We start from the raw sequence: 106918 nt of genomic DNA, 5'->3' as shown, positions 1-106918 counted from the left end.
TAATGCATGGCAACGAGACCTTTATGCATAGGAATGAGATAATTAAGTTGTATCAAAAGAATGATAAAGGCTACGATTTACTTAACTCACTGCCACACCTTAATAAGTAAGTCATGGCCACAACTTAATTATCTTTAGTTGGGCCATGCCTTAGGATCTCATTTCCACACCTTAACCCTTTCAGACTTGAGTAATATTTTACATTTCATATTGACCTTTTTATTTCAAAAACTATCCCTAAGCAATAACAAAAACATGATTAAAGGTGCTCTATTTTCTCAAATTAAAGGTAAATCCTGGCCAAGTGAATAGCATCGCTGTTCCATGAAAAAAAGTATTTTTTAGGAGAGTAATAAAACCTACATAACTTTCAATGGCTGTTAATGTAAAAAGAGTTTATTTCAGGTAATTTCTATTGGTCTATTCATAAAGAAATTTTGGCACAGTGTAAAGGTACAGTTGGCCGGTTCAAATCATGTAGTAAACTAAAAATCCACAAAAATTGAGATACATGTTTTTCATTGGACAGCGATGATAGTTACTATTTCTGCTTTGAGTTTTAAGACTTTTAACTTCATTCACCCCCATTAATTTTGGACTTATTTAGTTAGTTAGTTATTTTCTGATATAACAGAGGAGATACAGGAAGTGGATAGTGTCTCCATACACGAGCCCTTGCTAGGAGCTGTTTTATTTTTGACAGTGTTTATTTTATCTAGCGGAATTTTTTTTTGCCCTTGTAATACATGCGTTCCTTTCCAGGAATCTCACAGACCAATCACATGCGTTGTACGGATCACCTAACCTATCTGAGCCAATCAGATCTGTGCAGATTCGGGGAGGGGGGAGGATGCCCACAGGGAAGGTCAGGACCGAGTTTAATTGTTTACGACCGAAAAGCAGCAACAGGCAGGACCAGTCAAAAGTTTGGACACACTTTCTCTTTTTAATGTTTTTATTATTTTTTTCCTACATTGTTAATGGATACTGAAGTGATCCAGACTACGAAGGAACACTTAAAAGTGTTAAACAAACCAAAAATACTATGTGAAGCATTTATGTGCTCTTACTATAAATACATATTTTAAAAAAGTGTTGGAAAAAACTCTATTTTGTGAAAAAATGCAGAATGAGGACGTTGCACTGGTACTTTTTTTAACAGACAATCCCTTAGTCTATAGTGTTGCACTTTTAAGAGTTTTTACATTTTATTTAAATTAAAACCTCAAGAATCAATGATCTATATTTAATTTTAGCATTATGGTCATAATTTCGACCAATTGTTTTAGACCTTATTGTGGTGCGTTATTGTGTGTGTCCAAAAAATGGAAAAATAATAAAAATATATTCACAACTGCTATATAACTGATTATTCAGCGCAGTTACAGTTTCTCACCGCTAGAGGCCTAGAGGGACATCAAAACCCTGTCCCTCATTCCCCCGGTGAACCTGTTTACAATACTGTTACTATCGTGCTTTACTCTTTTAGCGTGCTGCTTGCTTGTGTGTTTACATGGAAATAATACACAAATACACCTTATAAAACAGTTTATTCCCCTTATAAAATCCCCATACAGTTTTATACAGCTTTGTTTAGCTGAAGGCTTTGCTGTGAGGTGTTGCTAAGAAAATACACCTGTTGCGAAACCGCGTTCTTTAGTAATAAGCGAGGTCTCCTCCCTGCGCTCCCGCACCACAGCCTGTTTACACAGCGAGACCGCCCACCTACTGTCTTCCCGATACAGCGGATAAACTACCGCTAACCGCTAGAGGGAGCCCGCGAGGGAGACCCCGATGAATGGGGATGAATGGAGCTGATCAGCTAAAAACCCAAAACAAGTGTTTAACTACTTATCTATTATATTCTTTAATTTTTATACAATATAATAAAGTATTTAGCTAAAAAAATACCTATACACTTTCATTGTTCTACAGCAAACGATTTAATAACAACAGATTCGCTAGCATTATTGCTAATCTACTATTTTTAATTTAATTTTCTCCCCAAATTGGAAGGCCAATTTCCCAACCCACGTATTAGGACTATATCCTCTATCTATCTCCAATACTTTGCAGTAAGATAAAAAACAGCACTTTTAAGAGATTTGTCTTTTTAATTTAATATAACAAGTTAAAATATCTAAAATCACAATAAAAATAAACCCAAATCCCTCCAAAGGATAGAGACCATCATTATCATTGTTTGAGGATTATTTAGGGATGGCTTAAAAAAAAAAAAGATCACAGATCCCTTACTGTACTGTATATCATCATACACCAATCAAGCATAACTGTATGACACTCTGCTGAGTATATGGGAGCACTTTAGTTATTTATCAATACAGGAGATTTTTACCAGAAAAAAATCTACTAGAAATAAATAAACTACTAGAAAATGTATAATCTACTTGAAATGCCCAAAACACTGGAAAAATCAGCAGCTCAGGCTTTAAAGTGTGGCAGCACCCTAAAGCAAAAGAGAGTTTCCAATACAAAATTCCAATATAAAAAATATAAAAAAAATCCAATACAAAATTCCAATATAAAAAAAATATAGTTAATTGGATTTAATTGGATTTTATATTGGAGTATTAGATACTTCTTTTGTGTGCATTACAAGCAGAAAAACAGAATTTTTATATTTTCATAAAAAGCGTCTGAAACAGTTAATTAATTGTAATTGCTTAATTTCTCCATAGGAAACCATTCATTTTTGGTCTCCCTCGTGGGCGCCCTCTAGTGGCCAGACCAAAAAAGGGAGAAAAAAAAGAGCTCTATCTGTAAAAGTGGGTGTTCTTCTGTTTACAGGCTCTCTCTGCACACACACACACACACTCCCTCACTCCCTCACTATCTCACAAACACACACACACTCCCCTCACACACACACACACACACTCCCTTACACACACACATCATCATCATCATCATCCTCGGAAGCTCTGGTTGGAGCTGCTTCCGCCCACACGAAAAATGGCAGCTCCCTTGCTGGAGACAGTCTCGGATTATTTAGGCTCGCCTGAGCCGGCGGTTCGCCTGATTCTCTCTATATTAATAGGTAAGCGTGGCTCGGTGTGAACGCGCCGTTTTTGAACCGGTTTATTGGGTTTAGACACTGCTGGAGGGTTTTAAAGGGGGTGAATTAGGGGGACACACGCTTTGGCTGGACTGGCTTATTCAGTGGGAGCTTGGCAGCTTGTGGGAGTGTGTGTTTTTAACTAGCTGAGATAAGCTAGTGTAAATAAATGAACTCTTTTACATCACATATTTAAGTCTATAGTCTGCCTTAGAAAGGTAAAAATGAGCTAAAAACTATATTAAAACAGTGGTAGAAAGGCAGACAGCTGTGTGAAGTAGTTACATGTTGTTATGTTTCTGATTGGACCAGATTAGACCAGTGTTTAAACTTGTTTAAAGTCATTTATTCGAATTTCTCTGTTCCACCTTAAATGGTGCAGCTGAGGCGCCAGAATGGAACTGCTGCACCATTTAAGGTGGATCGGGGAAGTCCAAATAAATGACTTTAAACAAGGAGAGACACAGACTTGAGTGGAAAATAAAGTTAAACTGTTTTTTAAGCTCCACACTTAAGAATAATGACTTAATTACTGCAAGCTGTTTAATTCAAAATGTACTATTTATACTAAAATACTAAATGAACTAAAAAGTTCAAGTACTGTGTAGTTAGCTGTGTAGTTATGTAGCTTATATAGGTTATATATAAAATTGTTTATAATATTTCTGAATTATGTTCCAGTGATGAAAAAATAAATGAGATAAAATAAAACACTACTGTCCTAATATAAAAGCTATATAAAATAAATCCCATTAACTTTTTTTTTAATTCCTAAACAAAATAAAAGTGTTTCAGATTATAAAGAATTAGTAAAAGTAAGCTTGTCTTATTTGTTCTGTAGTGCTGACATGCCCTTAAGTCTGTCTGAGTTGCTGATTATTTTTGTCCAGTGCAGTAGGCGGGGCTAAGTTACTGTTTATTCTCTCTTATTTTTAAACTGATAAACATCCTGATTTTGCTTAATTTCTCCATTGCTTTATAAATGCATTCATTTCAGGGTTAGTCCTTAATTTTAATTTATCTTAGAAGTCTTTTTTTGCATTATGTTGTTTTATAAACTTAAAAAAAAGGGTAAATGCTTAGAAGGCTTGTGACCGCAGTTAAAAAAAAAAATTCTGCTGATTTTATGATCTATTCTAATGGACGACAGGTCTCAATTAGACTACATGATGTCTGTTGTAACTTAGGCAGGGTCTGAAAGGGTTAAGTTAAAGGTCACATTCATTACTCTGTAGGTAGAAGTATAGATACTAAGGTTTTGGTGTTGTTTTTGAAAGTCAGAAGGACAGAAGCTTGGGCTGTGGACATTATAAGAGTCTGTGCACCGATCCTCTTCATACTAGGCTGTATATACATACGCATACACATTTATGTATATATATAGACATATATAAACGTCTGCTATGTTCTTGCTGGAGCTTGACATGACGTGACATGTGCAGGTGTGATGGATATCATGTGTATAAACCAATAGGGTGTTGGAATGGTAAATGTTTATACTTCTGTACATCCAACCACAATCAGATTCTCTCTATCTGGATGGAGAGATTTATCTGGATAGGAGTTTTATAGAACTATGAGAAGCCAGATTGAAAACGAGCTAAAATAAAATAAGAGGCTATTTTGTGAAAATGTAACGAATAGAAGTAAAAAGTCCTCTAAAAAAATTCTCAAGTAAAGTATAGATAACCAACATTTCTACTTCAGTAGGGAAAAAAGTGCTTATACTTCATTAATTGACACAAGGCATTTTTACCATGTTTGACCTCCAACTACTCCACAATACACAACTGTAATATAACTTAATACTTATGTAATTAATAGTATATAAAGTATTCTTCAAGAATTTAATGCTGTCATTTTGGTATTATGGTGACTTGTTCTATGTTTGACTTCCCATTATTCCAAAATGCTACAGTAATATTACTTGAAACATTTAACTTGAATACGTGAGAATAATATATTTAAGTATTTAGTGGTGTAACATACTTAGTGAAAACTATTACAAGTGTAGTAAAAGTGGAAGTAGGAGAAAAAATAGTACTCCCATAAAGAACAGAGACAGCATTTTAGTACTGTGCTGTAAGTACAGCAGTGACATAGACTTCTTTGTTCTTACACATCTATTATCTGGTCTTGAGTAACTTAATCCGATTTAAAGTGAGTGTGAACACAGCTGAAATGCATTGTCAGACATCTGACACAAGTAGGGTGGGTACAGATAAGGATAAAATGAGGAATAAAGGGCAGAAAAAGGCCTCTGAACTTTGAACTGACACATGGCCATGCCTGTTCATTCATGTGTGGAGGTGTAAATGTATGTAGGTAACAAACAGTAGCTAAGTGAACTATACTATACAAAAGCCGAACTCAAATAAATACATATTGGCACCTTCCTCACAACTTACTTTCTCAAGCATTTCAGGAAACACAATAATCATATATGAGAGGTGATATGACTGGCTATGTAAAAATGAGCAGCGGTTTAAGGAAATATGTTTTTTATGGTCGAGCAGTAAAAAATAAAGATAGAAAAGACAGAAAACTGTTAATATTTCAGTAGCCACAAATTGTAGAGCATTTCTAGTTAGCATACTAGACTTAATAAAACTCAACTATGCAATATTTTTTACAAAAGCAATCTTTATATTAAAGTAAAATCTCATAATTTACCCATTGGGGATTTCCAACATTCCCCTAAATGGTGGAAATTAGTTCAGTGAAGGTAGCCTAGTCTTGGAAAGCTATTAAAAGACACGTTTTATTTAGATTTAGTTATAATAAAGGATTAAATCTTAAGTCACACTCTTGACGTAGGCCATTATCCTAAACGGGCAGAATCAAATGATCTAATCAACTGAGGGTGTAGGAGATTTTACCACAGGAGACCTTGCAGCATCATGGGGAGATGATTTGGGCAAAAAAAGCAAACATTGGCATTGCAAGGTTTATTTGCATTGGGGATTAGTTAATGCAATCAGGGGTCACTTGGTTACTTACAAGACAAAATTAGCTATTTTATTTAAATAACATACTTCTGACTAGGGATGGTTGACTGGCAAATTAAAAAAAGGATCAATATTTATTCATGCGAGATATATAGTGTATAAGTGATCCAGAGACTAGTTTGTAAAACTGCATTTTGTACAAGATTTTATAATTGATCTAGCCTGTGTATATAACAGGCAGTGGGTGGCAATATCAAGTGGCCAAGCACAGAAAGTTAACACATTAAAACACACACATATATATATATATATATATATATATATATATATATATATATATATATATATATATATATATATGTGTATATATATATATATATATATATATATATATATATATATATATATATATATATACACATATATATATATATATATATACACATATATATACAGTGAGTCCAAGAAGTATTTGATCCCTTGCTGATTTTCTTTGTTTGCCCACTAATAAAGACACTATCCTTCTGCACTTTTAATGGTAGATATATTCTAACATGGAGAGACAGAATATCAAGACAAAAATCCAGAATATAATTTTAAAGAATATATTTTAATTAATTTGTATTTCAATGAGGAAAATAAGTATTTGATCCCTCTTGCCAAACACACTCAATACTTAGTGGCAAAGCCTTTGTTTGCAAGCACAGCGGTGAGACGTTTGTTGTAGTTAACCACAAGTTTAGCACACACACCAGGGGGAATTTTGGCCCACTCTTCTTTGCAGATCCTCTCTAAATCATGAAGGTTGGTGGGCTGTCGCTTGGCAACTCTGACCTTCAGCTCCCTCCATAGATTTTCGATCGGATTGAGGTCTGGCGACTGGCTGGGCCACTCCATGACCTTAATGTGATTTTTCTTGAGCCAATCCTTTGTTGCCTTTGCTGTATGTTTAGGGTCGTTATCATGTTGGAAGACCCAACCACGGCCCATTTTCAGATCCCTGGCAGAGGGGAGGAGGTTGTCCCTCAGGATTTTGCGGTACATGGCTCCATCCATCTTCCCAGTGATGCGGTGAAGTAGCCCTGTACCCTTGGCAGAGAAACACCCCCAAAACATTATGCTTCCACCTCCATGCTTGACGGTGGGCACAGTGTTCTTGGGGTCATAGGCAGCATTTTTCTTCCTCCACACATGGCGGGTGGAGTTGAGGCCAAAAAGTTCAATTTTGGTCTCGTCTGACCACAAAACCTTCTCCCAATAACTTGGTTCATCTTTCAAATGATCATTGGCATACTTGAGGCGCGCCTCCACATGTGCTCTCTTCAGCAGGGGTACCTTTCGGGCACTGCAGGATGTGAATCCATTGTTGCGCAAAGTGTTGCCAATTGTTTCCTTGCAAACTGTGGTCCCAGCTGCCTTCAGGTCATTTGCTAACTCCTGCCGAGTGGTTGCAGGATGATTTCTGACCGTTCTCAGCATCATTGCCACCCCACGAGGCGAAATCTTCTTTGGAGCACCGGGCCGAGGTCTGTTGATTGTCATGTTATACTCTTTAAACTTTCTGATAATTGCACCAATAGTTGTTACTTTCACATCCAACACCTTACTAATCTTTTTGTAGCCCATTCCAGCTTTGTGAAGGTCAACAATTCTGACTCTGAGGTCCTGTGACAGCTCTTTGGTTTTACCCATGTTGGAGACTTGAAATCTGTGTGATCTGTCTGATTCTGTGGACAGGTGTTTTTCACACAAGTGATTAGTGAGAACAGGTGGCTTCAGGTCAGGTAACAAGTTGATTGGGAGTGTCTAACTGGTCTGTAAAAGCCAGAACTGCTAATGAATACTAAGGGATCAAATACTTATTTCACTCCATGAAATACAAATCAATTAATATATATTCCTTAGATTTATTTTCTGGATTTTCTTTTTAATATTCTGTCTCTCCATGAAAGAATACATCTACCATTAAAAGTATAGAATGATCATGTCTTTATTAGTGGGCCAACGAAGAAAATCAGCAAGGGATCAAATACTTATTGGACTCACTGTATATATATATATATATATATATATATATATATATATATATATATATATATATATATATATATATGTATATGTATATATGTATATGTATATATGTGTATATTACAAATGAATGAGATCAGTGTTGTGTTAATGGATTAATGAGTGTGTGTGTATAAGGATTTAGCCTGCTGACACTTCTTGAATGGCTCTTGTATTACAAGGTCATCTGGCTGACTCACAACTCTGTACAAAGGGTCATTATCGGTCAGCTGACGTGACACAGTCAGTGTTAACCCCTCTGTTTCTCTCTCTCTCTCTCTTTCTCTCTCTCTGTTTTTCTGATTATTTCTTTATCTCTCTCTCTCTCTCTCTCTCTCTCTCTCTCTCTATCTCTGTCATCCACAGGTTACCCCTTTGCGCTGGTGTACCGGCGGTTCCTGTTTCATCAGTCTGCGTTTGTCATTCATCTGTTCCACACACTCTCAGGGCTGTCCCTGGCCGTGTTTAATTTTGGTGAGCCGGAAAAGGAACGAGGATAGAGGGTTGAGGGTTGAGGCTGGTGGTGGTGGGGGGGTTGAAAGGCTTAGAATAGAGCAAGCTGGTAGTTGCAACATGCAAGCATGTGCTGGATTAGATTAGCATGCTGCGATTATGATGTACAGTACATGTACGTTCAGACGTTTGTAGAGCTATGCTGGGTTAATGTTTTTTTTTTTTTTTTTTCCTGAAATCTGGAGGGTTAATCAGGGCCTAGTTGATTGATAACAGTCAATATTAGCCATTATTGTAGGTGGATATCCACAATTGGTTTTGAAGAATGTGTTGGAACAATAATGTAACATTGTTCCAATTGTTCTAGAGCCCAATTCCCAAGATGTACAATACAGCAATACAGACAAAACTTGAGATTAAACTTTAATTTTATACGGCAAATATGCAGCTGGCCAGATAACAGCTTGGGTCACCATTTTGCATTTTAACTTGTATAAAGTTTATATTGAATTACTTACAAAGCTTTTTTGGCTACGTTCACACAGCAGGTAAATGTGGCCCAAAATCCAATCTTTTTTCATATAAGACCGGTGTAATGCAACAAATCTAAGATTTTCAATTCAGAGTTGGACTACCACAATATGTGGTCCGGATACATATCCAAATTGCAGTAGTATAACTCTGTCTGAACAGCCAGATTGGAATTAATGTGACATTTACATCAATAAGAAGAAAAAGACTGAGAGGAGGGGGGTAAATGGACATACGTATACAGTAAAATGCACAACAGCGGTAAATAAGCGTTTAATTGGAGGGATAATGTGCAAACAGCACTGAAAAAATTGGATTCTGTGTAGTTAAACAAGGCCGCAAGGTGTTATTGCAGAGTCACATTAAATAAACATCGTAAAAAAAATATTTATAGAAAGGACTGGCTGTTTCTTTTGTCTTTTGAGCTCAAGCTCATTCATAACTCTTGTGATTCTTATGAGGGTGAAACCAAAACTTTACGTGAAATGCTGCTGTGTTGTGCAAATACGTCAGTTACACAGTGCAGACTAGTCAATCATGGGTCACATTAAAAAAAAGGTGAGAACAGTTTAAAATAAACATCAGATTTGGTTTTGAAAATCTTTTACTTGCTGTGTGAACGTAACCTCAGATTTCCTTTTTCCAAGTTAAACGGTGTAAAAGTTCCTTTCTGTAGCCAAAATAAGTGGGTTCATTATAGCCTGGATGATGAAATCAGTCAGTATTGGCCCAAGTTATTGGTCGATTCAAAGAGGTTTTATCATTACTGCAAAAATATTACTGATAATACAGCAATGTTTATTTACTTGTTTTGGTCCGAGCATTTCTTGGATTCAAGCGTGTTTCGAGCCGCACAAGGTGTACTTTTCCCGTCGTTACGATAGCAAAGGCCCTAAATTAAGCTATATGGTGCACGGATGACATCTCACCTCTATAGATCATTAAAATAGGTCCTTTTTTTAAACCATTTTCTCAAACCACTTGTGTAAAAACATCCATCTCTCCAAGGTGCGTTCCACAACTGAAATTTAGTGTATATATAAAACTTTATATTGCCACATAGTTGTTTCATACAGCAAATAGATTTCAGTCTAAATAACCGATGGCACATCTGACAACCTAGTGTAAATGATCTTGTCAGATAATGTCCAGATATTAATCCCTTGAATTGCTCAGGTATAAACTGGGTCAGAGGCTAGCACACTAGCTCGTCCCTATAGTGTATATAAGCCTCATTCATGTACTCTAGTAACCTTACAGGAAGTTAATCAAAGCTTTATGACACTGTTATATGTTATTATAATAGACTAAAGTACAATTTGGCCACTGCTATTTGTACTATGCTACTATCTCTAGCCTATATTTGTAGATTACAATGAGTCACACAGTGTCAGTGTATAAGAGATATTGTGATTTTAAAAAGTACTTGGTAACACTTTGCAATTAGGGTGCATGAATTAACAGCACTAACAGTAACAAACATTATTAAAGTAATGCTTTAAATATTCCACACTTGTAATTATTACCGCTATAAGTACTGTTGAAAATGTTGTAATGATTAATAATGATTAATAATAATTAATAATGTCTTAGCTAGTATTGTTTAGGAATGAGAATCACAGGGCATCTCACGATACGATATTATGACGATACATTGCCTACGATAACAATGATATCACAATACTGTGATACTGTAATTTCAATAAACTGTTGATATTTGATGCCACATATTGATATGATATTGTAAAAATCATACAATATATTGTGATTTTGATATATTGTCCCACCTCTAGTGTCAGTTAAAAATAACTTGAGATTAGATGAAATTCTGTCATAAGTTCTGTTTATTAATATACCCTTAATGTGATTAATAAACATCCCTGATTTTTTAATATACATTATTTATGGCATAATTAGAGATTACTGATCACCTCCAGTTATAGCTTGTAGAAGAATGTCTTGATGATTGGGATTATTAAAAACACAAATGGGCTTATTAAATCATATAAAGTAGTTTATATGCTGATATTTTTACTATAAGGTGCCTGTAGTTACTGTATGAATGTGTGTGTGTAAATAACATGTTGCTGTTCTTTTTAAACGCTGCACTGGGATATTACAGCAGGTTTGTATCTGTACTTTTTGTCTGTGTGTTTTGTGACGTACGGGCCTGTGCAAAAGTTTTAATCACCTGTAAAAGTTCCAAATTTAATTTTTAATGCTTCGTTTCTGAGCAGTAAGTTAATTTGCTCAGTAAAACACTAATATTAGAATAGATTCAAATAACATCCATACATAAGGGCACAATTTTACAACACTGTGTTTCTTTAAAATATTTTCAAATCTTTCCTAATGATTATTATACAGTATGAATCTACCTGGCAGTAGTTACGTAGTACGTGACTGGCTGCAGTGTAGGATACAGTGTAGGTTTGACCCAGAAGTATACATGGGCCTTTAGTTATGAGATTTAATCTATGTTTCAGAATAAATTAAAATTAATCTTCCTTTTGAACTTAGCAGTGATGACACTAAAATGGTAATAATACCTCACCAGGCTCTGTAAAATAGTGAAATAATTTGTCTTTATAAAAAAAAAATTCACATCATGGTTGAGATACACTGCCTGGCCAAAAAAAAAGTCTCCACCTGGATTTAAGTAAGTAAATGATGTGGGGTTGGTTGATGCTGCAGTTGGTCTGCAGGTCTAGGTTCAGCAGCAGCAGTATGTGCTGAAAGAATGAGGTCAGCTGACTACCTGAATATACTGAATATAGACCAGGTTATTCCATCAATGGATTTTTAATTCCCTGATGACACGGACATATTCCAAGATAACAATGTCAGGATTTGTGGGGCTGGAATTGTGAAAGAGTTCAGGGTTCAGGGAGCATGAGATCATCATTTTCACACATGGATTGAGAGAGAGTTCACCACAGAGTCCAGATCTTAACCTCATTGAGAATCTTTGGGATAAAGTGCTGGATGGAGAAGAGCTGCTTTGTGCAGTGGTCAGACTTTACCATCATCAATGCTGCTGCAAGATCTTAAAAAAAAGAAATAATGCGACACTTGGTTAAAGAAGCTTATAGAAACAATGCCACAGTAAAGGTGTGCTGCAATTAAAGCTAAAGGCGGTCCAACCAAATATTAAATGTGTGACCTTTTTATTTCTTTTTTTTTTGGCCAGAGAGTGTAAATGGTTTTGAGTAATAATTTTTTTAAGTAAAACTTTTGCACTGTTCCTTGTTTGTCTGTGTGTGTCTGTCTGGGAATAAAGAACTAGCGTGTGCCTTTGTTCCTCATTCTTCATTGTGAAGTTAAGTGAAGAGCTCAGCTGTATGCTGGACTACATTAACACACTATCTGTATTTCTCTCACTCACTCTCAGGGTCTCAGGTGTATCACTCCGCATTATGCATAGTTGTGCAATTCCTCTTCCTGAGGCTCATGGGAAGAACAGTGACTGGCGTACTGAGCAGCTTTATCTTTCAGATGGTGAGAAAGATGCTTACACCACACACGTACACACACACACACACACACACACACACAGTATGAAAGTGCTGATGTGTGTCAGTAATGAGACACTACAGCAGTGAGCATAGATTCTGGTGTTCCCTCAGCTTTAATACACCAACAACTTTTTATCTTATACTGTATTGACTTTAAATTGTGCACAGCACAGGCCAAAAGTTTGGACACACCTTCTCTTTTTCAATGCGTTTTCTTTATTTTCATGACTATTTACATTGTAGATTCTCACTGAAGCATCAAAACTATGAATTAACACATGTGGAGTTTTATGTACTTAACAAAAAAAAAGGTGAAATAACTGAAAATATGATTTATATTCTAGTTTCTTCAAAATAGCCCCCCTTTGCTCTGATTACTGCTTTGCACACTCTTGGCATCATTCTCTCAATGAGCTTCATTAAGAGGTGGTCACCTGATTGGTGATGGTTTTCCAACAGTCTTGAAGAAAGGAAGGAGTTCCCAGAGGTGTTTATTAGCACTTGTTGCTCCTTTGCCTTCTTCACTCTGTGCTCCAGCTCACCCCAAACCTTAAATCTGGATTGGGTTCAGGTGACTGTGGAGGTTCAGCTCATTTTTTGTTAAGTACATAAAACTCCACATGTGTTCATTCATAGTTCTGATGCCTTCAGTGAGAATCTACAATGTAAATAGTCATAAAAAATAAAGGAAATGCATTAAATGAGAAGGTGTGTCCAAACTTTTGGCCTGTACTGTATGTTTGAAGTTCACAGTACCAGTCACTTAACTTAAGTTAAAACTAAGCTAAGTAAACAAAACTGTATTTTTAAAAAAATTCAAACAAGGATGATTGATGTTAATCTAGACATATTTTTCTCCTGAAAAAAAACTCACTTCTTTGGGTGAGTAAAGTACTTTCGTTTATTTAGAGAAAGCTTTGATTTCTGAATTTCTTCAGCACTAAGGCAGGAGCATTAGCATTTGCATTAGCGGCTAACCGCTAGCTGTGCAGCCCCACAGAGTTACACTGAGGAACCCTGAGCGTTCTGGTAAGCCAGGGCGATATTAGCTAGCGGTTTGTCCCATATAGCTTGTTTTAACACGGTAAACACGCAGGCTACAGTCTGATAGATTTCCCTCTGAAGGATGAAAGAGCTAGCGCTTAGCTCTGTAAACGGCTAAGGCTGCTCCAGCAGTGCTAGCCAGGGTTAGCAGCAGGCTACAGGCTGATATAACTTACATTTGAACAGCTAAAGAGCTAGCGCTTAGCGCGGTTAGCGACTAATGCTAATGCTGCTCTAGCCCAGAGCTGGAGAACTAAACTGAAACTCGTGTATAACGCTGTACTGTTGTGGAGGGGCTTTACTGCTCCTTAATACCTGAATGGTAAAATTCATAAGGGGCAACGGATTATAATGCAAGCTGTTGATTTTTGGGAAAAATAAAGGATTTTAAGTGCGGTAGTTAAAGCTTCTCTCTCTTTACCCCGCTCTGCCTCCATCCTGGTTATGTCATGTGACCACAGTCTGTATTCACAGTGTCATTACAGCTTTTCTGATGTGTTTATAATGAAAACCTATATCATCATAACAATAAAAATATGATTTATCTTACAGATATGATGTAAACTGTTAATTTAAAATCAGTACACACGTCAGTCTGTGTAGCATCAATATTTATTTTATAATATATAAAAATCACCCGTTACTGTAGCCCTTATTGAAGACCCAGTAAGTCTAGTCAGTGGAATATGTGGAAGAAATGTCAAAAGTGAAAGAGCAGTAGTTTCAGTGGAATTTGCCTCAATAAGCAGTTTCATATCAGTAACTTCCACTGTGGTCACTGTGGCATCTGCTGCAGCATTTAAGGTGGAACAGAACAAATTGAACTACAGTTTAACAGTTTAGAAAAAGAAGTAAAACTGTGCCTTTCTTTGAAATTTGGATGTACAACAACATTTATTGTAATTTTTGTGCCAAACTGTGCCAAACCCATACACTAACTGTTCGAAATGTTTATAACACCTGACTATTTTTTCAATTTAAGCTCTTTAAAGCCTTTATCTGTAGTAAAGCAGTGCTGAACAGATTGTGTTACTACACTCTCTACTGCAGCATTTACACACTTACACATTTACATAGCACATTCACACTCTTATCATAATAACTAGAAAAATACACAGAAACACAGATAACTGTGTAACTACTAAAAATGTAAGCTTTTCCTTTAGAGAAATTACAGAAAAACAAAATGGGGTCAGTACAGAAAACTGGTACAGGAAGAGGTCTGTACCACATGGCAACAACACTGTTAGCTCAGCTTAACATTGCAGTCTCAGTTTCAGCAGTGAAGAGAAGAATTTGAGGTCTGACACGTGAAGAACTGCAGTAATAAAGTCATTGCTAAGATGATAAAATAAAAAAGCAGCTGGTCTGAATCATATATAATTAATTTTTGAGTGATTGACACCACTAATATAATGTAATTTAATGTTGTCAATGTAATGCTTATATTTTAAAAAAGGCTCTTAAAACAGAAATGCATAAAGCAATGTGCATGGAAAAAATATATGTCGTTAAAATATGTGGAGTCTCTCATGGTGACGGTATATTGTATAATATTATTGAATAATAAAAATAATGTTTTTTTTTTTTTTTTGTATTTTCCGGTACTAAACTCAAAGTATCGTATCGGTACTGGTATTAAAAAAAATCAGCCCTAGCCTTGAACGGTGTTTGCTTTGTAAATTACAAGCATACGCGTCAGAGCAATGCTTCACGTTAAGTTTCACTTTAAGCCCAGTCAGAATCTCAAGAGCCTTAAATGAGTTCAGGCTGCTGTCGGGCTTATCACAGAGAATTTGCTCCAGCTGGACACAGTATTCAGTCATAGACAGGTTTTAGTTTTTTTTCTTTGCCACTGGAGCGTGATTTTTAGCTGCTTTCGGCCAATTCATTAAAAACACTGTTTGGCTATGACAGGAGCCTGCTAATATTATTAAAACACAAACATCAGTCCAAATATTTTAGAGCCCTGTTATCTCGTTTTTCCCACCACTAAAGCCCTTCACTCATTGCTTCTGTCCATTTTCCCCTCTACACTTGTTTTTTTTTCCGTTATAGTTACTGTCTTTTTTTTATTTTTTTTTTATTCTCTTTGCTGCAAAAAGTTGCATGAATTCCATTCTGGCCGTTCAGTCTCATTGCCGCAAATCAGACATGTATCAGATTTTAATGCTGCATGTTGACCTGGATATGAATAGGAGTTATTGTAAGTTATTGTAAGTTATTGTAAGTTATTGTAAGTTATTGTAAGTTATTGTAAGTTATTGTAAGTTATTGTAAGTTATTGTAAGTTATTGTTCAACCCAGCGTCCGTTTACAGAAAAAGTCCTGACTAAGGGAGGGAAATTTGCCTCTAAAACGATATCACGATATTTCAGGGTATTTTATTTTTTAAAAAATGTAATTTAAGAATGTACTACTACAACAAAATGCATATTAAAGAATTTCAAACATTCGTTAGAAACAAAAAAACATCTATAAACTTTTGTTGTATTCATATATATTTTTTTTGTAAACAGTAACTTGCCATGTATTTAATTATGTATAAAAAAATTAAGTAATGTAAAAAGATAACTAAAGTGCAGCATATATAGAGCATGCAAATAAAGTGCCAAATATTTCAGAGCTCATGTTTTTTAAAGTGGCAAAAATCATAATTGTCAAGATTTCGGCCACATTTACCTTCTGTGTGAATGTAGTCTATGAGCTCAGAGACATTTTAGTGATTAGTTTTTGTAATAAAGATAAGCTTGCTGCACTCGTTTTACAGTTAATTTAGCTCAGAGTAGAGCATGGAAACATGCTACAATATGAAGTGCAACAATTCTTAAGGGGCACAACTATTAAGCACTGATTTAGCACTGATTTAGCATCTAGCTTAGAAAACAAACAGCGTATTCGCTTAGTGGCCTAATGGTCTCTTTAAATGTGTTTGTACAAGAAGCTTAATCTTCTCTGCAAAACTACAGATGTATGTCTAATGAGCACTAGGGAGATAATGAGAGTTTAGCTTGGGTCTTGTTTGTTTTGTAGCAGGCAGAGTTAGCGTATTAGCATGGTAAGCTGCACTATTTCCTTTTTGTGTGAAGGTAAAAGAAGTTAAAAATGTACTTGTGGGAGATTTTACAGAATGTAAGAAAAGGTCTTGCTTAACTTGATTAATAATTACAGTTCTGTTAGTCAAATACCGGAGCATTTCAGCAGTGGTGGATAAAGCCCCAAAACCATGTAGTTGAGATAAAGTAGAGATATTGAAGTAAAATTTTACCCCTGTAAAAAAAAGTAGAAGACTTCTCTGTAGACCTCCACTTGAGTAGAAGTACATAATATGTTTCCTCAGAATGTACTCAAATATTAAACGTAAAAGTACCCTGGTTTTATTAGGACTCATCATCATTTTTTTTTACAAGACTCTTTGATGCATAATCAGCTTGTTTTAGGTTAAAAAATCTCTAGTGTCATAAAAGTTTAGTGTCACTAAACTTTTCATTAGTTTTGTCAGATTAAAATAATTTTTAATTAATTAATCACAGAAAATTAAACTCTAAAGAATAATTTTAACCTCCACAGAAATCGTATTTTTCGCACTGTAAGGCACAGGGGTGTCACCATGTTTTCCTTCTAATTCAAACTGTATCGCTAAGTTAATTTAAGTAAACAAAACTGTAGAATTTTTTTTCGTTTTTTTAAATTACAGTCAAACATAATGATGTAATGTTCAACCCAGCATTCGTTTGCAAAAAAGGTCTCCAGACTAAGGGAAGGAAAATTTGCCTCTAAAATATCATCACAATATTTCAGGGAATTTTTACAATAATGATATTCTTGGTTACATGGCAAAACATTATTTTTTAATTTTTTTTTTACTTATTTATTTATTTTAAGAATGCTACTGCAACAAAATGCTTATTAAAGAGTAACATTCTTTATACACTCTTTCTAATTATATATAAAATAACAATATTAATGTATCAAAATAATAAACAGTGATAAAGTAATGTAAACAACAAGAATCTAACAGATAACTAAAGTGCAGCATATATAGAGCATGCATATAAAATGCTAAACAAACGATTAAAAGTAAATACAGTAAATATCAAAACAAATACATAATATACTGTTTTTAATAATATCACAATATCAAAATACAGAGTTTTTTTACTATGTCTAAAATGTTTGCGATATTATTGCGTGCGATAGTATTGCGGGTCAGAGTGCAAGTAGTGCTGGGCTGTATGACCAAAAATGTATTTTTCAAAATTCTGACGGTTTCACTGTATATAACAGTATTTTTTATTTATTTATTTTATTCATTTATTTTTTGCATGACTGGGATTTTATATAGGTTTGTTGACTTACTATACTGTATATGTAATATAAAACACTAAGGCTTTAAATTAAGGTTTTGATTACTGTTGGCTTTATTTTGTCCCACAAAACTAAACAAAATTTGAAGAAATTAGACTTCGTTAGCAGAAAAACAGCTGAAAATTTAAACAACAGACCTAAAAATCTCCTAGATGAGGAGATCTGCGCAAGGGCAGTAGCCAGACCAAGCCAAAAAAAAATCCTGCTTTTGTGTTTTATTGAGCTAAACAGATCAGTTCAACAGGTCAGATTTTAGAAGTGATGTAAAATATGTAGTTAAAATGATAAATTGATCCTCAGTTTTACAGTGTTTTGGTCTCTCCCCATTAAAACAGACAGAGAAGGCTGTTCTTCCGTGACCTTAGATAACTGCAGGCTGCTACTAAAAAAGATGGACTTTGACTGTATGCTTGCACTGGGTGGCTACTGAATGTCCAACAGGTCAAACTTGAGTTGACTGATTAGGAAAGAATTTATCTATATCTTAGATATAATTTAATTTTTAGACTCTCAGTTTATCAGTTATGGGAAGTTGAATTTGCATGTGTTGTTTGTGTGTTTTATGCCAAAAAAAGCTCTATTTTTTCACACTTTGCTCTCTCTCTCTGTGTTGCACAGACGTATCTATTAACTGGTTACTACTACACAGCGACGGACGAGTACGACATCAAGTGGACCATGCCTCACTGCGTCCTCACACTCAAACTCATCGGTACGCCTCCCATTTAACACCCTGTTCACAGGTTTATACACAAATACCAGTAACCCAACACTGGGAACTGCTCAGGTGTGATCACTGACTGAGCTCACACCATCACACTCTCAGGCCCCGCCCCTTGATTTGCATCAACACGTAGTCGTAAATAATTTGTGTCAGTTGACACCTCCACACACACGTGCTTCCCGTGTCGTTATTAATGATGGTGTCTGACTGTTTTTGTGATTACAGGTTTAGCGTTTGATTACTACGATGGAGGAAAAGAAACAGTGAGTCGATTGAATCTCCATTGTTCTTTTATATGTTAACCTCTTTCGGTTCTTTTGGTCATTTTATTTTTTGTTTAATTTAATTTTATTTGTACCACTTTATTGTTATTATTATTATTTTTATTATTATTGTTATTATTATTAAGTACAGTACCAGTCAAAAGTTTGGACATATCTTCTCATTTATTTATTTTTTATTTTTTTATTTCTTTACTTAATTTAGTTTTTCACATTGTAGATTAATATTAGACATAAAAACGAATAAGGGACACATATGGAACAGTATTCTGCACAATCCCCTGACCTAAACCTACGGAGCCCCTAAAGGGACATGTTAAGCACCACATACCAAGTGGTGAGCACGAGATAGTAAGTGGTGAGCATGAGATAGTAAGTGGTGAGCACCACATACTAAGTGGTGAGCATGAGATAGTAAGTGGTGAGCACCATATACTAAGTGGTGAGCACCATATACTAAGTGGTGAGCATGAGATAGTAAGTGGTGAGCACCACTTAAAACTCTTTGTCTTTTTTTATATGTATGTAATCATTTGCATATTTGATCCTCATGGGAACAGTATTGAGAGGTGGAGGTGACATAAGCATGCAAATATAGACAACAAAGACTTTTTTTGTTGCCTAAACAGCTTATTTTGGGTAAAAGAAAAAAGTGTCTACTGTCACTCTAGGTTTATAAATCATTTAATTTGGGTTTTAAATAAACATTTTGACTAATTAATCACAGAAAAAAATAATGTGTTAAAAATATTAATACTGGCTAATCGCCTTCCTTGGTACCTTTTGACCAGGCACAGTGACCGTTCCATTGGCCCTCTTAATGGCATGTTTTGGCACCATTTCTATTGGTCCATTCATCATTTAAATGTTAAACAGTATTCCAGGCAGCTAGACATTTTTTTTTTTATTTGGCTGATTTTTTGTTTTATTAATTCTTTAACTTGATCATTAGCATCATTATTCATTCTGATTCTGACACTCTGCACTAATGTTGTTATGTAGTAATAGACTGGGCTCTAAGCTGCGGTTGGCCAATCCATACTCAGGGGTTTATGAAGGTTAATCAGTTTACTGACTGTTGGGTCTTTTAGAAAGGGCTGTGTTTAAGTTTTAAAGGGTCTGTGGGACACTAAAACCTGTGTTTTAGCTTGTTAGAGAGCTAAGGGGCTACATCTAATGGGAAAGCGTGTACCTGTAAGGTGAATGCAGAACTGAAATAGATTTTGAACGAGGAAATTCCCTTCCTGGGAACTGTAACAGTGGACTGTATTTGAGTAGGTTTGGAAAACCATGTAGTATCCAGGTCACCTTTTTATCCAAGCATGTTTAGTTTGGCGTTAGTAGGAGTGGGACAAAAGAATGTTATATTGTGATATATCATTTTATTTTTGTAAGACTTGCCTCCCAATTTGACTTTCTAAAGTTATTGCTTCATTCCTCCACATGGTGGCGCTATAATCAGAAAAATTCTGTAAAACTGACTCCAATAAACCCATAATTCCTGGTATTTGCTTATTTAGAAGTATTTTATCCTCTTCAGTAATAAAACTTATCGTAAAGAAATTATAATGCGATATATTGAATTGAGTATCCCAGTATTGTGATATCATTGCTATCATTGGCAGCATCTCGAGATTGTATCGTATTGTGAGATGCCCTGTCATTCCCATCCATGTTCGTTATTATACTATGTGCTCTTCATTCAGCGATTGCGAGTTATTAGTGGTCAGTATTAGGTTCATTTCTAGATCACTTGACAGTAATCAACATTATGGGTGATACACCAGAGTTCAAAAGAGGACAAATTGTTGGTGCACGTCTTGCTGCCGCATCAGTGACCAAGACAGCAAGTCTTTGTGATGTATCAAGAGCCACGGTATCCAGGGTAATGTCAGCATACCACCAAGAGGGATGAACCACATCCAACAGGATTAACTGTGGACGCTGTAAGAGGAAGCTGTCTGAAAGGGATGTTCGGGTGCTAACCCGGATTGTATCCAAAAAACATAAAACCACGGCTGATCAAATCACGGCAGAATTCAATGTGCACCTCAACTCTCCTGTTTCCACCAGAACTGTCCGTCACCACAACAAATTATTGTGTTCTAAAACCAGGTGTTTCAGTTTACAATACTTTAATAATGTAATTATTGTGATGGGCCTTGATGCAGTTTTTTTTTTGTTGGTTTTTGACACCTATGATCACTCAGGAAATTATCTGTGGTGTGAATGATCTCAAGATCTCATTAAGTGATAACAGCCCTCTCCCCAGTACATATTTTTGTTTCAGTTCATTAACCATTAAGCTGCTGTCCTAATGAGCAGACCTGTGAGTTCACTGTGTTTCTGCTTTTCTTTGCTTTTTGTCTGTAAGTCTCAGTTAAGTGCAGAGCAGAAGCAGGCTGCTATAACGTCCACGCCGTCTCTTCTGGAGGTCTGTGGCTTCTCCTATTTCTACGGTGGTTTCCTGGTAGGGCCGCAGTTCACGCTACGCAACTACCTGAAACTGGTTTCCAGAGAAATGAGTGACTGTCCTGGCCAGGTGCCCAACAGGTGAGGTATTACAGACCACAGAGTCACTGAACGCAAAGTTAAAATAAAAGTTTGACCTAGAATCACATTTGCTCATTTTTTCCCTCCATTTTTTCCGTCCATCAGCCCAGACGTGTTTGTTGTCTATTGTTTGCTTCTTTAGATTATAGATTATTCTTTAGCTCTGTCACAAAAATAGAGACCATATAAAAATGATGTGTTTCTTTGATTTTACCAAATAAAAAATCTCTAGAATATAATCAAGAAAAACATGGATGATCACAAGCCCCAAAACAAAGCAGTGCTGCTTGATTTTTTTGCCAGGAGTATAAGCCATAAAGCACTGTGTAAGACTGGTGGAGGAGAACATGATGCCAAGATTCATGAAAACTGTGATTAAAAACCAGGATTATGCCACCAAATATTGACTTCTGAACTCTTAAAACTTTATGAATATGAACTTGTTTTCTTTGCATTATTTGAGGTTTGAAAGCTCTGCATCTTTTTTGTTATTTCAGACATGTCTAATTTTTTGCAAATAAATGCTCTAAATGACAATATTTTTATTTGGAATTTGAGAGAAATGTTGTCTGTAGTTTATAGAATAAAACAACAATGTTCATTGTACTCAAGCCTATACCTATGAATAGCAAAGTAAGAGAAACTGATTCAGTTTCACTAAAGTGGTCTCTTATTTTGGTGTATAGCCAAAAGTATTCACTCACTAAATCCAAATAATTGAACTCTGGTGTTTCAATCACTTTTATGGCCAGAGGCGTATAAAAAAAACAAATAGGCATGCAGACTGCTTTTACAAACATTAGTGAAAGAATGGGTCACTCTCAGGAGCTCAGTAAATTCCAGCGTGGTACCAAAATAGAATGCAGCGCCTGTGCAACAAGTCCAGTCGTAAAATGTACTCACTACTAAATAGTCCACAGCCAACTGTCAGTGCTATTATAACACAGTGGAAGTGACTGGGAACGACAGCGATTCGGCCATGAAGTGTTGGACCATGTTGCTGACTTTTTGCAGAATCAATAACTACAGCCCTCCAAACACTTGGTCAAAATAAAGATAAAGAGACAGTGCCTTCAGACCTCAAATAATGCAAAGGAAACAAGTTCATATTCATTTAGAAACAACAATATTAATGTTTTAACGCAGGAAGAGTTTAAAATTAAATTTATCATGTGTCTTGGCATGCTCTCCACCAGTCTTTCACACTTGTTTTGGGTGACTTTATGCCTTATACTTCTGGTAAAAAAATTAAAGCAGCACAGCTTTGTTTGATGGCTTGTGACCATTCAGTTTCTCTTTTATTACATTTCGTAGGTTTTCAAAAGGAACATCGTTTACGAGGATAATGTAACTTTATGTAGCGTTTCTGCTGTTTGTCATTTCTTAGACCTCATCTCTAAACCTTTAGCTTTGACTCCCAATAATGCCATGATTTTAACACTGTATAATGAATGTATCTGTTTTACCTTTGGTGTACCTGTATGATCAAACTCCAATTTTACATAGATTGTTTTAATTCTCCTGTTCTAAACTAACTAAAAGAATATCAAACTTGTCTTGGCTGATCGAGATTAACTGGGGCAGAGATGAATTAATGAGTTAATGTAATTTTTTGGCAAAAGTATGATGTTAACACATCCTATAATTCCTCATTGTACTGTAGTGGAATCCCAGCCTTGAAGCGATTCTGTTTGGGTTTGTTCTTCCTGTCCATCTTTGCAACGTGTGGGTCGTACTACCCTGACAGCTACTACCTAACAGATGAGTATGAGGTCAGTGAATTGCTGTTGAATAACACGGTCATGGTATTATTAGTTTATATTGATGCTGTCTGCATTTGTATGCTTTTACTATAAACTACTTAAGCAACACTTGAGTACAAAAAAATGATTTGAATACTTTAGTACTTCCTTCATTTAAGTGTGGAGCTTAAAGAATACGTCAACATCTACTCAAGCATCTCTTTTGATACAGCACTTTTACCTAAGTCTGGTTCTCTAGTACTTTATAGAGGACTAATAGAAATAGTCTAAAATGATTTGGAACAGAATCTCTTTATTATTGGAGGGCACTGTGTATATATACATATATATATATATATATATATATATATATATATATATATATATATATATATATATATATACAGTGCCCTCCATAATTATTGGCACCCCTGGTTAAGATGTGTTCTTTAGCTTCTCATAAATTGAGTTTTGTTCAAAATAATATAGGACCACGATGGAAAAAAAGAGTAAAATACAACCTTTAACTCAAGTGAATTTATTCAGTAGGAAAAAAATCCCACATTAAGAAATAATGATTTAACATCAAATCATGTGTGCCACAATTATTAGCACCCCTGATGTTAATACTTTGTACAACCCCCTTTTGCCAACAAAACAGCACCTAATCTTCTCCTGTAATGTTTCACAAGATGGGAGAATACAGAAAGAGGGATCTTTTACCATTCCTCTTTGCACATTCTCTCTAAATCATCCAACGACCTGGGTCCTCTCCTCTGCACTCTCCTCTTCAGCTCACCCCACAGGTTTTCAATGGGGTTGAGGTCTGGGGACTGAGATGGCCATGGGAGGAGCTTGATTCTGTGTGCGGTGAACCATTTCTGTGTAGATTTGGCCACATGTTTAGGGTCATTATCTTGCTGAAAGACCCAGTGACGACCCATCTTCAGCTTTCGGGCAGAAGCCACCAGATTTTGTTTTAAAATGTCCTGGTATTTTAGAGCATTCATGATGCCATGCACCCTAACAAGGTTCCCAGGGCCTTTAGAAGAGAAACAGGCCCACAGCATCACTGATCCCCCGCCGTATTTCACAGTGGGCATGAGGTGCTTTTCTGCATACTCAGCTCTTGTGTTACGCCAGACCCACTTAGAGCATTTGTTGCCAAAAAGCTCTATCTTTGTTTCATCTGACCAAAGCACACGGTCCCAGTTGAAGTCATAGTACCGCTTAGCAAACTCCAAACGTTTGCGTTTATGATTGTGAGTGAGAAATGGTTTCTTCCGTGCATGCCTCCCAAACAGCTTGTTGGCATGTAGATAGCGCCTGATGGTTGTTTTGGAGACTTTGTGACCCCAAGAAGCTACCATTTGTTGCAATTCTGTAACAGTGAGCTTTGGAGAACCTTTTATTTCTCTTATCATCCTCCTCACTGTGCGTGGTGGCAAAATAAACTTGCGTCCTCGTCCAGGCTTGTTTACCACTGTTCCAGTTGTTTTAAACTTCTTAATAATTCCTCTGACAGTAGATATGGACAGGTGTAGGCGAGTAGCGATTTTCTTGTAGCCATTGCCTGACTTGTGAAGGTCAACACACATCTGCCTCACTTGAATGGTATGTTCCTTTGTCTTTCCCATGTTGAAGATAAATGGCCTCTGTGTCACGTCATATTTATACCCCAGGGAAACAGGAAGTTGTGAATTATTAATTAAATGTTCCTACATACTCTGATCAACTTCGTAAACTACTGTAGAAGTGACAGAAATACTTTTATTAAATTTATTTCCTAAGAATTGTTAGGGGTGCCAATAATTGTGGAACAGGTGATTTTATGAAGAATAATTATTTCTTAGTCAGGGATTTTATTTCCCCCTTAAAATTCACTTGAGTTAAAGGTTGGACTTTACTTTTTTTTCCCATCGTGGTCCTATATTATTTTGAACAAAACTCAATTTATGAGAAGCTAAAGAACACATCTTAACCAGGGGTGCCAATAATTATGGAGGGCACTGTATACATTGATCTCCATTAGAAGGTAAGTTCCTGTAAATATGTAATATTCTGTAATTATAATACACTGTCATGCCAAATGTCCAGGACAGGTACTTGGTCTCCTGCCTTAAATATGGATGTGATTTGTGCTGCACTGTCCACTGTGGGTGGTAATAGTAGACTGCTATGATATATTTCGGGTTCACATGTTACACTGTGGATCAGGGAGTGTTAAATACCCACAGGACCTGAGCACAATGGCTCTCAAGATAACACCTTTAAAATTATACAGGTGTGGGTAACACTTCATGAACAATTTACATTTGCTGTCCCATGACTTTTGGCATGTCTGTTTTTATTGTGGTCAAAGTGCCACTTCAATTATTAATTATGCTGTGCTCTCATGTTTTTATTTTATTTTTTATTTTTTATTTATTTTTTATTTTTTTATCTCCCAATTTTTTTTAGGCTCAGCCGTTTTGGTACAGGTGTGTGTTTATCCTTCTGTGGGCTAAAGTCAATCTGTACAAATACGTTAGCTGCTGGCTAATAACGGTGAGTATACACATTACACACACACACACACACACACACACACACACACACTTTTTATCAACACAGTTTATTTAAGCATTGAATTGTGTTATGTACAGTTGTGGTCAAAAGTTTACATACACTTGTAAAAAAACAATGTTATGGCTGTCTTGAGTTTTCAATAAGTTCTACAACTCTTATTTTTCTGTGATAGAGTGATCGGAACACATACATGTTTGTCACAAAAAACTGTCATAAAATTTGGTTCTTTCATAAATTTATTATGGGTCTGCTGAAAATGTCACCAAATCTGCTGGGTCAAAAATATACATACAGCAACATTAGTATTTGGTTACATGTCCCTTGGCCATTTTCACGGCAACTAGGCGCTTTTGGTAGCCATCCACAAGCTCCTGGCAAGCTTCAGGTCGAATGTTTGACCACTCTTCTTGACAGAATTGGTGCAGTTCAGCTAAATGTGATGGTTTTCTTGCATGAACCCGTTTCTTTAGCACTGTCCACATGTTCTCAATGGGGTTTAAGTCAGGACTTTGGGAAGGCCATTCTAAAACCTTAATTCTAGCCTGGTTTAGCCATTCCTTTACCACTTTTGATGTGTGTTTTGGGTCATTGTCTTGTTGGAACACCCAACTGCGCCCAAGACCCAACCTTCGGGCTGATGGTTTTAAGTTTTCCTGCAGAATTTGGAGGTAATCCTCCTTCTTCATTATCCCATTTACTTTCTGCAAAGAACCAGTTTCACTGGCAGCAAAACATCCCCAGAGCATAATACTACCACCACCATGCTTGACAGTAGGCATGGTGTTCCTGGGATTAAAGGCCTCACCTTTTCTCCTCCAAACATATTGCTGGGTGTTGTGGCCAAACAGCTCAATTTTTGTTTCGTCTGACCAGAGAACTTTCCTCCAGAAGGTTTTATCTTTGTCCATGTGATCAGCAGCAAACTTCAGCCGAGTCTTAAGGTGCCTTTTCTGGAGCAAGGGCTTCTTTCTTGCACGGCAGCCTCTCAGTCCATGGCGATGTAAAACACGCTTGACTGTGGAGACTGACACCTGTGTTCCATCAGCTTCCAAATTCTTGCAGACCTGCTTCTTGGTGATTCTTGGTTGACTCTTGACCATCCTGACCAATCTCCTCTCGGCAGCATGTGATAGCTTGCGTTTTCTTCCTGATCGTGGCAGTGACACAACTGTTCCATGCACTTTATACTTGCGTATAATTGTCTGCACAGTTTCTCTTGGGACCTGTAGCTGCTTTGAAATGGCTCCAAGTGACTTCCCTGACTTGTTCAAGTCAATAATTCGCTTTTTCAGATCCACACTGAGTTCCTTTGACTTTCCCATTGTAGCTTTTGTAGCTGAGTCTAATCACTGGGTCAAATGAGCCCTATTTAAATGGGCTCATGAGAAGTCAACAGCTGTAGTCAATCAGAATCACTTACAAGAAGTGAAGAGGCCATGACATGAAGCTAATTTGATTGACACAACTCGCTACATCACCAAAATTGACAAATTTTGTTGCTGTATGTATATTTTTGACCCAGCAGATTTGGTGACATTTTCAGCAGACCCATAATAAATTTATGAAAGAACCAAATTTTATGACTGTTTTTTGTGACAAACATGTATGTGTTCCGATCACTCTATCACAGAAAAATAAGAGTTGTAGAACTTATTGAAAACTCAAGACAGCCATAACATTATGTTTTTTTACAAGTGTATGTAAACTTTTGACCACAACTGTAAGTGTATAGCTAATATTTACAAATGACTGTATAGGATTTCTGCTTTGTTAATAATGGCTTTTGAATGCCATTTGAATTGCCATCATAATATCAGACCTGTTTCCAAGACTGGGATTGGCTTTCTGATTATCTAAATCCTCACGTTCTGATACACAGAGTTGTGCGCTTTAGCAATTTATGCAAATTTATGTCTGAATTATCATCACCTATTAAAGAAACAGGCCAAGTTTAAGTGAGCCCTGTCATTTCTTGTCAGCATATTCCGCTGAATCTGTGCCATTTCTGTCCACAGGAAACTACATGTATAAAAGTGCACACAAAATAACTTTAAAACACATTTTTATTATTAGGCATAGTGTCTTGCACATTGACCTAATTGCAAAGGTATAGTATGTAATTACAACATTAATAAAAACTGCTTAGAACACTGAAAAAAAATAGCATTTGTTACCTGTCCTCACCCTCTAACTATAAACTTTACCATTAAATATAATTATTAAAATAAAATCCTTCAGGGATGTATTTTTTTTACATTGTTGTGTGACTCCAAATCCCATCTATGCTTTAACATTTTTTTTTCATAATAAATCCATAATATTTAAGTTAAAATACAAATTTTAGTTGTGTCCCTGGGTTTGACTCAGTCCTGTTACTGTAACACATTACCCTAAATATCTGAAACATCTGGAACATTCTACAAGTCACATCTACAACAGGAAGTGACATCAGCTGGTTCTTCTGAAGATCATGGGAAGACCAAAATAATTAAGTTCCCTCATGTGTTTTTCTGTATGTTTGATCATATTGTAACGATGACCGAGGAGCTCAATCTCAAAACTCAGTCCTGTTACCTAAATTAATTCTTAGATTTGATTAGTTTATTTTAAATACAAATTTAGGGAAAATCACTAGAATGTGCTCAGTGTCTTCATGCTATTGACATAGCTGCCATTTAGCTATTTTTCATGTTTTTGCTAATTCTATGCTAAAAACACATTCCTGTTACTTTTAGTCCTGTTACTCATAACATAAAGAGTAACAGGAGTAAGTTCCAGTAACAGGAGACAGTAGAGTCTCCTGGTTTATTGATATATTAATGTGAATTTTAGTTACTGTAAACCACTTTTTAAAAATTCTGTTTAGTTCATTATTTATCTATTTGTTTAATAAATTGCATGATGATAAATTTGGTCAATTTTAGGTTTGAGTCTTTTAAATGGCTTTGCATCTTATATCTTATGTGCATGCATTTTCTTGTCATAAACATTATTTGAACATGCAGTCAACCATTTCTTTCAAATAAACACTATTGGGAGGAAATCAAAGGAATTAGTGGACTTGCTTTTAAACATGCTTTTTAAATGTCACATGAGTTTAAGTAACAGGACTGAGAAAAATATAACCATTTTTGGCTTAGAAACTTAAAAAAAATAAGCAAAGCTGCCTGAGATTGAGCAAAACATGTTTTGAATAACTAATTATATGTGTTTTTAGATTCAGAGTTAAAAAAAGAACCCATTCATTAGATTGACACCATTATGTTACCACGGTGATCTGTGTGGGATTTAGCCTCTGAACCGGCCCACCACTATTCCCCCAGTCCCATTTCCACACTCTGGCTTGCCAGGTATAGAACCCAATATTGCAGGGAATACGACTCTGTCCAGTGTTTGGACATTTTACTGCTGTATTTGTTTACCACACTCGTTCTCATTTAATCACTTATCACTATCACTTTTTAGCGATTGTGTTGACTGTGTTAACGGCTATATTTTGTTGGTTCTATTTTGCGGTGCAGGAGGGGGTGTGTATTCTCTCCGGGCTGGGCTATAACGGCCGCAGCGAGACGGGAGAGCTGCAGTGGGACGCCTGCGCCAACATGAGGGTGTGGATGTTTGAAACCACGCCGCTCTTCACGGGCACCATCAACTCCTTTAACATCAACACTAACGCTTGGGTGGCCAGGTACGAGTCTGCTGTCTGTAGTAGTGGTGGGCGTTATGGCTCACAATATTTCAGGGTGTTTTTGCAATAACAATATGCTTAATACTAAAATATTGATTTTAAAAATATGCTACTGCAAAAAAAATTCAGGTCAGGATTAAAAAAAAATTACTTTTTTGATTATTTAAAATTCTATTTATGTCAGAATTACATTTCAGAAGTTTATTATTGGGGCGCCGAGTGGTCCTGTGGTCTAAAGCACTGCCACTATGAGAGGCAGCTTTGCCATCAAGCTGCCGGCACTCAGAGGGAGCAAAATTGGCCCTGCTCCCTCCGGGTGGGTAGATGGCGCTCTCTCCCCACATCACTCCTAGGGTGATGTTTGCAGCACAGGGCGTCTGTGAGCTGATGTCCCGGAACCGAGTCACCGCACTCTCCTCCGAGTGCGCTGTGATGCTGCTTGGCAATGCTGCATTAGCAGCAGCTTGAAAAGAAGCGGTGGCTGACTTCACATGTATCGGAGGAAGCATGTGTTAGTCTTCACCCTCCTGGTGTGTTGGGGCATCACTAGAGTGGGAGTCTTAGTGAGTGGGTTGGGTAATTTTTCTGTAAAGCATCTGTGCACTCAATATTTTTAATTAGTGTTATTGTCACTTTGAATAAACTCCCAGATATTTTGTTGCAGTAGTATATTCTTGAAATTAATCTAATATGTAATTTTTTTTTAAATATCGCCAATAATTTAGTTATCGCCACAATACTCTTGACTATTGTCATTTTATTTTATCATTTTGTCTGCCTCTTGTTAGAAGATGATGTAATCGTCTTTCTAAAGTATCTCTCTGTGTGTGTGTGTGTGTGTGTGTGTGTGTCTCTCTCTCTCTCTCTCTCTCTGTGTTTCTCTCTCTCTCTCTCTCTCTCTCTCTCTCTGTGTTTCTCTCTCTCTGTCTCTCTCTGTTTCTCTCTCTCTCTCTCTGCAGGCACATCTTTAAGAGGCTGAAGTTTCTGGGGAATAAGATGGCGTCGCAGACGGCCACGCTGTTCTTCCTGGCGATCTGGCACGGTCTGCACTCGGGCTACATCCTCTGCTTTTCTATGGAGTTCATCATCGTTAACGTAGAGAAGCAGGTGAAGTATAAAACTCAGCGCTTCTGCAGAAACTTACAGCTGCCACTCACATCAGATAAAGAGCTCCATCAGATCTGCTGCAGCTTTTCTCAGATACGGCCTGTTTTCTCTTATTGCTGTAGATGAAATCATGCTCATCAGCATGAAAAACACTCTGCATGAGTAAACACAGGGAATTATACACTCTGTAGCTTTGATATACAAAAGTTTGAGCACCCCTAGTAAAATTACACATGTTTATGAAGTGATGCATTCTGTACAGGAAACAATTTTTAAATATGTGCATTTTCTACATCTTTAGACATCAGTTCCTGTATATAAATAGATGCAGATTTAATGTGCAGTACTGTGTTCAGAATGCAGCTTGCACTTGCGGTGCGCTCTGATGTGCATGGTCACATGTTTACTGAATTTTAAGCAGAACAAAAGTAGGTATGAGACGGTGACAACAGTAATAAAAATGCGAAAATAAATAAGTAAATAAACGAAGGACCTCAGTCCACAAAAAATAACTAATTAAATAACTCTTATATAAATAACTCTTAATAATAAATAATTAATTAAGAGGAAAACACTATTTAGCACATGTATATATACGTATATATTCGTATGTAAATTATGTATTTATGTACATTTACCTACATTAAAAGTTTTTAAAACGATTTTACCCTTAACAAAAAAACAAAAATCACTGTAAACATTTGTTTGTTTTCTGTAGATGCTATGTATCAGTAATTAAATGGTTTAAGATGCTTTAAATGGTCTAAAGTTTTAAGTTTACAGTAGGGATGGGCGATATGGCCCTAAAATAATATCACAATATTTTTGTTATTTTCACGTTAACTATCCTCTTGGATACAAAAAAGTAGGACCCTGATGTGATAATAAGGGGTGGGTGATATGGCATATATATCTCAGGGTCTAATATACTAGTTCACGATATTCAAAAATGTTGGCAATATTATTGCGTAAGATACAATATGGCACATCCCTTGTCTAGGTTATGTTACAGTTACAGTTTGTGCTGAAACAAATGACAACATAAAATGACAATATTACCACACCCCAGTGCACATTTGTTGAACAATTTGTTTGAAGATTGCATTAATAATCTCTGTTTAACCTAAATAAATGATTTCTTTTTATGCCTCAGGCCCAGACAATTGTAAAAGACAGTCCTTTGCTGACTTCGATCGCAAACGGTCCCCTATATCCCCTGGTTTACCTGGTCCAGCAGTTCATCCACTGGCTCTTTATGGGCTATCCACTAGTGCCCTTCTGCCTGTTCACTTACGACAAGTGGCTAAAGGTGGGTGGTTGTGTTGACAGCACCAGGGATTTTCACTACCCTGTTAGATTTAAATGGACTTAATGTTTAGTTTCTTTGATACAATTACCGTATTTTCACATTAAAAGGTGCACTTAAAATCCTTTAATTTTCCCAGAAATTGTCAATGGGCCTTATAATCCAGTGCACATTATGTATGAATTTTACCAGTCAGGTTGCGAGAAGCAGTAAAGCCACTCCACTGAAGTGCAGCGTTATACAGGAGTTCCAGTTTAGTTCTCCAGTACAGGGACTGGAGCAGTATTAGCATTTGCAACAGCCGCTAACCGTGCTAAGCGCTAGCTCTTTCTTTTTGTGTGTTTACCGTTAAAGCAAGCAACATGGGACAAACTGCTAGCTAATATCACCCTGGCTTACCGGAACACTCAGGGTTCCTCAGTGTAACGATGTCGGTTTGGCATTTTCTAGCGCTAATCGTAGATTACATTTAGTGCTCGTTTTACAGTTCTGTTTACTTAGCTTAGCTTTGCATAACCACAGTAACCACAGTATTCAATACTAGTCTAAATCTATACAGATGCCGAATTGTTTAATTTCATGGTGACCAAGACATTCCGCCATTTTTTTTTAATCCATGTTTGCATAGAAATATCATATTGTTCCAGATATTCCATGCACTGTGTTGCCCCAAAAATCCCATATTAGCTAACATTTGTTTTTATTTTTCCTATGCAAAAACGTTTCCTGATATTTATAAAAAAAGAAAAATTACCCAAAAATTGCAGATTCTATATAGATATATAAACAGTGTGAATTGACCTGCATAATCTGTGTTGTATGTTTGCCCAGAAACCCCCTAATAACCAAGATTTCCTGTACTGGTCCAGATACCCCAGTGTTTCATATTAGTGTAATTCTATACTGGCCCAAAAATGTTCAAGTCCATGCTGACCAAGACTTTTCACTTCCTCTGTAGGGCCAGAAACCACTTGTTAGCCAATAACAATACACATTGGTGTAGATATTCCATGCTTAGTGTTTGCCCAAAAATCAAGTTTCATTTTGTTCCTATTCCATGTTGGGTTGTAGCTTTTAGATTCCATATTGGCCATTCAACCTCTTATTAGCCAATAAATTCCATACTGACTCAAAAATATCAGATTCTGTACTCACCTAGACATTTCACATTGACCCATATATTCCCTGACCTATATTAGCTAAGAAATTCCTTTTTTGGCCCATAAATCCCAAACTGTGTCAAATATTTGTAGGACTGAGAGTAAAATTCACTGCTGGGTATAGCTCTGTGCTTCTCGTCATTCTGAACATCAGTTTTTTATGCCTTTTTTAAAATGCATTTTCTCTTTTTTCCAGGTTTATTTATCTGTGTATTTCTGTGGTCACGTCTTTTTCTTCGCTCTCATCCTCCTCCTACCATACCTCCGGAAAGCGCTGGTGCCGAGGAAAGCAAAACTTGACAAAAAGGAGGACTAGAACAGTGAGTAAGTACCTGTGTGCCGAGCTTGGTTTCTTTTTTTTCTGCATTGCTTCTCTTTCTTGTCTTTGCATCAATATTCCAAGAGTGTGCAGAGTTTAGTTTCTTGTTTTACAGCAGTGCTGATCAGAGTTTTGGTCTGTGTATGTTGCGTGTTTTTTCAATGGTTCAGTTTACTCTGATGCTGATTTTGTGCTGTAGGTGGAATTAATTAGTTATTAAGGTATTTTAATTCTTAGTATCTAAGAAATCCCTTTTGCCCCTTTACATTTTAGAACACATATTGACACACACATTCCCATTAAAGAAATTCTACATTGGTCCTATTCCAGGTTGAGTGAAACATTTCAAATTCTAGGGGCTCTGATTGGTCCAGAGGATTAAGGTGCACTGCCACTATGATTTTTGTACCTCTTGTTTGAATCCTGAATTCTGAATGTCAATCAGCACAGGCATCTGTTAGCTGATGTATCAGAGCTGTGCCGCTGTACTTTCCTCCGAGTGCGCTTTGATACCCAGGGGTGCTGCATCAGTTTCAGGTTGAAAAGAGGCAGAATCTGACTTGTATCAGTGAAAGAATGCTCTAGACTTCTCTAGAAAATCCAGGCCGACTCTACCCAAGCCCTTGCACGCTCTGTCTGAGCTCGATCCGGCCCACCCCATAAACTGTGATTTATGAGCCAGAGCCTTATTTAAACCACACATTGTTTTAGGAAGTACAATTTAAAACTGAGCTTTTTAACTACAATGAACGAAATATAATCAGAATAATATTAATGACCAGTGAAGCACACAAGAAGCATACACCTGCAATTAAAAAACATAAAAATAAACACAGCATTCTGTGCATTCCCTGTGAAAAAGCGTGATTTATATTCACTTGCGATGCCTGTCCAAGGTGCCTGTACTTCCCAATTTCTGCCCCCAAAGGTTTATATTGTCTTGCATGGCTGCCACATCCACACCCCACATATATAGAAAAATGATGAGGGTCTCAGCATTGTGAATGACCAATGTGCGGAGCTTTTAATTGTGGAGGCTATAAATTAATGCGGATGAGTGGAGGAGCTGGTGTGTGTGCATTGTGCAGCTTTTTTATGATCACAGTGTGACTCGTTACTTTGCTATATTGTAACTATCACACCATAACTTTATATAAAATAAAAGATAGCATAAGAAAACATAGGCTTGGGCGCTAAGGTCCAGCGGTCTAATAAGCTGCCCTCTGAGCGGGAGGTCACAGGTTCGAACCCCTGCTCAGCTGCCGGCGCTCAGAGGGAGCACAATTGGCCTTGCTCCCTCCGGGTGGGTAGGTGGCACTCTCCCCCATCACACTTAAAGGTGGTGCCGGGTGATGGGGACGCACAAAGGGGTAGGACAATTGGATAGCCAAATTGGGAGAAAATGGGGAAACAATCAGAAATAAAATTATATATATAAAAAAAAAGAAAACATAGGCCTATGTCACAAACCAGTTTTTTTTAAATAAAATCCCGAGAGAATTTGAGGAAAGAGGTGGAAAATCTTGGCTTGTCCTGGCCCGAGTTATTGTTAGGAGTGGGTGGGGTAATTGGCCTTCCAATTTGGAAAGAAAAAGGGATAACATTTGAAAAAAATAAATATTCTTAAAACAATTTAAATCAAATTAATTTTTGGCATAGGAATTCCACATTGGTCCAGATACAATATTTCACATTCCTAACTAACCCTAAAAATTCCAAATTGGTCTAGATGTTCCATGTTCTGTGTTTGCCCAGAAACCCCTTAATAATCAAGATTTCCTGCACTGGCCCAGAAACCATGCTGATCACACTTCAGTCTGTGTGGGCTGCTCGATTCAATGCTGTCTTTCTTTCTGCTGCTTTTTCTGTGCTGTTTGTGGGATTAATTGGAGTTATTTTCATTCTTCAGCAGCCGTACAGTTGTCGTTGTCGTCACTCTGCGTCATGCGTTCGGCTGGACTGGAGTCAAGGCACTGCGCTGTTCCTCCACGCTCTGAAACAGCCACCACCTGTCTCTCTCTCTCTGTTTCTCTCTCTGTATCTCTCTCTGTCTCTCTCTCTCTCTCTCTCTCTCTCTCTCTCTCTCTCTCTCTCTTTGTGTCTGTTGCAGGTCTCTCTCTCTCTCACTCCAGCTCTCCTGACGCTGACTAATGGGAACTGTGACTTTTACAGACCTGAACTGATTTGGAATATATTTTAATGCCTTTAATAATATATATTATAAATATATACACATACGAATCTGTACAAATGTCTGTTTTGGGTTGTTTTTGTTTTTATCATTGTTTTTTTCTGTGACTAGGTGTTGTTTTGGGGGCGGATATAATGGCGTAATAATACTACAGTATCATAATGAGTTGATTTAATTTAATTTTTGTTTTATTTTTTTTTTCTCAACAATTGAGGCATTTGATTTTTATTATCAGTGTCACCTGAGAGGTATGTGAAGGCTGAGAGTCGTTGTGGATGATAAATTGCACTCTAGCGCTGATTCCAGACGTTTGGACGTTCCTCTGTAAACTGAACAATCAGAGAGCTGCTGCCCGGGAACGGTTCTGAAACGACGCAGCGCACACGCTTTGAGGAGGCCGTGTACAACATGCCGTCTGATGCCGTTGGCTCAAGACTCAAGAGACTGCTGCTTTGAAATTGAGCTTTCTGTGCTCCGCCCACAAACTCATTCCTTCATAGCAACTGTTGCTAGGCTGGACAAGCTTTACGGGACCGATGTTTGAGTTTTGGAGATAATTGAGATTTTAACCAACTGTCAGTTCAGATAACTGATAATACCAGCTGAGACCAATTCATATGTATATTTTTTGGTTTTCATTTTGTGGTCCAGTAGTTAATTTAAATGGTGCTTTTCGGTCTGATTTTATCAGTTGTCATTGGTCACATTTACTCATCAGCTTGAATAAACAGGCAAAGCTCAATTATGAATACAAATAATTATTATAATAATAATTATAATTAGGGCTGGCAACCTGCGTTTACATATGCAGTTAATCTGGAAACTTTAACATACTACATTTTGTAATGCAAGCTTGGAGACGCATTAGCAGTTTTATTTAGTGATAAAACGCAGTAGCGCTTACTGTTGAGTTCGGAAGGTAGATTACCTTTTATTAATGCTAAAGTTTATGCTCTCTCTCTCTCTCTCTCTCTCTCTCTATCACACTGTCACATTCTTGTGCTCATGCACACACTTTCACACAACTCACGGCATGTTTTCTTATTTCAAGCTGTTGAGTGTGGAATATGGAGCTACACTAGCGTTTATTTTCTCCATTAGAACTGAGTAACTCATCAAAACATAACAGTATTACAGTTTAAAATGCATCAAAACTAGCCTGAGATATTATAATACTGCCCCCTTCCCAAAAATACAGATAAATTCCAACAATGTAATGTACTATAATCATGATTTTATCCATGATTTAGTCACAAAATATTATTGTGTTAATACAATTACTTTTTAAGGAATTTGCATCAATAATACAAATCAACGTGTTCCTAATACTGATTATTTTATTCACATTTAAATACCAATTTTTTCAAAAGCTTAGTCTTTAGAACGAGTGTGATTAATTGTGATTAATTGACTCCAGTAATCATAATACATGCTTGTGAGGAGCGTCCTTTTCTTCAAGATACTATAATACTTTGTTATTACACTTTATGCAGTATAATAATATTAGTATTAAACAATATTTAAATGAATCAACAGACAGTTTAATATGGGTGCATACTAAATTAAGAGGCTCATATTGAACAATAAAAACAGCAGATAGTATTTATTACACTTCAACTGTCTTCATGAAGAGTTTTTGTTTTTTTTAGTGGTTGAGGCAAACACATTCGGACTGGGCTTGGTGTGAAAGAGTGATTCATTGTAGAGAAATAGTTGTGGTGAAGACAAAGGGGTCCGCATGCCACCACACAAATATAGACATAAAATAGACATTAAATATTTACTGTCCAATAGCGCCAGTGAAACTACCACCACAGTGTGTCTTATGGCTTATATATATTGTTAATGATGGTAAAATAATGGCAAATTTGTAAAGTAGATTTAGTCAGGTCTATTTTTACCAAACATCCAGCTGCATATGTCTCTTCACCATGAATAGGGGATATAGAATAAATGTTTTTGTAACTATGCTAAAACAGTGTCCATAACCGTTTTTGGTGTAATAACTTTCTGTGAGGGGTCCAGATATTCTCAATAATTGCTTATTTTCAGCCAACTAATATAGAGTACCATCACACAGTATTAGCCAAGCTATACTGCATATATACTTTATATGTTCTGAATGCACTGTTAGTAGTTTTATTTGTTGTTATTTGCGACCACATCTCTCATATTACACAGCTAGCTAGCTAGCTAGCTAAGTTAGCTTAGCCACCATTGTTGCCTAGAGCGATAGCTAACCTTGTAGGAGTATGGTGTCCTGAGGAATTTAGCTAACAACAAATATTTTGCTTTAAAAAGTGTGACAAACTCTTAATCAGCTAAGCTAAAACCTTAGCAATACTCTTAACAATAGCTTAGCCTACAGTGCTAGCTACTTGAGTATGACATTTTTGAGGAATGTTACCTCATTAATTTCTGTTTACACTGACATTAAAGAGTTATAACAGCTAGGAAGGCAGTATAATAAATTTAGTTAGTCAATAGTGTGTGAGAAATTCTTAAAAAAAAAAAACACTATTTAGGAGCATTTTTTTTTACCCTTGTTAGCTAGTTAACTAGCTAGCTGAGGTAACATCATAGCCTACATTGTGAGTATAGCATTCTAAGGAATTTACAACTTTTTTTAACCTGTTTTTATGAAAAAAACACAAAAAGCACAAAAACATGCAACATTAGCTTGACTGGAGCACAGGGGCTCAATCAGTGGAGAGGAGTTTCCATATTCCACCTTCAACAGAATTAAAGAACAGTTTAAATAGGCTTGTTTTTCTTCAGTAAACCTCAATAATCTATCCTTTTAACACTTGCTATGAAGGAATGCGTTTGTGGATAAATCATGGATAGGATAATTAGTTAGTTTTAAGGTGTCTTTTTATTTCATTTAATGTTTTGGAGAATTTTTTTTTCCAACCTGCAGCCAGTGCTCAGATTTACACAAGACACTGTAATGTAAAACACACATACATTCACATATACATACATACATACAAACAAACACATATACCGTGCAGTGAAACAAGACTCAGATATGCCTTTCATTGTAAATGAATGTTCTTTCTTATGTTTTTTAGAAAGGGTTATGATTTTCTTCTTTGTCATTTTTGTAGCTTTTTTCAATTGGAGACCACAACAAGGAATGTCTATTCTCAAACCTTTTCTCGCACACGCTTTTAAACTGGAACACAAGCAAAAAAGGAAATACTAAGAAGGAAATCTCAGAAAATGAACACACTACTTGCCAAAATGGTTCATTTTTTTTCGTCGGTATGAGACGAGGTCACTCCGGCCTGCAGCACAGGACTCACCGGTTCCCTCGTTCCGCCCTCAGCACTGCCACGGTGTGAAGAAGCAGGGACTCGCTGTAGCACTGGGGAAGATCTGAGTGATATTTATACTGCTTCAAGTTTTCACTGGTGTGAAATAATTGTTGAAAGACTAATTCTGCCTTACTGTTACCAAATGTACAGAAAAAATGATTTTAAATGACACTTCTTTTGTAAAGTTCATTAAAAAAATGCTGGATATGATCAAATTCGGGCTGGACTGGGTTTTTTATTACATTTTCCTCACTACAACACAAAGACAAAACACATTCCCCATCCCTCCAACACTTGTGACACCTAACACATCATCATCACACACGCATACTGTACATACATGCAAAGCCCAATAACCAAATACAAATAAACTAATCAATAAGCAACACCAACAAATACAGCTCTAAAAAAATATGACACTGCTTAAAAAATATGAGTTTCTTTGATTTTACCAAATTGAAAACCTCTGAAATAAAATAAAGAGGAAGATGGATGCTCACAAGCCATCAAACCACCAAGCTGAACTGCTTGAATTTTTGCACCAGAAGTGGAACAAATTTATCCAAAAGCAGTGTGTAAGACTGGTGGAGGACAACTTGCCAAGATGCATGAAAACTGTGATTAAGGACCAGGGCTATTCCATCAAAATATTGATTTCTGATGATAAAACTTTATTGTTGTGAACTAATATGAACTGCATCTTTCTTTGCTATTTCAGCCACTTTTCTTTGTTGTCCCAATTTTTGTTAAGGTGGAGAATTTCGAGTTACACTTAAAAAAAACAAGAGGTAGGGGTACAAAAAAGAAATGGAATTGGGCCAGTGACTGAGAGATGAAAGGATGATAAGAGGAGTCTATTGAGAGATGGAGTCATGTGGAGGAGGATTGTAGAAGGAGAAGGAGGTAAATAAGAAGTCTATGAAGAAATAAAGAGGTGGAGGAAGAGAAAGAGCTCAAGGGAAGCTGGAAGAACCTGAGGTGGAGTTCTTGGGAAGGAAGAGAAGTGTAATGAAAGACGGGGACATGGAGGAGTGTAAGATATGATAAAGGGACAGTAGAAGGAGTTTTTATAGAGATGGAGTGACAGTGGGAAGAGTTTTTAGGGAGATGGAAGGAAAGGAGGATTCTGGAGAGTCGATAAAGAAAGGAAAGATTAAGGATAAGTCTATAAAGAAATGGAGGGACAAAAGGAAGGGTTTAAGGAGAGATGGGGGGATTATAAAGAGAAGCTAAAGGATAGATAGAGGAACAGTTAAAGATGCTATGGGCAGAAGGAGAGAGAAAGGTAGAGTGAAGTAAAGGGCGAGGAGGAGTCTATATGAAAGATGTAGGAATGAAGGAGAAGTGAAAGTGAAGCTGGAGGAAGAGCACAAAGGGAAATGGAAATAAATAAGGAGGAGTTTGTGAGGAAAAGAAATTGAGGAAGAAGAAGAGTGTAAGAAGAGATAGAGGGATGTTAGGAGCAGTCTATGGAGAGATGGAGTTGTAGAAGGAGACAGGAGGAGGAGCACATGGAGATATGTGATGAGATGGTTCAGGAGAGATGGAGAAAGAGAAGGAGCTGTGTAATGAAAGATGGAGAGACAGAGGGAGGATCATATGAAGATATGGAAAGAAGAGATGGAGTGGTAAGAAGGAGACAGGAGAAGGAGCATGTGGAGAGTTGTGATGGGATGTTTCAGGAGAGATGGAGGAAGAGAAGGAGGGATGTAATAAAAGATGGAGAGACAGGAGGAGGAGCCTCTGAATAAATGGAGGTACAGTAGGAGGGTATTATGGAGAGATGGAAGAGTGAAAGGAAAGATGGAGAAGGGACATAAGAAGGAGTTTATGCAAAACATAAATTGAAGAAGAGATGGAGGGATGGAGTGGTCAGAAGGAGACAGGAGGAGGAGGAGCATGTGGAGGGTTGTGATGGGATGCTTCAGGAGAGATGGAGGAAGAAAAGGAGGGATGTAATAAAAGATGGAAAGACAGGAGGAGAAGCCTCTGAAGAAATGGAGGTACACGTAGGAGGGTATTATGGAGAGATGGAGGAGTGAAAGGAAAGATGGAGAAGGGACATAAGAAGGAGTTTATGCAAAACATAAATTGAAGAAGGGATGGAGGGATGGAGTGGTCAGAAGGAGACAGGAGGAGGAGGAGCATGTGGAGAGATGTGATGTTAGATCAGGAGAGATGGAGAGAAGGTAGGAGGAGTTTATGGGGAGATGGAGGGAGGATGAGGAGAAATGAAAGTAAAGATGGAGGGACAGTGAAGATGTCATGGGGAGGAGAAGGAGAGATAAAGGTGGACTGAAGTAAAGTGTGTGTGTGTGTGTGTGTGTGTGTGTGTGAGAGAGAGAGAGAAAGAGAGAGAGACGCAGTGTGGGCGGTTTAAGAATCACATGGAGAGGGAGGGGCAGTAAAACAGGGACAGCGCCTCCACCTCTCTCTCTCTCTCTCTCTCTCTCTCTCTCACTCTCACTCTTTCTCTCCTGGTCCAGCAGCATCCCTCCTGCAGCTCGAATATTCCACAGAACTGACCCAAGGCCCGGTGCTGCAGCTCCTCTCTCTCTCTCCTTCCTCCTCCTCCTCCTCCTCTTCTCCTGTCTGTGTGTGTGTGTGTGAGAGAGAGATAGATAGTGCGCGCGCGTGTGTGAGTGTGTGTGTGTGTGTATTCCGGATGCAGTGAAGATGCTGCAGGCTGTCATCCCCACACATCTCAAGGTAACGTTGGATTTCTTTTCCTTTTCTGACGTTTAGCATCGAGACTAATAGAGATGCAGACGTCTAGCTACACGTACACGGTGGAGGTTCAGGCTACAGAACTGTCCAAAATCGACCAATATCGCGAAATATTGCAATCATGTTCTGGATGTTCCGTTCCACCTTAAATAGTGCAGCAGTTCCATTCTGGCGCTTCCATCCATTTAAGGTGGAACGGACGTTTCCATCCATGTAGCCTCAAATCGTGCCGTAGTGACCGCATTACAGAAAATCGCACCTCTAATCGGGCGCGAGTCATCGTTTTTCCATTGAAAAACGCGCCCGTTTTGAGGCGCGGGCATCATTTTGATATCGTAAAATCCCCCAAAACACGCCCGTTTTGGAGCGCGCGTCGACGCAGGGCGCAGGAGGGCGCAGAAAAATGGCCACATGGGGTGCAGAAAAAACGCCAAGGCATCATATTTACGCCAGGCACCGTGCAGGAGATGATGCTGCGTGTCTACCTGGCCAGAGTAGACCAAAGACAGTCTCCTCAAAGCTGCAGATACTACAGGGTCGTCCTTGCACTGTCCATCCTGGTCTTGGTGGAAAAATAAGGCCAGCAGTTTGGAAGCGAAGGGCCTTGCAAAGGGAGCAAGATTTTTGCTATAGATGTGAGGAGAGCAGGCAGCTGTGATAGCTTCTGGTAGAGGGTGTTGAGATAGATTGGAATAGGTCTAAGTTAGACTGGTTTTAAACTGGTTGACCCATCCCAACCTACAAGCATGACCGGCTTGACCCCTAGTCCAACTGGTCAACCAACTTGACTGTTTTAGAACAGCAAGAGTCTAGGTAGTGACCATCAACAACCATCCCAACCCTGCAGGTGCGTAACAGTGAAAGACCTTATCCTGATGTAATTTTTTTTGTCATCTGACGTCATGGACAACATTTAACCTAAAATTAACATCTATTGATGTTGGTGGCCAGCTGGGAACCCAAACAGTTTTTACTGCAGAAAAATTGCTGAGGCGTCATATTTACGCCAGGCTCCATGCAGGAGGTGCTGCATATCTATCTGGACAGAGGAGACCAAAGACAGTCTCCTTAAAGCTGCAGATACTGCAGGGTCGTCCTTGCACTGTCCATCCTGGTCTTGGTGGAAAAATAAGGCCAGCAGTTTGGAAGCGAAGGGCCTTGCAAAGGGAGCAAGATTTGATGGAGATGTGAGGAGAGCAGGCAGCTGTGATAGCTTCTGGTAGAGGGTGTTGAGATAGATTGGAATAGGTCTAAGTTAGACTGGTTTTAAACTGGTTGACCCATCTTAACCTACAAGCATGACCGGCTTGACCCCTAGTCCAACTGGTCAACCAACTTGACTGTTTTAGAACAGCAAGAGTCTAGGTAGTGACCAACAACAACCATCCCAACCATGCAGGTGCGTAACAGTGTAAGACCTTATCCTGATGTAATTTTTTTGTCATCTGACATCATGACCAACATTTAACCTGAAATTAACATCTATTGATGTTGGTGGCCAGCTGGGAACCCAAACAGTTTTTACTGCAGAAAAATTGCCAAGGCGTCATATTTACGCCAGGCTCCATGCAGGAGGTGCTGCATATCTATCTGGACAGAGGAGACCAAAGACAGTCTCCTCAAAGCTACAGATACTGCAGGGCTGTCCTTGCACTGTCCACCCTGGTTCTTGGTGGAAAAATAAGGCCAGCGCTTTGGAGTCGAAGGGCCTTGCAAAGGGAGCAAGATTTGATGGAGCTTTAAGCAGAGCAGGCAGCTGTGATAGCTTCTCGTAGAGGGGGTTGGGCTAAATTGGAATAGGTCTAAGATAGAATGGTTTTATTTTGGTTAACCAACATCTGGTCAAAGGAGACCAAATACATTCTCCTCAAAGCTTCAGAGACTGCTGTGACGTTCTGGCAATGTGCACCATGGTCTTGGTGAACAAATATGACCAGCAGTTTGGAAGCGAAGGGCCTTTCAAAGAAAACAAGATATCTTACATAGCTTCTTGTAGAGGGGGTTGGGGTAGATTGGAATAGGTCTAAGATAGATTGGTTTTAAATTGATTGACCAGCATAAGGTTGGTTTTAGTTGCCTTTTTGGTGGTTTTAGATGATGTAAGATTTGCTCTAGCTCTAGGCAGCCTACAAGCATGACCTGCTTGACCCTTAGCCCCTAGTCAACCAACTTACTGTCTTAAAATATCAAGAGTTTAGATATTGACCATCAATAACCATTTAAAGCAAAACAGTATTTAGTGCTGGAAAATGGCCACATGGGGTGCAGAAAAACGCCAAGGCATCATATTTACATCAGGCTCCATGTAGGAGATATTGTCTGTCTGCCTGGCTAGAGGAGACCAAAAGCAGTCTTCTTAAAGCTGCAAAGATTGCTGGGTCATCCTTGCACTGTCCACGCTGGTCTTGGTGGAAGAATATGGCCAGCAGTTTGGAAGCTAGATATGAAGGAGAACAGCTTCTTGTAGAGGGGGGTTGGGGTAGGGTGGAATAGGTCTAAGCAGGAGATGCTGTGGCAGAGGAGACCAAGGCTGTCTGCAGATGGTCATCTTTGCACTGTTCTGTTCTTGGTGGAAGAACATGGTCAGCAGTTTGGAAGTCAAGGGCCTTGCAGAGGAAGCAAGATTTGATGGAGGAGATCAGGCACATATGACCTTGACGGCGTTGGTATAGGGTCTGATGTTGCCAGCATTTTTTAGCATGTTTTAGATGGCTTTTAATGTTTTTAGTTGGTGTACAAGTTTGCTGTAGCTTTGGACAACCTACAAGCAAACTAGGAGTCAACCGGTCAACCAGCAGCAATTGTGTTTCGCAGTGTAGGTTCTTGATATGGTCCATACAAGTCAAAGCAGGGTGCAGGAAAGCATACAAAATGGTGATATGGGGTAAAAAAATGGGCTTGCAGAGAGAGCAAGATTTGATAGAGAAGAGCAAGCAGCTGTGATAGCTTCTTGTAGGTGGACTGGGTGAGTTTAGATGGTGTTCGAATGGCTCCAGCTCTGGATGATCTACAAGCTTGAGCTTCTTGACCCCTGATCCAGCTGGTCAATCAGCTTGATTATCTTTGAGAAACAAGACGCTAGCTAGTGGCCATCAACAGCTGTTCAAGCCAAGTCCAGCTGGGTCTTGACTGGTTTGACCTTTTGTCCATTTGGTGAACTATGTTATATTTGAATGGATAGATCAGGCCTGGACTTTAGGTAGATTTGAGGTAGGGTTTAGGGTTGGTTTATTTGAAGTAGATTGCAGATAGTCCAATTGTCCATGGTTTAAGGAAGAATTAAGTGGTTTGGGTTAGTTTATGTGGGTTTAGGACCAAAAAGAATTTGGGATGGTTGGGATTTTTGGTGGTGTAAGGTTTGTGGTGGATAAGGTGGATTTGGTTTGGGTGGTCTAGATTGGATTTTAGGTGAATTCATGTGTTTTGGGTAGGTTTACTGTGGAGTGGGTTGGATTTGGAAAGATCTTGGGTTGGAGTTGGATCTTAGTAGTTGGATTTGGGTTTTCTTAGGTAGGTTTGAGGTGGACTGGTTTGGATTTAAGGTGGTTTGGGATGGTTTGAGCTAGTTTGGGTCAGATATTGGGTGGTTTGGGAGGGTTTGGGCTGAATTTGGGTGAGATGGGATGGGCTGAGTTATTTGATAAGACTTGGGTGGGTTGTAATCAACCGCTGCCTCAGTAACTGAATGCTAATTAAGTGCACGTTTAATGAAGACGAGCTTCCCTGGTGTGTGATGTCGGCGCAGATCTGGTATTTGCACTCCTCTGTCCATGCTCTGTCTATCCTCTTGTCTTATCTTTCACTGCTTCATGTCAGTTTTAATGCATGGTGTTCTTCCCACTTCCCCCCTTCCCTCCTTTCTCCCTCTCTGCCTTCTCCCTTCCTTCTCCCTCAGATGGCCAGAATGAGTTTGCTCTCCATTCTCCTCTTTTGCTTGACTTCCGTTGCTAATGGCAACAAAGGTCAGTCGTCTCCCGTCCTTCTGCGTGCTGGTGTGCGAGCGGTGTGATGGTGACCACTGTACGAGAGGATGAGAGCACGGTCTGCGGCAGAGCAAAAATAAATAAATACCCACAGCATCCGTCTAATTTAGCCTGTGACCCTTAATCCCTGATGGGATTGTATACGGTAGCATGTTAGCATGTTGTCATGGCTGTCTATGGGTTTTTATGTGTGGTTAGCATGTGATGCAGTGCTGGAGATATCGGTACGCTGAGGACTGTGATCACGATAATGAGTAGGCCAGAATTTCTGCAGTGTGGGCACTGATATGTCATGGACAGAACGGCTGAGAACGAGAAATGTGGACGAAGAGAGAGAGAGAGAGAGAGAGAGAGAGAGAGAGAGAGAGAGAACAAGACGTACTGAGAAAGACAGCAAGACGCTGAATGAAAGAAACATATGGAGGCTAAGATAAAATAGTGCTACTGTAGCACTTCCACCTCAGTAGTTGAGTAAAATATCTAGCTAGTTTACTCAGTAAATCCAATTTGTAATGGATGAGCTAAAGATTGTTTGGTGCGTCTTTAGTTTTACACTGGAGCTGTGAGGCTAATGTAGCTAACAAGTAACAGAAGCCAAAAATGTTACGTACCACACCATATTGCAGTTCTGTAAGCAAAAATATATCCCAGCTAACATAGAACTTTCTAAGATTTTTTAAGCAACATTTAAAAAAAAGGTTCCAGGAAGTTTAGCCTGTAACATTACAGAAATAAGGCTTTAGGAAAACGTTCTGAAAACATGTGACACAACGTTATTAGAATGCTTCTCAAACATTAACAAATTATGACATTATGGAAATGCAAAACTAAAAATGATGTTGCAGCATCATTACCAGAACATTGGAGAATTAGAACAAAAATGTTCTAAGAACATCCAGAAAAAAATCTAAAAATTCAGCTACTAACCAAAAATTGTTAGCTGGGATATTATGATTGCTGAAATAAAATTTTAGGAACACTCTTATAGAATTAATAACGATGTAATATTTAGAAAATCAGACTAAAAGAAATGTTTACTTAATAAACACAACATTAAATAAACCACTGTCTGACACCAATCTTGTAAACTAATAATTTAAAATCTATAAAAAATATATGCAATATTGCAATTCTAACACCTCTAAAAGGAATGTATCTGAAGCTACGAAACTTCTGTTTCTAAAAATTATAAGAAGTTAAAACAGTGACACTGATTTTAGCATGCTAGCATTGCTACAAACAATAGAGTCTTGATTTTTATCTGTTTTATCTTTATACAGTTTTGAAAACCACAAAAACAAGTGTATTAGAGATTATTTAACAGCTGTTTTATATGCCTGATTATTAAACAAGAATCTGATCATATGCTACATATCATGATACACGGGTTGCGATTCAATAGACTGAGAAATACCTTACCAATTATTTTATTATTATATTATCATTATTTTATTTTAAATTAAAAAAAATAATTGACAGTGTAGTCGACTACCAAAATAATTAATACTTGCATTCCTTATAATGATTATGTGGATAAATGTTACAAAATCCTCTGATTAATCTATCAAAGTTAAGTTTATGATTCATGTTCAAGGGTCATTATTTTAAATTGCCATGGAAACGTATGTTATGTTAAAGGAGAAATCTGGTGTAAAATGCACTGGAGTTTTAGTAAAACATGAGTACAAGTACAAGTGTTTGTTGAACAGCCAACCCCGGTTAGCCCCCAGCATTTCAAAATACAGTGCTTATAATGCTAGCAATATATAGCATAGCGTTGCCCATGAGAGAAAATAAATCTTTTTACACCATTAACACAAATCAAAGTAGCTCCACACTTTATTGGTAGAATTTTAAGGGCCCTGAGAACCTAGTAGTAGTAGTAGTAGTATTTTTTTATACACATAGTACCTTAAAGTCCTTCTCTAGACCTAAAATATTTTCAACAACAGCTAGAATTCATGCCTTTCCATAGAATTAATTTTGCAATCTGTTTCCCTTATCCTAACTATTTGTTTGTGCTCGTCAGGCGAATTATCGTAACTTAATTTCAAGATGGTATCGCTCGGAGAACTACCTGAAGGTACTGTGTGTATAAACAGTCTTTTCTAATAAACTACCTGTGAACTTCCAAAGCTCTCAGTGCCTCGTTTTAAATGTCAGAGCCCTCAGAGCTCTACCAATGAAATATGGAGCTACATTTAAGCTTGGTAATGGTGTAAAAATAGTGGTTTCTTAGCATGGGCAACTCTATGCCCCTATCACTAGCATTGTAAGCCTGTTGGGAGAATTGGCTAAAAGTGCTGTGTTTCAGAACGCTGGGGGTGAATGGAGGTGGACTATATGAAAAAACTTTGTATCATGTTATCATATTTCACTACAACCCAGTTCAATTTCACACCGGACTTCTCCTTTAAGTTTTTATTTGCGTTTTTATTTGAACAACAGACTTGAGCAGAAAAAACCTTGGATGAATCATGAAATAATTGACTTATTAGTGGACTACTAATAAAATAATATTAGGATATACAGTATATGCTATTAAGGTTATGTATAAGCACTGGTAAAAAAAGCATATGTATTAACTACTACTTAGGCCTAATTGTACTGTAAATTTAATGTTAGCTTATGCTAGCCAAGTATTAGCCAAGTGTTAGTCTGTAGGTTTGTGAGATTTTTTTTTATTTTATTTACTACTCCATAATTTTACTATAAAGAAAATCATTGGCATTTCTTGAATTTTGGCCTAATCACCAATTTATAAAAGGACAAAGTAGCAGAAATGGTGGAATTTGGTGGGAAAAATGCCTCTTGTCCACAGGACTGGGGGTGGTGGGTGATGGTTGGGCAGTAAGAGTGCAAGGGAGTGTGTAGCGAGTAAGGAGAGAGGGATGGAATCTCTCAGTTTGTAATCCGGAGAGTAATCCACAGCCTGATGCTCAGATTAATGCTACATTATGGAAAGAGGGAGTGATGGAGAGGAGGGGAGGGATGAGGGAAAGAGACATGGACGTCAAAAAGAGAAAGAGCCCGGCTGAAATATGGGGATGAAGTGGTGGATGATAAATCATTGTGCTCTTCCCTGAGAAATCACACATGGAACGCACTCTGTATCTGCCTACCCTACCTCTGTCCAGCAAACTATAGTGCTGCCACTATGATCAGGAGATTGCTGGTTCGAATCCCAGTCATGCAGCTTGCCATCAGCTGCCAGAGCCCCAAAAGAGAGAGCACAGTTGGCTTTGCTCTCTCCGGGTGGGTAGATGGTGCTCTTTCCCTTCATCACTACTAGGGTGATGTTGATCAGCACAAGGCATCTGTGAGCTGATGTATCGGAACCGAGCTGCTGTGATGCTACTCAGCAATGCGACATCAACAGCAGTTTGAAAAGAGGTGGTAGGTGACTTCACATGTGTCGGAGGCATGTGCTAGTCTTCACCCTCCTTGTGCTGGGAAATCCCTACTATTGATAGGGGGAGTACAGCCAAACAAAAACACCTTAATTTCTGTGTTGTTTTATTGTTTTATCAATTATGATGTAATGCAACAAAAAAATTATGTTTATTCAACCTTCTATTCTATCAAATCACACTGAAATATCCAAAATGTGGTTAAAAATTATATCACCTTTATTAAAATATCTTTTATCGTGATAAATATTGATATTAAACTATTGATCAACCCTAATATGTGCTAAACCCAAATTAATGATGAGTCATTTTCACTTATTCACTCCAAATGTAAAAAGCACATACTTAACTATGAGAATAACCAAATAAATAAATAAATAAATAGAGAATTAAATAAAATCTTGACAGAAAGTTCTAAAAACCAGAAGTCTTGATATTCAGAAAATTGGCAGTAGATTCTGTAATTTTGCTCCAAACTAATAAGTTGTCATCTGAGCAAGAAGATTCTACTTGGAATAAAACATATTCTGGTTTTGTTTAACACTTTTTTTTTGTTTTGTTTTGTAATTCCATATTTTTTCATCATAGTTTGGATGACTTTAGTATAAATCCACCAGGCAAACATTTGTTTACATAATTAAAAAAAAAAAAATACTTCATTTAAGAAATGATTGGGTGGTTACTAAGGTCGTTTCTGAGGTACATTAGCATTGCTAAAAATAGTAGCTAGCTACATCTTGAATTCTAAATTTTGTCCATAGTTTAGTTCTTATGCTTAGATAACAGTGTGTTGTACAGGGACAAAAAGCAAATAAAAAAACACTATTAGATATGTTTTAACATTGAAAGCATAGTGTTAAGAGTGTGTAATGATTAAGGCCTGCATACGCATAGTTAGCACAATGCTAATGACACCTAGCATCTACTAGGTTTTATCTTCATGGCTCCAGTATGATTTTAAGTAAGTCAGCTTTGGATGAAGTGTCTTTTCTGGTTAAATGAGTAAACCCTTATGGGTGAATTTTTTGCCAGGCTATCACTTTAATTGTATTTATTTTATAGGGCGTGTGTGTCTGCCATCTGTCAGGCCTGCTGAGCACTTCCATGGCTCATGGCTGGCTCTGGCTGTTGGTGTAATGGAGGCTGGGTGTAGATGGGGACGTGTGTGTTTGTGTTTAGATGCTTTTCTGAAGTGATTCGCGCTCAGCCGTCTCTGTGTGTTTGAGTGATAGGTGCAATATACCTCACCGAGAGATAAGAGCCAAACCTATCCTTACCTAATTGCTCTGCCAAGCAGCCAGGCGTGCCTTTGTCTGTGTGAACATGTGTGTGTGTTTGTGTGTGTGTGTGTGTGTCTGTATGTGATTTTGTACATTTTCAGGGAAAAAAAATAGAGACTGGTTCAAAAATGGCTCTGACTCTGAAAAGAGCTTATAGGTTTGTTATTAAGATAAGGATTAGTCTTATTACATCTTGTTACAGACACTATTATTACTGTACGTTATATACATATATACAGTACCAGTCAAAAGTTTGGACTAGGGGTGTGCCATATCGTATCATACACGATAATATTGTCAAAATTTTTAAATATCGTAAACGATATTATGCCCTAAAATATCATGCCATATCACCCACCCCATTTCCCATTATATATCTACTAGAAACATATTATATCTGTCCAGTATAATTTATTTTATTTTAATCCTGGATTTATGGAGATATGGAGTGCATTATTTTTAGTATCATGACATTCTAAATCATTAACTTCTTTTGCAAATCAGATAAAATTCTTGTATTTTTTAATATCTCAATTCGGGGGGGTGCAATATCATATCGTATGTAATAATATATATATATTTTTTGATTAGTTGCAGTAGTGTATTCTTAAAATATATTTTTTTAATTCAGTGTTTTGTCAAATCGCCAAGAGTATTGTTATTGCGAAAATACCAAGAAATATTGTGATATTATTTTAGGGCCATATCGCCCACCCCTAGTTTGTGAAGAAAAACAACCAGAATATGTTTTATAATTTAGATTCTTCAAAGTAGCACCTCTTGCTTAGATAGAGGCAGTTTTGTACATCTTGGCTGGATTTTCTCAGTCAGCTTTATGAGGCAGAGTCACCTGGAATTTCAGGCTTTCAGTTAACAGCTGTGCTGAACTTGTCAAGAGTTTAGATACTTGAAATTCTTGCCTCTTAGAGTGTGTTTGAGCATCAGCTGTAAAGTAGTGAATAGGTAGAGCTGGTATACAGTGAATAGCTCTATTTGAATAATGTTCTAATCCATATTATGGCAAGAACTACTCAACTAAGTAAAGGAAAAAATACTTTAAGAAAAAAAAATACTGAAGGTCAGACAATACATAAAACTTCAAGAATTTTTTACAAAAGTATCCTTAAGTGCATTTGCAAAGACCATCTAAAATATGTTATAATGATGAAACTGGCTCTCATCAGGAACGCCCCAGAAAAGAAGAGCAAGAGTCAACTCTGTTGTACAGGATAAGCTAATCAGAGTTACCGGAAAGTTAATCAAAAGTTAACAGCTCCCCACATAAGAGTATTTTGGTTTGTTTAACACTTTAAAGTTACTACATGATTCATTATGTGTTTCTTCATAGTATAGATCACTTTAGTTTTTAGTTTTATTCATTTACAATGTAGGAAAACAAATAAAACATTTTGACTGGGACTGTGTATACATACATATAATATATATGGGCTGTAGTAAGATGACATATAATAATGACTAAGATTTAAAACATTCAGCACTCTTTAAAAGGGTGCAATTGCTTTATTATACTCTTAAAATAGCAAAATAATTTTCTGGAAAACATGTCACCCAAACCAAAATAACTGTAAATGTGACAAATAAAGGTACTTATATACATATAATACATATGTGGAACATAAGGATTAGAAAGACGTAGTTGCATACATATAGTATGTATGTATATAATAGTATGTATGTGTAAAATATATAGGAATTGTCCTGATATTGTACAAGTGTGTGTGTGCATTGATTATGAGCATGTTTGCATGATGTTTATATGCATGATTTGTTCAGTTCATAAGTGTCTGTTTTCTGTGCATTCTGAAATGTGAGGTGTTAGAGATGCATGCCCCTCAGTTATATTTGGCTTTTGTGTGTGTGTGTGTGTGTGTGTGTGAATGTGTGTGTGGATGCATGTATCTTTTACGGGTAAAGAAAGAGGGAGAGGTGTGCTAACCTTGTTATATATAGGATTGTTCAGACAATTTCTTTTTTGATTGACAATTGCACTCACGCCCTATCTTTGCCCCTCCCACTCCCCGTTTCTCAGCCAATAAGCACAAGCCATGGATCGAGACGGAATATCAGGGCATTGTCATGGAAAATGACAACACGGTTCTGCTCAACCCCCCTCTATTTGCCCTGGATAAGGACGCCCCTCTGCACTATGCAGGTAAAGCACTTCATCACTAGCATTTATAAATACATATTTACATATATACATGCATATATAGATATATATACATATCACTATGTCAAATTATATCATATAATTATGTGTCTGAATTACTATTACTTATATCATAAACAGAACATTATTAACATTATTATAGTGAACAAATAGGGTCTTTAATCACTGTTTACTACACCGGAGAAAAACAAATATTAATAATTTAATAAATAAATAATTTAATAAACGGAAATAATCTCTAATCATTGTTCACTTCACTCAAGCACTATATAGTACCATAATTTAAGTAACAGGAATTATCCATACACTAAAGCAATATATAGTTCCTTAATTAATTACATGAAAATTGTTCCTAATTATTCCAGAATCATTGTTCACTTCACTGGAGCACTATATAGTATCCTAATTTACTAAACAGAAGGATCTGTTATCACTGTTCCCTACACTGGAGCACTATATAGTACTCTAATTTAATAAACAGAAATAATCTTTAATAATTGTTCACTTCACTGGAGTACTATATAGTACAGTAATTTAATAAAATGAACAGATCCTTAATCACTGTTCCCTACACTGGAGCACTATATTGTACCCTAATTTAAGGATCAAAAATGATCCCTACAAGGGAGCACTATATAGTACCATAATTCAATAAACAAAAATGATCCTTAATCACTGTTCCCTACACTGGAGCACCATTTAATACCCTAATTTAATAAACGGAAATTATCACTAATCACTGTTCCCTACACTGGAGCACTGTATAGTATCCTAATTTAATAAACAGAAATGATCCCTTTTTTACTGTTCCCTACACTGAAGCACCATATAGTACTATAATTTAAGGAACAAAAATTATCCCTACAAGAGAGCACTTTGTAGTACCCTAATTTAATCAATTGAAATGATCCCTAATCACTGCTCCATACACTAGAGCACCATATAGTACCCTAATTTAATAAATAGAAATAATCCCTTTTCACTGTTCCCTATACTGAAGCACTATATAGTACCATAATTTAATAAAAAGAAGTTATCCCTATTTACTGTTCCCTACACTGGAGGATTATATAGTACCCTTATTTAATAAATGAAAATAATCTCCAATCATTGTTCTCTTTACAGGAGCATTATATACTACCCTAATTTAATACGGAAATAATCCATTTTCACTGTTCCCTACACTGGAGCACTATATAGTACCCTAATTTAATAAACGGAAATAATCCATTTTCACTGTTCCCTACACTGGAGCACTATATACTACCCTAATTTAATACGGAAATAATCCATTTTCACTGTTCCCTACACTGGAGCACTATATACTACCCTAATTTAATAAACGGAAATAATCCATTTTCACTGTTCCCTACACTGGAGCACTATATAGTACACTAATTTAAGTAACAAAAATGATCCCTACAAGGGAGCACTATATAGTACACTAATTTAATAAACTGAAATGATCCGTAATCACTGTTCTCTTTACTGGAGCGCAATATAGTACCCTAATTTAATAAATAGAAATGATCCCTTTTCACTGTTCCCTACACTGAAGCTCTAAATAGTAGCCTAATTTAATAAATGGAAATGATCCCTAATCATTGTTCCCTACTGTATTGTACCCTAATTTAACAAACAGAAGTGATCCCCATTTACTGTTCCCTACACAGTAGCACTATATAGTACCCTAGTTTAATAAGTGGAAATGATGTGTAATCACTATTCCCTACACTAAGGTCTATATAGTACACTAATTTAAGAAACAGATATGATCTCTACACTGGAGCACTATATAGTACCCTGATTTAGTGTGCAAAAAATACCTTACACAGGAGCACTGTCTAGTACCCTAATTAAATAAACGGAAATTATCCCTGATTACTGTTCCCTAAATTAGAGCACTGTATACAACCCTAACTTAAGGAATGAAAAAGATCCCGTATCACTGTTCCCTACACTTAAGATATATGTCGTACCCTAATTAAATAAACTGGAATGATCCCTACACAGGAGCACTATATAGTACACTAATTTAATAAATAGAAATGATCCTTAATCATTAGTTCTCTAAACTGGAGGTCCATGTAGTACCCTAATTAAATAAACGGAAATGATCCCTACACAGGAGCACTGTGTAGTATCCTAATTTAATAAACAGAAATGAACCCTTATCATTGTTCCCTACACTGGAGGACTATATTATAAACGGAAATGATCCTTACACAGGAGCATTATATAGTACCCTATTTTAATAAACGGTATAAGTACACTATATCCACAAGAGTATTTGGACAGACCTCTTGTAGGTGTGCTGTATATACATACTTCTGTTCTCTATCTGAAAGGAAGAATCCAAGCTTGATTATTAAAGATAGAACTGGATTGTTTGTATAGTTACATTGTTATTACCGGTGCACATGCACAGCTTGAGTGTTTATAAACAAGATTAGCACAGAGGCTAATGCGTGGGTCAGTTTGGATGGAGCAGTGGGCGATTAGTTTGGTGCAGCAGTAAGTAATTACACACTAGTGTTTACACAAATTGAACTAAATTACTGAGGGATTAGACCTGGCCGGCCTGCCCTCTCCACACGCAGATCCATCATCCACACAGGAGTGTTTGTCCACTGTGTGAGCACAGTTTCACGCCTATAGAATGGTTAGAGAGAAACAGAGTGTTTTGTTTAGTGCGGTTTAGTGAATTACAGTGAAAAAATTAGTTCTAACAGTCCTACGTTGTCTTTGGTTTAGGACTACAATTGTAGGAAAAACCTGTAATAATTGGCATAATCCGCTGAATCTGTGCCGTTTTTATCCCTAAGTAATTACATGTGTCACAAATGAGGATGGAGGGATGGACGTAAGTGCACAATATTATTTATTTAAACAAACTAGATTAAAAAAACAGAAAACAAAAGGATATAAATCTAACTAAGACAAAGACTAGAAAAACTGAGGAAACATGAAACTCTAAATATAACTCTAAACATAAAATAACCTGAGAACACAAAGATTACAGCCTGAACAAACTTGGAACACTTACATACAGAGGACAAGGATACAAAAGACTCAACACTGAACGCTCAAACAGAGGGGCTTAAATACATGAGGAGAGTGAGGAACACCTGGGCTTGGATAACGAGGGGGCAGGGTTACAAACAAGACACAGGTGAGAACACTAATAGTTAGGGCGGGACTAGGGCGGGGCTAGGGCGGAAACAGGTACAAAAACACAACACAAGCACATGGCAGGGAACACATGACAGGTAAACAGAGGGGCAGGAGCACAAGAGACCAAATGAGGGAGACAGACATGGGCTAAACTGTGACAACATGTATAAATGAGCACACAAAATAACTTGAAAATACATTTTATTATTAAGTGTTTTGCAAAAGTAAGACATGTAATTAAAATTCAATTCAATTCAATTTTATTTATATAGCGCTTTTTACAACAATGGTTGTCACAAAGCCGCTTTACAGGAAAAACAGGTCCACGCCTCTTATGAGCAGCACCACAGAGATGCCAATTTTATGGTGACACAGTGGCAAGGAAAAACTCCCTTTAAGAGGAAGAAACCTTGGAAGGAACCAAGACTCAGTCCGAGGAACCCATCCTACTCGGGTTGACCCGCTCAGTACAAACAAGTAACAAACAACAAACAAATAACAGAACAAAAACAGTACAGAGAATTAATGTGAACTATGGCTAATATAACAGGTACTAATTTATGAATATAAAAATGTGATGGGCACAAACTATAGAGCTATGGCTAATATAGAAACAGATACTGAGTGTGCTAATTTTAATCAGTGCAGGGCTGCAGAGCTGGAGAACAACACAGCGGGCAGTGGAGAGCCAGGCTGGGAACATCAGGAACAGGGCAACATGTAAAAGAGATAGATAGAGAAAACAGAAAGGAAAGGAAGAGAAAAAAAAGCAGGAGTTAGAAAGGTTGTGTAATAATTGTGGTGAGTAGAAGGACAGGGCTGATTCCTGAAAGCTGGAACCACAGACGGACACATCCAGGAAGACCGGCCGGCCAGGCGTCTCAGCACATGTGAGAAAGATAGAGAGAGAGAACAGAGAGGGGAGAGAAGAAAAAGGGGTTAGAATGGTTTTATAAAACTCTGCTGGAGTGGGATGGGCACTGGTAGCAGCAGCTCAGGAAATGGGGAGAGAAAGAGAAAGCAGATGATTAGGACAGGGTTTATATTTGCTGGATAAGCTGTAAGAGGAAGAAAATTGTAATGAGACATTACTCAAAAGCTTGAGCAAATAGAAATGTTTTGAGTCTAGATTTAAAGATTGAGAGTGTGTCTGAGTCCCGTATATTAATAGGGAGGCTATTCCAAAGTTGGGGAGCTTTATAAAAGAACGCTCTTCCTCCTGCATAGTTTTTTCTAATACGCGGGACTAATAACAGGCCAGCGTCTTGGGAGCGGAGTGAACGCGGCGGATTGTAAGGAGTAAGGAGTTCCTGTAGATAATGCGGGGCCAGACCATTGAGGGATTTATACGTCAGGAGGAGTATTTTATAATCTATACGAAATTTAACAGGTAGCCAGTGTAGGGATGAAAGAATAGGTGTAATGTGATCGAACTTTCTAGCTCTGGTAAGCACTCTTGCTGCTGCATTTTGAACTAGCTGGAGTTTATGAAGTAATTTATGTGGACTTCCAGCCAGCAACGCGTTGCAGTAGTCCAGCCTGGAGGTTATGAATGCATGTACCAGCTTCTCTGCATCTTCCAGAGAGAGTATACTACGGATTTTAGCTATATTTCTTAAATGGAAGAATGCAGTTTTGACTATGCTACATATGTGAGCAAAAACATTAATAAACACTACTTAGAACACTAAAAAATAATAGCATTTGTTACCTGTCCCCACTCTCTAACTATATTAACTATTAATATCCTTTAGAGATTTAATTTTTTTTTTGCATCCCATCTCTGCTTTAAATATATATTTTTCATAATAAATCCATAATATATATATATATATTTTTTTAATACTGTAAAATTAAATATTTATATTATTATATATTACTACACATTTTATTTGTGTCCCTGGGTTTCACTCTGTCCTGTTACCGTAACACGTTACCCTGAATATCTAAAACATCTGTAACATTCTACAAGTCACATCTACAACAGGAAGTGACATCAGCTGGTTCTTCTGAAGATCATAGAAAGACATAATTAAGTTCCCTTATTTATTTTTCTGTATATTTGACTGAGGAGCTCAATCTCAACACTCTGTCCTGTTACCCAAATTAATATTTATTAGATTTTCTTTGTTTATTTTTACTACACTAATAAAAACACTAGAATATACACTACACTAGAATGTGCTTAGTGTCCTCGTGCTATTAGCATAGCCACCATTTAGCTATTTTTCATGTTTTGGCTAATTCTATGCTAAAATCTCATTCCTGTTACGTTCATTTCTGTTACTCAAAACAAAAAAAGCTAAACATAACAGGAATGAGTACCAGTAACAGAAGTGAGTTCCAGTAACAGGAATGAGCACCATTAAGAGGAGTGTTTTTTTTGTCATAAATATCAATTATTTAAACATGCTGACGACCGTTGCTTTAAAAAAGAAGACTTACTTGAGAGAAAATCAAAGGAATTAATGGACTTACTTTTAAACATGCTTTTTAAATGCCACATTAGTTCTGTTACCATCTTTATCATAGAAACCTTGTAAAAAATTTAATAAAACTGCCTGAGATTGACCAGTACATGTTAATATATACATGTTAATATGTGAATTGTTAAATATATGTGTTATTAGATACAGAATTGAAAAAATATTCAAAAATGCACAGTTTTGGTTCACAATTAACTACAAATCATCACGCCAGAACCAAGCTAACACACTTGCTGCAAGCTAACATGCTAATCACAATATTATATTACAAAACAGAATCAGAAATATCATGTTTTTAAGAAATTTGACATACAAAAAAAATGTAAATATACACTGCCATGGCAAAATTTATGGGACAGCAGTATGCAAATTGATCATGAAGTGATACCTCATGTGACAGCTTGGGAAAGGTTCATCTTGTATAAATTATGAGGTGTTACCTTGTGAATTATGGGAGTTGGAGTTTTTTTGCAGTTTTACTGCCATTTAACATTCCTCCATCCACAGTGTCACATGTGTATTGGAAATACATCATAGAAAGAAGGATGTGCATCAGGTGACTAGCAGCATCTGGCTAGAACAGACTTGGATATGATTAATATGATTAATTATTGTTTATTCAGGGAAGAATAGGAAATGTTTTTTTATACGGCAACATAAATGGCTCTGCTTCCCTTCTGCCAACCTGTTATCCCAATACATGGGGAAATTAATTCAGCACTGCAGTTCTCAGCCAGCCTAAACCCACACTTTAAACAGTAAAGACAATGGTAACTTGCTCTTACAGCCTATAACACTGCGGTCATTATGTAAAATATATATGAAAAGCCTGGAGGCCAAGACGACACATATAGTGAGTACGTTAGTACAGAGGAATGTTAGTTTAACATTACTTTGTTTTATTTTATTATTATTTTTATTACTTTCCTATTTTTCTCTCCAATTTACACGGCCAATTACCCAACCCACACATTAGGACTCCCCCTATTAGTAGTGATGCCCCAACACACCAGGAGGGTGAAGACTAGCAAATGCCTCCTCCGATACATGTGAAGTCAGACACCACTTCTTTTTAAACTGCTGCTGATGCTGTAGCATTGCCGTGTAGCATCACAGCGCACTCGGAGGAAAGAGCAGCGACTAGGTTCAGATACATCAGCTCACAGACGCAGCCTTGTGCTGATCAACATCACCCTTTGAAGTGATATAGGGAGGAAGCACCATATACCCACCCAGAGAGAGCAAGGCCAATTGTGCTCTCTCAGGGCTCAGGTAGCCGATAGCAAGCTACATGAACAGGATTCGAACTGGCAATCTCCTGATCATAGTGGCAGCACTTAGCACGCTGGAGCATTCTACATTAATTTTTTTTTTATTGTGTCTCAGCTGTTCAATGAAGGTAATATTATCACATATCAAATTGAAGAGTTTAATCTTGTTCTATAACACCTTGGTAATAAACTTTAAAATAGTACAAAATAGTAAATAGTAATTCTGAGCTCAAGTTGAAGTGTTTCATCTCTATTTCTAACATAAAAGTACCTATCACATTATCTACATAATATTTGCCAACTATACATGTTTCTTTACTTCTCTTAGGTGAAATCTGTGGGTTCCGTGTTCACAACGGCCCGGGAGGTTCTGGAGCAGCCCAGTTTGAGGCGGTGGTGTTGGACCGCTCCACCGGAGAGGGCCTGGTTCGCTCCAAAGAGCCTCTGGACTGTGAGAGTCAGAGGGAGCACAGCTTCACCATCCAGGCCTACGACTGTGGAGAGGGACCCGACGGCACCAACAGCAAGAAATCACACAAGTGAGATCAAAATCTTTTATAAAATAACATAGCTGTTCTCTTAAATAAGCTGCTGGTGTATTTTCACAGTGTGAACGTGCAGGTTAATATCCTCTGCTGAGACGCAAAAGCGCCACACTTGTAAGATACGAATAGCAGATTGCTATGTCAATGACGCAGCACTTCTGTGTTTTTAGCAGAGGAAACTGACCTGCTGGTTTATGCTTTGGAGGTGCGCAAGTAGCTTATTTATGGGAACAATAATGTTATTTTATGTTATGTTTTCTGTTTATTATTAATATAAAAGTTGGGTCTGTGCACTGCTGCATGTTTTTGGGTATTCGTAACAAGTGGGGTGGGGTGTATGCACACCTGTCTGACTGTTGACGTCTGTCTAGGTTTTTTTTTCAGTCAGTGGTGCACCTGTGTTTTCCGTTGCCAAGATAGCAATACACGAGAAATTTACCTGAACACACCTCACTTCCAGACCTGCAGTTTCATCGGTGTAGATATATTTACAAGCATCTTTGCTATTTAAATGATGCAGGCCGAAAGCGTGAAAATAAAATGTTGGCGAGGTGAAGTTTGTAAGATCGAGCCCTAAGTGTCCAACATGTTTCTGATGTCTATAAGACATTGTGAAACCAGATTAAGATCAGTATCTAGGAGCCATTTAGGAGCTCTGGAGATCTGCAGACCTTCAGTGATCAGATTTTCCTCTCAATATGCTATCCTTAAAATAACTGTCACTTGAAACACATACAGCAAAAGAAAAATAGGCTTTTTCATGTTCAACAATGACAGATTCAGCTATTTTTACTACAGCTCAGAAGACATTTTAATCAAAGCAGTGAAGAATCAGCGTAAACAGAAGAAAGAAGGTCTCTCTCTCTCTCTCTCTTTACTCTTTATTATTCTCTCTCTGTCTGCAGGGCGACGGTTCATGTGCGTGTGAATGATGTGAACGAGTTCTCTCCGGTGTTCGTGGAGCGCCGGTATGAAGCGTCCGTACCCGAGGGTCGCCTGTTCGACCGTATTGTCCGTGTCGAAGCTCTGGACGCTGACTGCTCACCTCAGTACAGCCAGATTTGCTTCTATGACATCATCACCCCCAATGTTCCCTTTGCCATTGACAACGACGGTGAGAATATTAACTGATTAACTGATTTGATTCATTTTTACATTATGTTGACCTGCAGTGTTTTACTGGAAAATTCGAAAAGTAAAGTACTGTTTCTGTCAAATACAGCAGCCCTATGTGAAAGTTTCCTTTTAGAGTAACTAACTGCAAATAGCAATAGATACAGCTGCTTAGAGATAGACAGCTAATAATTATATACAGCTCTGGAAAAATATAAGAGACCACTTCACTTTCTGAATCAGTTTCTCTGATTTTGCTATTTATAAGTTTATGATTGATTAAAATGAACATTGTTGTTTTATTCTATAAACTATGGACAACATTTCTCCCAAAGTCCAAATAAAATGTGGTAATTTAGAGCATTTATTTGCACAAAAATGAGAAATGGCTGAAATAACAAAAAAGATGCAGAACTTTCAGACCCCAAATAATACAAAAAAGCTCCTATTCATAACGTTTTAAGAGCTCAGAAATCAATATTTGGTGGAATATTTGGCATGTTCTCCTCCACCAGTCTTACACACTGCTTTTGGTTAACTTTATGCTGCTTTACTCCTGGTGCAAAAATTCAAGCAGTTCATCTTGTTTTGATGGCTTGTGATCATCCATCTTCCTCTTGATTATATTCCAGAGGAAAAACATCATTTTTAAGTGGCGTCTTAAAGAGGTAGTTTTAATTTTAAAATGTATATTGATAATATCTTCTCTTTGGTATTCAGTTATGTTTTACATAATGTTTTACTGTCTGGTCACAGTGTTGTAGGAAATAAGAGCAAGTTACAGTTTAATTACAGTTACAGTAAAGTTACTGTAAAGAGTGTCTTAATGCGAGCTGAGAACTGTAATAAAGTAACTGCTGCTGCAGTTCATCCCATATATATATTTGCAATATAGGGCAAACTCTTCAAACTTATTTATTTGATTCTGTAGGTCATTTTTATACAGTAAAAGCTTGCATTTTAACACACCAGTTTTTCAACCATTTTAGAAAACAGTTAGTTGCAGTATATTATACAATAAATGCACTGTAAAATAATTAGTGTTATTTTCCATTGTTTTACACTAAATATATCCTTAATTTGATGTATTATTTTTTTTATTTTATTTTTATTTTTGGGGGGGGGGGGCGCTCTTCGGAGGACTATTAATACTTTATTGTTTATTTATTTGATTATTTACACATTACAGCAGTCACTAGTTTCTGTTTTTTGTTGTTGTGTTTTTTTTCTTTCTTTTTTTTCTTTTTTTTCTTGTTTTTTGTGAGTATAAGTAGGGGGGTTTACAATTGCAGGGGTTTGGGAGTAAGATACAGGAGAGGGTGCTGAGGGACCCTCTCCCTCAGAGGGTGCTGAGGGAGGAAGATAGAAGACTGATAGAAAGAAGAAGAGAGAGAGAAAAAATCTTTTCATGTATTTATTTGAAACACCTCTACATCTACTTGTTTATGTGTTTTTATTATAGCAACTACATGTAATATACAGGTTCATCTTTAAAAAAAAAAGAATATGAAAAGGTACTTTATTTCTATTTCTATTTTAAGTGTTTATTTCTTTTTTTGTTGATGATTATAGGCTTACAGCCGACGAAAACCCAAAAATCAGTGTCTCTGAAAACTAGAATATTCTACAATACAATTGTATACAGTTGGTACTTTTGGGAGTGTGAACAGTGTGCCAAGTCCTGCTGGAAAATGAAATCTGCATCGCCATAAAAGTCGTCAGTAGCAGAGTGAAGCTGTAAGATATGAAGTGCTGTAAGATTTTGCGGGAAAACAAAACTGCACTGACTTTAGACTTGATAATAAAACACAGTGGATCAACACCAGCAGATGACAGACATGTCTCTCCAAACCATCACTGATCATCAGTAAATTTTACATTTTATTTGTAAATCAAGGGAGCAGAGTCTGAAGGAAGAGTGGAGAGACACACAGTCCAAACTGCTTGAGGTCTAGTGTGAAGTTTCCACCAATCAGGGATGGTTTAGAGGAGAGACATGTCATCTGCTGGTGTTGATCCACTGTGTTTTATCAAGTCCAAAGTCAGTTTGATATAAAACAGACTATTAATATCTGAACATGGACCAGACCCTTAAAGAAGAGTTTCCAACAACTAGTAAAGTCTTTGTCATGAATAATAGATGAAAAGGACACTATTATTATAACATTACTATTATTATAAATTCTTAAATTAAACAAATGATCACTTTTTTTCAGCTAATTACAGCATACAGCATCTGTGAAGAGCTGCACAGTTGTTAAAATCAATAATTCAATAACTCTTTAAGAATTCACCAGAAATTAATTCCTGCTAAAATCAATGAAGTTCAGCCACTTGATCCATTACAGGGGAATGTGCTGTGAATTTATTAGCTGTTTTATATATATATATATATCGTACCTTGCTGCCTCTGTTTCTCCTCCAGTAAGAGCATGGAGGTTTTTGTGGGGAGGGGTCTTTTTGGAGGTTGGTAACTGATCTGGCCTGGATCAATCAGGCCTGGGTTCAATAGAGGATACAGATAGTGGATCTCCTTCTCAGCTCCATTGAGGAACAATGAAGATCAATAGCCGACATTTTGTTACATGAAGAGAGCTGAGGGACAGAAAGCCAAGCGTGGAGGAGAGGCTGAACATGTGGGAGGAGAGGGACAGAGAGAGAGAGAGAGCAGGAAGGACATACAGGCTGTGTTCAGAAGGACATTGTGTAAATCTTCAAAAAAAAATGCATTGATAGAGATTAATCATTTGTAGAGATCAATGTGAGCAGAATTGGTTTGGGGTGCACAGCTGTGGATAGAGTTTGATAGTGCAGCTCTGGATATGAGATGTTCTGGATTTTGTAGCTCTAAATGTAATATGTTTTCTGGATCTAGACTGTTTTCACACATTTGACTTAGACTGTGCAGCTCTGGATGTGAGCTGTTCCCAAAGATTATTAGACTTAGACTGTGCAGCTGGTGCCAAAGATCATTCGACTTAGACTGTGCAGCTCTGGATGTGAGCTGTTCCCAAAGATCATTTGACTTAGACTGTGCAGCTGGTGCCAAAGATCATTCGACTTAGACTGTGCAGCTCTGGATGTGAGCTGTTCCCAAATATTATTAGACTTAGACTGTGCAACTGGTGCCAAAGATCATTCAACTTAGACTGTGCAGCTCTGGATGTGAGCTGTCCCTAAATATCATTCGACTTAGACTGTGCAGCTCTGGACGTGAGCTGTTCCCAAAGATTATTAGACTTAGACTGTGCAGCTGATGCCAAAGATCATTCAACTTAGACTGTGCAGCTCTGGATGTGAGCTGTCCCTAAATATCATTCGACTTAGACTGTGCAGCTCTGGACGTGAGCTGTTCCCAAAGATTATTAGACTTAGACTGTGCAGCTCTGCATGTGAGCTGTTGCCAAAGATCATTATTAGACTTAGACTGTGCAGCTCTGGATGTGAACTGTTCCCAAAAAATATTGGATTTAAACTGTGCAGCTCTGGATTTGAGCTGTTTCCAAAGATCATTTGACTTAGACTGTGCAGCTCTGGATGTGAGCTGTTCCCAAATATTATTAGACTTAGACTGTGCAGCTGGTGCCAAAGATCATTCGACTTAGACTGTGCAGCTCTGGATGTGAGCTGTTCCCAAAGATCATTTGACTTAGACTGTGCAGCTGGTGCCAAAGATCATTCGACTTAGACTGTGCAGCTCTGGATGTGAGCTGTCCCTAAATATCATTCGACTTAGACTGTGCAGCTCTGGACGTGAGCTGTTCCCAAAGATTATTAGACTTAGACTGTGCAGCTCTGCATGTGAGCTGTTGCCAAAGATCATTATTAGACTTAGACTGTGCAGCTCTGGATGTGAGCTGTTTCCAAAGATCATTTGACTTAGACTGTGCAGCTCTGGATGTGAGCTGTTGCCAAAGATCATTATTAGACTTCGACTGTGCAGCTCTGGATGTGAGCTGTTCCCAAAGATCATTATTAGACTTAGACTGTGCAGCTCTGGATGTGAGCTGTTCCCAAAGATTATTAGAATTAGTCTGTGCAGTTCTGGATGTGAGCTGTCCCTAAAGATCATTCGACTTAGACTGTGCAGCTCTAGATGTGAGCTGTTCCTAAAGATCATTCGACTTAGACTGTGCAGCTCTGGACGTGAGCTCTTCCCAAAGATTATTAGACTTAGACTGTGCAGCTCTGCATGTGAGCTGTTGCCAAAAAAAATTGGACTTAGACTATGCAGCTCTGGATGTGAGCTGTCCCTAAAGATCATTCAACTTAGACTGCAGCTCTGGATTTTAACTGTTTAAAATTATTTGACTTAGACTGCGCAGCTCTGGATGTGAGCTGTTCCCAAAGATGTTTAAAGTTAGACTGTGCAGCTCGAAGTGTGAGCTGTTTTCGGTATTGAGAGCTGGATTGTGCTTCAAGATCTTAAAGTTTTGTAATGTTGGTATAGATTTATTTATTTTTTGTTCTAGATCTTTAGAGTTGCAATGTTCAGATCTGTCTTTGAACTATTCTTCTAGAATTTTAGAATTGGATTACACATTTCTGGAATGAATATGTTTTCTGGATCTTTAGAGTTGGGCTGTTTAGCTCAAATTTAAACTGTAGTTCTTAGTTTTGAATTGTGTAGCTCAAGGATTTAGCTATTCTAAATATCCTTCTTGAGCTTTAGAATTGGATTGGCCAGCTAGATTTTTATTGTTGGAATGTGCATCTCTGGATTAAATTCTTCAGGGTGCAGCTCTGGATGTGAGCTGTTCTTTTAGATTTGTATTGTTGGAGTGTGTGCAGCTCTGGATTATATTGTTTTGGGTGCAGCTCTGGATGTGAACTGTTCTTTTAGATTTTTATTGTTGAAGTGTGTAGCTCTGGATTTAAATGTTCTGGATGTGAACTGTTCTTTTAGATTTTTATGGTTAAAGTGAGCATCTCTGGATTTAAATGTTCTGGATGTAAATTGTTCTCATATATTTTAAGAGTTGAATTTTGCAGCTTTGTATTTAAACTGATCCTGTATTTCTGTAGAGGATTGTACAGTTCTGGGTGTGAACTCAGGGCAGCAGTTAATTTCTCCTCTGTCCTGCTCGCTATCATCATAACTGACTGAAGCTCTGCTCTATCACCCGCTGTTCTCTCTGAAACCAGTGGCGGGAAGACTGTGTTTTGACAGACACCAAAATGTCCTTGTTAGCGAAGCCTGTTAGCGTCTTATCAGGATGGACACTGCCGGCCTCAGCGGCCTTATTTCATCTTATCTTCCAAATAGCTGAGAGAGAGACGGAGCGACAGAGAGAAAGAGAGACAGAGAGAGAGAGATAAAGGGAACAGAAAGAGAGAGAGAGGGAAGATTGTGAAAGGAGTAGATAAAAAAGGAAAGCAAATGAACTGGTTGGAAAGAATAGGGAGAGAGAAAGAGATGGAAAAGGAGAGTGTGAGAAAAAAAGGGTGAGGGAGAAGAGGAGAATGAGCAATAAAAGAAAGGGCAAGGACTAATGAAAAAGGAGAGCAAAAAGGCGAGAAAGAGATAGAAAAAGTAAAAGAGAAACAGAGATACAGAGAGTTTTAAAAGGGAACAGAAAGAGAGAGAGAGGGAAGATTGTGAAAGGAGTAGATACAGAAGGAAAGCAAATGAACTGGTTGGAAAGAATAGAGAGAGAGAAATAGATGGAAAAGGAGAGTGTGAGAAAGAAAGGCAAGGGAAAAGAAGGGGATGAGAAATAGAAGAGAGAGGGCAAGCAGGAATAAAAAAGGAGAGCAAAAGGGGGGCGAGAGAAAGAGAGATGTGAGATAAAATGGAACAGAAAGAGAGAGAGAGGAGATATTGTGAAAGTAGATAGAGAAGGAAAGCAAGTAAACTGTTTGAAAAGAATAGAGAGAGAGAAAGAGATGGAAAAGAAGAGTGTGAGAAAGAAATGGGAAGGGATAAGAGGAGGATGAGAAATAGACGAGAGAGGGCAAGAAAGAATGGAAAAGAAGAAAAGTTGGAAAAAGACAGAGAAAGAGAGGGAAAGAGAGATAAAAGGGGCAGAGGGAGAGAGGAGATATGAGAAAGGAGTATAGAGAGAGGAAAAGCGAGTGAACTGGTTAAAAGGAGTAGAAAGAGAAAGAGATAGAAAAGGAGAGTGTAAAAAAGAAAGAAATGAGGAGGGAATAGAGAAGAATAAAGAATAAAAGAGAGAGGGCAATGGAGAATAGAAAAGTAGAGTGAAATGGCGTGAAAAAAGAGAAAAAAGTGTGAGAGAGACAGAGTGATAAAAGTGAACAGAAAGAGAGAAGATTGTGAAAGGATAAAGGTTAGATAAAGGTTAAAAGAAATAGAGAGAGAGAGAGAAAAAGATGAAAAAGAAGAGTGTAAGAAAGAAAAGAAAAGGAAAGGAGGAGAATGAGGAATAAAAGAGAGAGGGCAAGGAGGAATAGAAAGGGAGAGTAAAGGTGGGGAAAGAAAGAGTGAAAAGGAGATGGGAACAGATAAAAGGGAACAGAAAGAGATAAGAGAGAGAGAGAGAGAGAGAGAGATAGGATTATAAAAGCAGTAAATAAAGAAGGAAGGTGAATGAACTGCTTGAAAAAAATAGAGAGAAAGAGGGAGAAAGAGAGAGAGAGAGACAAAGAATGAGATGGAAAAAGAATGTGTGAGAAAGAAAGGAAAGGGAAAAGAGGAGAATGAGAAATAAAAGAAAGAGGGCAAGGGAGAATAAAAAAGGAGAGCGAAAAGGTGGAGAGAAAGAGAGATAGAGGAGATTGTGAAAGGAGTAGATAAAGAAGGAAAGTAAATTAACTGGTTGGAAAGAATAGAGAGAAATAAAATGAAAAGAAGAGTGTGAGAAATAAAGGGGGAGGCAAAAGAGGAGGATGAGCAATAAAAGAGAGAGGGCAAAAAAAGGGAAAGATAAAAGGGAACAGAAAGAGAAAAGAGATTGTGAACGGAGTAGAAAGAGAAGGAAAGCGAGTGAACCACTTGAAGAAAAGAGAGGAAAAGAAAAAAGATGGGAAAGGAGAGTGTGAGAAAGAAAGAAATGGGGAGGGAAAGGAGAGAGAGAGAGAGATAAAGGGGAACAGAAAGAGAGAGAGAAAATTGTGAAAGCAGTCGATAGAGAAGGAAAGTGGATGAACTGGTTGAAAATAATGTATAGAGAGAGAAAGAGATGGAAAAGGAGAGTGTGAGAAAAAATGGGGGAGGGAAAAGAGAAGAATGAGAAATAAAATAGAGAGGGCAAGGGAAAAAGGAAAAGGAGAGAGAGAGAGAGAGAGAGAGAGAGAGAGAGAGAGATGGTCTTTTCAGTGATGACCTTGTAGATTTCTCTGGCTGGGAGTGAAGGGTTTTGATGGTAATTTGGGTCACACTGAACAAGGCACCACTCAGTGAACACACTTCCATTGTCTCTCTCTCTCTCTCTCTCTCTCTCTCTCTCTCTTTTTTCTCTCTCTCTTTCTATATATATATATATATATATATATATATATATATATATATATATATATATATCAATCTCCTTTTCTCCTTTTCTCTCTCTTTTTCTGATCTTATTTTTATGTTCTCTTTGTTTGCATCATGTGCCTGTAGAGATCATTGCAGTCACAATACAATACAATACAATACAAAAATTAAAAAAATGAAGAGACCACTTCAGTTTCTAAACCAGTTTCTGAACCAGTTTCTGAATCAGTTTCTGAACCAGTTTTTGAATCAGTTTCTGAATCAGTTTCTCCGGTTTTGCTATTTATATGTATATGTTTAAGTAAAATAAACATTGTTGTTTTATTCTATAAACTACGGACAACATTTCTTCTAAATTCCAAATAAAAATATCGTCATTTAGAGCATTTATTTGCAGAAAATGAGAAATGTCAGTAATACCAAAAAAGATGCAGAGCTATCAGACCTCAAATAATGCAAAAAAAAAAACCAACAAGTTCATATTCATAAAGTTTTAAGAGTTCAGAAATCAATATTTGGTGGGATAACCCTAGTTTTTAATCACAGTTTTCATGCATCTTGGCATCATGTTCTCCTCCACCAGTCTTACACACTGCTTTTGGATAACTTTATGCTGCTTTACTCCTGGTGCAAAAATTCAAGCAGTTCAGTTTGGTGGTTTGATGGCTTGTGATCATCCATCTTCCTCTTGATTATATTCCAGAGGTTTTCAATTTGGTAAAATCAAAGAAATTCATAATTTTTAAGTGGTCTCTTTTTTTGTTGTAAAATCAGTGTTTTTAATAAACTATCTGTGCACTTTTTAAAGTTCTCAGTGCTTAGTTTTAAATGTCAGAGCCCTCAGAATTCTACCAATGACGTGTGGAGCTTTTTTGAGTTTGTTAATGGAGTAAAAATAGCAATTTCTTTTGCATGGATAACTCTATGCCCCTATCACTTGCATTGTAAGCCTGTTGGGAGCTTCAGCTAAAAGCTCTGTATTTGGGAATGCTAGGGATGAATAGAGGTGGGCTTTTCGACAAAATGTTGTACTGTGTTATGATGTTTCACACCAACCCAGTTCCATTTCACACCAGAGTTCTCCTTTAAGGGTTCTTGGCTGTCCTGTTTTTTTAAGAACGCTGTAGTTTTGTGTTTTATCCTGAGCTCAGTGTCCCTGGAGACACAAGTATTTTGTTGAAATGTTCTGTATCAGCTTCTCTGCTGCTTTGCTCTGAAACACTGCTGAATTCATAGTTTAGGAAAGTATCTGCTGATTTACGTCAATCTCTGAGTGTCAGTGACTAAATACCTCTCTCTCTCTCTCTTTCTCTTTTTCTCTTTCTCTCTCTCTCAGGGAACATTAAGAACACTGAGCCTCTGGACTCGAAGAAGCAGCGTGTTCACAGTTTCTGGGTGACTGCGTTCGACTGTGGGAAGAATCGAGCTCAAGCTGACGCTCAGGTCGTCGTTACCGTCAAACCCTCCTGCAAACCTGGCTGGATAGGTACAGCAATGCTAATCTTTAGCTTTTTATCCATCACACTAGTGTTGCACGTTATACCGAAAAGTACAGGGGTTGGACAATCATACTGAAACACCTGGTTTTAGACCACAGTAATTGAATTCTGCCGTGATTTGATCAGCCGTGGTTTTATGTTTTTTGGATACAATCCGGGTTAGCACCCGAACATCCCTTTCAGACAGCTTCCTCTTAAAGCATCCACAGTTAATCCTGTTGGATGTGGTTGGTCCTTCTTGGTGGTATGCTGACATTACCCTGGATATCGTGGCTCTTGATGCATCACAAAGACTTGCTGTCTTGGTCACAGATGCGCCAGCAAGACGTGCACCAACAATTTGTCCTCTTTTGAACTCTGGTATGTCACACATAATGTTGTGTGCATTGCAATATTTTGAGTAAAACTGTGCTCTTACTGTGCTAATTGAACCTTCACACTCTGATCTTACTGGTGCAATGTGCAATTAATGACGATTGGCCACCAGGCTGCTCCAATTAACCGTGAAGCCTCCCACACTAAAATGACAGGTGTTTCAGTTTCATTGTCCAACCCCGGTATCTCAATACGTTATTAAAAACGGTACATCAATTATTTAGTATCGGACAAGGGACAAACTTGAAGTGATGCAAGTGACTTGTCACCTGCCAGTGTGAATGCAGGACTACAGTAAAGCATGGTGGTGGCAACATCAGGCTGTGAAGATGCTTAGGATTATATAGAGATATTGTAAGACAATTGTAAGAATCTCAGCTTTTATTCTCAGCCTTAAGATGGACAGTTCAGATCTTAACATAAAGAACCTGGAAAAGATCTGTGGGAATAATGAGTGAAAGTCATTCATCCAAATAGTCATAAGCCCTATCTGGAGGGGATTATTTTCTCAGGGGGACGTCTGAGAAAAATATTTCACACTTCTACTCAATGATAAAACTCTTGCATCCAAACTGCAATAAAAAAAAACCAGGAGGACCAGTGAGTGAGTTTTTAGGCTTTTTCGGTCACGTGACATCACGTTCAGTAGCTCCTCCATTTCCACTCCCTGTTGTGTTTACGTGGATCTTTGCGGAAACGCACGCCAAAAGTGTAATTATGGTGTGTGGCGGTGGAAAAATAGCTATTTTATTAAATGGGAGGTCACAAAACTCAGCGAAAAACAGTAGATAATTCAGGCGAAGTCTGAGAAAAAGACTGTTGTTCCAGACAAAAAGAAAATCACAGAGGACCCCCACAAACCCCCCTGAAAAATGATAGAGCTTGAGATGTTTTTCTACCTAAAAATCCAGACCAGAGTCTGATCCATGGTTCGGGTTTTACATGTTACATTGTATAAATTTAGTTCTGCTGACATTGCCTACATGGCAGAGTCTCCATTTACTTTACACTAAAGTTGGTTTGTAAAATATTGTCATTCCACCAATTTGTCATTCGTGGTGTTGTGCTAAATTCTGCCTCATGCCAGAATCTGACTCTTTTTAAGTTAATTTCCTTTGAATTCCTTTTGTTTCTGTTTATAAATAAGGGTTAATCTACAGTTACAGTAGATACAGGAATCACCAGTACTGAAATCTGATGTACTCATACTGCTGCATTGTGCACCTGCACGCCAAGGGGAGCCAGTTTTCCCCATAACACTGGTTCTTTTTCTTTGTTCTAATGTGTACAGGGTGTCTACTAGTCTAAAAATTGTCCGTTTGTCCAGATCATGATTTGTAGGATCTTTCACACTTGTTATTTTGGTTTGGACCAACTACAGTTCTTTTACTTTTAGAAATACAAACCCTGCACTCATTATATGGCGTGTGTGTGTGTGTGTGTTTGTCAGGCTGGTCAAAACGAGTGGAATACACACCTGGTTCTGGAAGCATCCCCCTCTTTCCCAGTCTGCACCTGGAGACGTGTGAGGAGACGGTGTGGAACATCCAGGCCACAGTGGAGCTCCAGACGGGGCACATTGGGAAAGGCTGTGATCGGGACAGTTACTCGGACCGCTCTGTGAGGAGGCTCTGTGGTGAGTGAGGGGGTCCATGCCGCCTGTGTACGAATCTGAAGCTGCAAAATTGTCTGTTTTTGCCTTTTTGTGATAAAAATCCACATACATATATATATACACACATATATATATATATATATATATATATATATATTTGTACATATTTACCTAATGACAGTTTAGCTCTGCCCATTTACTGTATTTTACAGACTATAAATGTCTATTTTCATACATAAACACATTGGATGATATGGTGCATCATGCACCAGTGGTAAGGAACAAGGGTGTTAGAAGCTATAAATTCCAGTAACAGCAATCTTTACACTAGGGGTCGGCAATAGGCTTGAGGTTTTTATAACTATAATGAACAATAATGAAAAAAATAAAAAATAAAATGCTTCAAAAAAGTGAGTTTTTGTTTACATCCCTCTCCTGTCTCTCTGTTGCGCTTGGCGTGACTTTAGTTTCTGCCTGTTCTTGGTCTCCGTATCTCCTTATAAGGGCGTTTTTTCCCAGACGTGTCTCAATTCACGAGCTGGGGCAGTGAGGAGTGATCCTGCGTGAGGAGTGGTGTGTTTATTTATTTATTTTTTTCCCTTTTTTCTTGGGTTTAGCTGCTTTGAGATCAACTGTTTTGCAATTGGGTTCAACAACCCTCTGAGCTGGAGAGCTACTAGTCTTTATAGTCAGTAGCACTCAATCCCATTACACTTGCTCGCTATATAATGGCTGGGAAAATATCTGGCCCGTGGCCAAACTTAATTGCCAACCCCTGCTTTTTACCACCGCGTCAAACACTTTGCATTGATGATCTTTTGGTGATGTAAGGTTTGGATGGAGCTGTTTGGCCATGGAAACCCATTCCAAGAAAGTCTCTATGCTCTACTGTTCTTCAGCTAATCTGAGACATACAGGAAATCTGTAGTGATTGATGGCTGAGTTGCTGTTGTTCCCAATCGTTTCCACATTGTTATAATAGGACTGACAGTTGACTGTGGCATCCTAATACAGAGCTCCTGAGAGCGTCACATTCTTTTAGCATTACAGTGTTATACACAATCTGTCAATTCTGTCAGTGTATGTCTAGCCCCTCCCCCTCACAGAAGAAAATTCTCAGAAGAAAAAGTGTTCCTTCATTGGACTATAGAACTTTAAAGGGGAGGCTACCTCAGAGGTGAGAACACTTGGAGCTGGGGGGGCACTGACCCCCAATTCAGGTCTACTCCACTTACAGCAGATCCGTAATTCCACATTACTCTGAGCGTGATTCGGGGTTTAGGGGAAAAAAAAGTGCTTTTAGATTAGCGTTAGTGGCAGTGGGTTGGCGGGGGCTGTCGCGCTCTGTGGCGAATGCACGAGAGGATGGCGGCTGCTTAGCGCTTACGAGCGGATTAAAGGGATTCAGTCTCGCAGCCGCAGACCCCGTGTGTGAGAGTTAATACCGCAGCTCTTCTTCTCGCACCGCAAAATAGTGTGTAAAGATGAGGATTAGCTTCTTTCACAGCCTTCTTTTCCCACCTTGTTTTCAGTTTAACCAGATTTGAACACGCAACGTGTTTCTTATGATTGCATGATTCATCGATTGACTTCCTTTTAGGTCATTTTTATGTTTAATAAAAGACTCATATGAGAAAACCATTGTTTTCCCACATTGTAAATGAATACTGAAGTGATCCAGACTATAAAGGAACACATAAGGAATCATGTGGTAACTTAAAAAAGTGTTAAACAAACCAAAATACTCTGTGAAGAAGCATTTAGGTGCTCTTATCTGGGGAGCTGTTAACTTAAGGCAGTTTCTGAGGCTTGTAACTCTGATACACTTATCCTGTGCAGTCCTGATGAGAGCCAGTCTCATCATAATGTTTTTTGCAGTCTTTGCGACTGCACTTGAGGATACTTACAAAGTATTTTCTTAATATTTTTTTCTTTATTTAGTTGAGTAGTCTCTGCTTCTTCTCTTGCTTCTTCTGTTAACTTCAAGTGGTTTCTAAAGCTGGTAACTATGATTAGCTTATCCTGTCGGCCCTGATGAGAGCCAGTTTCATCATTATAACATTTTTGATGGTCTTTGCGACTGCACTTGAGGATATTTTCAAAATTCTTGAAGTTTTATGTATTGTCCGACCTTCATTTCTTAAATTATTTTTTTTTTCTTGAAGTATTTTTTTCTTTACTTGAGTAGTCCTTGCTTCTAATAATATGGATTAGAGCATTACTCAAATATTCACTATTCACTGTATACCTGTAACTCTACCTCTTCACAACTTTACAACTGATGCTCTCAAACACATTAAGAGGCAAGAAATTCAAGTAATTAACTCTTGATAAGTTCAGCACAGCTGTTAACTGAAAGCCTGAAAAATGTAAAATATTAAACGTATCCTGTTTTTTTTGTTTACTGCATGACTTTAGTGTTAATCTACAATGCCAATTTTTAAAAAATAATAATAAACCACTGAATTGACTTAAATTTCATTGGTACTGTATATTTACACATATCCACCTATATACTTCACAGCAGTTTAGCCCCGCCCTCTTTTTCAAGAGGGAGAGTGTTTGAACACTACAGGGCAGGCGATCAGACCAGAGCTCATTTGCATATGTTTTAAAAGGGGCAGTAATTATAACAAACAAAACCAAACATTTAATATTTTTTGGTGTGATTATCATAGCGTTGTGTTTTTTGCCCTCATAAACTGAAAAACTCACATTTTAAATGATAAATTCTTTTGATAATTTATTATATTTATAAGACTTAAAACTAGTTAGTTTTTTTTACTTTTTATTTACTGTCATGCGTGTGTCCACTCTGTTATGATGAGCTGCATGATATTGACAATTTTACAATTTTACTATTGACAATTTTATCAATAACTGTAATTTAAAAATGTGGTTGATCTAGAGTTGTAAACATGTTGAATTGTACGTTTTTGATCTTGCTATGTTTCAATGATACATTTTCTAATTTAGATTTTCGAAATAATTTTAATTGGACAGCTTAGGTTTACCTCAGATAAGTATGGAGACCATTTGAAAATATAAAGTAACAATAATATTTGTTGTCTAAACATGCGGCAGCAAGTGTTTTAAGTCCTTTAAATAATAAAACAGTGTAAAAAAATATAGTTTTTTGTGCATTTATTTATTTGATTGCTATAAACTATTCATGCTGTTTTTTATTATTATTACTGATTTAAAATATGTTTCTGAAATGTTTCTGTAATCCAACTTTAGTTTTTCAGTATTTTGGTAGGCTGGTCTTGCATTACAAAGTTGACCCCATGAGTTTTATTTTTTTAATATATTCTCAATATATTGTAAAATCTAATAAAAGGTAAATTCAGATACATTTTATGTTAAAAAAAACTTTTTTTAAACAGCCCGTTCTGACTGCTCACGTTTTCTCCTGCAGGTGCCGTTAGGGGTGAGGTGGACCTGCTCCCGCCCCCGTCTCCTGCAGCCAACTGGACGGCGGCTCTCCCGACCCTGCCCTCCTCTGATTCGTCACTGGTCTTCTCCTTCAATGGCTCCACCCACGTCGCCGTGGTGCCAGACTCCATCGCCTCCACGGTGGCAGGGGACCACTTCACCCTCCAGCTGTGGATGAGGAGGGGTGGAGCTAACACTCAGCCACCAGCTAATCAGGCGAGAGGAACCCGTAAAGAAGAAGAGACGATCATCTGCAGCACAGTGAAGAACGGTAAGTAGAGGTCTGGGATATGTAATGAATTTGGTATTAAATAAAAAAAAAAGATTTAATTTAGTTAAATAAGTAAATGTATAATAAGCAAAATAAAGAATTAAAAGTAACATTGCTGTTCACTTAAATGAGCTGCTGGCATCAATATCCTCTGCTGTGACGCGCTAAAAAAAGGGCCGCGCTATTAAGATATGGACGCACCAAAGATAATAATAATAAAGATAATTAGTACGTCTTTTGTGCATTTTTAGCCGTGCATATTTTTTACGATACCAAAGAAACACCGACACGCCCTAAATCCAGCTGCACAATGCACAATTGACTGGTGCACTACAGATCGTTAACTAGTTTTTTTTTAGATAACTAGTTCTCTTAATTAATATCTTTCAAATGGGACATTCTCAAGGCCACCAAATAGATTTATTATCTGTTTAAAACTGATTACATGCTAGGGCTGCACAATATTAAAAAAAAAACTGATATTGCGATGTTTTTTTTTTTTTTTTTTGCCGATATATATATTACAATATTAAACAATGCCAGACCAGTGACGTCACCAGTCCCGCCCCCCACCAGCGCAGTGTCTAGCATCAGAGATCCTGACAAACCGAGAGTTTAGTCAACCAAGCTCTCAAAACCCAAGGAAAACAGCAAAACAACAGTAATCGGCCCTTTAATCGGTATTTAAATGGCTTTTTAAAAGGTGAATAAGAGCGTTTGTTTTTCTGGAATTAAAAGCGTGAATTCAGCTGTAACTGGAAATATCTGCGCTGCAAAACTGTGCTGGACTGAGATGCACAGCTTTTCATCAAGCACGTGCCCAACCATGTGGAGGCCATGCTGTTACCTCGTGTTTACGCCCCCTCCCGCTCGCGCTCCCCCTCACGCTTCTCAGGCAGCAGCCTGTCACTCACACAGACACAGAGACAGAGAAAATAACAAAACACTGAAATGTTTAATTGCCTTAGGCACACCCTGCGATGTGAGTATCGCACATGCGCACATCGCGATGATGATGTTTGAACGATATATCGTGCAGCCCTTGTACATGCCATTGTAATTCTATGTTATGTCCTTAGTTACTTATGAGAGCATTGTGAGGCATTACAGGAGTTTCTAAGCATTATTACAGAGATTTAATGAGTTCATGTCTCTGTTTAGTCATCAAAACATACAAATAGATAGATATACTTTTCTTTTTCTTTCTTTCTTTTTATTTCTTTATTTTTATTTTTATTTTTATTTTTTTTCTTCCCACCTCTATCAGTCTTACTTTCAAATCTTTTTTCCTTTTTTTTCTCCTGTTATCTCATCTTCCCCCAATTATCCCCTTTTCTTCATCCCCCAGCACCCTCCCCCAAATCCCTGTAATTGTAATCCTCCTTAACTATACTAACAAAAAGAAAAAAAAACACAACAAAAACAGAAGCTAGTAACTGTTGTAATGTATACATAATCAAATACATAAACAATGAAGTACTAATAGTCCTCCAAAGAGGGGGGGGGGGGGCAAAAAAAAAGAAACAAAAAAGATTTAATGAGTTGTAACTGCATTTACAATGACTTATTAAAACAGGCATTATAGAAAGTGTAAGGTTTGATGTGTCTCAGTTCTGTAAATAAGCCTTTGTGTAATATCATCTTGTGGAATATTACAGTGTGATTCAGGCAGGTCCAGGCATTCTGTAGATAAGGTCTGCGCTGCGGCCAATGATGGATCTGACCCGCCCACTCCACTCCCCGGCTTTTTAGCTGAGTCACTGGACAGAAATAAATAAAAAATAAATAAATAAATAAATGAGCGGAGGACAGCGTCAGGCCGTGAACATTAATTTCTCAGCTGCCAGACTGTTATTCTGACAAGATCCGCCTCCTCCCTTCCCCGAGTGCGGCTGCTGTGATGGGGTGGTGACAGCAGGAGTCTGTAATTTCCACACTAGGAGGGAAATTGAATAAAGAACTCAATAAAGAGTGACTCCAGCATGCGTCTGGAGCCAGATACACTGGGTAACCTGGAGTTTTGATGTGTGTGTGTGTGTGTGTGTGTGTGTGTGTTGATATTGACAGATGACTCGTATTCGCACTATTCGCTGTCCGTGCACGGCTGCCGCCTCTCTCTCTTCTATTGGCCGGACGTGTCGGCTGCACGACCCGTCAAATTCCTGTGGAAGCTGGAGCAGGTAAAGCTGTTTACACATTTTAATAATAATAATACATTTTATTTCAGGCGCCTTTCTGTCACTCAAGGACACCTTACAAAGTGCAAAATAAGCATTAAATAAACATACAAAATACACAACATTTAAAAACAGGTTAAAAAGGGAAAACAATCAGATGGAATAGGCAATTTTAAACAGGTGAGTTTTGAGGGTGGATTTGAATTGTGAGAGTGAGTTAATTTGTCTGATATGAGGTGGTAAAGAGTTCCAGAGTTGGGGAGCAGAGCGGCTGAAGGCTCTGCTCCCCATGGTGGTGAGGCGAGCAGTAGGGACGGTAAGGTGGATGGAGGAAGAAGATCGGAGGGAACGAGATGGAATTACAACCTGAAGAAGATTAGAGAGATATGGTGGAGAAAGATTGTGAATGGCCTTAAAGGTGAGCAGGAGGATTTTGTAATTGATACGGAACTTTACTGGGAGCCAGTGGAGCTGTTGGAGAACAGGAGTGATATGATGGAAGGTGGGGGTTCTACTGATGATACGGGCAGCTGAATTCTGGGCCAGTTGAAGCTTATGGAGAGTTTTATTGGTGAGACCAAAGAGAAGAGAGTTGCAATAGTCTAATCGAGAGGTGACAAGGCTGTGTACAAGAATGGCAGTGGCATGAGGAGTAAGAGAAGGGCGAAGACGGTTTATATTGCGGAGGTGGAAGTACGCAGACCGGGTAATGTTGTTGATGTGTGATTGAAATGAGAGAGTACTGTCCAGGATGACACCCAGACTCTTTACCTGTGGGGAGGGGGAGACGGAACAGTTGTCAATGTTAAGAGACAGACTGTTGGTTTTGGATAGTATTGATTTTGTGCCTACGAGGAGAACCTCAGTTTTATCACTGTTAGGTTTTAGTAGTTTTGAATTGAACCATAGTTTTATTTCAGACAAACAGTCAGTAAGGTAGGAGGGTGGAAGATTTGAATTGGGTTTGGTGGCAAGGTAGAGCTGGGTGTCGTCCGCATAACAGTGGAAATGGATGTTGTATTTGCGGAAGATATTTCCAAGGGGAAGGAGATAAATGATGAATAGGAGGGGCCCCAGGACAGAGCCCTGGGGCACACCTGAAGTGACAGGAGAAGGCAGAGAAGTAAAAGTTTTGAGCTGAATGAACTGAGTGCGAGAGGTGAGGTATGATTTAAACCAATTTAAAGGAGTCTGAGTGATACCAATGGAAACTAGTCTATTGAGGAGTGTGGTGTGACAGATGGTGTCAAATGCTGCACTAAGGTCAAGAAGGTTGAGGATGGAGAGTAAACCAGAATCAGCTGCCATGAGGAGGTCATTAGTGATTTTTATGAGCGCGGTTTCTGTACTGTGGAGAGGGCGAAATCCAGATTGGAACTGTTCATACAGGTTGTTGCAAGACAGATAAGTATGTAGTTGAGCTGCTACTGTTTTATACCCACTGTTTTATACCCACTACAGTAGCAGTAAGAAGTTTGACCTCCCCTTTTTTTTCAAATAAAATACCCTATATTAACTGGAAAATATAAACATGATAATATTTGTATTAATGCGTATTTTCGTATCGCTGGGCTTATATATTTGTGAGGTCTTTGCCAGCGCCACCTTTTGGAGGCATGGCATTTCTTCACTGTGCCTCTATGGGATCCAGCACCTCCCAGTGGTGTTTAATGACATTGTATTTGGTTTGTAAGCGCTGCATTATTGTTAGGTTACCTGTATGAGTAATACATGGAAAGCTTCGGTTACAGTGTGTTAATGGCTAATGATGTCAATAATAAAACACCTCTCAACCAATCGCATTGCAGGTTCGGAACTAACTGGTATAATAATTTTTTACAAATTAATTATCTCTGATGTGAGCCATTTGTTGTCTGCCAATGTAAATGCAGGGTTAGTAGGGCAGTGTTTTTGACCAGTGTGTGTGTGTGTGTGAGGGTGTGAGGATGTGAGTGTGTTTGGGGATTTGAAGTGAATTTGGGTGGGCTAGTCAGTCCGACAGATGGGTTAATGTGTACTTACAGCAGATTATGTTCAGTCTTTTCCAAAAGGGTCTTCTGAAATGCTTCACCTCTTCCCCCCCAGCCATCACTCTGTATGTCTGTATGTTTAACATCCCGCTGATCTTTCCCCCCTTTGATCTCTGCAGGTTTGCGACAGCGAGTGGCATCACCTGTCTCTCAGCGTACAGTTCCCCTCCGTCACACTTTACGTAGACGGCGTGACTTTTGACCCCGCGCTCATCCACGATAACGGAGCCATCCCTAACCCCGTCCCCCGCCAGCGGCTGGTCATTGGCGCCTGCTGGGGTATGTAGACTTAATCACATGGGTGCATGGGGATTTAGGAGGGTTAATTTTTTTTTTACCTATAATTACAGCTTGATTCCCGGGTGGCACAGCTGTCTAAGCGCTGGCTTAACCATCAGGAGGTCATAGATTCAGTTTTCGATAGTGCTGTTGCCAGCTATGATCCGATACCCATAGATAACATCTGTCCTCTTTAGCAGTTAGTGTTCTCCTCCAAGCATGTTGAGCTCCAAGCCTATTTTAACCCTTGTGTGGTGTTCAGGTCTGTGGGACCCGTTTTCATTGTTCATCAAATGATACTAAAAAATATTTTTTCTAACTCAAACTCATTGGCATTGGCTCATTTTTTGTGAAAAACATATATTAACACACATTTTCGAAAAACACACACTGTAAACATATTACATATTACATTTATATTACATACAGTATGTTTGGCCAAGGGCTAATAAACATTGTTTCATTTGTAAATTTGAAACTAAACAAATTTTCTACTCATATCTTGAGTTTAATTCATCTTCTTTTACATTTTATTAAAAAACTAATAAAAAAAGAGTAGCACTTTTTGAAAGAAATGTAACATAAGAAAGGTAAAGGGCAAATATTAACCATGTAAGCTGTTTATATTGCTTGCAATATAGGTGAAGCAAGCATGTGTAAAGCATTTTAATGTAAAATTGCTTAATTTTGCTGAATTAAATACAAGTAACAAAGTAAACGAGTAAGAAAAATATGAACACCACACAAGGGTTAAACAGATACACATTCCATCAACCAATGTAATATGAAGTTTAATTCCCTGACATGCAGATACAAAAGTCATGGGATAGCAGTATGTAAATCGAGCATCAAGTACTACTGTAGGAGATGGCATGGGAACACCCACACTTGTATAAGTTGTGAGGTGTTATCTTGTGAGGGAGGTTGAACACTGGTCAGCATGCTCATGGCAAGGCAGTGTGAATTATTGGAGTTGGAGTGAGTTTTCATAGGGGACATTCCATTTCCTTTCTTTTTTTTTCTTATTTTCTCACGTTTTTCAGCTGTAGTCAGCTGTATATTCCCCTATTACGAGTAATGCCGCAACACAAGGAGGGTGAAGTCTAGCGCATGCCTCCTCCGACACGTGTGAATCAGATTTAGCTTTTCTTTTTTTAACTACTGCTAAAGCTCACAAAGAGTCAGTTCCAATATATTAGCTGACATCACCCTAGGATTGATGTTGGGAAAGATTGCCATCTGCCCACCCAGGGAGAGCAAGGCCAATTGTGCTCTCTCAGGGCTCTGGCAGCTAATGGCAAGCTGCATGATCAGGATTTAAACCAGCAATCTCCCGATTATAGTAGCAGCGCCTTAACCCGCTGGACCACCCGGAGCCCTTAGACATTCCATTTCTGAAGTTGTGTGTGTATTTAACATTCCCAAATCCTCTATATTGTACACTTTACTGTTTATTGTTTTTTAGTTATTAATAAATCAAGTTAATAAATGAAGCAAAGAAGCAAACACAGCCTGACAGCATCATACAAAGTCTAATATGCTGAAAAAGAGCCGTCTAATACAAAACAAAATATAAAGACATTAAACACATCGTCACCTAAATATTAATACACAAATAATTATATTATTTTTTAAGTAATAGTACAGATGTTATAAATAAATACATAAATAATAAAAAAATTACATAAGAAAGAATAGTGTATGATGATAATAACATAGCAGCAAATAAATGCATAAGTAGTTTATTAATGTGAATATCTTTATCAGAAGATGCTCAGTTGATTTATATAATTGGTTAAAAGCATATTCAAATTCAATATTATTACCAATTAAATTAACAAAATAAACGGTTTGTATTTTAAATGACCAAACTTAAGTTCACGAAAGAACACATGGTATATGTGAGTGTGTGTGTGTGTGTGTGTGTGTGTGTGTGTGCGTTCACTGGCATGCCAGGTAGCAGTGTAGACACAATGCCAGCAGCAGCAGCAGCAGCAGTGATGCTAACAGAGTCTGGACTTTCTCTTCCTTAATTACAGGGTGTGTGTGTTGTGTGTGTGCTATTAATACCCCCTGACTCATCTATTATTCAGCAAAACAGAAAAACACTTCTGTGTGTGTGTGTGTGTGTGTGTGTGTGTATAAAAGTGTGTGTGTGTATAAAAGTGTGTGTGTGTGAGACAGATGCCCAGCCAGGCTTTTAGTCTCCTGCTGTTCTCCTTGCTGCGCTGCGACGTTTGTTAATAACCTTTGAAAATGTTCTGCTTTATAACACTGGTGACTCAGTATTAGAGGCGGGAAAACATGCAGAATATCACATGCAGACATGTTCTTTTAACCAATCAATGACCACCATTTTCCATAATTTGCTGCTGATAAATGATTAAACGGACGAGACTGAAATTCACACACTTGACCCACATTTGCCTCTTAAATACTTGAAACACTCATAAATGGCCTGACTGGACCTAACAGGCCCTTGAGGAAAGACCTGGAGATGTAAATTCTAATAAACCTTTATAGATTAATCAATATCTATGAGTTCCTGTAATGGCAGGTCCACACTACATGACTTTTTGAGTGGTCAGTCGTGCTGTTCAAACCACATGACTGGTTGTGCTGTAATCAAAAGTCTGATGACTGATCTGCGACATGGGGTCACGCCATTCATAGAGGACTCTCTTGTTTAACCGTCATTTCATCTTATAAAAGTGGGACAGAAAGTGGATAGACTTTCCATAAAAGCTCTGGTAAATGGAGTTTTTTTTTGGGACCCGTGGTTCTCCCTTTCTCAGTAATTTCAATGGTAGCAAGTAGCCGCTGCTCCTGACTCCCAGTCTCCGACTGGGTCAGATATCTTGTGTGCCAAATATTCGCCAAGCGTCTGCGACTGGTTGTTTAGGCTTTCCCAAGCCATCTGGTGAGGTAACACCTTATGAAATTGGTTTAATATGAATCATATACTAAAAAGAGTGCATTGTGCACTTGAACCACATTTGCCCCTTAAACACTTTTATAATTATAAATGTCTAGACTGGACCTAACACGCCCTTGAGGAAAGACCTGGAAATGTAAATTGCAATAAAACTTCTCAGGCTACTCAGTAACCATGAGCTCCTTTATTGGCAGGTTCACACTACTTGACGTTTTGAGTGAGTGGTCAGTTGTTGCGCTGTTCACACATTACACGACTGGTTGTGCTGTAATCACAAGTTGACCTCCAGTTGTTGAGACTTTTACACTACATGACTGATCTTCAACAAGGGGTCACCCTATTCACTTGTGGGCTTCCTTTAGCATTTAACAGTCATTTCAACTTATAACAGGGGGACAAAAAGTGGATAGACTTTCCATAAAAGGCTCTGGTAATGTATTTTTTTTTTTGTACCCGTGGTTCTCTCTTTCCCAGTAATTCCATTGGCAGCATGTAGCCGATGCTCCTGACTCCCAGTCTCAGACTGGGTCAGATATCTTGCGTGCTAAATATTTGCCAAGTGTCTGCGACTGGTGAGGTAACACCTCATGAAATTGGTTTAATATGAATTATATACTAAAAAAATCCTCAGTCTAGCACTATCGGGCAGCATTTACGTCCTGCTAGCGCTGCAGTTAGCGGCTAATTGTAATGCTGCTGTACCCAGCCTTAGTGTTGGAGAAACTTTACTAAAATAATTGGCTGCATATAGCCTCTGCTTGACTCCCAGTCTCCAACTGGGTCAGATATCTTGCGTGCAAAATATTTTCCAAGGGTTTGCGACTGGTTGTGTAGGCATTCCCAAACCCTCTAGTGAGGTAATACCTCATGAAATTGGTTTAATATGAATCTTATATTAAAAAGGTTGCACTATGCCTAATTGTACAGAGTATACTGTATTTTTTGGACTATAAGGCGCACTTAAAATCCTTCCATTTTCCTGAAAATAAATCTACTGTAGCCTGCTTGTTTGCTGTGTTAAAACAAGCTACGTGGGATGAGCTGCTAGCTGATATGGCCCTGGGTTACTGGCACACTCAGTTCCTCGGTTCCTCAATCTAGCACTATCAGGCAGCATTTATGTCCCGCTAGAGCTGAGATTAGCAGCTAATGCCAATGCTGCTGCACCCAGCCTTAGTGCTGGAGAAATAAAAAAATAAAAAAATGGCAGCATATAGCCTCTGCTTCTGACTCCCACTCGCCTACTGGGTCAGATATCTAGCATGCCAAATATTTGCCAAGCGTCTGCGACTGGTCGTGTAGGCATTCCCAAACCATCTGTTGAGGTAACACCTCATGAAATTGGTTTAATATGAATCATATATTAAAAAGGTTGCACTATGACTAATTGTACAGAGTATACCGTATTTTTCGGACTATAAGGCGCACTTAAAATCCTTTCATTCACAAGCTACGTGGGTTGAACTGCTAGCTGATATGGCCCTGGGTTACCGGCACACTCAGTTCCTCGGTTCCTCAGTCTAACACTATCATGCGGCAATTATGTCCCACTAGCGCTGAGATTAGCAGCTAATGCTAATGCTGCTGCACCCAGCCTTAGTGCACCAAGCTATCTGGTGAGGTAACACCTCATGTAATTGGTTTATTATGAATCATATGTCAAAAAGGGTGCACTGTGCCAACCTGTACAAAGCATACCGTATTTTAAAATCTTTTCATTTTCCAGAAAAAAAATACTACTGTGGTCTGCTTGTTTGCCTTATTAAATCAAGCTACGTGGGTTGAACCGCTAGCTGATATGGCCCTGATTTACCGACACACTCAGTTCCTCGGTTCCTCAATCTAGCACTATCAGGCAGGTTAGCAGCTAATGCTAATGCTGCTGCACCCAGCCTTAGTGCTGGAGAAACTTTACTAAACAACTCAACCTTAGACAAAATATTGGAAATCTAAGCTTACTGTAAATAAACAAAAGAGCCCAAATAAATGTTTTTCAGAAGATAAATTTGTGTAGATTAACATCCAGCGCTTATTTTACATCGAAAGAAAATGATATTATTAAGAATTAGAAGGGAAACATGACGACACCCTTGCTCACTTCAATGTAGGCATCCTTACTAGTGTTGCTTAATGCGCCTTATATATAAAAATAGATTAAAAAAATAGACGTTTATTAATAGTGCACCTTATAATCCTAAAAATATAATCTTAAAAATATGGTACCCTAATCTGTGGAACAATTTGGTCAATATTTTCATTTACTTCTTTATTTCTGCTTTCCTTTCACTCCCTCCCTCTCTCTCGACCTTCATCCCCCCTTGTTGTCTCTCTCTCTCAGAGCCGGAGGATAAGCAGAAAGACATTCTAAACAACAGCATCCCAGAGGCCAAGGACACAGGTGAGTTTCAGACTCCAGAGATCCGTGTGTGTATGCGTGGGTGTGTGTGTATGTTATTTAGAGAGAGTTAGGGTTGTAAATGTTTATTCTTACAATTCTTACAACAACTCCTTTTGGTTCTTTTACCATTCCTTAAGAATTTAACTATACATGCTCTTTATTTACAGGTATATTATCAAAAAGTGGATTTTTATGTATATTTGTGTGCATCTCTTTTGTAAAGGTTGATGGATTTACGTATATTTTGCAGCCTCCCTCAGTCTCAGTCTCAGTCTCTATCTCCGTTCTCTCCTCAGGGAAGTTTGTGGGTGGATACCGGGGCTTGCTGTCAGGGGTAACGGTGCGCCCTGGAAGCGTTGAGCCCCACAGTGTGGTGGAGTGTCTGTACGCCTGCAGGGAGGGACTGGATTTCGGAGACCTGGAGACACTGGGCTCTGGGATGAAGGTATTTTCACTTAGCAATACTCCATTTAATGTGGCACAGCAACACTAACACTCTAACACAACATAATGTTCATTAGTACTCAAACTGTAACACTCACATTGTAACTAAAGGTGCACTGAAAAAAATGATGAGTAAAATTTACTTTAAAAAAGTTTTGCAACTTTAAGTAAACTTCAACTCGGTTTCAAGACTTAAATGTTACACAGAGTAAATAAGTGAACTGAACTTCAGTCAATCCTTTCTTTTAGTAAACTTTACTTCATTTATTTTTGCAGAATCAATCCTTTCTTTTAGTAACCTTTACTTTCTGCATACAATATTACCTAATTACAATTACTTAATTTAAACAATATCATTATGAATAATTTATGATACATAATATATTATAATTCCTGAAATTTAAATAATTGTAGTTAAAACACAAATTTAAATATTTACATAATCTTAAAGATTTATTTTGTAAACAGACCAATTCTTGCTGTCTCAACACACGGATGTTTTTAGTATACTAAAAAGAATGTATTACATGCCATCCATGTGTGTTTTAACTAAAAATATTTAAATTTCAGAAATTATAATATAATATGTATCATAAATTATTTGAGTAATATGGTATAAATGAAGTAATTGTAATTAGGTAATATTGTATGCAGAAATGAAGTAAAGGTTACTAAAAGAAAGGATTGACTGAAGTTCAGTTCACTTATTTACTCTATGTAACATTTAAGTCTTGAAACTGAGCTGAAGCTACTTAAATTGATCTGGAATTAAATTGACTTTTTAAAGTACATTTTACTCATCATTTTTTTCAGTGTGAAAAGTATTGACTATTATTAGTATTCATTATTCTGTAGGTAGAAATATAGATACTAGAGTTTAAAATACGTCTGCTATTAAAGTATCAACTCAAGCTTTTTACTCAAGTAAAAGTGTAAAAGTGCTGGTCCTATAGTGCAATACCCTGCAACAAAATTTACTGCAAATTAGCACAGCAGCACTCTTTCTGTAACACAGCATTTGTACTGTGTTGGCTCTGTTGGTTCTGAGAGTTGTGTTGATTTCTCAGGTACATGTGAACCCCAGCCAGTCGGTTCTGGTTTTGGAGGGAGACGACATCGAAAGCTTTAATCGAGCCGTGCAGCAGGTCACCTACAGAAACTCCCTACGCTTCGCCACACCTGGAGTCCGCCCTCTGAAACTCACCACCTCCCTCAGGTAACCCCTTAAATAATAAATACAATAGAGGAGATTACTGATTCGAATCCCAGTCATGCAGCTTGCCATCAGCTGCAATTTGCCTTGTTCTCTCTGGGTGGGTAGATGGCGCTCCTAGGGTGATGTCGATCAGCACAAGGCATCTGTGAGCTGATGTATCAGAACTGAGTCGCTATGCTTTCCTCCTAGTGCGCTGTGATGCTACTCGGTAATGCTGCATCAGAGGAGGCATGTGCTGGTCTTCACCCTCCTTGTGTTGTGTAATCACTAGTGATGGGGGATATAGAGCTGAGTAGCAGCTAAATGGGTGGGACAATCGGCCAAGCTAAATTGAGAGAAAAAAATGAGAGAAAATTTCAAAATCTTTTAGCTTAAGCTAATCTATCAAAAACAAGGTATTAAACATTTTAAGTAATATCAATGTTTTATTTCGGATTTGTACAATTTTAGAGTGAAAAACAGAAAGATTGTCTTGCAAAAGTATGGAAAGAGATTCAAGCACTTAGACAACCATGACTGTGAAGTCTCAGACCCTAAATAGTAGGGATGTAATGGTACGTGTCTTTACGAACCGTCACGGTACGGAGGTCACAGTTCGTTTTACGTAAACGCACACAGAATACATAGTACACAGGCTGGATGATTGAAACTGTCCACACACTGTCGCTGTGCTGCCATAGGAAATGAATTGTCGCCTGTTGCCTTCCAGTGTGAACGCAGGGTTAGGCGCTTGTACTGTCTCTCTCTCTCTCCCTCTCTCTCTCTCTCTCTCTCTCTCTGTCTATCTCTCAGATATTATAATACTAACTGGAGTACTATTATAATAAGTCTGCCAGACCTAAATCACACTACACTATTACTACTGTCCCCTTACAGTAATACTGGGAAATTCCAGCATTATAAAAACTACTACTAATATATTATAATTTCTAACAATCTAATGCTGATATTTCCTAAAAAGAACTTGAACAATGAAATGCATCCAGCAATATGCTTAGGGAAATATTAAGTAATGCTGTTATTGACAGTATGAGAGAACCCTGGTTTCAAGCATTTTATAAAAGAGCTTGAGTCCCGTTCCAACATTCCCTCCCAATAATCAAAACATGGTTATAATGAAGATTCATTGTTATTATGAAGTTAATAAAGGTGAGGCTATACAGAATGCTCAGCCTTTTTATGTTTTCCACCAACCATTGAACCAGAATGTACCAAACCGTGGGCTTTATACCGAGGTGTGAACTGATCTGTGAATTTACAGTACCATTACACCCCTACTAATTAGCCTGTTAGGTTTATGGCTTGTTTTTTGTCATTGTTAGGAAAGACCGGGTGTCCTAGCACTCTGAAAATAAAAATGGAGAAAGAGAAAGCTATTAGAGGATAGGGACGTGTATTCAGGTTGTCATTCCCTCTAACTAACACTCACTTGTAAAAATAGAAAAACATAGCGCATCCAACAAGAAAGAAAACCCACATCTTTTACACAGCAGTGAAAACATGGCGGCTCACAGAAAGTGAATTCTAATTCATTCTGCACACTGATCTACTGTAGTATGTACAGTGTGAACATGCCAAATGAACATTGGTGAACTCTGAACTGACCACTCAGGAGCCAGTAAAAAAAACAAGGCTACAAAAATGGCTACTGTGCTTTATAACGAGCTGTTTTCATGGTGGTAAACGTTCGGACACCAGTGGTTTATAGACGGCAGGCATGAAAAGATTGTGGTTCAGAGCTGCTGGCCACAGCCTTCAGTGTAATCAGATTTGAGGGCAAAAGGTCGTGATGACCAGCTGGTGATGCATCAGCGATCAGAGTGAGATAAATATACCCAGCTGCTCCCCGAGACACTCCCACACACCAACCCATGTACAGGACGCACACACACACACACACTTTCAGACGTAGAGAGTGGATCATTAATCTACAGTAAAGCGAGAGAGCGCACCTGCGGAAATAAAAGCGTATACGCCCCTCGCCCCCAACATCCTTCAGCTTCTTAAAGGCCTTTCATTTCAGATGAGCTTTAAAGGGCACATAGACTCTTTATACCTTACACCTTATTTATATACACCTTTTATTTTATATAGTCTGCTTTTTCTTACTGTGCCTTTAAGACTGATGTATGTAAATTACCACTGATATGATTTTGAATGGTTTTCTTGTATTTTGCTTTGTTCAAAAATAATCGATTCTAAAATACTCTTTAAAACTTTACTGTAAATGGGTATATATATATAGTTTCTGAATCAGTTTTTCGGATTTTGCTATTTATAGGATTATGTTTGAGTAAAATGAACATTGTTGTTTTATTCTATAAACTACAGACATTTCTACCAAATTCCAACTAAAAATATTGTCATTTAGAGCATTTATTTGCAGAAAATGAGAAATTACTGAAATAACAAAGAAGATGCAGAGCTTTCAGACCTCAAATAATGCAAAGAAAACAAGTTCATAATCATAAAGTTTTAAGAGTTCAGAAATCAATATTTGGAGTGGAATAAACCTGTTTTTTAATCACAGTTTTCATGCATCTTGGCATCATGTTCTCCTCCACCAGTCTTACACACTGCTTTTGGATAACTTTATGTCACTCCTGGTGCAAAAAATTCAAGCAGTTCAGCTTGGTTTGATGGCTATAATATCTCAGGTGGCTGCCATAAGGATGCTAAGTGGTTGCTTTGGTGTTGGTGTTGCCCTGGTATTTCACATGGTTGCCATGGTGTATCCTATGCAAACATGTTGCTGTGCTGTTTAAGGGGCTGCCATGAGTATATTGTGCCATTGCCTTTGGGTTGCTTGGTGGTTTCTATGCTGTTCCAAGTGGTTGCCTTGGTGCTGATGTTGCTATGATATCTTAGGTGGTTGCCTTGGGGTTGCTAAGTGGTTGCTATGTGGTTCCAAGTGGTTGCCATTGTCAGGGTTTGTGCAGTCATGAAAAACCTGAAAAGTAATGGAATCTGAATATAGCTAATTCCAGGCCTGGATAAGTTTTTGAAAAATAAAAATACCCAGAAAGTTTTGGAAAAGTCATGGAAATTTGGTCTACAAATCTTTGTGTTTCAGTTTATCAATGGAAAAAATCTATTTTGGGCCAGTAATTTAGCCCTACACAATTGAGCTCTCTTTTTATTATGGAAGATTGTCCATGTCTGCACTGATGTTTTAAAAATTGTATGGTCATGAAAATATGGCATGGAAAAGTCATAGAAAAGTCATGGAAATTAATTGGTTAAAAAGTGTATGAACCCTGCTTGGTGTTGAAGCTGCAATAATTTATACCCTATTTAACCCCATCTTCTCTCTTTCTGTATCTTGCCCTCTCTTCAGGTGCTTCAGTGAGGAGAGCTGTCTCTCTCTGAGGCAGCTAGAGGGTTACTTGGTGGTTCTCCAGCCTGACGCTCCCCAGATCTCTCTCTCAGGCGTGGGACCCCACCTGGCCCGGCCGGCCCCGGAGTTCGAGGGTGCGCGTGGAGTCCCCCTGTTCCCTGAGCTCCGGATCGTCTGCTCTCTCTCTCACGCCGTCAACACAGCCGCCCAGGGCATGGAAGGTGGGGGTAAGTCCGAGGGATCATCTAGCATTATTTTTCCAGTTTAAAAAGGGGAAGGTCAAGTACGGTCGCAGTGAGATCTGGAGGAGTTGATGCTAGGATTCACTCCATTCCTTAACCCTCCTGTTATGTTACGGGTCAAATTGACCCATTTAAAAGTTTAAAGATCCAGAAAGCAGCAGCACAACTGATCTTCAACCAGCCAAAACGGGCACATGTCACCCCACTTCAAAGAGCACTTACTCTCCTAACACCTCTAACTAACTAACTTCCACTACCAGATCAGGAGCGTCTCTCACTATCTTTAATAAACTCCTGAAGACAGAGCTCTTCAAAGAGCACTTACTCTCCTAACATCTCTAACTAACGTTTTTTGAAAAAACGAGTAATTGTTCTGATTGAACCATGACCTGTTAGAGGTAAGGAACACCATTGCACTAAATATTGATAGAATAATTAGCAATGGTGTTAGTAATAAAATATTCACACTGCTTGTTAGGATTTTTTTTAATTAATAATTATTTTGGATGATTATTATTTTGGATATTAATTGGATAATTAAACATGCACTGGGTCAAATTGACCCGGGAACAACATTGCTGTTCCTGACAAATGAACATAACAGGAGGGTTAAAAAACTTATATATGCCTGGCCCACATTACAGGTCAAAACTGAGTGAAACCTTTCAAATTTCTGCAGCTTGGATATAACTTTATATAACTTAATATGATTAGCAGCGCTAGTCAGCCCTGGTTAGCAGCTGCAGTTAGCGCTAGTAAATGCCGCCAGATAGCGCTAGAGTGAGGAACCCTAACTGTGTTCCGGTAACCGAGGGTGCTATCAGCCAGCGGTTTGTCCTATGTAGCTTGTTTTAACATGGTAAACATGCAGACTACAGTCCGATATACTCACCTCTGAATGTAGAAAGAGCTAGCGCTGTGGTTAGCGGCTAATGCTAATGCTGCTTTAGCCTCAGCATTGAAGAAACTTCACTGAAACTCCCTTATAAAGCTGTACTTTAGCAGAAAGGCTTAAGTGCTGCTTAATACCTGACTGAAAGCTACAATTCATACATAAGGTACACTTTCGATTTTTGGGAAAATTAAAGGATTTTAAGTGCATCTTATAGTCCGAAAAATACGGTAATACAACATATACAGAAATCTATATAAGGGGTATAGTCACTTTTGTTGGATACTGTATATAATCTTAAAGGGTGTTTTTAAAGTGTTTTTATTCAGATCAGATGGTGTAGTGTGTGCGGGATTGATGATTAAAGAACGTTTAAAGAAATTTTAAAGACATTCTCAACATTAGTTAAGATATTAAAAGGCATGTAGTGAGAGCCAGGCATTAATCAACCTTACAGCAGATAAGAAATAATGGGACCGCCTTTTTAAGAAGCCGCCGGACATTCCCCTGAAGGGAAACAGCGCAACCAAGTGGATTGTAAAATGTCATATTGACGAGTCCATATATCAACTATCAGTCATACGGGGTCAGAAGCCACTTAAACAAGTCTGTTTATCACTGTAGCATCAGCATCATGTGACCAAAGACTGAGTGTCCAGCCCCTCAGCTGGAGTGAGCTAATATCCTCAGTGAGTAATGCAGCAGTGAGGTCATTCCTTTCCGTTTGGACATATTGTGGTGGTCAGAGAGATCAAGAGTATCAGATTAAAACAGGTGATCACTCGCTAATCTGTTTACATTTGTTGATTGCTTTGCCCTTTACTTTTCTTTCTCTTTACCCTCATTGTTATCTCTGACTCTCTGTGATGATGCACTCATTCTTAACAAGCCCTTATAATGTATTGCGCAATGCAATGTTTTAAAATATAGAATGCAATACATTTAATATGCAGCTCCACTTCAGTTTCTGAATCAGTTTCTCTGATTTTGCTATTTATAGGTTTATGTTTAAGTAAAATGATCATTGTTGTTTTATTCTATAAACCACGGACAACATTTCTCCCAAATTCCAAATATAAATATTGTCTTTTAGAGCATTTATTTGCAGAAAATGAGAAATGGCTGAAATAACAAAAAATACCTCAAATAATACAAAAAAAACAAGTTCATATTCATAAAGTTTTAAGAGTTCAGAAATCAATATTTGGTGGAATCTTGAAAATGATGAGTTTCTTTGATTTTACCAAATTAAAAACCTCTGGAATATAATCAAGAGGAAGATGGATTTTTGCACCAGGAGTAAAGGCATAAAGTTATCCAAAAGCAGTGTGTAAGGCTGGTGGAGAAGAACATGATGCCAAGATGCATGAAAACTGTGGTTAAAAACCAGAGTTATTCCACCAAATATTGATTTCTGAACTTTAAAAAAAACTTTATGAATATGAACTTGTTTTCTATGTATTATTTGAGGTCTGAAAGCTCTGCATCTTTTTTGTTATTTCAGCCATTTCTCATTTTCTGTAAATAAATGCTCTAAATGACACTATTTGTATTTGTAACTTGGGAGAAATGTTGTCTGTAGTTTATAGAATAAAACGACAGTGTTCATTTTACTCAAACATCTACCTATAAATAGCAAAATCAGAGAAACTGATTCATAAACTGATATGGTCTCTTAATTTTTTCCAGAACTGTATATTGCTTTATAATATAAAAACATTTTTTGTTTGAGGGACCGGATTATAATGTGTCTTTAGAACGCACTGTGCTGCCACTGATAGTTTGGACTCAGTTTGGACCATTATTACCCTCCCCAGAAGTGATCCACCACAAAGATCAAGCCAAGAGCAATGTGTGTGATAGTCTGGGTGGTCACAAAGGAACCATTGTTCCACCATCAGGAGAGCACTGAACAAACAATACCTGTGTTGTCAGCAGTTAACGGAAATATGTAGGTAATACTGGATCATTTACCTCAGTAAATACATGAGCAAGTTTAATATTTTTGTCATGTTTGTTTGAATTGTTTCTCCTTATTTTCTTTTAGGGACATCTGGTGAACTTTTAGGTCAAATTTATTCAGAAAAAAAAAATCGGAAGTGGTTTAAAATTTTTTAACAACTGTTGCATTGAAACAGGTGGTAGATATGGTGTCTTGATATGTATGTAGGTGATTGCTATGCGTTTCATATATTTACCTTGATGTTCCTCGGGTGTTGCTTGTGGGTTAATAGGATAATGCTTGGTGGTTGTCATGGTTTTGTTAGGGTTTTTCAAAAAGTTGGAGGAATATTGCTACTATAGGTGGTTGCTATGAGATCTCTAGTGCCAATGTGTACTTTGCTTGTTGCAGTGGTTTTCCTGGTGACTCCTAGGGTGTTACTGGTAGGTTACTTGACTGTTGCTAGGTGGTTGCTATGGTTTTGATTTGGTGTTCCAGGTGGTTGCTGTGACATCTCAAGTGGTGCTAGGGAACGCTGAGTGGTTGCTAGGGTGTTGCTAGTAGGTTACTATGAGGAGTGTAGGTGGTCGCAATGGTGTTGCTATGCATGGGCGTAGTAGTGGGGGGAAAAGTGGAGGGAGAGGGGCCCTTAAAATCCGTTTTTTATTTTTCGCTCATGTTTCTTGTGTATAGGCACGGATAGGGGCCCACTGACATTAAAAGGGTACAGAGCCCAGAATTTGCTGTTACGCCCCTGTTGCTATGTGGTTGCTATGTAATGACAAAGTGCTAGAGGAAGCTCAGTGGTTGCTAAGTGTTTTCTGCGTGGACGATGTGGCTTACTTACATCAGCAATATGTGTTCTAACATTTGTGCACAGCTCAGCATTCTCGTTCTCTGTCTGAATCAGCGCTCATGTCCGACGCCGTGGCCCACACTCTTGACGGCTGTGAGGTCCAGCCTCTGGGGGAGGAGCTAAACCCAGAGAAGGAGGAGCTTCTGGTTGACATGGAGTCTCTGAAAGAGAAAGGGCTGGACATCATCAACACGACGGCCTACATCGCCATCACTGGTAATGTAGTTCTATTACACAGATGTATTCGTTTAGTTTTAACAGCAGCTTACCTGTTCTAGTTTGACAAAGTTTACCAAGTAAATGAAATCAATAAAATCTCATATATTCATTATTTTTATTGGAGCTAGGACAAAAATCTTACAATGATATACAAAATACAGACATTTTCTGTAATATTTGGTTATTGCACAATTCTGTTTTGTAGGAGTAGAGGTCCTCATTCTTTTTAGGCTGGAGGGGGAGGGGAAGTGTTAGGGGTATATGGTCCTTCAAACAGAGACCTTAGATTTCCAGATTTCCACTAAAGTTGGGTGCAGCAGCATTAGCATTAGTGGCTAATGCCGCCCAACAGTGCTACACCGAGGAAAAGTGCAATACTTAGTGTTTCAGTAAGCCAATATGTAAGGCAATATTAGCCAGCGGTTCGTTCCACATAGCTTGTTTTAACTACAGTCTGACATACTCACCTCTGAATGGCGACAGAGCTAGCACTTAGCGCAGTTAGTGGCTAATGCTAATTCAGCAGTGCTAGCCGCGGTTAGCAGTAGGCTACAGACTGATAATACTCACCTTTGAATGGCAAAAGAGCTAACGCTTAGCGTGATTAGCAGCTAATTCTACTGGAGAAACTTCTTCACTGAAACTCCTGTAAAATGCTGTACTCCAGCAAAGTGCCTTTACTGTTATTTTTTGGGAAAATTTAAGGATTTTACAAATTTAATAGTGCTCCTTATAGTGCGAAAAATATGGTATATTGAAATGAATGTGTATAAATTGCTAGTAGTGCTTTACAGTAGCTAGCTAGCTAGCTAAATGTCCTGTTCCACCTTAAATGGTGCAACAGACAGCAGAGGCTGCATAATTTAAGGTAAAACAGAAAAATAAAAAGTAAATTTAGATCCTTATTGCAGATAAATTTGTTAGAGTTGGACAACAATAATGAATGGCTGCAAAATTAACTAAAGTCCATGGCAAAGCATCTGTGTCTTCACAGAAAGCTCTGGAGATGGCAGCAGTATGTGGACGAGCATTGTCCTGTTGAAAAAGAGCAACGTTTGGGTTTGATGTCAGAAAACGTTTCACATCATAAAGCTCATAAAGCGTAATGTTAGCCTGCTTTATCCATTCCACAAACATCTTTGATGTGTATTTGGGGTCAGTGTTCTACTGAAACTAATAACCAACCAGCTAACTCTCATTGTGTAGCAGTTCCCAAACAGTTCCCAGTGCCTCCCATGATGCTACCACCACCAAGCTTAACAGTTGCTTCTACCACAACAGAGGTCTTGGGGTGGAATACCTCATTTTTACCACACTAAATGACCCTTTGAGCAAATTTCTTCTTAGATAAGGTTGACAGTTTAGGTCATGGCAAAGTGGCTTAATTTTCTAGTGGTGAATTGAAGCAAAAATGGATCAGAGTTTATTTCTGTCTAATTCTGAATGTTTCACCCATTGTCCTTCTCAGGGGCGGAGTCTATATCAGTGTACGAGGACGTCCTGCGCTCTATTCGCTACCGACTAGCAAAGGGCTCCGCCCGCTTCGAGAGGAGATTCCGGCTGTCCTGTTCAGAAATGAATGGACGCTACACCAGTAATGAGCTCACGCTGGAGGTACCAAAATACTACTTGCATAAATATTAGCTTATATTGACAGCAAGGTGGCAAATCTAAATCAGTTATTTATATACAGGTGAGTATATCTCTCACGTTTCTGTTAATATTTTATTATATCTTTTGGGCATGGAGGTTTGACACCATGCACTCCACCACCTGTCATTTGAGGATGGCCCACAGGTGCTCAGTTGGGTTAAGTCTGGAGAAACAGTTTGACCCATCCATCACCTTAACCTTCAGCCTCCTAAGCAAGGCAGTTGTGTTTGGGGTTGTAATCATGTTGGAAAACTGCCAAGCGGCCCAGTTTTGAAGGGAGGGGATCATGCTCTGCTTCACAATGTTACAGTACATGGAGGAATTCACTTCCCAGTGTCAGAAGCACTCATAATATAATAAAATATTTGCAGAAATGTAAAGGGAGTTATATCAGCAAACTTAGTAGTGTTTTTACTGTGAACGCATTATATTTTGTAGCATGTACATTGCAATAACCTTATTTCATTAAATTACCAAATACTAAAATAAAAAGTTTAATGTTAGTTTGTTTTAACCATTTCACAACACTTTTGATATGTGTTTGGGATCATCAGGATGTTTTTTTTTTTGGTAAATGTGAGATGGGCCTTTGTGTTCTTTTTGGTCTGCATTGTTTTTTTGCATTGGAACTCTCCCATGGAGACCATTTTCTACCAGTCTCTTTTTCTATTATTAAATCATTAACACAGATCTTGATTTAGGCAGATGAGACCTGCAGTACTTCAAATGTTATTATTGTTTTTTTGTGACCCCCTGGATGAGTTGTCCATGCCCTTTTGGAGTAATTATGGTCAGCCGTCCACTCCTGGAAAGGTTCACCAGTGTTCCATGTTTTTCTCCATTTGTGAATAATATATCTCACTGTGGTTCTCTCTGGTTACAAATGATTTTGTAACATTTTCCAGACTAATAGATGATCAATGACTTTCTTTCTTCTCATCTGTTCTTGAATTTCTTCAGATTAGAACATAATGTGTTGCTTTTTGAGATCTTTTATCTGCTTCATGTTGTCAGACAGGTTTTATATTTAAGTGATTGTTGGATTCTACAGGTCTGGCAGTAATCAGGCCTGGTTGTAGTTAGTAGTGAAATTGAACTCAGCTTTCCAAAAAGTGTGATTAATCACAGTTAATTTATGTGGGGGGCTTTTTATATTTACTCAAGTTTGTTTGATTTTCTAAAAAATAAAGTATGACACAAATGCAAAAACAAAAGAAACATGTAAAGGGGCAAATACTTTTTCACACCACTGTATATATATACATATATAATGTTTATTTCTAATATTTTGCATATATATATTAAGTCAGTGATTATTGTTGATTATTCAGAGACACGCTGTTGTTCTCTCTCTGTTGTAGGTGAATTTCCTGCACTCTCTTGACAGCCTGTATCACCCCTCACACCTGCTGGCCTCCCAGCAGCAGTTCCTCCACCCGTCCCATCACACAGGAGAGCTGAGCGGACACACACTGCCCAATCCACACCGCAACTCTGGTACGTACTCACAGACACATGCATGCACTGCAGTTCATATTCGTTCTGGCAATAGGTCTAAAATATCTAATAGTGTTTTTTGTGATTTAGCAGTTGGTTGAGCTTGACAGACCCTGTCTAACTTGGAAAAACATTATATAAAACATGAATAAACAACAATATAAATCAATGTCAGAATTTGCTGTTTTCGATCCTCGCTGCTCAAAGGGTTCAGATGATGTCCCTTCATTTTTGTGATATCATTCAAAGCAACAGCACATTATTTATAGACTCTTCAACTAAGCGGGACAGGGTGGTTTAGTGAGAGAAACTGAGGGACCCACACACAAATTTTTATAGTATTTTAAATAAATATTTAAATAAATATTTCTCTCACTTTCGTTCTTCTGTTAAAAAGTTAAAAGTAAATAACTATAAAGTCCGTAAATTAGTTGAATAACATATTATTGAATAGTAAACATGTATATAATGGCATGATAATATTAGTAGTGACAGTACATTAATTAGAATTATGCCATATAGCAGTGTTTAGGATGCATTTCCTGTCTAAAAATTTTTATTTCATGTTTTAAAAAAATTATTGTGATAAAAGTAGTATTATATATACATTTCTTTGGGTATTTACTGTGAAATTTTAAGGGTACATTGCAAAATAAATAAATAAATAAATATGTAAATTAAGACGTATATGCTTATATTAAGCAAAATTAAATCTGCCAATAGGGTAAATATTTTTTTTTTCATTGAGATATTTTAAATTAAGTCCAACGTTTTGTAAATTAAGCATTAAATCAAGCACAGTCATTCATTATTTGGCTTTAATTAGGACACAATAGTCAGAAATAATATGACCAATGACCTTTTGTGCCTATTTTGACTTCAGATTTCTTAAAATAAGGTAAAAAAAATACAAGGAAGACTGATTTAAAAGCACCATTCCTTAAATAAGTAAAAATATTCATACAGTAATACAAAGCTTAATAAGACAAAATGTCTTACCAGAGAAAAAAATAAGATTTATTGCCTTACAATTAGATCATTTCACTTACTTACTAAGATTGTTTTGTAGTGTATTATTTGTATAAATGTTACATTATTGTTACATTATTTTTATGTCACATTATTAATATTTTATCTCTTTGTAAGTTATTGTTGTACTAAACAGAACTTTACAGACTTTTATATTTCTTCTGAATGTTTATACTGTATAAAATTGTGTCAGTTTTCTTGTTGCAGTAAAATATTCTTAAATAGAATAATATAATATTATTTTTATTTTAGTGTTTTCTCATATCGCCAAGAATATTGTTACTGAAAAAAAGAAATATCATGAAATCTCAATAATTATCGTATCACAATATCAGTTCGTGTGCAGTGCATCGCAGTGACTCATCAATATCATCTGCTTAAGAGTCTACTTTAACAGTCTGGTCTGCAGTCCCCCCCCCCCAACATGTCTGTTTAATTCTCCCCACGCTTCCGTCCTGCAGTAGTCCCGGGGGCCGCAACCGTCATCATCATGGTGTGTGTTGGGTTCCTGGTCGTGATGGTGATCCTCGGCGTGTTCCGCATCCGCTCCATCCATCGCCGTGGGGAGGGAGCCAGGGGCGGCGGCAAAGAGGGAAGCAACCAATGGGACGACTCAGCCCTCACCATCATCGTCAACCCCATGGAGGTAACTGTGGAGCAGAGCAGCCTGGGGAACCTGATCTGTTTACACTACTATAGACATGAACTGCGGATCATATTCTTCAGATTCTCACTGGTGTTTACAAACAAATACCCCAGTATTTCCATTCCAGGATGAACCATAATTTTAGGTATCTCTTTAGTGCAGAACAAAATATTCCCAAATGAGAGCAGCAGTGATTTGACAGTGAATAGCGCAACGTGAGAGCGCAAATAAACTTAAATTAGCTTAAAATGTTTGTCTGATTTCAGCTTACTGAGAATGCAGTGATACTTGAGATTTAAGAGTTAAGCACACCTGATCATTTTTTTATCACCTGATAATTAAATTAATTCAGATTTCTTAAGCATCTTCTCTAGTTCAGCTTCCGGCTAATCCATAACGCCTTTGCAACTTAGGCTAGTTGTTCGCAGTTGGTTATTTTTAGGAGAATGTCAACTTTCATCATCCAATTTAGACATGGATGTCGAAATTTCCTTGTTGTACGTATATAAAGTGCATTACCAGGCTTAATCCCTGTTAGGGAAACTGAGGTTTGGGTTGCCATCTTACACCCTGCGCAAGGCACGTTACGAAGCTCTTTGCTATCTTAAATGCCATCAACAGTCTATTTTCACACCTTGCGCTCGTACCGCTAAGGTAGCGTCTATGAGTTTATGAGAATATCTAAACAGATGGGCGTGATTGTCTGGATATGAGGTTTTCTGGTTACCAGGTAAATATTTGGCATATTTCTATGTTGGTGGAAGTAAACACATTTGCGCTACTGACTAATTTAAACCCTGACAACAGTCAGTAGTCACCTGCCCAATCTTATCTTATCTACGCAGAGTACGCATGCTTGAGGCACACGCTCAGTGCGTGTAAATCCCAGCTCATTACACAGCTTTTACATCAACACTAAGCAGAATACAAAATAAAATAACATTGCTGTTCCCATAAATTATCTTCTGGCGCACCTTCACAGCGGGAAAGCGCTGCACTGTTAAGATATCAACAATCAAAAGTCAGAATGCACCTGGTTCTTAAAGGAAATGACATATGAAATGCTAATTGGTTTATTTCCTGTTACAATAAGCTGGGTAGGTAGTGTATCTTTATAGTGTTTAATACCCATGCCCACTAAGCTGGTTATGTAGTGTATCTTTATAGTATTTCAGTATATTTCTAGCACTCAGTTATTGATCACAGGGTTGTGTGTTTAATTCTCATGCCCACTTAACTGGACAAGTAGTGTACATTAGTAATAGATTAGTGATAATGATACAGGTAGTGTACATTACTGTGTATTAGAGTAAACAATTAATTTGTCTTAAAGTTTATGTCTAGCGCTCACAGGTTATTGATCACAGGGTTTTGGGTTCAAATCCCATACCCAATATGCTGGTCAGGTAGTGTATCTTTATAGTGTTTAATACCCATGTCCACTAAGCTGGTTATGCAGTGGATCTTTATAGTATTTCAGTATATTTCTAGTACTCAGTTATTGATCACAGGGTTGTGGGTTCATATCCCATACCCAATATGCTGGTCAGGTAGTGTATCTTTATAGTGTTTAATACCCATGCCCACTAAGCTGGTTATATAGTGTATCTTTATAGTATTTCAGTATATTTTTAGCACTCAGTTATTGATCACAGGGTTGTGGGTTCAAATCCCATACCCAATATGCTGGTCAGGTAGTGTATCTTTATAGTGTTTAATACCCATGTCCACTAAGCTGGTTATGCAGTGGATCTTTATAGTATTTCAGTATATTTCTAGTACTCAGTTATTGATCACAGGGTTGTGGGTTCATATCCCATACCCAATATGCTGGTCAGGTAGTGTATCTTTATAATGTTTAATACCCATGCCCACTAAGCTGGTTATATAGTGTATCTTTATAGTATTTCAGTATATTTTTAGCACTCAGTTATTGATCACAGGGTTGTGGGTTCAAATCCCATACCCAATATGCTGGTCAGGTAGTGTATCTTTATAGTGTTTAATACCCATGTCCACTAAGCTGGTTATGCAGTGGATCTTTATAGTATTTCAGTATATTTCTAGTACTCAGTTATTGATCACAGGGTTGTGGGTTCATATCCCATACCCAATATGCTGGTCAGGTAGTGTATCTTTATAATGTTTAATACCCATGCCCACTAAGCTGGTTATATAGTGTATCTTTATAGTATTTCAGTATATTTTTAGCACTCAGTTATTGATCACAGGGTTGTGGGTTCAAATCCCATACCCAATATGCTGGTCAGGTAGTGTATCTTTATAGTGTTTAATACCCATGCCCACTAAGCTGGTTATGTAGTGTATCTTTATAGTATTTTAGTATATTTTAGCACTCAGTTATTGATCACAGGGTTGTGGGTTCAATACCTACGCCCGATATGCTGGTCAGGTAGTGTATCTTTATAGTGTTTAATACCCATGTCCACTAAGCTGGTTATGTAGTGTACCTTTATAGTATTTCAGTATATTTCTAGCACTCAGTTATTGATCACAGGGTTTTGGGTACTATACCCACGCCCGATATGCTGGTCAGGTAGTGTATCTTTATAGTGTTTAATACCCATGTCCACTAAGCTGGTTATGTAGTGTATCTTTATAGTATTTCAGTATATTTTTAGCACTCAGTTATTAATGACAGGGTTGTGGGTTCAATACCTATGCCAACTAAACTGGTAAAGTAGTTTATCTTTATAGCATTTATTACCCATACCCACTGAATTTGTTATGTACTGTATCTTTATAGTATTTCAGTAAATTTTAGCACTCAGTTATTAATCACAGGGTTGTGGGTTCAATACCTATGCCCAATAAGCTGATCAGGTAGTGTATATTACTAATCTTTAGTGTATTACAGTAAATAATAGATTTATCTTAGTTTATTTCTAGCACTTAGCTATTGATCACAAGGTTGTGGGTTTGTTCACCAAGGTTCCCTTGGTCTGCTAAGCTGTTGATAATCTAGGTCTGCAGTTAGCATCATGCTAGTTGGTGGGCTATAGGGTTTAGTCACTTGTTTGCTACATTAGCAGTATAAATAAATTAAATTAAATTAAATAAATTAAATAATTAAAACTACTGTTTTAATGTGTATTTCTTTCTCTTTCAGTCCTATGAGAACCGCATGGGCATGGCGGCAGATACAGAGGGCGAGGGCGACGACGAAGACGATGTGGTGGAGTCTCCTGATGACACGGGTGACGACCAGCGAATCATCATCAAGAAAGAAGGAAGAGACTCCGCCCCTCGTCGCTACTGAGTCGGTCATGCAAAAATGAAATGGAAGGTCCTTCTCACATGTTAAACATGAAAACCATGATACACACACTGTACACACTCTCTTACACACACACACATTCACACACAGACACAAAGCATAAATGTATTTGATATCAGCCTTTGTGAATGCATTGTCTCTGGAATGTATGCTCTCACACAAACACACACTCACTTACTCACTCACACACATACACACACACGAAGACACACACACAAAGACACACACACAGTGCACAATGCCCAGGCAACGTTTAGTCCACATTTAACCCAACACTCGACAATGTATGTATGTATGGCACAATGATGTAATTACTGTATGTATATCACTCGTCTATTCCCGTCGGTAAATGTGGTCATCGCACTGTATCTGACAACACTGAACACACCGGGTATTACTGCAGACGAATGTACGCTAGCTGATTTACGTTACTATAGATATACTATTAGCAGGGCTGGCCTGAACAGCAACTCACAGGCTTCAGGTACTCACTGGTGTTTACAAACAACTACCCTAATATTTCCATATTGCCATATTCCCATTCTGTGATGAACCATAATTGTAGGTATGCTCATTACTGTAGTTCAGAATATTCCCAGAAGAGGGCAGCATGGATTTTGACAGTGGATATTGCAACGTGAAGGCGCGAATAAACTGAAATCAGCGTTTTTCTGCCTGATTCCAGCAGACTAAGAATACAGTAATACTCAGAATGAGTTGAACAAACCTGTTGTGTTTGTTTACAACAGGGGCTTATCACCTGATTATTGAAAATTGTTGGAACTGGTGATTTCTTAAGCATCTTTGGTAGTTTCACCAGCCTGCTATCTGTTTGAATGGGGAGAAACCAAAATACTTCAAAATGAAAGTCTATTTACCATTTGGATCCATAATTCACTGCTTGTTCTGGCTACTGCACTTGCGCAGATCTCCACATAGAAGGAACGCTGATCCTCCATGTGCAGTGTAAGCAGCAAGCTGATTGGCTCTCCAAATAGCGGGACTTTATCCTTGAATGGACGCTGATTCTGGACTTCCATATCTATTTCTTTAGCTTCGTGTTCTACCATAATGAAGTAAAACATTTTTTTTACTGCTGGTGAGGAAGAAGATTTTTTCCATGTGTTTATTTGAATGGAAAGCACCAACATTTTCAAACACCTCTACTAAATACTAAATACACAAATACAGTGGGATGGAACAAACACAAGGTTTCAGTCGATTTGGGCCAGCCCTAGAAATTAGCCAGTTTTGCAAGAATACAATTAAAAATTGAGGTTTACGTTCAAGTCACGAGTTCATCATGGTTCAGCATCACCAGTTTAGTTTTCTTCAGTCATTCCTCTAGACACACTTAACAAATGAATCTTCCAGACTGGATATAAGCTATGTGTAGATACTGTACCTCCACTTTCCCAGCAGTCACAGTCACATAATAATTATAATAATAATAATATTATTGATAATAATCATGGGACGGTTCTCAAAAACAACTTCACTCACCTACAGATATACACACCTACACATAAACACACACTTGCGTACTGCAACACTCCCCCTCCTCAGCTGCATCAGAATGTTTGCTCAACCCTGAGCAGTTTTGATTGTATTTAAATGTATGTAAATACAAATTACTACTATTATTATTATCATTATTTTCTTTCTGTTATTGCCATTGTTCTTAAACACACTTCTCGCTCTGCACTGTTTTCTATTCCCATGCTTACGGATTCTATAACATTGCTGTCTAGTGATAATGATAATAATAGTATTAGTAATAATTCTGATAATGATGATAATAATGGTAATGATTGGCTTGATGAGTGTCTATTTATTTGTGTGTTCAACAGTGTAATTTAAGAACTTGTTCATATCTGAATCACAGTGAAATGGAAAGGCACATTGTGGTTATAATGCAGTGCTCCTCTTTCACTCCTCCCGTCCCCTCCTCCTCCTTTTCCCTCCTTCTCTCCCTCCTCCTTTAATCCGTCCACTTCTTCTTTTTGTTTTCTGAATGTACAGCTCAAACTTCGCCCCCTCCTCCTCCTTTGCCGTGTCTCTCTCTCTCTCTTTCTCTCTGTCTGTGTCGGTGTACAGTGGAAACCTGTCAGTTAATAAAGGCCTGTTGTTTTTTCAATGTGATATTAAGAATGGATATAAAAAAAACCAAATCTGCATTAATATCTTAACATTATTACTATGGTTACTATTGGGACATTTATCTGTACTTACTATTGATACGATAACACAGATTATGGACTGATTGTTATTGATAAATGGTCTGAAGTAAGAGAAAAATAAATAAATCTGTTCCAAAAGTTCATAATAAAAACACTCGGATGACGACAGCATGTGGTCTGTGGTGAATAAGGGTTCTTGATTTTTTTTCTTCTATTATTTTCCCATTTTTCTCCCAATTTAGCTAGGGCAATTGTACCACCCATTCAGAGGTTATTTAGCTGATGCCACAAAACAAGGAGGGTGAAGACTAGCACATGCCTCCTCCGACATATGTGACATTAGACTTTGCCTCTTTTTTAAACTGTTGCTGATGCAGCATTGCTGAGTGAGCTCGGAGGAAAGCGCAGCGACTCGGTTCTGATACATCAGCTCATAGATGCCTTGTGCTGATCAACATCACCCTAAGAGTGATAAGGGGAAAGAGTGCCATCTACCCACCCAGAGAGAGCAAGGCCAATTGTGCCCTCTCAGGGCTTCAGCAGCTGATGGCAGGCTGCATGACTGGGATTCGAACCAGCGATCATAGTGGCAGCGATTTAGACCGCTGGACCATTCCGGTGCAGAGGGTGCTTGGTTTTATTGACCCTTTAAGGCAGCAGTCTTTAAGATTTTTTTCTTTTCAATTGAATGCAGTAGTGTACCTAAATGCTTCTGCTACAATTTTTGCAAAGCCACATATACCACCAGTCAAAAGTTTGGACACACCTTACATTCAGTGTTTTTTTTTTTTAATGTTCTGCATTGTAGACTAATACTACAGTAGTCATTCAAACTATGAACAAAACATATGGAATTATTTATTAACCAAAAAGTGTAAAACAGCCAAAATATGTTTTATATTTTAGATTCTTTAAAGTAGCACCTCTTGCTTGGATGACAGCTTTACACATCTTGGCTGGATTTTTAACAGCTGTGCTGAACTCATCAAGAGTTAATTACTTAAATTTCTTGCCCTTATTGTGTTTGAGAGCATCAGTTGACATTTAACTGGTACTGTATAATTATTCTAAAAACAAGAGTGCACTGGGCCATCAACAAGAAGATGGTGGGTTTGATACCTGGGTTTGGTGGGGTGCATTGTTGGGCCCCTGACCAAGGCCCTTAACCTTCATTGCTTCCCAGGCACCACAGCGATGAATCCAGGCACCTGTTCTCACTGTGTCTCTGTGTGAGTGAATTATGGGAATTGGAGTGGGGTCTAATAGTGGGTACAGATGTATGATGGAACATTCCATTCCTGAAGTTGTGTGGTTGTTCATATACCGATCCTCCATCCCCAGTGTGTACTGGGAACACAGTGTGTTGCTACTGCAATGGTAAGGTGGTAAAGATTTTGACTGGTGGAAAAGAAATACACTTAAACAATTTAAATATGTTAAATACACTTAAAATAAGTTATTTTTAACATCAAATGATCAGATGAAAGAAAAAAAAAACATTCACAGACTATCATGTGATGGACTTAAGATATTCAGTATATTTTACTTAAAGCCTGTTATGAGTAAAAAGAACTTTAAAATAGCATTTAAAACCAATTACAGTAATGGGCATTCAGGTCAAAATATATATTTCTTTAGATTTATAGTCACATACTGCTGCTCACAGGTTTTTCACAAAGGAAGGTCCAAAGTCTATGGATATGACGGCATTTAAGGGCCACTCTTAAAATAAATGAAAACAGTTGACATTGAGAAGAAAGATGCAATATTATGAGGACCAACACAAAGGCTCTTGAGCAAGACCCTTAAACCTCACTGCTTCTCAGGCACCACAGCGATGCATCCAGGCATGTGTTCTCACTGTATCACTGTGT

The 106918-nt window shown here is 37.9% G+C and overlaps 2 protein-coding genes across 3 annotated transcripts; both read left to right on the top strand.

Annotated features, from left to right (window-relative positions):
* Positions 1–2866: 2866 nt before the first annotated feature.
* lpcat3 (lysophosphatidylcholine acyltransferase 3) lies at positions 2867–39176 on the top strand. Of its 2 annotated transcripts, none has more exons than XM_049480287.1 (13): positions 2867–3058; positions 8458–8565; positions 12467–12573; positions 18621–18714; positions 18952–18989; positions 21382–21560; positions 23224–23332; positions 25763–25849; positions 29392–29558; positions 30518–30665; positions 31819–31974; positions 33328–33455; positions 35363–39176. In XM_049480287.1, exons 1-12 carry the CDS (start codon positions 2974–2976, stop codon positions 33445–33447), a joined length of 1398 nt encoding a protein of 465 aa, XP_049336244.1. In that variant the 5' UTR covers positions 2867–2973; the 3' UTR covers positions 33448–33455; positions 35363–39176. The 2 variants fall into 2 exon arrangements, with proteins under 2 accessions (XP_049336244.1, XP_049336243.1); XM_049480286.1 differs by having other exon boundaries at positions 2868–3058; positions 35360–39176.
* A 2205-nt stretch (positions 39177–41381) lies between these two features.
* Positions 41382–105212, top strand: clstn3 (calsyntenin 3). The gene is made up of 19 exons (XM_022674303.2): positions 41382–41670; positions 45584–45650; positions 52412–52534; positions 59812–60022; positions 60934–61142; positions 69916–70065; positions 71904–72089; positions 75487–75774; positions 77842–77954; positions 80101–80260; positions 85534–85593; positions 85890–86038; positions 87105–87253; positions 90591–90817; positions 94577–94738; positions 96210–96355; positions 97756–97891; positions 99382–99566; positions 102697–105212. The coding sequence occupies exons 1-19, from the start codon at positions 41638–41640 to the stop codon at positions 102844–102846; spliced, it is 2904 nt and encodes a 967-aa protein (XP_022530024.2). The 5' UTR covers positions 41382–41637; the 3' UTR covers positions 102847–105212.
* The last annotated feature ends 1706 nt before the right edge of the window (positions 105213–106918 follow it).

This window comes from Astyanax mexicanus, chromosome 6 (assembly GCF_023375975.1).
Source record: "Astyanax mexicanus isolate ESR-SI-001 chromosome 6, AstMex3_surface, whole genome shotgun sequence".
Taxonomy (NCBI): Eukaryota; Metazoa; Chordata; class Actinopteri; order Characiformes; family Acestrorhamphidae; genus Astyanax; species Astyanax mexicanus.
This window is presented reverse-complemented; position numbering and strand designations above follow the sequence as displayed.

Bases quoted from the DNA above. Each gene is read 5' to 3' on its own strand.
- clstn3 (XM_022674303.2), top strand. From the start codon at position 41,638: ATGCTGCAGGCTGTCATCCCCACACATCTCAAG. The intron at 61,143-69,915 runs GTGAGAATATTA...TCTCTCTCTCAG, and splicing joins CTTTGCCATTGACAACGACG to GGAACATTAAGAACACTGAG. The intron at 86,039-87,104 runs GTATTTTCACTT...TTGATTTCTCAG, and splicing joins CACTGGGCTCTGGGATGAAG to GTACATGTGAACCCCAGCCA.
- lpcat3 (XM_049480287.1), top strand. From the start codon at position 2,974: ATGGCAGCTCCCTTGCTGGAGACAGTCTCGGATTATTTAGGCTCGCCT. The intron at 21,561-23,223 runs GTGAGGTATTAC...ATTGTACTGTAG, and splicing joins CCTGGCCAGGTGCCCAACAG to TGGAATCCCAGCCTTGAAGC. The intron at 30,666-31,818 runs GTGAAGTATAAA...TTTATGCCTCAG, and splicing joins TCGTTAACGTAGAGAAGCAG to GCCCAGACAATTGTAAAAGA.